General features: G+C 44.1%; 3 protein-coding genes across 8 annotated transcripts; 2 read left to right on the top strand and 1 right to left on the bottom strand.

Annotated features, from left to right (window-relative positions):
• Positions 1 to 13,356: 13,356 nt before the first annotated feature.
• On the bottom strand, positions 13,357 to 35,903 carry ACOX3 (acyl-CoA oxidase 3, pristanoyl; the record flags this gene model as incomplete). 5 transcript variants are annotated; one of them, XM_081021523.1, is made up of 18 exons in its annotated part: positions 13,357 to 14,224; positions 15,289 to 15,375; positions 16,023 to 16,090; positions 16,913 to 17,087; positions 18,985 to 19,100; positions 19,973 to 20,086; positions 21,450 to 21,572; positions 21,694 to 21,814; positions 23,397 to 23,519; positions 24,237 to 24,419; positions 24,657 to 24,753; positions 26,122 to 26,210; positions 27,110 to 27,253; positions 27,963 to 28,052; positions 30,008 to 30,082; positions 33,247 to 33,480; positions 34,210 to 34,384; positions 35,776 to 35,903. In XM_081021523.1, 17 exons carry the CDS (start codon positions 34,366 to 34,368, stop codon positions 14,105 to 14,107), a joined length of 2,118 nt encoding a protein of 705 aa, XP_080877649.1. In that variant the 3' UTR covers positions 13,357 to 14,104. The 5 variants fall into 5 exon arrangements, with proteins under 5 accessions (XP_080877649.1, XP_080877648.1, XP_080877651.1 ...); XM_081021522.1 differs by having other exon boundaries at positions 35,708 to 35,901; XM_081021525.1 differs by lacking the exon at positions 35,776 to 35,903 and adding an exon at positions 35,420 to 35,527.
• Positions 35,904 to 36,166: 263 nt separating this feature from the next.
• Positions 36,167 to 62,696, top strand: TRMT44 (tRNA methyltransferase 44 homolog). Of its 2 annotated transcripts, XM_081021543.1 has the most exons (11): positions 36,167 to 36,524; positions 38,076 to 38,193; positions 43,526 to 43,745; positions 44,405 to 44,473; positions 45,153 to 45,260; positions 46,317 to 46,388; positions 47,830 to 47,930; positions 49,769 to 49,952; positions 51,292 to 51,676; positions 57,860 to 57,976; positions 62,310 to 62,696. In XM_081021543.1, the coding sequence occupies exons 1-11, from the start codon at positions 36,179 to 36,181 to the stop codon at positions 62,552 to 62,554; spliced, it is 1,965 nt and encodes a 654-aa protein (XP_080877669.1). In that variant the 5' UTR covers positions 36,167 to 36,178; the 3' UTR covers positions 62,555 to 62,696. The 2 variants fall into 2 exon arrangements, with proteins under 2 accessions (XP_080877669.1, XP_080877670.1); XM_081021544.1 differs by lacking the exon at positions 38,076 to 38,193 and having other exon boundaries at positions 36,405 to 36,524.
• A 2,096-nt stretch (positions 62,697 to 64,792) lies between these two features.
• Positions 64,793 to 93,429, top strand: CPZ (carboxypeptidase Z). Its single transcript, XM_081021545.1, has 11 exons — positions 64,793 to 64,987; positions 73,567 to 73,596; positions 74,434 to 74,808; positions 76,212 to 76,421; positions 77,576 to 77,772; positions 78,493 to 78,654; positions 79,337 to 79,495; positions 84,165 to 84,300; positions 88,071 to 88,210; positions 91,663 to 91,762; positions 92,876 to 93,429. The coding sequence occupies exons 1-11, from the start codon at positions 64,903 to 64,905 to the stop codon at positions 93,238 to 93,240; spliced, it is 1,959 nt and encodes a 652-aa protein (XP_080877671.1). The 5' UTR covers positions 64,793 to 64,902; the 3' UTR covers positions 93,241 to 93,429.
• The last annotated feature ends 50,750 nt before the right edge of the window (positions 93,430 to 144,179 follow it).

Consider the following 144,179-nt stretch of genomic DNA (forward strand, 5'->3'; position numbering starts at 1 on the left):
GAGCAGGGAGCTCATCCCATCGCGGGGATTCAAACCGCCCACCTTCTGATCGGCAAGTCCTAGGCTCAGTGGTTTAACCCACAGCGCCACCCGTAATGGATAGTCTTTAGCAAATACTTATCTCTGGCCCCACATATTTATCTCTGGTACAATTTTGTGCATTATACTTGCTCTACTTACTAATCTGAAACAAAATGCTCCTTTAAATGCATGCATCTTGATTGCCCCGGGCAGCTAAATGACGAGGGCCTGCTTTGGGTGTACATGCATTCACTTTCAAATATAGGACAGGACAGTAAACATTGGGAGAACAACAGCTAAAAGTGAGCAACTTCTTTTTAGAAATAGACATGTTGCTTTATGCCACAGTATCGCATTATTTGCGCATGTTCGGTTTGTTGCCCATTACAGATTTGAAACCTCTGAAATCCTGCCACCTGGTTCCTTAAACCCATAGTCTTTCCTCTGCAGAACCCTTCGCATTTGCTGCTGCTGTCTGCCCGGCTAATTTTGAATGTATCCCCTTTCCACTAATGGTGATCCTACAAATGTCTTGACAGATGTCACGAAAAAGAGATGAATTCTTTCTTCCCTGAATAAAGGTTTGAAAAGTGTTTCAGGGAAAATAATTGAGAAAACTTGCTAACCAAATAAGGAGCTCTTGGAGCTTTTAAGTTATGTTCTGATATCGCTCTTGTAAGCCAGTTAGCACACATATTTTATTGAGCAGCAGTATAAATATAGTGTAACAATAATAAATGGTTTCCCCTCACCTTCTTTTCTTACAACTCATTTTGAAGCCTTACTTTTGGACAGTTAAGTACTTGAGTCCTTGTTTAAAGCAAGATGTTCAATTGATTTAAAATAAATAACAAAGTAAGCACCCAGTTACTCTTTCTGTGTCTGTGTCAAAGACAAAAAAAATAGGCTTATCACCAAGTCTGGGCTTTGTCTGAGGGAAAACTCTGGCAGCAGTAACTTGTTTCGGTCAAGTTTAGGTCAAGAGAATGAAAGCATGAGAGCTTCATTAGCTAGCTTATTCTGTTATTCCCAGAAAGAGGTATCACAAGCCCATCACATTACTCAGAATTTGATCAGAGTCCCAGCATAGTTAATGAGAAAACTTTAGTGGAAACTTGATATGAATCTTCTTAAAGTTAACATAAAAATTTGCGAGACCTCATGTATGCATAAAAGAGGCAGTTGTTTCGTAAGAATGAATGCAATACAATGATCCTATAGATGGGGTTATCAACCAAGAGTGGTTTTCTTTCAGTTTAACCGGTTCTGCACAACCTGCTAGATATTATATTTGACTACTAAAACAAGGGGGGGGGGGCTGTGCAATATTTACCCAGGATTCTGGAACAAAGTGGGTTGTGCTCAGTTCATCACAAAAGGCTCTTGTGCAAGTGCTGCTTCTGGGTCAGGGACCCTCTTGTGATGCAGGTCCAGTTTCACCAATGGTACCACAGAGGAGTTCCTTGGTCCTGTTCGCAATGGCCTGTCCCCTCTTGAGTTAGGGGTCCCATGGGTTGTGGTGGTCAGGTATAGAGTACAGGGAACTCACTGGTTCAGCATACTGGTTAGGTCTTGAAGAACAGGAACCAAATAAGATAAGTCCAGAAGTTCAGTCTGGGCCAAGTGAAAGATCACAGAGAACCCTGGAGAGCTCCCTCGTTGGCAACAACTCTCTGCAGTCCTGCAAAAGCTCGTCAGCCTGATACCTCCTGTTAGGCCTGGTCCCTTTGAGGAGCTGTTTGTTATTCAAAGGGCTGTGGTTCCACTGGCTCCTAGAGGTGGTAAAGAGGGATGTCCTCTGAGCTGCAGGAGGTGGACAAGGATGGTCCAGAAGTGGAGGACAATGGTGTCCTCTGCCTCTGAGCTGGATTGCATATTGTTGGCCCAAGAACAGGATACCCAAACATTTTGCTAGTGTCACTGAGTCCGAAGGTGTTGGCAGAGGAGGAGGAGGAACAGAAGGGTGGCATTGCAGGGCGGGCTAAGACTGGGCAACAGACGGGAGGAGGCCTGGTAATCCCCCTTCCAAGGAGATGGCTGCCTTGGCTCAGGATGCAGGACTCTCTCCTAGGGAAAGGAGCACAGGAACAGACTCCAGGGAGGCTGTCAGACCAATGCTGGGGGCTGAGGAACCAGAAAAGGGAAGGGCACAGCCTGGTTGCCCAGGGCCTGGCAGTGCTCCCGTCACTGGGGATTGGTGCATCTTCCCCAATGCAGTGAGCATTTGCACACTCAGCCATCTCACAAGGCACGCGGATCTTGTGAGTAAATGCTCAGCAGGTGGGAGTGCCAACCCGTTGGGACCATTCTGCAGTTTCCATGCAAATCTGAGCTCTTTGCCTCCTTTAATTATTATTTGCTGATATTTTGTGCATTATAATATTCTAAGGTTATTGATTATTTGATTCAAGTTGTTTATTTTAAGTCATATCTTTTATTGTGTCTTATTTGAATGGCATTGGGTTATTATATGATGTATGGTCTTTGCTGTATATTTTGTAGCTTCTTCAGCTTGCAAACTGCCTTGTGTATAGCAATATAGCAAGGTGGTGTACAAACTAAAAGTTTGGGGGCTGATGAAGAGGTTGGATCACTGCTTCTAGCCTGACTGCCCTCACATTTCCTGCATCAAACCTGAGCCTAACAGCTACTGTGATTCATCGCCTATTCCTGTCTGCAAGTCTTCTTCGCTTCAATAAAGGCCTCTTCCTTACTCTCAAGTAAGAGTCTCTGTTGCCTCAGCCTGCATAGGCATCAGGAGAGCGAGGACAATAGTGGGAGAATATGACAAGATCAATGGGATGCCAGGGAAGGGTGGCATTTAACAAGGATAATTCACACACACACATACTTCCACACATTTGGGCCCTCTCCATTAGAAAGCCGATTCTGACTTGGTGCCACATGTGTAAAGCCAACTTAGAATGTGACAGGTGAAACAAGTCATACATAAGATCAGGGTGTCTCCTTGGCCCCCAGATTAACATTTACTGGAAGCAAATAACCAGTAGTCTAATACTTAAGTACAAAACCAGTCAAAGGAAGAAAATGTTCCTTGCTTCCTTCTCAGCCTGCCATTGAATGAGTTAAGAATGAAGTCAGAAGGTGCCACAGCGCTGACTAGCAACTGCCTCATCCTTCAGTTGTTTCAAAACAATGTCTTGGCAATTCCTACATTTCTATGGTTACTAGAGAATAATGGGAAAATAGCTGAACTGAGTTGCTACAACCTGCTGGCAAAAAATAGTTTTGTAGGAAAAATACTATGAGAGAAAAACCTCGAGTTGTACATGACTACCCAACCAACAAATTTTGGGGACTTTAGCTTACAATTATAGAGCACCAAGGGGCCAAATTACACTTCTCTCAGGAGGACATAGCAATCAGACAACAGGCAAAAGTTTAGACTCAAAGAATATACTATTAGTGCAAAAGATAATTCTGTTTTTATGTTTGGATCAGGTTGGGGGAACTTCCAGTTGACATGCCAGTCTTGGTCTGCCATGCATGCCAAATTGCAAAGATAATTCACGGCTATTTCCCCCAAATTACGCCCACCTAATGAAGTCCCACCTAATGGGTAGGAGGGGAGGGATAAATCCTGTGTTGGCTGTCCGTATCTGTTCCCAACCCTACTCATCAGGTTAAGTCCTGCTCAGTTTGGCAACTTCCAAGCAAACCCCTCCCAGGTTCAGAAAGGGGGTTGCGTTAAAAAACAGGCTCAATCAACCCACTTCCCACAGACATTTTAGCAGGGCTTTCCATATATCTGGAAGGGTTTTACATTCAAGCCTGCTGAACCTTTGCTTTAGCAGTGGCTTGCAGGGTGCTTATACGTTTATATTATGTCACTGTGTTGTCAGGCGACCGACAGGCTGGAAGCCCCACCCAATAAGGATCTGGCTTGGTAAGCATTAGATTAATCTATGATATGTAGCTATGGCAGGTGAAAATATGAATCGCTGATAAAAATGGGAGTCAGGTTACTTGCAGGAGCATGACCAACTTCAAGTTGATGAAGCCCAGGGGGCTGACGGGATGGGTCCAAAGAGCCTGGCACCTTGGAAGAGGCAGTGAGGCATCCTGTCCTTAAGAGGTCCTCCCTGGAATCTGAGGATTTAAATAACTACCATCCAGCCACCAGTACCTCAAGTATGCTACTCAAGAGGACTGTGGCCACCCAACTCCAGGCACCCTTGGATTGAACTGATTATCTTCACCCATTCCATCATCATCACCATCATCACCATCATAATTTATACCCCGTCCATCTGGCTGGGTTCCCCCAGCCACTCTGGGTGGCTTCCAACAAAATATTAAAATACAGTGGTCTGTTAAACATTAAAAGCTTCCCTAAACAGGGCTGCCTTCAGATGTCTTCTAAAAGTCTGGTAGTTGTTCTTCTCTTTGACATCTGGTGGGAGGGTGTTCCACAGGGCAGGCGCTGCTACCGAGAAGGCCCTCTGCCCTGGTTCCCTCTAACTTGGCTTCTCGTAGTGAGGGAACCACGAGAAGGCCCTCGGCGCTGGACTTCAGTGTCCTTTGATGATTAGGCCTGGTTCTGGCATTGATACAGCTTTGGTTGTTGTGGTGGATAGGAGAGAGACCAGAGGACAACCCTGTCAGTTCTTCTTGAGCCCTCAGCTACTTTGATACAATTGGTCATGCTATTCTCCTGGAGCAGCTCTGTGGGTTGGGAGTGAAACCACAGAAATATGGTGATTTCACTCCTATCTGGGGGCCATTTCCAGAAAGTAACTTACAGTTAATTCTGCTCAGCCCCAGAGCAGTTATTCTGTGGGGTCCCACAGGGCTCCATCTTTTCACCAAGGCTATTTAACATTTATGAAGAGCCGTTAGCTGCAGTGGTCGTCAAAAAGTTTGCAGTTCGGTGCCATAAATATGCTGATGGCACCCAGCTCCAGCTCTATCATCTCATCCAGATGAATCTCTGTCTGTGATGAATCAGTTCCCGGAGGCAATAATGGGTTGGATGAGAGCCAATAAACTGAAAATGAGTCCCAGCATCTGCATCCAAGATTTAATCCAATGGTCCAGTGTTTTGCAATAGTACTCCAAGATTCAGTGGCTTGATAACATGACAACTTGGATCCTTAAGTCTAAACAGGCACACGCATTATTGTCTGACTACAATTCACCTTAACTGCCTTATCTGGATTCGACAGCCATATTTCCAAGAAATACGGACCTCACTTAGCAGGTTGGCACCATGTTCTTTGAGGCACATTCAGCAAAGGGAAGAAACAAGAATCCACCACAGGACCCACTCATCTCACATGGAAACTATTTTGATCCTCTTTTCACAACACCCACTTTTTCCTGCAGAATTAAAGGTACCAGCCATGATGGCAATGTTCTGCCCATATGTTCTGTTTACTAGTTGAGAGTTGTGAAGGGAGCACTCTTGCGCTCATGGCCCGCTTGCAGGCTTCCTCTTGGCATGTGGCTGGTCAGTGTGGGAACAGGAGGCTGAGCTAGATTCAGGAGGGCTTCTCACTGGTTCTTAATGGAGCTGGGTCCTTAATCCACCCCCCTTTAAACACAGGGCTCCTAATCTGACAGAGGCAGCAGTTCTGGGAGTGGGGCCATTGACCCTTTTCATCCTTGGTTATTTCTGCCTTCTAAACTGTCCACAAACCTCTGCTGTCAGTTTCCCATGTGTGGGGGGTGGGGTGGGGAGACAGTAGCTTCTGGTGTTGGTGGGGATTTAGTTTGGGGAAATGATGAAGGAAGGAAGAGGCAGATACCTTTATCCTCAGTCCTGCTCATCCAAACAATTTAGGTCAGGCTTGGTAGTAGAGCAACTGTTTTGTATGCAGAAGGTTCCAGGTTAAATCCTCAGGATCTCCTCTTCTTCTTCTTCTTCTTCTTCTTCTTCTTCTTCTTCTTCTTCTTTGGCGATCCCTCGTAGCCAAGTAAGATTGTCTTCCATAAATATGGTTTTAGCAGTGAGTCGGTAAGTGACTGTGGAGGCCAATTCTGGATCCACACATCCTTCTACAGTGGGGACATTGGTTACCGGGCAGGAGTTGATCACGGTGAGTGGTTGGCAAGCGTGCCTTCCTCTTAGCATGCTTCTTCCTTTCATCCTGAGTTTGTGCTTCTTCAAAGTCAATGACACCTTTGGAAAGGCTGTTCTCCAATTGGAGTGCTCGCAGGCCAGTGTTTCCTAATTGTCAGTGTTTATACTACGTGTTTTTTTAGATTTGCCTTGAGAGAGTCTTTAAACCTCTTTTGTTGACCACCAGCATTACGCTTTCCATTTTTAAGTTCAGAATAGAGTACCTGCTTTGGAAGATGATAATCAGACCTTCGAACAATATGACCAGTCCAATGAAGTTGATGTTGAAGAATCATTACTTTGACACTGGTGATCTTTGCTTCTTCCGGTACACTCGCATTGGTTTGCCTGTCTTCCCAAGTGATATGTAATTTTTTTCAGAGACACTGTTGATGGAATCTTTTGAGGAGTTGGAGGTGGTGTTTATAAGTGGTCCATGTTTCACAAGCATACAGTAAGGTTGGTAAGTACAATAGCTTTGTAAACAAGCATTTTGCTTTCCCTGCAAATGTCCCGGTCCTCAAACACTGCACTTCAATTGGGAGAAAGCTGCACTGGCAGAGCTCAGGCGATGTTGGATTTTGGAATTAGTGTTGACCCTTGTTGAAAGATAACTGCCCAGGTAGGAGAAGTGATTGACACTTTCCAACGCTACACCATTGAGTTTGATTTGTGGTGCTGTAGAGGGATTGTTTTGTGCTTGTTGCTACAGCACTTTAGTTTTTTGGAAGTTGAGCAATAGGCCAAGCTTTTCGTAAGCTTCTGCAAAGATATTTAGGATGGTTTGGAGGTCATTCTCTGAGTGTGCACACACTACGTTGTCATCAACATATTGAAGCTTTATGATGGAAGTTATGGTAACCTTACTCTTTGCTTTCAGCCTACACAGATTAAAGAGCTTTCCATCTGTTCTATATATGATTTCTACTCCGGTGGGGAGTTTCCCTTTGACAAAATGTAGGATCATGGGCATGAAAATAATAAATAGAGTTGGGGCGATAACACAACCCTGTTTAACACCTGATCCCATATGGTTTACTTTGAGAGCCATTGTTATCTGCAATTGTTGCTGTCATATTATCATGGAGGAACCGAAGGATGTTCACAAATTTATCCGGACAGCTGATTTTCAGGAAAGTCCACAGGGCATTATGATTTACAGCATCGAAGGCCTTAGCCAAGTCAATAAATGCCATGTGCAGCAGTTGGTTTTGCTCTCTGAATTTTTCTTGAAGCTGTGAGCAGTGAAAATCATGTCCACTGTCCCCCTAGAAGGTCGAAAACCATTTTGGGATTCAGGAAGCCTCAAATATTGTTAGGAGACAGTGTGCTAAGATCCTTGCAAGGATTTTGCCAGCCACAGCTAATAAAAAGATGCCGCAATAGTTTCCGCAATCCGTTCTATCACCTTTTTTTTAAAGAGATTGATAATTTTGGCATCCCTAAAGTCTGCTGGGATCTCCCCTGTCTCCCATTTTCCCCCGATGAGCTTGTGAAGTTGTTCTGTTAGTTCAATTCCACCCACTTTGAAGACTTTGGCAGGTATCCCACCAGGACCGCTGGCTTTGTTGTTTTTCATTTGGTTAATAGCTGTACACAACTCACCCAGATCTGGAGATACTGCAAGCTCATCTCCAATTTGTTTTTGTGGAATTTGTGAGAGGACCTCAGCAGCTGCGAAAGACTCCTGCATGAAGCATTGGAGAGCTGCCAGTCACTGGAGACAGCAATGAGCCAGATGAACCAAGGGTGTGACTCAGTTTAGGGCAGCTTCCTATGTTCCTAACCCCAAACAGCTGCACCAAAGTTTCAAAAAACAAACAAAAGCATCCTGATCCCAGTCCTTCTGTGTCATGTCTAGTTTGTCTCCAAGAGAACTACGACTAATTGAAAACTGGCAGACCCTTCTAACCATATTAGTGGCAGCTTGGTCGGCGGGGGGGGGGGAGAGAAACAAGATCTTTAGCATCTCTTTAAAGCAGGTCTACCACCAGATTCATTGGCCTTGTCTTCTCAGGACAGAGATGATGACTTCCATTTGTGCCTGATCTTTTATCATGATTAAAGCACAGGTTGTCGTCATAGAGACTGTAAATGTGTACGGTACAAAAGTGGGTGTCATAAGTATACATTAAATAAATAATGCTTTTTTAAAAAAATATGCTCAGCACTGACCACTTTCTTTCTCAGTTGCATTCAATTTCCACCAAGGGGATACCAGCTCAGCTCAGCAAAACTTTACATGCTCACTTGCCTCAGTTTATTTGCTGGCCGCCACTATGGTAGCAGAAGTTTTCTTTCATAAATATGTTATCATTCCACTTCAAGGGCCAACTTACTAATGACAAAGAACATGCATGGTTGGCTCTGACTTCCAGTGTTGCAGGATGAAGGTTTTGGTTTCTTTCTTTCTTTGTAAACAGTTTCCATCATGTGCAAATGTTGCTCCCAAGTGCTTTCGGGAGAATATTATTATTATTATTATTATTATTATTATTATTATTATGTACTGAAGTTCTCACCCTGGGCCAGCAGGGGGATACTGTAGATAGTTTTCACTCAGGTCCACTTCAGTTATTTTAGGCGGGAAACCCTGGGTAGTTGTTGCTACAATGTTGACAGCTGGCTGCCTATAAAAGCCGGACGGCTGAGCTGTTTGCTGTTCAGTTCTGTTCCAGCTTACAAAATAAAGAGCTGCTTTGCAGAAATCGCTGTGTCGTCTGCCATGTCTACCCACTATTCTACAATTTTTCTACAGCCCTTCCTCCAAAGGTCACAGGGCACAAATACAAACATATTGTGCCATCTTGTTTCATCTGCCGCAGCTAACAGTCGCTCTGGGGTATGCAACAGCTCTAATGCAACCCCCTGCTATGGCTGCTTCTTTAAAAAGAGACCACCATTTGATAGATCTGCTGACAGATCTCTTGTATCATATTAAATCTGGCTTTAAGTGAGGCATGGCAAATATTTATCAGAAAATAATAGCTTAGACTTGCAGGTAACAGTTCTGCCCCACCCCTGAGGCTTGCCAGCTGGCTGCCAGCGAGGTCCTTGATCCCAAAGTTGGCCAAATCAGCTGCTTTTTATCATACAAGTGAGCCAGGCAAAGGGCTGTTAACCTGCAACTCCCTCCTCCAGAGTAAACAGCAACAATGAAGGCCGTCGGAAAGAATTCAACCCACCTTATCTGCCTCAGAAAGGGCCAAACTATACATGACACTAAATCTATCCCTTGGAAGCAGGATAGGTTTTTAAAATGTTTGTTTGTTTATTCACAAAATTTATACACCGCTTGAGTGTAAAAAACCCCCACAACCTCAAAGCGGTTTACAAAATGTTAAAACAAGGAAAGGCAGAAAAAATTACAATACTTTAAAACATACAAAAAGTTAAAATACTGAAACAGATTAAAATTCATATGAGCACTGCTAAGCAAGTGTGTTTTTAGCCAGTGCTGAAAAGAACAGAGCGAAAGTGCCTGCTTGATATCAATAGGTAGGGAGTTCCACACTAAACAACTGAATCCTTTGCTGTGATTCTGGTGATTATTAGCAATTAGTCTTGAAAGAAAAGCTCCCATTGGTTCCCAGGCACTGAGCAGCTGAAGCACATATGGAGAGCAGCTCTGCCAAAGCCTTGTTCCCACTGTAGAAAAGGGGATTAAAGAGCTTTTCCTTTGTTTTGGCTTGGGTGGGAGTGAGTCAGTAGGTGGAGCCCATATTCAGCTCTTGCTCCATTCAAATATGGCCCCTGGTATAAATTAAACCCTGCTATTGCCAGCAAGGCCAATTTACACATTGGATCTGCCTAGCCCCATGTGGGGATATATGTCTCCAGTATATAATATGTGAAGTCTAGCACAACTCTCTCACCCCAAGCTAGAGGGTCCAGATAGGGCAGCTGTTGCACACAATGGTTTGGCTCGAGATGAGATTTCTGGTGAGGCAGTAAGAAATCATAGATCCAGCCAGAAGATTTGCAAGGCAAGGTGCATAAGAACTTCCTAAAGTTCTACAGCTTGGGTTATTCCCTACAGATACCATAGAAAAGTATCAGGGCAACAGGTAGCCAAAGTACTGATATCATCACTCTCAACCCTTGTGCGTTTAAAAGTATGTTTGCTTAACCTAAACCATAAGGTATTCATTACATTAGATGTACAATAGATACATTGCACAGACTCTACAGTGGAGTCCCTTGAGCTGCCATAGTTTCCTCAAAACCATTAATCACTGACAAGATGTCTCACACATCCAGTAAAATGGTTTCATCCAAATTCTATGAGTTTTATTCCATATTAAACATTTTTAATAGGAATTTTATGTCCAACTATTGTGATATAACATTCTAATAACACGTTATTGGATCTCCACCAACTCTAACATATACTTAACATATTATGATGATGATGATGATATAATCTTTATTGTAACAACTATCATTTCAACTGCTCAAAATACACCCCACCCCCATATAAAAGGAAGTGTTTCTATTTTTAGAACATCTCGCCTAGTGCCCATCACATCTTTGGGAGGCAAATTCCTTGTTAATGATGAAGTATTTTCCTTTTGTCTGCCCTCAACCTGCTGCTTAAGGTGAGTCAAAAGAGCACATTTCACCGCCCTGGGCACCTTCAGGAGGAAGGATGGGATATAGCATGGGTTGGCAAACTATGGCCCGGGGGCCGGATCTGGCCCAATTGCCTTCTGGATCTGACCCATGGATGGTCCGGGAATCGCTGCATGGATTGGCGTGGGGATTCTGATAGTTTGGGCTGCGCCATTCCCCCCTCCCCACTGCAGTGGCACCTCCTCCCTTCCTCCTCCTGGCTTCTCCCCACCCTGCCTAGAGAAGGAAGGGGGCCGGGCTTTGTTGAGCCGTTGTTGGCCGAGCGCCATTTTAAGCAGCCCCTCTCTGGAGCCAGCCCTTTCGCACCACTTATCGTCCCTCCGCTGCTGCCAGCCCCTGCCACTCGCAAGGCACAGGTAAGCAGCCAAACAGGTAAGCAGCCACTGGGGCTTGTCCAGTGCTGTGGAGAAGGGAGGGGAGAGTCGGGGGGATTCCCCCCCCCAAAAAAAAATATAGTTCGACCCCCCACAAGGTCTGAGGGGCAGTGGACAGGCCCCCTGCGGAAAGTTTGCTGGCCCCTAGGATATAGAGTGATTTAATTAATTAATAAATTCAGGCCCCTTTTAAAGCAGGGGCACAGGGGGCAGTTATTCCTGGCCTCACATGGTGTGTGTGTGTCCTTACACATGGAGGCCACATCAACTCTCCAAATGTGCTTCAGCTGTTTCTTACGCACCTAATAGAATTTGGACAATAACACTAAAGGCATCAGTGTCTAGTTTGCCAAGACATCAAATGTTCAACTGAGGGCAGAATGCAAAGCTGTAGAGAATACTGCTCTCCAACAAGCAGATAGTGTAGAGACAACATAGTGTCTGAACCCAGCATGCCCTGTTTGTTTGCACATTGGACAGAGTTGCACACCATTATTTTTTTGTAATGGTTAACAAAGCAAAGGTTGCCTGGGCCACTTGCAGCTCCTTGTCAAGCAGCTGATGTTGGTTTGATCTGAAGATAAGTGCCCTCTGGAGAGCAGGACCACAGATCCGTTCAGGGAGACAGGGCATTTTCTGCTTGTGAAGAAGAGAAGCTTGAGGGTCTGAACTGGTCTCCTGTAGAATGCTTCCACTAGAGGGGAATGCTGAGCTTCTTTGGCTGAAAAACTACCAGTTGAAATTGACCTAGGAGGGGAAGCTTAGCACTACCCTAGACTTGGCTTAGCCATTCTTACTGCCTTCAGCTGCAGAGCCACAGAAACTGCCCTCTGCTGCCACCTACTGGAGGCTCCCCAGTTGGGGCTGCAGCCTCTCTGCTGCCACCTGCTGCTTGGAATTCCTTACTGCATGGCTCTCAAATTCTGCTGTCATTGCTTGCATCCCCAAACTGTCAGTAAAGCCTAAGGGCACAGACTTCCTTTGGCATAGCAGCATCTTGGGAGAAGATGGAACATTCTGGACTAAAATCTATTTGTGTACTGCACCTTATATTTTAAATCTCCAATTGATACAGAGATTAGTGTGGTTGTTAGTCAGAATATCCCCTATACACTGGAACCTGGTCCTAAGTGCTAACCCAAGGGGGGTTACACCACAATTTCCATTCATTTTATTCTGCCTCTGTGTGAGTCTCTCTCTCTCTCTCTCTCTCTCTCTCTCTCTCTCTCACACACACACACACACACACACACACCACTCACACAATTTTACCTAAAACGCTTATGAAAACAGCAGAAATCCCAGGAAATAAAACCGAGGAACACATTTTCTCAGGTTTCCTATAGAAAAAAACCTAAAACTCAATTGGTTCTTCGTGTCCCTATGCCCTATGTTTGCATTCTTTAAAGACAAGAACTAGAGCATAGTGGAAACAGAACAGGTAGAGCACTGTGTGACGGTTATGCTCGAACTGCGTGCTGATGTACATTATCCTACAGGAAATAAATGTGACTTCCATGTATGAACCTGCAGTAAGTAAAACCTGGAGGTGGCAAGTCCACTTGGATAATAGGCCACAATTCTGTTAAAGTACATTTTGCAGGTAATCAGTAAAATCTCTGACTCTGTTTCCAGATTTGTAAAAGGTGCTTGTCATCAAAAGTGATTTGTGAAAGGAAGAAGCAGATAAGCTTTTGCAAAACTGCAGGAGTATATCCCAGTGCTGGTTGTTGGTAGGGGTATATATCCAAGTGTTGCTTATCAGGTAATGGAGGTAGTAGGCATAGGGATAAATAATAAAAGCGTTCCACGCAATATTTGGTTTCAGAGTGTGCAGTGAGAATTTGTGACTTGTTTTTCCTTGAGATGGTCAATGTGTTTGTGGACTCAAGCTGCAGAAAAGCATTCAGATGACTGAATGCTCTTTTGTGCCTTCTCTGCACATAAAAACTAGAGGTCAGGAAGAGGTAAGGTTAAAGCCATTCTCTCTGACATCTATCAAAGTCATCTTGTGAAATAACATGCCGACTTTACCTTGTTAAAAACAACAACGGTCTTCTGAACAGTGTGAACAGAAAAGATCCTTGTGAGAGGCTGAGGTTTCTGCACTCAGCATTCAAGAACGTACTTCAAACTGCTTTTTTATTTTCAGCATTTTTATCCTTTTAAAGGGAACCAATAGTGTAGCAGAAAATTAAAGTAGAAATGTTAATGTTCACTAATTTTATGGATTAAAAAAAATGCATATAAAATAAAACTATTTTATTCATCATTGTTAACATTTGCTGTATCTTGTCAGCACAAAACATTTCCCCCAAAATATGTAGCAGGTATAATATATATTATGTTTACCTTTCACAGATTAGGATTTTCTGACACCAACTTACACTTAAAATTAAAAAGTGCGGATAAAAAGTGCAGACTGTTGGTAAGGTGATATAAAGTTCAATATTTTCACTAACTTCAATTAGACCATGAATTAAACAAGAAACTATAAAAACATTTGACTACAGATGTACAAGATATGACAATTAATCAAAGTTAGAAAGTCCTCATCTGCTCTGTATTCCAGGAGAGTGAACTTGTTTTAGGTCTTTGACTTAAATTGTGCATGCCCTCTGCAGGAACTCTAAGGGAACTACATAAGTTTACATGAACAGAGCACACTGCTGACTTTGCAAAGGTATAATTTTCCTTCAATTTGTTATAGCTATTCCATACCTGGAATCCAGACTTCAACTATCATGGCCACTTCAGGCTCTGAGTAGCAGCCCATTTTAAAGTGACTTCATTTCCGCAAATCCTGACTGACTGACGCAGGTGGGAAACGTGTAAACTGGGCTGCACTGTCCCTCACTGTGCCAGTAGTCATGGAAATGGGCTGAAATCCTATTTCAAAGGCCTTTCCTTCACAAAAATTAACATGATCCTTTAACTAATAATTTCAGATTACGATTTATTATCCACGCCCTTGCTGGGCCTCTCCAATTTACATTTACATTCTTGATCTTAGCCTACCTACAACAGGTTTATTAGTACAAAATTCTGACCACCAGGACGGCCTCTCCAACACCTTATTGCCTTGAAGAACGGTGCTCCACAGGTTTTTATACAGCTGGAGGGGGAGAAAAACAGAAATGGTTTCAGCAACAGCATTCATTTCCAAAATGTTCAGTCTTTGCAGCAGTGTCACCTTGATCTCAAGGAGGCACAGTGAGACCTTCATTTAATAGTTTCCCTGTGTCTTTACATTTGCCCATATCTCTTTTCTAGGGTGACCCAACACAATAGAGAAGTCTGGCAGGTGCCGCTCAGCAGAGGCTAAAATTCCTGCTAAAATTCTCCTTTCTATGCAGCAAATGAAAGGAAAAGAGCTCTGCCTTCCCTCACTCTTCTTCTCAGGGTTTCTCAACTTCATAATCATAATAATACCTTTATTGTCAATGTACAACCAGTGTACAATGAAATTAACCGAGCCTTCCCCCCACTCAATCTCATTGAATTCTGTGTGCTTGTCGCACAACACACCAAACCTGAAAGTCAGTTGCACTATATTATTTTCCGTTCATATTTCTGCCTCTCTCCTTAAAATCCCCAAAAGCTAGATAAAAAAAGAGGGAAGGGTGACCCCACCACAGCTTGTGCTAGGGCCCACTTGTGGGTATCAAGGCATCAGGAGAAGACCAATGTTTAGAGTAAATAAACAGCTGAATCATTTCAAAAGAACATTATGGCTAAATTGAATTGAGCTGCAGAGTCTGAACAATGTAGTCAGGTTCCGAGATTATCAAAGAGCTGGTGAGCACATCATATGGTTTCCTCTGTAGCCTGTGCTTACAGTCAAAGTTCTTCAGTTTGTTAAGTTACTTCATTTACTTTGGCCTGGTGGAACGGTTTCCTGGACACCTCTTCTAAAACGGTTACCTTCCCCAAGCAGAGGTGCCTCAAACTCAAGGATCAGAAAGGCTGGAATGTGCAGTCTGGAGTGAATTTATTTCCAGCATCAGAAGAATGCAACATATATTCATGCTGCTAGACTGTTGGTCTTCCCTTTCTGCCACTCCCAAACACACACACAGTTTCTAACTGTGACACGACAAAGCACAAATATTGAAAACACAAAGTTCAAAAAGAGTCACAGTAAACCTGAGTCAGAGCTTTGCAAAAAGATTTGTTTACCTCTCCATCAGCCCTGCCAATTGGCGAGTTGAGAATGAAGTCCGGAGGAGCAATCACATCTACCAAAGCCACAGCCTCTTGCTTCAGCTGTGCAGGAAAAAAAGTTAGTCTAGAAACTGGGTATTCTGATTAGGTTTCTACAACAAGCAATAAACTACAGAGCTGTAACATAACTATTTTGGCAAGCCACTAACAGCCAGCAGTTTCAGATTTATAATATGGATAGCTCCATAATCTTCTCCAATTTTCATTTTCATAGAACCTCATGGGCCATCGCGTCCAACCCCCTGCAATGCAGGAATCAAGCGTAAAAAAAGCTCAACTATTTTGGGGGTTTCCTTAAAAATAAAAATAAAACATTAAGAAGGATGTCCCAGGTCATTTTGGGCTCTTCCCTTGGGGCTGTATGCCTCCGAATTTCTCTGTCGTGCTCATCAATCACAGCTCTGACTTCACTCATAAGCTAACAACAAAGAAAGGCAAGAGTAGGCTCATATACCTTGCAAACCAATTGCTTTGAATGATGCCCACACATTTTACTTCACAGATTTCAATCTAGAGGCTAGAGACTTGCACTTTTTGTTTAAAGGAAGCTCAGAGTCTGGGGCTCCTGCTGCCCCTGGACCCAGGACAGGAGTATGCTCTTGCCAGCCAGGATGCCAACTTCCAAATAAAAGCATTACTCTTAGTCTACAGGTTACTCAGCATAATATTTAAACCAATCGGGAACATACCTTTGAACACAGTTCTAGAATTGCATCTTGCACAAATCTGCCAGCATTTGCACCTGAAATGTAGCCACCTGAAAGATATTTACCATGATAATGAAGCTAAAGGACTCATTTTGGATCAAAAAATCTCCTAGATCTGTGGGGTATGAAGAATGTTATCTAAAAGTGAGCAGGTTTCCCCTTCATGGCTGAATGGGAAGAGGACTTGGAATCTGGTGTCCAAGTGCCTCACTGTGGCTCTCTGGAAAGCGAAGAATACTGCCGAGTGCCAAAGCTGAGCTGGCCATGGTCAGCGACAGTCCTGGGAGGAACAGACAGAGATAAGGCAAAAACTTTGTTTTCTACCTTCGAGTTCCTATTCTCCTCACAGAGCTACAATTCTCAGAATGGTTTAACAATCAATCCCTCTTCCCAGAGAACTCTGGGAACTGTAGCGGTGTGATGGGAATGGGGTTTCCCTAATAACTCTCAGCACACTTAAACTACAATTCCCAGGATGCTTTGAGGGAAGCCATGGCTGTTTAAAGTGGTATGGTACTGCTTCAGATGTGCAGTGCAGATGGGGCCTTTAGTTACCTTGCTAGTTTTGCCTTTAAGAAGATTGCACTCCACAGCTTAAGGAAAGTTTTCTAAGAGGCTGGATGTCAGAAGAAAAGGATTAGGAAATTCAGTATTGTATCTTAAAACACAGCTCCCCCAAGCTGTGCAGTAGAAGAGGACTGGGGCTAAAAGACCAGAGCTGTAAGACTGTATAACACATTTACTGCTTCCTTGGTGCAGAAACTACACTGGGTGGCTCAACTTACTTACTTAAATGCAGTAGTTAATTTGTAAGAGCCTTGAAGTGTTTGCAGATTCTAAATTTTACCGTGTAGGCAGAATGTTGATCTCACCTTGGTAGAGCACTGACATGTGCTTATTTAAAGACCATAATCCATAGAGCGAACATATATTCTTCAGTACCGGCTGGAGGCTAGCTGGTGTGTTGGCACTGTGAACGTAGTCATGATATCTTTGCAAAACAGTGTGCTCAATAAATGCTATAGCTAAAGAACGACAATAGTACACCTTGAAAAAAGAAAGAAAAATTCAACCATAGCTACAAATCCAGGCAAAGATTACTAACTGTTCAAAAGCAATAGTTAAGTAAAAGGCACCCAAAAAGAAGTTGAAAGGCCCATTCTTACTATCCTCTCTGTATCCTTCAGGGCAATCTGTGCTGCATAAAAGTGACGCAGATTGTACTCTGAAGCAACTGTGTGAAGGAATGTTGGTGGCATATATAGAACTCAACACGACTGCACCCCAGCTGAACATCTCTCATGCGATTTCAGGGGGACAGGTATGCAAGACAGATCGTGACACTTCTGTAATATGAGGCAAGGTTGGGCATCATGTCTTGCAACTTTCATCACTAATCCGTTATCTGCAATTCTCTTGTTCCTCCCCCGGAGCTTCCTTACAGTGGTTGGGCCTGAGAACGAGGCCACTGTCTCTGGAGTTCTGGTTGGGAAGGCCTTGAGATCCTGCCTCCAGGGGTACATCACATGGTGTTAGTCTGTTGCAGCAAACAAGGAAGCCCTGTGGTACCTCAATGAGTAACAGCACTGTGGGACTCTCTGCTGCATTTAATACACTGTAGGTACCTTGGCAAATATTAAACTAGGATGAACCATCATAACCAAGTGATAATATTGGTCCCTCCAGCTCTTTAGAAACGTCCATTTCCAACCTCTAGCTTCATGAACCCTTAATTTGGATTGGTCTGCCACCATGACCCACTTTCCCCTTTTTTCGCTAGTATCCGTTCCTGACTTACCCCCACTATTTGACATGCCCATTCAGGCGCTGGAGCTCCTGGGCATTTTGGAGGCAGTCCAAACCCTGGACTTTTTTCTGCTCCTGCTATTTTCTCATGCTCTGCTCCTTCTCTGTTATCTTCCTGATGGAGCAACCCTGAGCCACACTCACTCGTAACCGTCCTCAGCACCTCTTCTCTACCTTTGACTCTCTTCCAAAGGCTTTGACTCTCTTCCAAAGGCTTTTGTCATACTCGTTTCCCACCAGTGGCAGACTTGAGTACTATAGCACCATGTGTGAGCCCAAAATTTGGTGCCCCCCCAGCCCTTGCACTGCCTTCCCAAAGCTGGCTAAGTGAGGTACTGGGTTTGGGAAAGGAGGCACAGGGCTCTGGCAGGGTCCTAGAGCCCTCCCATCTCCTTCCCAAAGCTGGGAAGTGCTAACTAGGCTTTGGGAAAAAGGCAGGAGGACCCTAGGACCTTCTCAGAGCCCTGTGCCTCCTTCCCAAAGCCCAGTCTCTCACTTACTGGGCTCTGAGATGGTGCCCCCTTGGCTCAGCACCCAGTGCATGAGCATCGCTTGCAAAGCCCTAAATCCATCCCTGTTCCCATATTCACTGGAATCTTTCTGCCTCAAGTTTGGATGAGCTCTTAGGAAAGGCAACAGCATAGTGGGCATGGATCTGAATTATTATTGTTGTCATAGAGAGGGAAGGAACTGTTACTGCCTGGACACAAAACTTAATGCAGGACTTGGGGTGCCCTGGACACATTCCATAAGGTTTCAGCCCAGCATTTGGGAGAAAGAAGGTTGTGGCTCATTACACAAGAAATCTCCTGATGTCTAGATCACATTTTCCACCACTTGGTGTTAATCTCACTAGTTATTTCTTTTAAAGTAAAAAATGCATGCAGGAGGTTATTTGGCTGTAAGCCTGACGGCAGGGTTTATTCTTTTTAGCTTAGTTGCTGCACAACAACGCATGAACTTTAACTCCAGCTGAGTTTGAGGTCCTAGGTGCTTTACTTTTCATATTTTTGTGAAAGGAAGTGTGCAATGTATAGTGCGTATGTGTAGGGGAGAGGCAGCGGAAAAGGGCAACGTCCATTAAAATAGCCCCGTGCATGAAATTGCTCCGCAACATAAAATCATACAATGTGTTTACCTGACTGTTATTCCTTGCCTCAAATTCATTGCAACCACATTTTTCTTGGTTTCTCAGCTTCTGGAAACTCTCTTGGAGCAAGTAACAAACCAGCCACTTGTATCCTCTCAGAAGTACTGAAAAAAGAAATGTCAAAGGTTTAATGTTTTCATTCAAGATAATAATAATAATAAATCCTTATAAAGCAGACTGCAAATAATGCTGATAGTTTGCATCAGAATCTGAGTTTCTGTAATGCACAGTCTGCGTTTTGCAGAAATAAGGTTGAAAAGCATCCACAAAATTAAAATATTTTGCTGCTGAAACTTAGCTGTCCTTCCTCTGCTCCACCCCAACAATTTGCTGTTCATATATATAAAGACAGAAGAAATAATTTCGCATTATACCAACTAATAGAGGATAGACTTTCTTTTTTTGATACTTCTATTTAAGGCTAGTGAACTAATTCATGAGCACTTCAAAGCCCCATTTTTCCTATGTAAGACTGTATTCTCCTTCATCTCCAAAGCAGCATCGTCTCTACTCTCATGTTCATCACTAACAACATCGTCTGTACTGAACGTCTTTCCCAGGCATCATCCGCCCACAGGTCCCATTTTCCCTGCTGATTTACACGCTCTCTTGTTCCCATGCCTCAAGCCCATTCTCTCCTCACAGAGTTTTCGTTTCCACTGTAACATATGGCATAAAGCTCCAGTCATCAAAATCTCAATCTCTACAAAAGAACTTAAAATTTATTTTGTCAAGAGCTTCCCTCCCATTCTACTGTCTCCAAGATGGGACAACCTTCTTCCTCTAGCAACCCACCCTCTAAACTGGTACTTGCCATAACAACCCCAGGGGGCTGGTGTGTGAATTAAAGGGAAGAGAGAATGCAGAAGGACTTAACCGCAAGCCCTGAAAGGAAGAATAGTCAATGGTTTGTAGGGGAAAGGGGCCACACTCAAAATTATAAGCACATGACAAGAGATGCAATTTGAACAGTTACCAGAAGAATCCATGCAGTCTTGAACATTTGACACTGTGAACTTCTGGCAGAGAATATGATCACAGTCTTCCAAAAAATCTACCGATCCCAATGGTGAAGCAATAGGACCTTTGTCTGAAATGCCAATGATACAAAAACTAAATACCAAGTCAAAGTGTGTTAATGTCTACGCACTAATGGCTTTGAAAGTCAATGCAAGTCAAAAATCTGCTCATCGGTGCATTCAGCATGGCTAATCTGATTAAGCTATTTCCCCCATTTCTCCAACTTCAACCAAGCAAACTCTTTAACACATCTATGCTTCTGAGACACGGCCCTTTTATTTCTAAGTTGGAAGCCTTAAAAACAACCTCTATTAACCTGTACTTTGCACATGATGCACAACTGTGCACTCCTTAGCCTAATTGCATCACATTCAAATTACGTTTTAAGTTAATTGGTTTAGGAACTTGAGTCAACTCTTCTTGAACTCACCCTAAGCAGAATAAAAACAAGGTACTCAGCGTGAAACAGTAGTCAGCCCTCCCTGGTATTCTCACATGACAATTAGACTGCTGTTCTGTTGTTTGAGGACACCAGGGAGCACAGACTACTGTTTCACACTGAGTACCTTGTTTTTATTCTGCTTGGGATAAGTTCAAGAAGAGTTGACCCAGGTTCCCAAACCACAGAATATTATGGGTGCTAATTAAGTACCCACACCAATGTGTGTTAAAAATCATGCTTTCTACAGGATGTGCCTATTCTGAGATGCATGCTTAGTTGTGAGGCAGCAAAGTTACAGGTCACCCTCAGTGAAAGTCCGAAACCTGCCAGAAGGAACAAGGATGGGGTCCAAGCTAGATCTTGAACCAGATTCCATGAGAAACATCTAAAATACATCAAGACCGCAAAGCTCACAGTTGGGTATTGCCTTTATCAAAATCAAGCAAAAAGGTCACAAAAATATGGCAAGCTGTTATGCAAAACAGTGAGAGGAGGAAAAACCAAGCTTGCTCAAACAAAGACCACAGGTTGAGTTAAGCCCATACCAGGTGCTACTTGATAGCAGGTTACACACACTCTTTGAGAAAACAAAGCCTAGCTTATAACTTTTGGGTCCGTTCTAAAAAAGGTATCACCCAACTGTGGACTTCTGGATTTCTGCTTACACTGCTTTTTTGGAAATATTTCAGTTTCTGATTGGGAGGTTTCTCTCATCTCTAAAATTAAAACTGTCAAAGACACTCACATTTGCATCTACGGAGTCCAATGAACTCAAATCAAGAGTTCAAGTAAGGTCATTGTGACCCAAAACAGTACTAAGAATAGCTAAAAACAGGGTGCTTGAGCGCTGACCACCATTTCAACAGAAACACTGATAGGAATGCAGTAGTTCAACTTTGCAAACGCACAACTGCATCTGCTGGCAGTTTTACCCCGTACCCACTTGGTGGGCTTCTGAGTCAGTGCAACATTCCAAGTTCTACATACTAACCTTGGTGTTTGGCATTCATCCAGCCCAATAAGTAGTTGCTAGTTTGCTGTAGCAGAACATTATTGTCTCCTTCATAGGTGCAATTTGGGTCGTTGTCGTTACGGATATCACCCAGCCGATTCACTTTTGGAAAGAACAGTTAACATGTAGGGACCTTGTATCAGTGAGCTGTGCTTGTGATTTAAATTTTATAAAACCACTTACTGACAATTATGGGAAACAATTATCTGTCAAGTTCACTTACTGGCCAGATAGCCATGTCCTCCACAAGCTTCTCTGCATTCCTGAGTTCCTTGTTGAGTCAGCCAGGAGGCCAGCGGTTTCCCCGAAGTAGATAAAGCATGGATTTCACGCCCGAGTTCCGCCTTGTAGAACCAGAACGAACAATGAATAATAGAACACTTCAGCACAGAGCAGAGCAGCTATGACAGAGGCCAAGGACGTAAATCAGGGGTTGGCAAGGTTTACCTCACCTGGGCTGGTTCACTCCAGCGGAGATCCCTCTGTGGGCCGGATCGTGTGGGTGCGCACCCGCGATTTTCGGCATCTGCACAGACGTGATTTCCGGCGTCTGCGCATGCGCAGACACAATTTCCAGCAATGTGAAACTCCCCACCCCATGCTGGTTTAGCGCAGCACGCGGGAACTCGCCATGCGAACGGCTCGGTCCGGCTCGTGGGCCAGTTAAACAACCCCTGTGGGCTGCTTGTGGTCCATGGGCCTTAGGTTGCCGACCCCTGATGTAAATGCTCAACTCTAAGCCTCTTTGCGCAGGCTTCTGCGTTACCAACAACCAGTGCTTTTTTCGGGGGGGGGGGGGACTTGGGGGTACATATACCCCTCAACATTTTGTGAATCTAAGTTTGGCCTCAATGAGGGGCAGTATTTCAATATGAGTAGGAAAATGAGAGTACTCCTAAAGATTATTTTAGAAAAAAAAGCACTGCCAACAACTGTGGGAACTGCACAAGCAGGATTACCAACAAACATACTAGCAATTTCCTGCTCTTTAGAGAATACACCTCAGTGCCTGTGCATTTAGAACATGCAACACCTCCCTCCCCCGAAAAGGGCTCAACTGTAAAATTACTGTACTATTAAATTTATAGATGCAGTTAAAAGAAATTAAGACCCTAGCAACAACAGTGCCCCTCCTTCATGCTTACAAGTGATGTGTTTTAAAGAATAAATGAAAGATGCATGAGGGAAGAACAGAAGGAATGTAAAAGAGGAGGAGATTCAGTTGAGGTAAACCAAGACTAACGTGTTTCAACTATTTCTTTTATTTAACAAAATCTAGATACCACTTGATTGTAATACGGTAAAACCTCTAGGCAGTTTACAAGAATATTAAATGTATCATTAAGAACAATTTAAAATGTTTAAAGATAAACAAAAATAAACAACCTGTTTCACAGTTAATTAAAATGTAATTCAGATATTACAAGATGCTCTTCCCCAAACGAATAATAAAATTTGGCTTTCATGATGTGTTCTTTACTGCATTATCTTCTCACTATTTATTTGGAAAATACAACCTTTGTACTGCTCCTATGTTGTGTAACTTTGATTATGTACTTTATTAACTGTATTTTTGATTTCACAGTAATAAAAAAACCCTTTATATATGTAAAAACAAGGCACTGAAGAAACAATAGGCTATATTTGTGAAATTTGTTGTGCATACACAACTGGGTGTTTTACTCATATTCAGAAAGGTAACAGTGCTGTGCATTTTCCCACAGCTGGCAATAGTTACTGTTTTCCTATCATGAAATTGGGATGCAAGTTGCCATGTTCTGGGCTGCGAAGCATTTAGAACCCTCTGGTGAGCAGAATAGGTACACTCTTCAGACAGCGGGATGCTTGAATCCTGCCAGTCCAATAATGGACCAACTCATTTCCCACGCAATGGCTTATAACGAAGAATTACTGACAAAACCTTACCTGCTGTGGACTTTTGTCCTTCATGAGGAGGCCTATGTGGAATTCTATGGAGTTTATGAACAGCATTTTAGAGAAATGGTCTAAGACATAGGTGGCTGCTAAATACGGCAGCAAGCGCCATTGCTGGAAGAAAAATGAAATTTGCATGAGGAAAAACTGAGAGATACACATCCTTTTAAAACACTTTAAAAACACACAGAGGAGGCATTTTTGTCCCCTTTGTAAAAGTGGTAATTTTCTTAACCTTCTTTCAGTGATCGATCACTCTGAGGGCCTTCTGGTGGTTCCCTCATTGCAAGAAGTGAGGTTACAGGGAGCCAGGCAAAGGGCCTTCTTGGTAGTGGCACCTGCCCTGTGGGACACCCTCCCACACATGTCAAGGAAATAAACAATTATCTGACTTTTAGAAGACACCTGAAGGTAGCCCTGTATCGGGAAGTTTTTAATGTGTGATGTTTTACTGTGGTTTTATAATTTGCTGGAAGCCACCCAGAGTGGATGGCACAACCCAGTCAAACCGGTGGCATGTAAAAAAAATTACAATCCTGCTTTATCCTGCCCCTGCAGCCCTCCTCCGCAAGCACTACTTTGGATTTTTCTGAGCCAGGATTTTTAAAACTCCAAATAGCAAAACAAAAGCATCCCTCCTCATTTAACAAGGAGCCACCATCCAGTTCCAACAAAACAGTTATCCTTGTTCATGAAGGATGTTTGTTTTTAAGGTGTTATATGTTAAAGGAGGACCCACTGGCCTATGTCTAAGACTTATGCTTAATTAGGAGTCTCACTGGGTGCAAAATCTAGCACTTCAGGCTTTTAAGGAGCACTCTAGATTTTCACCTGCATTTGGTATTCAAGAACAGGTATTTCTTCATCATCTGTTGGTCCAAATTGGCGCCGGGTAGCTGAGAAGCGAATTGCTATTGATATGGCGAGCTTTAAATTGACCACAGACATGGATATAATCATAACTCTTCCATTGGACAAAGCACCAAGAGAAGCTCCTAAGCGCTGCTTGCGATCCTAGTGAAATAAGATAGGATAAGCGGAAAGGCTTTAAGGATTTGTTTGAACATTTTGTACCCAGAAAATTCTCCCCAAGTACACCAATATTGTGTTTATGTTCTTAATTATACTGCGATAAACTCTGGAGAGCATGTGAGGAAGAACTAAACAGATTAGGCAATAAAAGGAATCCTTAGTTAAGAGCAATTAAGTTTTGCATTAAGCACACGGAAGTTAGTTAAGCACAATTCATACCTTGAAGGCACTTGCATAAGCTCCCTCAGCTGTGACATCTCCGGTTTGGTTCAGCAAGTTCCTTTTGGGTATCCTGACATTGTGGAACATTGCAAAGCTGACAATCCAAAAAGAATGAATTAAGAGATAACACCTGCACATCCGATGAGCTGTATAAATCAAATGCTGAATACAGAGACAGTTATTAGTTTCACAGAACCAAGAGCAGACATGATGTTAAATGCATGAATGCATTTAGTGTGTCTGCTTCTCCTTTCAGAATAACAGCTGCAGGGGGACTCCTGAGAAGGATCACACTGCATGGGGCACTTTCAGTTGCAGTCAACAGGTCCTGTTGCACTACGAGTTCCATCATCCTTGACCACTGGTCATGTGGCTGGGGCTACGGGAGTTTAACATCTGGAGGCACTGGGTTGGCTCCATGTGACTTAACTCTATCATTCTTACATTTCAGTTCTGGTTATAGGCCTCCCTGGAGATGTGAAGGCTCAGGGGAAAATATGGAAACATTGCAGGAGGGGACTGTTCCCCATTAACAGCTGTAACCACTGCTACAACTTACTAGTTGCGTCATTTTAAAGGAAGCAATCAGGAAAACTATGTGCAGCACAATCCAACTGTCTCTTGGCAGGTGATGGGGGTGTGTGTGTGCATACGCGCGTGAGTGTAACGCACGGAAGTGACAGTGAGCAACACGTATTTTCTAGAATGTAAATTCCACAAATAATCCAGTCGGTGTCTTGGTTTACTTCCTCACACAATCTGGTTTGCATTTGTTTTGAAGCTTTGCCGGTCATTCTTGGGACCAGACTCTTCAAGTCAGTGCTTCCAACCTATAAAATGAGGGTTTTCTAGAACACCTGTTAAATGTTTGTCAATAATAGGCTGTGCATGTGGCCAGCATGACTAAGCCACTTCTGGTGAACAAGAGCAGTGCACAGAAACGCCGTTTACCTTCCCGCTGGAGCAGTACCTATTTATCTACTTGCACTTGACGTGCTTTTGAACTGCTAGGTTGGCAGGAGCAGGGACCAAGCAACGGGAGCTCACCCCGTTGTGGGGATTCGAACCGCCGACCTTCTGTTTGGCAAGCCCTAGGCTCTGTGGTTTAACCCACAGCACCACCTGCGTCCTGAATTAATTGTATCACTCTCCAATTTGGAATATTTCTGCTCTTTAGACTATCTTTTAGTTGACTTTGAAAAAATGTTTGGGTTTTGCAATCATTCCTTGAGAGGGAGCAGAGATGACTGTGAGATTCCAAAGCTTCTCTCCACTCTTTCATGTAATGGCGCACAATGATGTGGCAATGTGCTTGAACCATCTCAGACTGGGACAGATCAACCTGAAGGTCCTTTCACTGTGCGATGCACATGCTAGGATTTCTGTTCTCGAGGTCTGCAGAAGTGACTTGTAACTTTTGCAACATTACTTTGAAGTTCAGAGTATTTTGGTTCAAACTTACCCATTATCTAATCCATTCTGCCCAAGTTTTCTACCTATATCACCAACCAACACCCCTGGCATGGGAAGAAGTGTTTTCGGATCTCGGATCTGTAACAAATGCCTCCATTAAAACATTTACAAGAAGTCACTGAACCACCTTTTTGTTCCGGTTCAGAACTCTATACAATTAATTAGAAAAATGTGCACATCTGTTTCAATGCATGCAACTGGTTGGATTATATAGCTATGATCTAAAGGGCTCTCACATAGTTCACTGGGACAAGACCTAAGCTGAGAAGTGAATATACTTCTCCTCCCCTGGGGTTATCGGAGGCTGGGGGGAAATGTACTCACCAGAGGGGTGTCTAAGTAGACCCCTTCACTTTCTCTCACATAAATAAGTGTAACTGGGAACCATGCAGCGCTAGGGTGGGGAGAACCCACCTAAAACCCAATACACAACAAACTTCACATTTCCCACAGGCGCTTCTATGGGGCTCACAATGTCTTTCAGTACACAGCTCATTGTATGATTGCACTGTCAGGTGCCCTTCAGAGAAATATTTTTGTATCTGCTACAAGGGCATATGATGCTCCCCATCTTCATGGGTCTAAAGTAACACAGGACTCAGCAGCACAGAGCTGTGCTCATCTACAGCTACAGTGTCTCTGAACTTACTGTCCAAACGCATACTGAGGGAGCAATGCTGAGATTGCACGGGGTTGTACATTACTTTCTGCTTGGCCAAAGCAGAGCAAGGGCACTTGCAAGCCTTTCATACCCAGCAGAAAAATGTTTGCCTGAAGAGGGACACGTTTTAAGCGCCCCCCACACCTTTAGTGATGCCCGAGTGATCTTATGCAATTTCCAGGCTAGCAAGTGACCGTTCCACAAAAAGTGTTTACAACTAGGAAATAGTAATAGGCAAATGCCACCAATGATCCAGGATAATGAAAAAGCTCTTGGCTTATTCCAGTATTCTAGATTTAGATGAATTCATTCTCACCTGTACGACAAAGGAATGCAATCCATGGCACTGGCCATCCGGAGTATATAGCTGCGCGTAGACAACTGCATGAGTTGCATTCTTCCCCATGTTGCCAACCCAGAACTTTGCTGCTTCAAAATCCGGTGAGTGAATAATGAATTCCTACATAGTTGATAAGAGGGGGAAGGGGAGAAAATTCTAAACACGCTGTATATCTTCTCTGAAATATGAAGTTGGATGAATCTATTGACAACCTCTGTTCTGTGCTGTCGCAGCACAACCCCTGTCTACTTGGCGTTCAGCGGGGCTTTCTCTGAACTAAATGGGCACAGGACTGCAGCCTCAGTGAGCAGGACAGAAACGCAATGGAAAATAGTTTCACAGGAGTAAACAATACGTACATTTTAGGAGAAAGGCTTCAAACAAAGCCACAGAGGCATTTTTCTTTTTACCACTGCACCACAGTCATGGAGCTCTTTTCCAAACTATTTACCAGCAGCAATGTGAGGTTGTAGGGCTCTTCCCATGACAGGTCCCAATACAGTGGCCTGTCTGGATCAGGCCTTGCCCTCCACCCTGCTTACTGCACAAGGGCTCGGGAAGCATCTCAGGGCCCTTGTACCATCTTCTCAGAGCCTAGCCAGCAAGGCAAAGGACTAAAAAAAGCTCTTTCCAGGTTGGAATTCTCCCATGCCTCATTCATTCATTGGACCTGAGCCTACGTTTGTGATCATATAAATAGGTTACATATGAGTTGCAGGTCCACTGTATAGAAAAGATTAGAATACCTGGGTTCAGAAGTACAATGTCCTATTTTAATAAAAAATTAAGTGAAGAATATTAGAGAACTTTACAGGGCACTGCTACTAACTTGCGTAGTCGGGTCATATCTAGCAGTAGTCCGCATGTTCTTGGTATTGCTGCCATGGCTTAATTCAGTCAGAGCAAAACATCCAAAGTTCTGGAGACAAAAGACACAAACTGAGTAAGAACTTGTATGATTCAAACCGGGATAGCGTAAACATTAGGGCAATGGGGGATCTCTGTTGTAAAAGAGCTGCCCTGGAGCTCCAGCTTACAAACTTCAAGATGTTCATCTGTGAGCTTCAAAGTCTAGTCCTTAAATGATTCAGAGTGTGCACACTGCCCTGCAGCCGGGTAGAGGTCACCCACTGACCAGCGGCTGCCCTTTAGGAAAGGGCATCTCCTCTGGCGTGCTAGAACAAAAAGGGGCCAACCCTCTGCAGGCTGCATTTGACAGGTGTGGGGGTGTGCCCATCTTTCAAGCTCCTGTCAGGTGGATCTGATCTCTGCAGAAATGCATGCCAAATGCTTCCAGGCGTGATCAGTTCCACTCAGGAGCTCTCAGCTGAAGTTTTGATCCCTTCTGGAAGCTGCAGGGCTTGCATTAGGATGCTGTTTAAATTTGGCACCCAGTGCAATGCCAGCATCCTTCTTTCAGCAAGGATTACAGCCACTGTCAAGAGTTCCTGATTGGAACTGGTCCTGCCTGGAAGCAGCGGGCAGAAGGGCAGCATCGTAACGCAAATGAGTTATCTGGAGTGTCGTCTGCCTCCTGATTTTTCCTTTGAAGCCACGGCTGTGCTTGTCCCACACCTGGCACCATATGATGTTGGGTTAGGGACAGGTGGCCATGCATGGCTATTGTGAGGCTGCAGCAGCTCTAAAGTGAGCCCTGAAATGTACTATATTTATCCTTTTTTAGCCATTTATTAAATTTGGATACCGCCCTTCATCTGCAAATCTCAGGGCAGTTCCTCCTTTCCCTCTCCTCCCACCTATCTGAGCTCAGTGTTTATATTACAATTCACAGGTGTAAACGTTTAGGATCAAGTCAAAAGGTAAATGTTAACACCAGGTCACCACAGCAACAAGCAAAATCCAAAGCAGGCATAGGCAAACTCGGCCCTCCAGATGTTTTGCGACTACAACTCCCATCATCCCTAGCTAACAGGACAGTGCTCAGGGGTGATGGGAATTGTAGTCCCAAAACATCTGGAGGGCCGAGTTTGCCTATGCCTGATCCAAAGCTTAGTCAATGTATTAACAGTGAAAAAACACAAAATGAAAAAGTTTCCTTAAGAAGTTAAAAGAAAACTCTTTGCTTTATCCAAAGGAGTGTGCATAGAGTCCTTTGGAAGGAGGATCAGCTTTCTCAAATCCCACTGTTCAGAGAAGCACTACTTCCCTTTCTGAACATTTTTTTTATGCCAGGGTGGGGATTCTGTGGCCCTGTATATGTTGCCAGACTACAACTCCCATAATCCTTGACTGCTGGTTGCACTGGCTGGTGCTAATGGGAACTGGAGTTCAACAACATCTACATGGCAACAGGCTTTTCATCCCTTGGCTAAGTTCACACCTTTTGCAAACTGTTTGGTTGTGGGAATAGGGGTCGTGCACACAGAATTGACGTATACAGCTTAGGATACGCATGTGGAATCCTGCTTCTACCTGCATCACCCTTAACAGAAGCAAGGTGAGCATCTTTTGGACAGGTATGTTTGTGGCTTTGTGCTGAAGGACTGCACTCTTCTGATTTGATGCTGCAAGGCACTTCTTGAACTATTGCCTTATAAATTTGTATTAGATATTGGTGCTGATGATCCTGCAATAGTTTCATAAATGATGAATAAGCAAACTGATCCAGATAATTCATCACTTCCACTGTAAGAAACTTTAATTATGGTTTTCCGACAGAAACAGAGAAGCACTAGTAAATCAAAATGAAGTAACTCCATATGAGATACTATTTTACAAGAGATTTGCTGATATTGCTTCATTAGTATACGTAGCTAATAATCTTGTTTTTAGAAACACCATTAACTCAAAATTAGTGGCAGTATATATACTGTATTTTAAAGCAAAGATTGATTTAGGTAGTTTAAAGAGTACCTTCATATTTGCATTATCTTTAATAAATTCTTCATGTCTTTTAGAGCCAGAACTCTCAATTGTACTTTTGAACACCTGTAAACATTAAAGACAATTAGCTGATGTAAATGATAAATAGTAAAAATCTTTTTGTTAAAGTAGAGGAAGGGGTCAAAATGACATGTTCAATAAAGATTTGAGATAGAAAAGCATCACTGCTCACAGCTCAAACCACACGTCAAGTGTTAAGTTGCTCCCTTCCTAGGAGAAAATGCTATTCTGTGATATTTTACGCTATTCTGCATCAGGAAACACAACTTCATTACAAGAAAATAATTTTCCTCCTGGTTTCAGCTGCAAAGTGAAATAATGAAAATAAAAAGGAATGATTCCTTGATCTCTGGATTATTATTAAGCAATAGTACAATATCTTCTCAAGGCCGGTGAAGAGAACAGGTTTCATCCTAGAGCACTTGCCACCATCCCACAACCCTCTCAATCAATTTTCCAAAAAGGGGGTATTTGTAACTGGGCAGTAGTCGTCACAAGGCAATGGGCCCAGGGTGATTTTTTCAAGGAGTGGCCGTATCACTGTCTCTTTCAAGATGACCAGAACCACTCCATCCCAAAAGGATGTGTTGGCCACACCCAGTATGCATGTGATCACACACCCAACATGAAAAGAAGGGCAGGAGCCAATAAAACATGTCCCCAGGACACATCCGTTGATCCCAAAAGGGTGATGAGGCTGAATTGAACTGTTGAGTAAGTTTGACAATCACAATAAAATCAAACATGGAATGTGTTCATTTTCAACCTTTGACACGCAAAGGCTCTGGTAAAGATCTAGTGAGGATATAGAGGTAAATCCTTCCACTGCCATAATGATGATGATAATCATAATCATAATCATAATCATAATCATAATCATAATAATAATAATAATAATAATATTGTATTTATATCCCGTCCTCCCCAGCCAAAGCCGGGCTCAGAGCGGCTAACAACAGTAAAATAATACAGCATTCTAAAATTAATTTGTTATAAAATCAGTTCAAATCAAATTAATGGCAACCATTGGGCTAGAGTTCTGTGAGGATTACCAAAGGAGGCGTCAGGCTCTGCCTTGGCCAAAGGCCTGGTGGAACAGCTCTGTCTTGCAGGCCCTGCGGAAAGATGTCAAGTCCCGCAGGGCCCTAGTCTCTTGTGACAGTGTTCCACCAGATCAGGGCCACAGCCAAAAAGCCCTGGCTCTGGTTGAGGCCAGTGTAACCTCCCTGTGGCCCGGGACCTCCAAGATGTTTTTGTTTGAAGACCGTAAGGTCCTCTGTGGGACATACCAGGAGACATACCATGTTTCAGGTCTTCCCATCCTGCCTCCTCCTCCTCCTAATGGGAAGCTGGGGAGAGTTTGTTCTTCCTATTCATCAGGACTTTTGTGTTCAAGGCACTGCTGCCCACTGGTGTCAGAATAATGATACTACTTGTTTAAAAGGGTTTAGAGAAGCCCAAACATCTGCCAGACCTAAGCATTTTTATTTTTTTTTAAAGTAAGTTGCTTGGAGACCTTTCAGGCAGTGCTATTTTCCTAGAAAAAGAGATGCCGGAACTCACCATGAACACCTCCCTCGTTCTCTTAGAATGGTAATGGCGCCCACCTGAGAGGTGCCAGAACAGTGTTCCTGTAAGTTCCCCCGGAAAAAATGCCCTGCTTTTAGGCAACAAGCAACTGATAATAAAAACAGTAATGGAATGTCAGGTGGGAATTCTGCCTGTGTGGCACCATCCGTGTCTGTCCAAAAGGGAGAACTTTAGGAAGATGCTACATAACTCTTTACACCATTAGGTGCTTCTTAACCCTAAAGGTTTCTTAGCCAGCTCAGATCACTGCTGTAAGCGACTAGGAGGTTTTGTAGACTGTCTGCTTTGCTCCCTGTATGACAAAAACCAGCTTAGCTTAAACCCAAAGGAGACAGTGCAATTCTGTTAGCTTCAATCAGAATCTGACCAAGCTCTGTATCAACACAGGGAAATGGTTTAAATAAAAGTAGAGAAACAGTAGTTTAATCATTTCTCACAGTTAGATGATTAGATGACATGATGAGATAATGGTTTATAATTCTGATACCAGTTTTATAAATTTATTTATTTATAAAAATATTTATATACCACTGTATCATAAAAACATATCACAATGGTTTACAACCATATAAAAATATACCGTAAAACCAAATAATTGTTACAATATGAGTACATCGCAGCTGCAAACTGGCAGCTTGTTTACATCACATGATGTGGCTAGTCCTGGGAAAGAATCTTCCAGGCAGTTCACGGGATACACAAGGCTTTGTTCCGTGTGTAATATGAGACCTTCCTGTTGCGTTTGTAAAGGATGTCTGAGTCACTTACTTGGAGAAGTTTGAACTGATCGGACATGTTTTCTGTAGAGTTGTACAGTCAGAAATAAACAAGATGTAAAAGGACTTTCTGACTATTCTTCTTTCCCCTGTGAAAGGGGAGAAGGGGGTGTGCATCTTCCCCGCTGGGAGATGTCGCCTATCAAGATCTCCCTGGTCTGTCTGGGATGCCAGCCAGAGGAAGATCACCGGTAAACAAGCTCCGGGAGCGGGGAGAGAGGCCAGCCTCTCCCGAGGGGGCTAGTTTTCCAACAAGAATAACATCCTAAAACCACCCTGAGACCTCCGGGTATAGGGTGGTATATAAATTCAATACTAATAATAATGATACAGTGGTACTTCTAGTTGCGGACATGATCCGTTTCGGGGTGCCATTCGCACCCCAAAAAGTCCGCAACTAGAGCGGCGCTTTTGCGCAAGTGCGGAGTGCAATAGAGCGCTTCTGCGCATGTGCGAAGCGCACAGAACGCTGTGTATACACTTCCGGGTTTGCCACGTTCGCAACCCCAAAATCCACAACATGAAGCGACGGCAACTAGAGGTATGACTGTAATAATAAGTGAAATAATAATAAGTGAAAAGCAATTTAAAAGCAAAAAGAAATTAAAAACAAATATCAATAGACTATTGTGGAGGGTGTATGTTCAAGCAATGAAGTTTTCACTACAATTACCACGTGAAAAAAGTGTCAAGCCACTATAGCCTCTAAATCAAAAGCGTACATAGAGCAGCTCAGATGCAATCTCCAAAAATATTTATCCAAAATAAAAATGGAATGCTTTGCTAGTAGGCTTGAGTCTTTAAGGAAATCTATAAAAGAGCTTACACCTGCATTGTACATACCTGGGAATTTAGCAAATATTTGGCTCCTAGAGACCAGTCATACATCCCCAGGCAAGTAATCAGCGCTACAACTTTTAATGGTTTCTCAATTATGTCTTCTAGCCGTAGAAAATCATATTCAAAGAGTTTCCTACAGCGGAGGAAGGTTAGTTCACGGTATTTCTCAAGAGGTAATTCTTCTCCAGTGTGACGAGCAAAGAGAGGGTCATTTTCAAGAGCTGAGAATATTCTGTTCTTCATGGAAGAAACACATCAGAATAGTTGAACGTCAGATTTGAATTTATCATTGAACTGAAGTATTCATATTTTATATATTAACACATTTATTCATTTCCCTATGCCATAAGAAATGTACAAGGACAAGGACAATCAGGAAGCCGTTTAAAACTTAATAAATGTCAACCATCTTAAAAGCAATATTACATAAGTTCACATCCAAATGTTGCCTCACTGATTAAAAGTTCTTTGAATCATTATTATAGATATTGCATTTCATGTACTGCACTAAAAGCAGTAGAAGTTTGGATCTGATAAGGAAGTGCATAATTTCAATTTTATACCAATATAATTGTGTGGTTTTCCTCCAGATCAAAAACACAATACAAAAGAAATCTATCCCCCCCTCAAAAGGCTTCCAATATTTTTGAGAATATTGTTTTTACCCAGTCCTAGATGGAAAACCCTTTAAGCATGAACATCATGCACAGTCCTATCAAAATGTAAAGTAACTTACTGGACGGCCATTTACACTGACAAAAACAAAAACACCTCAAATCCCTGTTTATCAAGGATCATGGCTCTCTTGACCTAAGAAAAGGTCCCTGGCCATGTGAATCCCTTGGCCAGTCAGGCCTCACAGGAACCAGAATTTAATGGTACATATTGGATACTTTAAGGGGGGTTATGGCAGACTGTGTTTAATTTGCAACATCGTTTTTAATGAAATATTATTCTAAGCCTTACTTTAAAACGGAGGAGATCTTCTTCCTCTACGAAGAGTGCCATCTCTTTCCAGTTGAAGGATGCTTTCTTCCGGTAGGCATCCAGCGGTCCACTGGGTAGGTCTGGGAGCACCAAAGTGTTCCAAGAGCTGACCTTTTCCTGATCACTGACAGATGCCATCTTAACATGCAATGTTCTGTAAGCAAACCCAAAAATCATTCAAAGCAAATGCCTTTTCAAAAAAGAAGAAATCCTTCAAAAGTTACTTGTGGAGGATAACAGAGCCAGTGTAGACCATCCTCTCAGTGTACATTAACAGCTCCTGGTGCTGTGGGTTAAACCACAGAGCCTAGGACTTGCTGATCAGAAGGTCGGCAGTTCAAATCCCCGCGACGGGGTGAGCGCCCGTTGTTCGGTCCCTGCTCCTGCCAACCTAGCAATACGAAAACACGTCAAAGTGCAAGTAGGTACCACTTTGGTGGGAAGGTAAACTGTGTTTCCGTGCGCTGCTCTGGTTCACCAGAAGTGGCTTAGTCCTGCTGGCCACATGACCTGGAAGCTGTACGCCGGCTCCCTCGGCCAGTAAAGCGAGATGAGCGCTGCAACCCCAGAGTCGGTCACGACTGGACCTAATGGTCAGGGGTCCCTTTACCTTTAAAAGAGAGATTGTTGCTGCTAAAAACTTTACCTTTTCTCTCTCTGACTGGATACGGGAACTGTCTTTGGTCAACGTAAATAAACTTCGACCCTGCACAAAGAAAGCTACAAGGGGTGCTTAGATACAAGAAGGAGCAGCTGGTTTATGGGCCTGTTGACACGTTCGCTGCCTCTCATGCCATTGCTTTCATAAGCAGGTAATCGCTAGCTATGCAAGGCAGCGCCCGAGTCCAACTTCCACGAACTGCGCAATCGGACAGGTTCCTTGCGCAAGCAGCTCCCACTCCGGGCAAGGGCGCTTCTCCAGCCAAGGCGCGCAGGGCGGCCCTCCAGCCCCCGCGGAGCACCGGCGCAGCGGCCAGTCGGGGCTCCTTTTCCAGCGACGCGTTTGCGCCCCTCCGCCTTCCCACTCGCGGCAAAGGTCCCCGAGGGGATCTTGCGGCGAGTGGCGCAAGTGAGCGGGAGGCTGGGGGGGGGGGATGGAGGCGCCGCCAAACAGCCGTTTTCTGCGCGAAGGGGAAAGAGGTGGGAGGCCCCTGCCGACTCCCCCGGGACTTGACGCACCCGCACCCACCGTCTCTCCACGGGCACGGAAAACGCGAGGTCGCCGCGCTGCGCACCTTCCCCGACGGCGACAGACTTCGCTCCGCGCCCCGCCCCGCCCCGCGCGCGCGCAGAGAAACACGCCGCCCTCTCCTAGGACGCGCGCAGAAGCGCCAGCGCCGCCTCCCGCGGAGCCCCGAGGCAGGGCGGCGAGGCCCCGGGGCGCGCATCCAAGCCAGCCCCGGACGGAACGGGCTTCCTGCAGCGCGCCTGGGCTCTTCGCCGCCTCTGATGGGTCTCAATTCGTGTTTGAACTTACGAGACGCCGCCTCTCGCCCCAGGATCCCAGGGCGGTTTGCGGCCCGGAGAATCGCGGGACTTCCGCACCTGCGGCTGCCTTTTCTTCGGCGGTGAGAGCTTTGCAGCCGCCGTGAAGTTACATGGAAATCCTGCCTTGCCCCCCGTTTGTTGGATGGCCACCTGCCGTGGATGCGTTGGTTCAGATTCCTGCATTGCCCGGGGGTTGGGCTAGATGACCTCTGGAGGTCCCTTCCAACTCCCCCATGATTGCTATGTTGCTATGACTTCCTCCAACTGGTGCCAAAGGGGAAGAGGTTTCTTATCTCTCGTTGTTGTTCTTGCAAGCGACTCCTCCCGGAATATCCCCACGAGCAAGGAAAGCGCGCCGCTCTTGCCTTTTTCATAGCTCTCTGGGTGAGATGGAGCGGAAGAGCGGGACGGGGGACAGCTCCTTGCCCGGATGTGACGTCGTCAACCCGCGCCGGGCGCCATGGAGCTGCTGGCGGAGGCCTCCCTGCGGGGCTCGGCGCTGCTCCCGGGGGGCTTCTGGGCGGCGGTGGGCGTGTGGCTGGAGAAGCCCCAGGTGGCCAACAAGCGGCTGTGCGGCGCTCGGCAGGACGGGGCTTGGCGGGCCGCTCGGCCCGGGGCAGGCGGGGAGGGGAGCCCCGGGCGGCGGGCGCTGGAGGCCGCGTGCCAGGCCTTCTGCCGCTGCTGCCGCGAGGACTTCGAAGCCCTGGGCCTCGCCGGCCCCGCCGAGGAGGAGCTGGAGGTGGTGCTCCGGACGCTCGTGCCCAAGGCTTGCCCTCCCGCGCCCGCCAGGGAGATGGTCGTCAAAGGTGACTTCGGGGCGGGAGGAGGAGGAGGAGGGATCGGGGCGGCCGTCTCGGCCCTGCCTCGCGCCGGCCGCGGCTCCCCAGAGCGAGCTCGGACCTTGGGCGGGCAGGTGGGTTGAGGAGCTTTGCTTGTATGCCCCGCCGCGAAATTTAGCGGTGAATGACAGCAGAAGGCAATCAGGTTTTCCGCCATGGAAGGCAAATAATAATAATTTGTTATTTATACCCCGCTCATCTGGCTGGGTTTCCCCAGCTACTCTGGGCAGCCTCCAACCGAATATTAAAAACAATACAGCATCAGACATTAAAAACTTCCCAAAACAGGTCTTTTGTCTTTTAAAAGTAAAATAGTTGTTTATTGCCTTGACATCTGCTGAGAGGGTGTTCCACAGGGTGGGCGCCACCACCGAGAAGGCCCTCTGTCTGGTTCCCTGTAACCTCACTTCTCGCAGCGAGGGAACTGCCAGAAGGCCCTCTTTGGAGCTGGACCTCAGTGTCCGGGCTGAATGATGGGGGTGGAGACGCTCCTTCAGGTATACAGGAGCCACTCTGTGCGGGGCAAACGGAGAACGCTAAGGGCTTGTCCACAGTTCCACTTGGCCCTTGCATAGAAAGCACAGGTCTGAGCAGTTTCCCGTTTGGCCCACCGCTTCCCCCAGGAAAACTTGCTCTTTGCTGCTGAGTTGGGAGCAGTCGTCCATCTGCGGAAAATCTAGTTGACATTTGCTGTGATTCAGCGGTAAAAAGCGGGTTTCTTGGGGCAGGTGGAAGCAATGTGGCAAGCAGAAGTTTGGGTGAGCCCTAGCTTTGTCCAAAGTGGCCCAAAGCAAAGAGAAAACATTCAGAACATCAAAAATGAAAAGTATTGGATATATATATCACACACACACACACACACAGAGAGAGAGAGAGAGAGAGAGAGAGAGAGAGAAAGTCAGTAAATTCAAAAATCAGCTATGTGCTTGATCTTGGTGGGCAGAGACACCTTATTACTACAGTGGTACCTCAGGTTACATACGCTTCAGGTTACAGACTCCGCTAACCCAGAAATAGTACCTCAGATTAAGAACTTTGCTTCAGGATGAGAACAGAAATTGCATGGCGGCGGCAGCAGCGGGGGGCCCCATTAGCTAAAGTGGTGCTTCAGGTTAAGAATGCACCTCCGGAACGAATTAAGTATGTAACCAGAGTTACCACTGTATAGGCAATGGCTTCCTTGTGTCAGTGTGGCTCCGCTAACTAGCAGCACTGTGTATTTCTGTGTTCAGCACAGGTGGGAAATTAAGCATTGGGCCTTGCTAGGAAAGAGCTTGAGCATCAAATGGCAAGAGCCTCCACAGCCATCCACAATAGGGTGTTGGCCTGGTTACAATGTTATCGTAAAGGTTGCAGCAATATGATGCAATATAATGCTGCAATATGATGCAATATAATGCTGGCCTGCTTACAATGTTATTGTAAAGGTTGCAGCAATATGATGTATGCTACGTAAGTCTTAAACACTACTCTGTTTCCCAAAGGTAAATAAAACCTACTGTTGTGAAATATTTACAGATATATTTAATGGGACCGTAACTTTTTTGCCATTGGTACAAACCCATGATGGGAAATACAAGATCAAGAAGAGCAATATTTATCAAGTTCGACTTCTGCATACGCAAGACAATGAATGGTGGGTGCTGAGAAGATTTTTCACTCTTTGGAATGTATTTGTCATGTGGAATTATTACGGTGTGTGTGGTGGCTAGAGTATAACATTTTTGGAAATTTATGAAACCATTAAATAAAAATCATGCACACCCAACTTACACATTGAAATATAAGCAGTTGACTGCTTCCTGACACACCTAAACCTATTTCACTACTTTGGTAGCATAAAAAGCATTTATAACTGAGGTGGCATACAGGCAACTCCCCATTTATGTGTGGGTTCAACTGCAAGTCTATCCTCTTCTGGGGCTGAAAACAGCGTATGTGTCAGCAGTCATGCATCACTTAAGCGCGCAGAAAATAATTGCCACCTGTATATAATTTTTACTATTTAGCCTATATGTGAAATTTAAAAAGCAGTCCTATCTCTGTATGTTTACTCAGACTTACCCTGATATATGGAATGTTTCCCAGTTGTACACATAGGACTGCAGCCTCAAAAGTATGGAGGCCCAAATTAAGGCAAGCAAAATCATGAATACTCCCAATCCTAGAGAAAGAGTGCTCCAAACTTCTGCACGGTGCTACAATAAAATTTATTTATACCAAAATTGTCTCCTGCTGTCATGGTATTAAGGGCAGAGCACAGCATATTACTTGTGGAAAATAAACACCCTTTAATGCTAGTATGCAAAACAGTAATATAGTAAGCCCACAGCTTGCATAGGAGTTACATTCCAAGGGTTTGCCTGCAAAGGCAAAACTTTGCAATGTCCAGAAGACCCCCCCCCCCCGGAACCACCCCTGCGTTACTTCCTACATTACTAGGTTCTGGAAAGGATGTTTGAGGCCTCTGGAAGGCTGTGGGAGCCTCCCATGAGATCCAGTAAGCAAGGTGGTGGGTTTAAAAACCCTTTTTGGGCAGGAAAATCTGGCACAGAAAAAGCTTTTTAAGTAATCTGTCTTGCTTACCCAGCTCTGGGGAGGTCATGCAAGATCTAATGAGGCCTTTTGAGATCTCGAGATGGCCCATTCGGACCCGTGATAGAAACTCAGATATGTAAGCTAATCACCAAATGGTACCTTAAACTTAAGTTATGGTCGCCATAACGGAACATATTTTTTTAAAAAATGAAATATATTGCTATTATGATTATTATTTTCATTTCTATACCACTTTATATTTTAAAGAAAATAGACTTCCGGGTTGGCGCCATCGCCGAATGGCGGACTCCCTCCGAGCTCCGGAGGGAGTCTGCTCGGCAGGGGCTGGGTCCTACCGCACCGGCGATGCGGGGACCCTTAAAAACCACGGCCACGAGGGTCGTGGACATGGAGACTCGGCTGGCACCGCTAGCGCCCTCCCGACTCGTGAAGGAGCCTTTTTAAAGGCTACGGATCGGGTGCCGGGGAGAAGCGTGGTGCTTTGAGTCCTCTGCTATCCCTGCCGAGCGCAGCCGCATGCCATCCGGCGGAGAGCGCTGACTTCTTCTATTGAAAATTCGGACTTTTAGACAACAACCCGTGAGTAATTTGGAAACTGGGTTTAAAAAGAGGAAAAAAAGAATTTCTTTTTGAATTGGATACGAGCGGGGGGGGATCCAAAAAGGAAGTCAGTCCCCCCCCCTATTGTAAACCTTTCAAGACAAGGACGGGGAAACCAAGGTCCAAAAAGATTTGTTTTGCTGATAATCACTAAGAATTCCACGATGGGGAATTATAAGAACTGTGCTGGAGGATGAATTGAGGGAGAAGAAACGTAACCCCCCCCCCTGGGAACCGGGGTGATTGAAGAGAGAGCCTGGTGAAAAGAGTCGGAGATTTTGACAGCTGTCAAAGTAGCTGTCAAAGTCGGAAAGCAGAGAGGATTTTATTATGAGAGCTTTGCTGGCTGAATTTGTTACAATTTGCAACAATTCGTTAAAACTTGGATACAAAATGGCGAAAATATGGATAACAATCGGACTTTTGGACTAGAGAAGACAAAGTTATAACAATCCCCCTAGAGGAATTTCGGGACATTACAAAGATGGTCGTAAGTGAAAAAAAAAAACACCATTGGAATTTTACAGGACTGGTTATCTTCTGGGAAAGCTGCAAAACGGAAATAATATTTTGTCTACAGGGTGTTCAGCTAAAGGAGACAATAGAATTTTCTATTGAAGAAAGGAAGGGACTGAACGCAAGTTTTTGTTCCTGAATAACAATAATCCCTGCAGACTTACTAAGCTTCTGAATTAGAACGTTTCAGCAGCGGAACAAGAGGAAACTGGACTATAATTTGGAAAGAACAATGGGGGGAGCTTTATTAAAGATTTGAAGTTAAGTGTTCTAAAAATAATTATGAAAGGGAAAAAAAGGAAAAAAAACCAGCAAGGAGTTGGGAGAAATAGGTGATTCATGGATTGTAAGAATTCCAGGCGGATAATATGGTTTGGTGGTCAGGGGGAAATTAAACCGGGGACAGGGGGGGGAGAACTAAAATCCAAAGGCTTGTCAACTTCTTTTTTTGAACTGGCTTTGTCTCATCTTTTATACTCTTTATTTCTTATTTCTGATATTTTTATTATGTGGGGTGTTTCTATTATTAAAAAAAAGGGAAATTGTGGAATGAAAATGGGGTGGGCCCTGGGAAAGAAGTTTTCTGTGTTTTATTAAGGGTATTGATGTGGAGTGTAGAAATTTTAAATTCGAATAATGGTTTAAACAAATTAAGTTTTTATTCAGAACTGAGAGCTTGTGGAGCCAACAATATGAAAAAGGAATATGATAGGGGTGGGGGAAGGGGGGAGTCCCAGAAAGTGGATTTATGAAAATAAGGCTATGAACGTATTTTAATTATTGCTTTCTGTATTTTCTTTTTTTTTTGAAAATCTTAATAAATATTATTTAAAAAAAAAAAAAATATATTTTAAAGAAAATAATCTCAAAGTGGTTTGCCTGCCTAATTTATAGAGATGCCCCATAGCAGAAGTCCTCTAGGAAGCCAGTGTGGTGTAGTGGTTAGAGTGTCGGACTAGGACCAGGGAGGTTGGGGTTCAAATCCCCACTCAGTCATAAAGCTCATAGGGTGACCTTGGGCCAGGCACAGCCTCTTAACCTACCTCACAGGGTCATCGTAGGGATTAACTGAGGAGGGTGAACTGTGTACTCCTTGGAGAAAAAGGTGGGAGAGAAATGCAGTAAATAAGCTCCCCTTACCTGCTTAAGAAAACTGGAGGGGCCAGCCAGAAGGAGACATCAGTTGCCAGTCTGGCATCCAGAGATCTCCACATGGTCATAATTGGACCCTCGGCAGTTGCAGAACGTGCCTGGCACCTGGGGAATTTCCAGCATTGCTTCTGACACTCTTCCCTGTTCTCCATTTATTAATTTTTCTGCCACTCATTCAAAGCTGCAATCGCATAAGTAAACCATATGCAAGTTGCAGCTCTGCGGTACCATAAATACTAGCATCTGTAACCAGAATCTGTTTCTTCATAATTAATAACTGAATCCAAGGCTTCATTTTTATCTCCATGGATGGCAAAAAAGTTGAGTTTTGCACAAATGGGACCCATGTTTCCATCACATCTTGGTCATATCATTTGGTGTGAGAATTCTAAACATGGGTCAGTTTATTTCACGAGAAGGAGTCTGAAGCATGTACATAACAGGAGCTGGAGGCTGCATCACACAGATCTAAGTGTTATATATTTACAGAATACACAGAACTACAGGCGTCCCACACTTACGTGAGGGTTATGTTCCGGGGCCCCCACATGAATAAGCGGAAATCGCATAAGTAGGAAGCACCCTCTAAAAAGCCTCTGAATGCCATTCCCGCCCCCCACTCTCTCTCCAATAAACTCTCCTTTCAACTAGAGTTGAAGCTCTGGAGGCTGGGAGGACATATGGAAAGTGGCGGCAGCGCTGCGCTACCACCTGCGGCAGCTGCTAGACCTAAATGAAGCCCCGCTGTGCCTCCAGTGTCTGGAGCTTCTACCATCCCTGAAGTCCTCTTTGGGCTCCCGGGGAGCCACAAGAACGCTCCAGCTCTCTCTTGCCATTTCCTGGTTTGAATCTATTTCCAGATTCATGCGCAAATCAATTGCACTTAAGTTGGACGCCTGTATCGTTCTATAATGCTATTGATTGCATTACCTAAAACTCTTCTTGCAACACATTCTTTGAGAGTGTAAACCGTTATCTTAAAAAGGATTTCACTAATACGAAATTCTTTATTGTCCTAATTTATCAGTTTTATCACTGGGGGGCAAGGTGACATTTCCTCTCCCCCCCCCCATTGCTTTCCTCATAGACCTCTGAATCTCTATTACCCAGACAGCTAACTTGGAAAAAAATATTTCTTCAAAGTTTATTGAATTTTTCCATTAATGTGGTTCAGTTATGCCAAGCTTCTCTCTTTTTAAAAATAGCCAGCCTAAAACTTAAAATTGCATTTAATAGAAATTAGGGAGGTTGGACCCAGCCATGATGACATAGACTTTAGTTACGGCCAGATTGGTTTTGTTGCAATGTGTTTTGTATGGGGAAGTCCATGGAAACATAACCTCTGGTCACCTTTTAAATCCCTAAGTGGTTTGGGCCCATGATACCTAAAGGACAATTTCTTTCTGATACGAGTCTGACCCTTCAGGGTCTAAAGGGAAGTGAAGGCATGATTGCTTGGGATGCCAGAGATCGTATTGCTCTATGGCTCTATGGCTATTCCCAAACTGGAATTCCCTTTTCCAAGAAATTTGGTTGACCTCCTTTCTTCCAGTCTTGTGGTCAAACATTTTTCCAGCAGGTGTTTTGGCCTTGTCAGACAGTAGTTTTTAAGAGACCGGTCCTCTGTAGGTTTTGAGGTTTATCTACTTTTCTTGCCTTTGATCTTCAAGGTTTTATGATTGTATTGATTTGTTTAATGGATTTTGTGGGTGTTTCAAAAAGCATTGTGTCTGCAGTGCGAGAGCAGGGTATATATATTTGTATCTAAACTAAGAAAAATAGGTGGCATAAGTCCAGCTTGTCTTGTCTGTCACTTTTCTGCCTTGTCTTCTGATAGGAATGAGCACATACAACATTGAGTAAGGTAGGCTAATTAGGTAGTGTGCTAGGCCCTCAAGTCATCTCAAAACCTATTATCCTTTCTCTTATTTCTTTCCTCCTTTCCTGGAAAGAAAGGTTTAGCTGACAGAGTTAAATTCATGCACCCATACCATAAACATGCAAGAGCCATTCCTCAAAGGCAGCTTCCTGTTTTTGATACCTGATCATTCATAGTCAGACACACACTGAGCCACAGATGATTTCAAGCACTTTATTATTGAGCAGCTCTGATTTCCTTTTTTCTTTTTTTAATGTTGAAGGTCTATTTCAATGTTTTCATCACCTCCAGAAAACTACATTTCAGATGGAATTCTGTGCCCTAAAACATCATGGCTTGGAAGTGAACTGCTGCCAAAACTTGCTAAATGGTCCACAGAGACCACAAAACGTGAATTTAAGAACACACTCTCTCTCATTTCTGTTGCTAGATACAGCAAAATTTATCAAGATCTAAAGGAAAAGTACAAAGACATTGTAAAGGTAAAGAGCAGAACGACCAGATAAACTTTTTGCTATTCAATTTTTAATTAAAATGTATGTGACAGTGTTTGTATTTCAAATCTGAATGCACGCTAAAGAAACTTCATTGGAATCTTTCACTCCATACCTAGATATTTGTATGGTGGGGAATGTTAGTATTTGTAATATGGCACAGTGATGAGCAAAAAGCCTTGCCTTTAGGGATTTTCAAGACAGCTTGCCTCCAAAACATCCCTCCCTTAAAATGCTCCAACCTTGCCAAAGAGGCAAACTGCCATTGCTCAATTCCCGTCTTCTTATTCGTACAACTGGCTCTGTGGACCTACAGTGGAATCTAAAAAAATGGGGCACTTTCTAGAAAGGCCCCCCAATCTTGTGAGTTTTCTGTGGGCTGTGTATGTGTGTATATTCCCTGCCCAGAAACCTATGTCCCCACTGTGGAAGGATCTGTGGATCCTGAATTGGCCTCCACAGTCACTTAGGGACACACCGTTAAGACCATATTCATGGAAGACAATCTTTCTCGGCTACAAGTGATCGCCAGAGAGGGATACTACTATCTACTATGTGTAGATATGTGTGGGTTTTTTGTATGTGTGTGTACAGTTCTGAATATTCACAGTTAAATGAATCGTCATTTTTTTCTTGTTTACCTGCAGGTATGGCCTGAAGTAACAGATCCAGAAAAATTTGTATATGAAGATGTTGCTATAGCTTCATACCTGCTGGTGCGTGGTGGTACAAAATATCTCTAAAAATGGAGATTTATCTTTTTTAAAAAAAGAAACAGATTTCACATAGTGCTTGTAAAAGACAAGATGGAATTTTAACAAATGGAAATGTGAATTTGACTTTAAAATGCACAGCTGATATAAAAGTCTGAAATAGAGACAGAAATAATGGTCTCAGCTTGGAAATGCATTTCCAAGGGATGACTGATAATGAGAGATGATGGCTTTGGGTTTTAAAATATTTGATTTATCATGTGTATGTTATATCTGTGAAAAGGAAAAGTACAAAACTCAGTGCACAAAAAGAAGAAAATGCATTGACACACAAGAAGACAAAGCAGTAAGAACTAAGCATTTGTCTTGTGTGTTTATGCATTTTCTTCTTTTTTGTGCACTGAGCTGTGTTCTTTTCCTTTAAGAGCTATTCTTAGTACAGGCAACTCCCCACTTATGTGGGGGTTAATGAAGTCTCTAATCAGAGACTTACATTTCTTAAAGAATGTAGATGGACATTTCTTTATCCTTCTTGTCAAAATAGAATGTAGCCACGTACCCCTGTTGCAAACACCATTAGAAAATCATCTTGATTTCTGTAAACAAGCCTTTTTATAGTTTTCATTAATGCTGGTTTTGCCACCAGTGGTTTTTTAAAAATCGGGTTTTGTCTTTTTCTTAGATCCTTTGGGAAGATGAGAGAGCTGAGAGAGGATTGTCCAAGAAACAGTCTTTTGTGGATCTTGGCTGTGGAAATGGTCTCCTGGTTCACATTTTAAACAACGAGGGGGTAAATAATTTGAAGTTGTCAACTTATTTTATTTCTTTATAAAACATTTATATACTGCTACCTCATTATTGTGAATAACTTCAATATTTTTTATAATACAATACAAGCACACAAAAATTTAAAACTCAAGGCTACAACTAACTATTATAGAAAGATTTTGCTTCAATGTCTGCAACAACCCAGCAGCATAGACAAGTTTTCAGCAGGCATTCAAAGGTTGAAACAGAAGGTGTTTGCTGTTACTCATGCATTTTGCTATATAAACTGAAATACTACTGGGTTGCTATATCCCTCAGTCCTATGCCTGCCTGCCCAGAGTATATTTTCTCTCACTTCTGCAATCTCAGGACAATGGTCAGTTGGAGCAGAATGGTTTTCCTGGTAAGGTGGGGAAAAGCAGGTTGTCTGCGGCTGCTCCTTGGCTGGCCAATGGTTGTGGCTCTGGTGGTATTCCATTTGGGATTGAAGGCTCGCAGCCTCTAAATGGGCCTTTGGCTGCTGGCTGAGGCCATAGGGGACGTGGATCTGTTTATTTTTAAATGTATGTGTCTATTTTTGTGCTATGATTTATTTTAAGCTTTTGGAGACCTTTTGGCAGAAAACCAGCTCCCAGATACGTATAATCACTGCTTCAGCCTCTAACAGTGCATAGTCTTCTCGAAGGGGCTTCAATAGGGGCATTTCTGTTAACAGGAGACAATGAACTGCAACATTTTGTTGTAGGACTCACATAAACACTGTATAAAAACTTGTCTTAGCGCTGATGAAGTAGAATCAGGCAATACATTGGGATGAGGGGTAAGGTAAAAATATGGTTTTACAATCAGGCATTAGTCCTGTGCGAGTCCCCTACTTTCATTACAATTTGTGCGCCATGTGCTGCCCTGGACTCCTTTAGGAGGAAGCATGGGATATAAATTGAACAAATACTAGAAGAATTTGTGCTGATTTCAGGATGTATGGTGGCATTCTGTTCACTGTTTGTATTGTTTTTGGAAGGAGCATCTAAAAAGTAAGGTACCGTTTAACTGATAATTCACACATGGAATCTTTCAGCATCCAGGCAAAGGGATTGATGTCAGAAGAAGAAAAATATGGGACATGTACGGCCCACAGACACACTTGGAGGTATTGTTGAAACATGGGCTTTCTGGATGGAATCTTTATAAACTGCATCTAACTCAGAACTGCCTTTTGCAAACAAGCTCACTTACAGTACAGTCCTGTGCATGATTACAAGGAAGTAACGTTTCATTGAGTTCAGCGAGGTTTATTCCAGGAAAATGGATATAGGATTGCAGCAGAAGGGCAAAAGACCCACAACTGTATGTAAAGCATATCAAAATGTAGCCTAGCCCATTTTGTAAGTCTGTATTTGTGCACAAGATTGTGCAGAGAAAACATTATATCAGCTTCTCTTCTCCACCCCCCCCCAATTGATTTTGTTGTTAACACTGGATACTTATATTTCGATCTCTCAAACGGAATAAGAGTAGTTAACAGGAGGCAAAGAAGTCTTAGGCTGATCATTTGTAGGGTTTCCACAGAGACCTGATGTTCATATACGTCATAAGGACTCTTCGTATTACCTGTATCATTTGTAACTGAGCTTTTGTGGTTGCAGTGTTTTATGTTGTAAGCTCTCCTAGTTTCTTTTTAAAGAAGAGTGAGGTAGAAAATTTGTACAATGAAGAAGTAAAAACAAATTAATCCCGCATTCACTTTAATTTGGATTGTTGATTCTTTCTCTCACTGTCTCAACCTTCCCCATCAATGTGAGAGAGAACACCACACAGTAATTGACCTATACATTATGAGAGAATACGTAACATATTAAAATGGTTTAGGGGAAAGGTTGCATTTTATTTCATTTTTAATAGCCTTCGGAATTCGCTATGACCCATTGCATAAAAGCATCTTGCTCATAGTATAAGCTGCAATGGATACAGAGAAAGGGGTGTATTAAACTATCTTTTTGCCTCAAGTGTGAGGTGGCACTGAAGTGAAGACCCTTTGCCAAAGTGATCAGGAAGAAATCCAGATTTTCTATTTAGTAGGAATGGATGTTATGAAAAACCCTATTGGCTGCAACCTAGAGTTCTCAAAAGAGATTTTGAGTCTTAAAAGTTTACTACCAAAACTTCTGTAAGAATTTCTCAGAAGGTAAAATAACCTTCAGTTTTCAACTTCCCTCTTGTTTTAAAAGAATAAGCTTAAATACATTTGAATTGGTTTTTTAAATGTGGAAATAAGAGTAGTATAAATGTAGGCTTTGAAACATATAAGAAATGTAAGACTGCAAGGAGATCTCCTGGGTCAGAACCCAGTCCAGTATTGTGTTCTCACCATGGCCTCTGAGAAGCCCATGGGAAGCCCAGAGAGACGAGTAAATCAAATGGTGAATCATTCTCAAAATGCACAACATCACTAACTCAAGCTATTTTGGAAATGTAATCAAACTGTAAATCTGATGTGAATGATAATGGATTTCAGTAGTAAAACACTTCTACCAGTTTTGTTTACTTTGTGTGACATGCTGTGTAAAAGACATTGTTTTGCTTCCTTTTAGGAAAATACAGTTAGTCCAGACAATCTGTATCCAGATGTTGACTGGCTGATTGGAAATCATTCTGATGAGCTGACACCATGGATACCTGTAATTGCAGCCAGGTACCAAACCTCAGTGCTTTTAAAAACAAAGTGGACACTCTTATCTTAGGATGAAGAACCAGTATGGAATGATATATCTACTAATCGCCTTTCTGCCATGGTACATGGAACAAATAAAAACAGAATAAGGATAGTATAAAAATCAACTACAGCGGTACCTTGGGTTACATATGCTTCTGGTTACAGACTCCGCTAACCCAGAAATATTACCTCGGGTTAAGAACTTTGCTTCAGGATGAGAACAGAAATCGTGCAGCAGCGGCGCAGCGGCAGCAGGAGGCCCCATTAGCTAAAGTGGTGCTTCAGGTTAAGAACAGTTTCAGGTTAAGAACAGACCTCCAGAACGAATTAAGTACTTAACCCGAGGTACCACTCTGTCAAAAACAACAACACACACCACAAAATACAGTTTTTGGGGAGAGGATCTGAGCTGAAGTAATGACGCCAGTGAGAATGGCAACAAAAGCTTCGGTAAATGCAAAAGTTGCAGAAATGAACTTTGGGTGAAAGAAACTCCTCTGAAGCCTAGGAAAGTTGGGTTTCTTTAGAACAGGCTTCCTCAACCTTGGCCCTCCAGATGTTTTGAGACTACAATTCCCAGCATCCCCGACCACTGGTCCTGCTAGCTAGGGATCATGGGAGTTGTAGGCCAAAAACATCTGGAGGGCCAAGGTTGAGGAAGCCTGATTTAGAACATAATCCAGAGAAAAGAGCAACAGAGGTTTGAGTTTGCTTCAAGGGCCCTGAATGCCTGAAAGGTTCCTCCACATTTGCTGTACACCAAACGCCACGAGAATGTGGCTATTGGTGGGAGGGGGACAGCCTTGGAAGGGCAGAGAAGCAAACTGAAGCGGTTGCTAAGGGATTGATGTGGAACTGCCAGTGGGTGGGTTGTTTATGGTAATGATCTCTGTGTTTTCTATTAATGTTTAATTGTTTTAAATGACGTTTTTAGCTATTTCTGTTTTATCTGTAAGCTGCCATGAGTTCCTGCCAGAGAAAAAGACAGGATATAAATTTTAAAAAAATATTATTTAAATTCTTACTTCCTCTTCACCATAAGTTCCCAGGGCAGGTTAAACCAGTGTAAAATGCAATATTTAGATGAGCTAAAACCATCTGAAAACAGAAGAATAATAGGTTGAGGTTGGTAGTGAGGGGGAGCAGAATTTTTGGTGACGGATAGTAGTGTGAACAGCCACCAGGGGGCAGCAGTCCATTTAGATAAGGTATATCAGCTCAATTCAGTTTTATTTCTGTATTGGCTGTGGGCCATGAAAGAATACAACATTCTACTTAAAAGAATATCTATATCTTACTGATTATTATAGAAAATGAGTCAAGAAAAAAATATTTAAACGATCCCATTAGCAGTCTACAACTGCAAGGGAAATTGGAGCTTGAGATGGAATAGAATAAAAAGCTTTCGGGAATCTGGTGTCCTTTTAGCTGGAAGCCAAATTCCAGGAAGTCAAGGCAGCCTTGGCTCTTCTATAGTCCAGCTTGCCAGGAAAATGCTCTGACCCAGGCTTCCTCAACCTCGGCCCTCCAGATGTTTTTGGCCTACAACTCCCATGATCCCTAGCTAGCAGGACCAGTGGCCAGCGATGATGGGAATTGTAGTCTCAAAACATCTGGAGGGCCGAGGCTTTGAGGAAGCCTGCTCTGACCTTAGACTGCATGGCAGAGTGAAAGGGGAAATAGGAGATCAGTCTGATCTTCATAAACCCTAAACTGTGACACTTCTGTCAAATCCAGGGGGTGCAACAGCTTGTAGATTTTGCATAAGTATTTGCAGATGTAATTTCAAAAGATTTAGCACATTTCCCTTATTGCAGGTCTTCATATTCTTGCCGCTATTTTCTGTTGCCTTGCTGCTTCTTTGATTTCTATGGAAAGTACAACCGAAGGCAAAGTAAGAAGACCCAGTATAGAGAGTATCTTGATTTTGTTATGGAAGTGGGATTTGTATGTGGCTTTCGTGTGGAAGAAGATTGCCTTAGAATTCCTTCAACGAAAAGGGTAACTTCTACATGCATTGTTGTTAATCCATTTTAATTGCTTCATATAGCCTTGGGTTTTTAAAACATATCTTGCTGTAGCCTGGCTGAATCGGTGGTCTTGAAAGTAGTGATGGAAAGCTCTTGCTCCCCCCCTTTCCCCCCCCCCCCCGTATTTGCACTTCTCCCAGTCAATGTCTAATAAACCTGATGGATTGAATTTCCCTTGAAAGTAAGACAGGAAAGTGTTTGGTTAAGGAAGGCTGCATGGTCAAAGAGCTAAAAACTGGCAGCATCTTAATAAACCTAGATTGTAGAGCTGTAGCAGTCCTATCAGTGCAATACATTTTAGCAACTGTCTCATACAGAACAGTTGAGAGCACAGAATCTCACTGGTTTCAAGATGGACTTGAGTTAAATACAGGACACTGAAATTATCCAGACTAATTGGACATTTAAAATATGTTATTAAGTTGGTGTGTTTTTAATCACTTCTTGTTTGCTGCCCTGGACTCCTTTGAGAGGTAGGGCAGGATATAAATGCGGTAATTATTAATAAGAATCAATCATGTGGACCCTGCATAACACTTGCATGTGTGAGGAGCACCAGTCCCACCATAAACACCTGTCTGTAGACAAGTTTTCTTAGTGAGATAGGTGTTGCTTCTCTATAAACGTTTTACACTGCATCCACATGAAGTTGGCATCAAAATGCCAGCCCATAGCACCGTATGTTATTTTGAACCTTGTAAGCTCAAATCAAGTATTGTAAAGCAGACATCACAGATGGGGCTTTCATGTCATCTAATACCCCACTGAACAATGCATCACACTGTAGGCACATCAGAAATGCAACTTAAAACGATCAAGTTATTACATGGTAGACTTTGAAGGTTAGGAGGGAGGCTGTTCTCTCTTGGTGGTCCTTTTCTCCTCTGAGTCTTCCACAACCAAAGACCAAATATTAAGACAGGTTGGGCTAGTATCCCGACGAGTGTTTAGCGGTGAAGTTCTGATTGCATAGTTCCTTATTCTGGGATTGTGGGAGTGGGGGTGAAGCAACTTCTAGCCCAGTTTGGCTGGTGACTTTGCTGAGTTTTCCCCATCCTCGAAGCTATAGTCACTTTAAACAAGAGGATCATGCTCTCTGCTTTGCAGTCATATCTGACGTGCTGAACATTGTCTGATCCAGATTTAATGTGGGAGGATAATACATTGGTTGTTGTTTGGAGGAGAGTGTTGCCTTATGGCCCTATAATACAATAAAATTGAGGCAAGCTGCTTGAGTGGGAGGGTCTCTTTGTTCAGGGCATATAATTTTGTGTTTTGTGTCTAAATAGCATTAATTCTGCTGCTCTTAGGTATGCCTCATTGGGACGTCTAGAACATATCTAGCAACGCAAGGTGCTGTACTTGATGAACAGCGAGCACAGTATATCAGTCGGCGCCAGTCAAACTTCATGGTAGCACCAGATCATCAAACAGATGGATTTCATCAACATGACAGCCTCCCAGCTGCAAGCGATGTCACCATCTGCCCAGCAGCAGATACAAAAGTATCCCAAAAGACAGATGTGGGGAAAGTCCTAATATCTGGATTTCTGCCCAGGGGAAAAGAACAAGTGAGAAACTGTACTACTCTCCCCCAGGATTTGGTAGACAAAGTGGTTTTGAAGGTAGCAAAATTACTGTTAAAGGAAACCAAAGGGAGTCCGCTTGAAATGTCCAACGCGTGGAATCAAGGAGGTGAGATTTTTGCTTCATATATTATTTTAAAATGGAAGTTTCCTATAAATTGAAATTGTCTGTTATATTTGAATTCACAAACCTCATCTGAAGGATGTTAAAAAGCATTCTGGGTAATCATGCTGAATTCATCATCATACAGAACTGTAAATTGCAGGCACCCATTGTTTTCCAGCAACTCTTAAATATTATGGAGTTTCTGGAATGGAAAAAGTTGACATCCAGCAAGTCATAAAAATATATTGTGTTATAATGGCACAGTAAAGGCTTGACACAGACAGCATGCCTGGAAAGAAATTATTCTTTAGATACAGCCCTTTATTAGCAACAGATTTCTAGGCTTCTCTTGGGCCATAGCCCTCCTTGGGGGCACCCAAATAATGGTAGAATTGCTAATGTTTTGGGGAGAGGGTATTTCTTGGAGATAGGGGAGAAACCAAGAGGGGATTTTTGTAGATGATAAGGTAAAGGGACCCCTGACCATTAGGTCCAGTCGTGGCCAACTCTGGGGTTGCGGCACTCATCTCGCTTTATTGGCCGAGGGAGCCGGCATTTGTCATCAGGCAGCTTCTGGGTCATGTGGCCAGCATGACTAAGCCGTTTCTGGCACAACGGAACACTAAAACCAGAGCAGCGCACGGAAACGCCGTTTACCTTCCCGCCAGAGCGGTACCTATTTATCTACTTGCACTTTGACGTGCTTTTGAACTGCTGGGTTGGCAGGAGCTGGGACCAAGCAACGGGAGCTCACCCCGTCACGGGGATTTGAACCGCCGACCTTCTGATTGGCAAGCCCTAGGCTCTGTGGTTTAACCCACAGCGCCACCCGCGTCCCTGTGTTGTAGATGATAAATGTGTATAATTCTAGTAGAGGAGATGGGGTCGTGCTTCATTTCCAGAAAGAGGGGCTGGGGGCCGTGCCTGAGTAATATGTCTGGTGGTGAGCCTGGATTCTTGATTTTAGATGTATGTGGGTGGATAAGTTGTAATTCTTAGCAGTGTGTGAAATGCATTATTCACATGCTCATAAGCAGTTCTTCCTCTTATATTCTAGGACTTAGCCCAAGTATCATAAACAGATTTTAGGATTCATCCCTGGGAAGCTCAGCAATAAATAGTACTCCGTCCAAGGCTTTGTTTTGTCTGTTTTCAACTTATTGTTTTTGTACTGAATAAATGTGAGCATACAGCAGAGAGAAAGTTTTTGGAGATCTTGCCTCAGTTGGTTGAGATGTAACCAAAAAATAATGGTTTGATGCTGTGTGGACAAGCCTTGTGCTCCGACTTCCCCTCTTACACCTGACCTAATTTTCTGTTAGTCCAGTTCAGATTCAATGGTCTGTTCACACTATAGATTACCCACTTAGGATGCAACTTTAACTATAGTTACCTAGTGGTTCCAAGATAAGGAAGCCTTTAGTCCTGGCATGTACCACTGCTTGGTTGGCAGGCAGGATCCTCTAGCAGTGTGCCAGTGTGGTGTAGTGGTTAAGAGCGGTAGTCTCGTAATCTGGGGAACCGGGTTCGCGTCTCCGCTCCTCCACATGCAGCTGCTGGGTGACCTTGGGCCAGTCATACTTCTTTGAAGTCTCTCAGCCCCACTTACCTCACAGAGTGTTTGTTGTGGGGGAGGAAGGGAAAAGGAGATTGTTAGCCGCTTTGAGACTCCTTAAAGGGAGTGAAAGGCGGGATATCAAATCCAAACTCTTCTTCTTCTTCTTCTAGCAAGAACATCTCCATGGAGGGGTGTCCATCAGTTTCAGGAGCAGCCCTGCTTGGTTAGGAGCAGCAGGGCTCTAGCATCATTAATATCACATCGTTTGAATTATACTGAGCTTTTGCTTTTCTGAGAGAAAGACACATTTATAGGGACTCAGACGATCATTTTATTGCACCGCAGCCCTGAAGTTCTTGGCTCCCCACACTCAGTTTTGCCCTTTCTCCCTCAGAGCAGGAAAGCAACTGGTGCTGAACTAAAGTGTTACTATTCTTTTCTCTCGGCTTCCAGCAGAAGAGAGGTAAAAGGACTGCTTGGTTGCAGAAACCACAGTCTGTCACTTGGCCAGATCCCCTGCTGTTCTTCACACAAGCGGCCATCAGTTTGTCTTGGAGGCACCATTGCTCTCCTCAACAACTAGAGAACACAGATGCCAAGAAAGCAGTGAGAAGTGTTACGAGTGATATCCCCAAGAAGTTTGATGTGTATTCTCCTGCTTTCTTTGCTTTATAAACACCAACATGGTTACCAGCAGTGAGATCACCATTTTCCCTGCAGTGAAGGTACCTTGGGAAAGGATGGTAGATCTCAGTTTCTCCTCTCTTTAGCAACATCCCTTCAGTCCTCAGCTTCAAAAGGGGACGTGTAGCAAGAGCCAGACAGCAGCCCTGAGGGCTGGCGGATCAAGTATCAACAAAAAAGGAGGAAGATGGCACCTCTGGGTCTCCCTTCTTCTCCTGAGTAAGCAGCTCCCCCTTCGCATTCTGAACACTGGGTTGTAATTCAGTATGAGTAAACAACAGAGTTGAGGGTGCATTCTTTTTTAAAATCAATAGAGAAATTAATCCAATAGGCCCCATTTATTTCAGTTGAAAACAAATGTTACCATGTTCCAAATGGAAATGTGTTTCTCATTTGCCCTTATGTCTGTTTCCCATCTGCTCAGCTTCGCCCCTTGGCCAGAGAATCCTCTTACTTGTTCCCTTGTCTCCTATAGAAGACCGTAACCTCCCAAGTACACCAATACTTGTAGATTCTCCCTTTTCAGATTTATTGTGTAAATTGTTAAGAGATGTTGTAAATTTACCACGACATCCTTTATTACGTTCATGACAGCTAGGAGACATGAGTTTCTCATTAAGTTTCTGTCTGTTCTACCCAAAAGTCTTTTTATGTTGACTATTGCTGCTTTACCACATTTGTAGAATCAGAGAACTGTAGAGTTGAAAGGGACGTCGAGGGCCATCTAGTCCACTCCCTGCCATGCAGGAATCTCAACTAAAGTATCCATGACAGATGACCATCCAACCTCTGCTTAAAAACCTCCAAGGAAGGAAAGTCCACAATTTCCCAAGGGAGGCCAATTTCCCGAGCTGAGCAGCTCTTACTGTCAGAAAGCTCTTCTGCATGTTATTCAGAACCATTTTTCTTGTAACTTGAATCCATTGGTTGGGTCCTAGGCTTCAAAGCAGGGGAAAATAAGCTTGTTCCATCTTCCACGTGACAGCCCTTGAGATATTTGAAGTAGGCTGTCATAACTCCTCTCAGTCTCCTTTTTTCCAGGCTAAACATACCCAACTCCCTCAACCATTCTTCATCAGGCTTGCTTTCCAGAGCCTTGGTCCTCTTGGTTCCCCTCCTATGCACAGGTTCCAGCTTGCCAATATTCTTCTTAAATTGTGGCGCCCAGAACTGGACACAGTACTTCAGTTGTGGTCTGACCAAGGCAGAAGAAAGTAGTACCATTGCTTCCCTTGATCGGGACTCTATTCTTCTGTTGATGTAGTCTAGAATAATATTAGCCAGTGGTTTTATTTCCAATATTTTCCTCTCTCTCCCTGGGCCATGATCTTCAACAGGAAGGATGAAAAAACCACCTGTTCCCCAAGGCCCTTCAGCTTCCTGCCCAGAGTTTCATAGTCCCTTGCCATGTGTCAAAGGCTCTGTCTGGCACTTGTCTGGCACTTGTACCCACGTGAATCAGAAGGAAGGTGTTGCAGTCAGAAGGCTTTATAAAACTTGGCAACTTTTCTGTCACATTGTGAATCTTTGCACCTGGAAGACAGCACACCTCCCGGGACATCCTGTTGACTCCTCACACTGCTGCCTCTGTCCCTCTCAGTGGTGAGTCACTTATCAAAACCCCACGTCTCTTCCTCCTCTGGGGTGTGGCAAGAATTGTTCTGTGCACTGTACCTTCCACAGCCACCTGTTTTTGGTGGTCTGCAACTGCTGTTCTTGCTCCTCTGGCCCAGAATCAGTGACCGAGGTAAGGGCATGGAATCAATTTTGCAGCTCCAGTGACACAGCATGGCTCCTGACAGTTCTGCTTCTGTGTGTCAGGCTCCTCCAGAGGGTCGACTCCCCCACTGAGTGATCTTCTTCCTCCCCTAGGGGTACCCCGCCTACGTCTCTGTTCCACTCTGGTCTAGTGAGAAATTCCTCATGTGGATAGTTGGGCCTCAAGTTGCTGTACCTTCTCTTCCAGCAAGGCAACCAACTTGCACTTGCTGCAGGTGTACCTTTGCACATTCCTAGGCAGGAAGACAAACATGGCACAGGTGTTGCCCATCACTTCAGCAGCTCCTTCGCCATCCATGTCTCTTAGTCCTACATACACCATGAGACAGCACTCCAGGCTCTGCTTCCAGAGACTGCAATAAGCTAAACAGAATAGCTGCTGGCTGCTAATGCCTCTGCCAGCTCACCTGCATTCAATTGATGGTTGTAGGTTTCCTATAATACCAAACTGGTCACATGGTAAGTTTAATGGTAGATTAATAGCAAACCAATTTGTTAGTTTTACCTCTTTGTTCTTGACGTGTTTCTCATAATACTTGCATACATAATACCCTGTAGAACAAATTTCAAGGAAGTCCTCCATTGCCTTGTAATCCAAAGGTCACAAGGCAGAGCAAGATTTCCTCAGCACTATTACCATCTGGCAGCACCCATCCAGAAATGACCAGAACCACTGTAAGCCCTCTAAGCCCAACGATGATAGGCAGTCCAGAAGGATACCATGACTGATGGTCTTGAAAGTCTCCAAAGGGTCTAGAAGAACTAACTCTTCCTCTCTTTGCCCTCTCCTTGCATCCATTCTATGACATAAGTCATCCACCGCAGCAGTCAAGGCCATTTCTCTTTCAGACGTAGGCCTCAAGCTGATCAAAATAATCAGCAGCATGAAAAGTTTATGGTGTTACAAAGTCAAAACCCACACCAATACCTTGCTGAAGAATGACCAATGGCACAAGATCTGAATTTAGCCTTTTTTAAGGAGTGGCTTCACAACTACCATCTTAAGGCCCCAAAACCAAAGTCCAGACTTCCACTCTTGATTTTGCTGATTCAACCAGACAAGGTGGGCAGGGAGCCAGCAAACAGGTGACAGGGCTTCAAGAACACTGCTAGATAGAATGTTGGTCCTGTCTACCTGTGACTCTTATCATAACCATAGTGTTAAGGTCATCATGGGTGTGAGCGAATTTATCTGGGAAATGCTTAGCAAAATGGTCACAGCAATTCTTTGAAAGCTTCAGGTGGTACTCAGAAGACCCTTTACCACTTGCAAAAGTTGTGCTGGGTAACACTTCCAGGTGACAAAATAGTAAAACCTCTTAACCGCCATCACTGTATTGCCATTATATAACTGGGCAACATGTTCTCGCTGTGCACATCAACTTTACCAATGCAACACACATTCCATCTTGAAATGAAGCATTTTCATTGAAACCTTAGACAGGATACATTCACAGGGATTCACCACCAGCTATATCTCTTTTCTCCATATACCACTTTCTGTAGTCAGCATGCAAGATGAGGCCACAGACAGTGTTATTATACTGCACAGGGAGTTTTGAATACCCTTTTTTTGGTCAAAGCTCAGCATCCTGTCATCACTTGCACAATAAGCACAGTGGTCCACAGACAGTTGTATAGAAAGAAGTGGGTTGTTTAATGTTGATGTACATCGTAGCAGCTTAGGCACGTGAATTTGGAAGTTCTGTAACCATCAAAATTATAATATGCACGTATGAAAATTACAGAAAGTAGATTCCTTCAAATGGCAGTAGTAGCTACATTGCTCTGTATTGGTCAGAGCTCTTGTCTTATACAGGATGATAACTTAGTTAATGGATGCACAACCTCCAATTCTGAGTGCACAAACCTTGTGTCTGAGGAACAACTGACCTCTTAAAAGAGCAACTTACTGCTTAAAAGTAATAGCTAAATATGCTGGTGCACACATGGCCAGTGAGAGCATCTTCCTTTAGTGCCTCTTACAGCAAAATGAAGCATGCAGACTGGAGGCACAGGGTGTAATTTGTTCTATTCGCCTACATAGACAAGGGTATTTTCCATAGCACTCTTAAGCGTAGTGGCCTGCTGTTCTCAGAAGCTCAGAACTGAAAATATTGCTGAGGGTTAGCAGTTACTTTACATAAATATATTGCTTTCTGCAGAGAGTCTCCCCCTGAGTGAAATTGCAGAACATTTGGACAAGGACACTTTAAAAAGGCTGAAGAATGAGTATGGAGGCCTCCAGACCTTACTTAGAAACAATCATCAAGTGTTTGAAGGTAGGGACAAGGTTTGTTCAGTGACTGGTAGTCTCTTATATGTTGGTTTAAGTATGTGGAAGATGAACGATCTTAGTCTAAGAACTGCTTCGCCTCTGTCACAAGCATTGGGTATTGGATTCAAACAAGAGCAGAGGCGTAGCTGGGGGGGGGCAGGGGGCACTGGGTGCCACACCATGGGGGGGCACTTACTGCCCCCGAGCCATGCGTCTCTTCTGGGAGTGACGCGGTGGCTCGGGTGCCTGTAGGCTCCACGCTGCTCAAAAAAGCAATGCGGGCCTGCAGGGCGCCAGAATGGAACGGGGCTCGGGCACTGGGATTCTGGCATGCCCCACCCTGCGGGCACCTCGGCCCAGATGCCCAAGTGGCTAGATATGCCACTGAACAGGAGTGTAGGCTTCCTAGGAGTCCTGAAGCTGTAAGCTTGGTCTTGGTTCCACATCATATCTGCTCCTCTCTAGCCATGACTTAATAATAATTTTATTATTTATACCCTGCCCATCTGGCTGGGTTTCCCCAGCCACTCTGGGCGGCTCTCAACAGAATATTAAAAACATGATAAAACATCAAACATTAAAAACGTCCCTAAACAGGGCTGCCTTCAGATGTCTTCTAAAAGTCAGGTGTTTATTTCCTTGACATCTGATGTGAGGGTGTTCCACAGGGCAGGTGCCACCACCGAGAAGGCCCTCTGCCAGGTTCCTGTAACTTCCCTTCTCACAGTGAGGGAACCGCCAGAAGGCCCTCGGAGCTGGACCTCAGTGTCTGGGCAGAACGATGGGGGTGGAGACGCTCCTTCAGGTATACTGGGCGGAGGCCGTTTTGGGCTTTAAAGGTCAGCACCAACACTTTGTTGTTGATAATTATACCTTCACAAGCTCATGGGAGAGGATTGTGGATCATGGCAGGAATGAAGTAAATCTACCTTGGAAACTTAGCTCAACAGATCCAGGCAGGCTGCAGTAATTTAGTCAAGATACAACTTGAGAAGATAACTCTTTATGGTACAGGATGGGTGTTCTTTGTGGAGATAATATGCTTTTTCAGTGCTGATGCCTAGCAGAAAATATTTTTCTAATTTGATGTATCAGTATGTAGGTAATATCAAATTTGCCTTTTTTAATTGTAGTACTGTACTTCATTAAGTATTGGTTTACTTCCCCTCCAAGGCATCTCACAAATTAGCTAGAAAATATATAGTAAAAATATTTTAGGATGCATTGTATTTTCTTTTTCTCTCTTTTTTATTTTAAAAAAACAATGTTTAGAAAAGTAAAGTCTTTTTAGTTGTAATTAACATTTCCTGATAATGCAGGAGAGTATTCTATTCACAATAATTCCTTGATAGATTAGAGGGGCCTGTCTGTCACTCATCCTGAGAGATAGCGGATTCCCTCTGAACTGGAGGGACCAGCTCCATGGGAATCGGGTCTTTTCCGCTACGGCGAAGCGGGGACCCATTCAAAAATCACAGGCGGATGAAGCCTGTGACCATGGGACTCGGCGGGCACCCTTAGCGCCCCCCCAACCCGCAAAAGAACCCATTAATGGGCTCTGGAACGAAGAGGGGGAAGTGGCGCGGTGCTGAGAGTCAACTGCTTCTTCCATGGAGCGAAGCCGCACAGCCGTTGTTGGAGAGCGCTGCCTTTTTCCTGGGACAATCTGGCTTCTAAAATAATCACCCGTGAGTACCTAAATTCGGACAATTGGACTCTAAATAAGGACTTGTGAACAGAAAGGAAAATTGGACTTAAAAGTTTACCTTAATTTGGCGCTGAAACGGGAAGGTCTAAACAGGAAGTTAGCCTTCCGTTTCTTTGTAGATAGATTAAAGCAAAGAAATGGCAAACTAGAGCTCAGAAAATCGCCTGTAAAAGATTAATTTTCATCATTTAAAATTGCTGAACCCCCTTCGGAAGCAGGAGAAGAGGGGGGATTTTTTCGGACTGTTTAAACCTGCAGAAGTGAGGGTAAAGTAAAGTAACTTTCCACCGTCCTGATCCTGGAGCGGGGTGTTAGGACTGACGTTTTTTGAAGCTCATTGACCAGAGACAACGTTTTTGACAGATAGCTATAAGAAGAGAAACATTGACTCCATTGTTCCCCTTCGCTTCTTAAAGGAACAAATATTGACAAAATATCTGAAAAAGGAAACTCTGTTGCTAGACTTGTCTTCAAAAGAAAGAACAAATAGAAGTTTCCCCCCTAGAGGGAGACTGTGAAACTGTAACTAACTCTGGGGAGCTGGCAGCTGTTACAGATTACAATCGTGGGAATAGACATCTGACCTTGCAGGACAATGTATTCAGAAGCTCTGTTGTGTGCTTTCTATAAAACAAATGCCCTACTGGAACAGCTACATGAGAAGACGAATTTGATGGCTGATTCGATTAGAAATTTTGAACAGGCAGTGGGAAATTTTGAACAGACAGTGGGAAAATATGTGGAGCACACCCAGGAATTAAATCAGGAGTGTGCCCTGACAGAACAGGCCCAACAGGAATATGAGCTTTCGGATTTGACAAATGAACTTGGAAAAAGCCAGATTTGGAAAGAAAAAGTTTGGTTTGGCTTGGAAATGGGGGGCTGGATAGACCCCCCTATGCAGGGATGTTTGGACTTTTCAAGTCTGGCAATGGGCCCTGAGATGTTTGGGATTGTGGGGGCTCTTAATTTTGGAGGGATTTTGAAACATGTTTTTAAATACCACATGGAATTTAGTGTCGATTATGGAAAAGGGGCTGATCTGTCGAGAAGGGTCAAAAATATTGCTAAGCTGGAGTTCCCACGAGTGAAACGAGCAGGAGACAAGGCAAAATACAGTTACAAATATGAAGAAGAGCTGCGGAAGGGACATGGAAGAGACTTAAGGGCCTCAGATATAAGGTTACCAGGTTAATGCGCTAGATCGATGGGATAATAAGGACCGACAAAACCCGGGACCAGGAGGAAGGGACGCTGGATGAAGATTGGATTTGTTTTTATTTCTTTTTTTTTACTACTAGGACTGTTTTATAAAATTGATGAATGTTGGAATGAAATTACTTGGCTTTAGTAAAAATGTTTAAAGAATTATGTAAGAATATTATGGTTATGAGAAGTTGGTAAAAATAAGATTTAAGTTTTAAGTTTCAAGGTTTTTTATAGTAAGATAAGATTAAAATAGTTTAAGGTAATGTAATGACAGAATATTATGAAATATGGAAAGGATTTGCTGTGACAATTAACAACTAGGATACAAAAAAAGGGAGGAGGAGGAGGTCAAAGAAAGAAGGTAATGACAGTTGAGGATTTGAGAATAATGGATTTGTTTTTAAATGTTTTTAAATGTTTGTGGTGTATTTTTGTTTTTTGTTTTGTTTTTTGAATTTGTATTGTTGGAAGTGATTTGTTTTTCTCTTTGTTTTTTCTTTTTCTCTTTTTCTACTTTGTTTTCTTTTGTAACTTAAAAAAAAAAAATTCCCAATAAATATCATTTAAAAAAAAAAGAGAGATAGCAACTCCCAGTTTAGTTCTGTTTTCTGATTGGAAAGGCAGAGTGTTCCAGGATTTCCCCCTGCCTCCTTCCTCATAATGTGGAATAACAGAATTACCAGCTCACTGGAACATTCCCTTTATATAGCTTATACTTTCTTATGTGTGGGCTGAAACTTGGTAATGGTGAATTAAGAGCACTGCAAGCACTACAGGGACACAAGGGTAGTCTCTACAGGATTTCAAACAGGCATATTTTCCTGCCCTACCTGGAGATAAAAGGGATTGTACTTGTGGTCTTTTGGCATGCAAAACATTCTGTACCACCGAGCAGTTTATGTTAAGTATGATCAAGCACAAGGGCAGTTTTCCCCAGCTCCTTTTAAAACAAAAAACAAAAACAAAAGCTGAGCATTTGAATTCAGCTTGAGATGTATTACAGAAATTGAGTTCATGTTGAAGGCACAAATTCTTTGAATTTTTTTTAAAAAAAATTCTTTCCCCCGATCTTTTATTAGCAGAATGTTGGTACCTGTAACCCATTTGAGTTCTTCTATATTGCCATTCATATGCTTGCAGATGTAATGTAGTTTTTTCCATCCAAATATATATTTAGATTTTACACGCCAGCCTCATTCACATGTATTGCCAAGCCAAATGATGCCCGTTTTGCTTCTCCCCCAGCTAAGCTCAGGGTTGTGGCACCTCAGAGACTAGCAAATCTCACATGCATATTTGTCGTGTTTAAATTTACTCACCCAAATTTCTTGTTCTTATTCTGGCACTAATTCCTGTAACCCTTTGTTAATATTTGGGTCTGTGTTTCTCTCTCCTTTCCCTCCCCACCCTTAAATTTCAGTTCTAAATGGGAAAGTTCATATTCGTGATTGGCGAGAATGGAAACCACCAAGGAAAAACAAGCCTGGCAAGCACCTTAAGCAAAGACTTCCTTCTAAAGCAATCAAAACGCGCCTGTGTTGGTTTCACATCCATCATCCTCAGGGCTGTCCGTTGTCTTCTGAACTCTGTTGTTATGCTCATGGTAGTGAGGAGTTGAAGCCATCTCTGAAAACAGTGACAAACGATAAAGGATTTGGGAGTTAAACTTATGCTACTTGGATGGATTTCTGATGGAATTTCATGTACATCGATTGTACAGTGGTGACATTTATGTTTTGTTCCACTTTATGCCTGCTCTTCTCTGAGAATCCCCTCTGTGGTAAGAGAATAAAGGTTTTTAAATCTCTTCTTGGCGGGATCCATAGTTGGATGGTCGATGTGCTTTCCTAACAATACGAAAGTCCATTGGTCTGTTGAATTTCAACCTTGATAGTCTTCTGAATTCTCTGAATAACTCAGAGGTTATAGTTTATAGTGTTCATTTTGTTTCAATCATATCTCAGAACAACCTTGAGCCAAATCTGCCTCTGAAATTGCATATCTGATGGGCAAATGTCACTGTATGACTTTGCGCTGCCAGTTGTCTTTGCGCTGTCTCAAACACATCCAGGCACATATTCTTTTTACATGTTTGGTGTAATGCAAAGAGCACAGAATTAATCATTTTTGTTTCTGTGAAAGAGGAAGGGGAGAAGAGTTTTGACATATAAGCTCTGAAGATGTGTCAGTGCTAGGGAGGCGCAGATCTAAGCTTTCCTGGGCTATGTCCTGTAATTTCCTTTTGGACATATGCGCCCCTTTGTTATCCTGCCCTGATTTCCATTTAAACAAGGTGAGCTAACTTGTTTTGGGCAGAGGACCACATTCACCCAAGAAACACCTACCTGCTGTGGGTTTGCACATTAAAGTAGCTGGGGGGTGGGAAACCTTTTTAATAAACTGGGGAAGTTTATTCCCCAAAATGGGGGAGGGGGCTTGGGGTCAGCACTATACTTTGACAATTTTAAACCTCACACTAATAGGATTTCAGCACTTCGGAGACCTGAATCTTAGTCTATTTCCTTCACAAATAAATAAAACTTTTACTGTTTGTGTCTGTTGTATTACGCTGCTTGTGGGGAGCCATGTTACAGAACCTTGAAGTCCCTAACATTAAAGGTAAAAGTAGGGTGTGTTTCTACAACAAACAAATGCTGATAAACTGAAGCTTCATTCAGGTAACTCTACTTAGTCTTGGGGGGATAGACTCTAGCCCAGACATAGGCAAACTCAGCCCTCCAGATTTTTTGGGACACAACTCCCATCATCCCTAGCTAACAGGACCAGTGGTCAGGGATGATGGGAGTTGTAGTTCCAAAACATCTGGAGGGCTGGGTTTGCCTATGCCTGCTCTAGCCTGTTCTGTTTGGCGTTACTCTTCCTGAAAAGATCACATTCAGAACTTGACCAGTTTCCCTTTTGGCAGTTCTAACTTCCCAGGAAGGGGCATGAGCAAAGAATGCTGAGTGGGGCAATATTTAACTTCCTGTGACTCATGGAGATCATCTGGTCCCAGAAAAGCAGCTCCCCCACAGCTCTGTGACTGACTGACTTCTTGTGTGGAGAAAGGAAAGAGGCTGGTTGGAGGCTAGAGCTTTTAAGAGAGAAAAAGGGGCAAGCCTGTCTGTGCCATTTCCCGTAAGGAGCTCCTGAGGCTCAATGGTCTGTCACCTGGACCGCCTATCCACGCAGAACAGTTGGATGCTGCAGAAACTGAACGTGTCAAAACTTAGTAAAAAGAACCTCAGAATGGGCATGAGAGAAATGTGCACCAATGTACCCCACTCCCCAATAAAGCCATGCCATTTGAGGATATTGCAGGAGAGGGAAAAGCCACCTTTGTTCCCTTCTACATTCCGGGACCCCTTCCGCCCCCCACCCTGCTAAGTAGCAATGAAGCCCTATAGTTAGGGGCTGGTATCCTTAAACAAGGTCGCCGGAACAGAGCTTCTGTTCCAGGTTGGCTTGGCTGGATCCCCGAACAGGTGCGCTCTTGCCGCCTTGACCTTTCCACGACTTGAGCGCTGAGCGAAGAGTTGGGGGAGGCTGGCCGAAAGATGCCTTGATCTTGGGTCTTGACTCACGTGCTAGGCGGGGGTGCGGCAAGGGCTGGCTTTGAAGCATCGGTTCACTGGCAGCTGCTGCAGCAAACGTGCTGCTGGGGTCTTGCTCGCTCAGGGAGGAGGAGGAGGAGGGGGCCGTCCCTGGAGCGGCCAGATCTGGCAGGATGCGCGCGCCGGGCGGAGAAAGGAGCCCCCCACCCCCCGCTTCCTCCCTATTCCCCTTCCCAGCCCGAGGCTCCTATAAATCTGTTTTTCCACCCAGGAATACCAGCCGCTGTAACCCGATCCCCGCGCCGTATATCCCATAATACGCGGGCGCGCACTTGCAGCGCGCTCGGTCCCTTCGCGGCTGGCCAGAGAGCAGCGCGCGCGTGTGGCTCCATCGACGTGGAGGAGCCGCTGGCCGGTGCTGCCACATCACGGCGTCGGCCACGCGCGAAGGGCCCCGGCATGTGGCTCCCTCTGCTCGTGGGCGCCCTCGTGGGCGCCCTGCACCCCGCCGCCCCCGCCTGCCAGCCCGGCCAGGGGGCTCAAGGTAAGGCGATCAGCCCCAAAGCGGCGCTTCGGGAGAGGGGGAGCTGGGCGGGGCGGGGGGGCGCTTTTGCCTTTGAAGCGCCGGCTCAAGGGCTTCCTCCTGCAGAGCAGAGCAGGATCGCCCCGTCCCTGCAGCGGCTGAAGCCTCGGAGGATGCGGAGAGACGTGAGATTTCCTCTTTCCAGGAACAGAGTCTTGGCCAGACTCACTAATCCAAGGGGACGGTCCCTCGCCTGTAATTGTGTGCGCGCGCTTTTGGTCTCCTGGGCATTTAACTTTGAGCGCGGCCCCCTTCAAGTCTGAAAGAGATAAGGAGGAAAGGGCTCCTTAAAACCAGTAAGTTTCATTCCCCGGTGCCTCCGTCTGCTGCGCGCTCCATCGGGCCCTGGGAAGCCATAAGGGGACTTCAGCTCCCGGTTGGAGGAAGCAGAAAGAGGGGGCTAAAGGGGGGGGGGGGCGGCTCTGCTCATCTTCTCTTCTCCTACTCGCTGCCTTCAAGAACTAGGTTTTAAGAACCAGGTGGGCGGACTCTGTAAGAGCATTCTTTTTCCTCCTGTATGATACTCATCTCCATTCTTTCTGTTTATTATTATAAATATTCGGAAGCTCAAAAAGTTTTGGGGGAGGGAACTGATTTCCTTCATTGTACCCAGTTCCATAACCTGCCCCTAGAACGCAGCCAGGGAACTGATCCAAGCCTTGACATTTAATGCTGGTAGGCTTGGGCCAGCAACGCAGGCAGCAGGGTCCCTCGTGGCATATTTTCGTGGCATCCCATGGGTCTTTCAGAGCCAAGGAACCTGCTCCAACCCTGAACTGGCCTCCTTGGGCAATCTGAGCCAATGGGGAGGGTTGGCTTCCTAGCAAGAGTCAGGAGAGGAGCTTGGTGCAAGGATGGGCATCTTATCAAGCATCCAGCTCTGTAAACCAGCACCTTGACTTGGAGCCAAAAATTGACTGGGAGCTGGTGAAGATGGCAAAACAATATGTTGTGCTCAGACAGCTCAGATTCAGTTAACAGTCTTTTAGCCATCATATAAACTAAGTGGAGTTTCTTCACTGTTTGCCTCTATGCCTACCGTATCCGGGTAGGGCTGTAGTTGTCATGGCAGTCTAACCTGGAAAAAGGTGCTCCTGCTCACAGTGGCCACTTGTCTCTCTAGGGCCGGGCTGGTCCATCCATAAGGCAAGGTGAGGTGACTGCCTCAGGCGGCAGGACCCACAGGGGCAAAAGATCAGACGTCCAAGGAATGCATCGCCCACTGCTGCCGTCACAGTAGTAGCAATGGCTACAGCACATTCATTGGAGGTCAGATCTACCTCCCTCCTCGGCAGCCCCCCCCCCTCCAATGCTGCTTCTACAGCGGCCTTTTGGGGAAATAGGAGGTGCTGCTGGTCTCCTACTCCCAGGGAGAAAATGATGGGGGGCTGCCTGCTGGGTTCTCCTGGGCTCTGCGTCCATCCAGCATGATTCAGAGCAGGCCTCTTCTCTGCCCACCCCTACCCCCCATGGCCTTTGATTCCCACAACTGTTGGATAAGGTTGATTTGATCCCCCATCCTGTTCCCGATGTAGATCTTTACTCCTCCCCCATGTTCCTGATGTAAATCTTCACTCACCCCTTCTTCCCTTGTGGTTCACCTCAGGCGCCAAAATGTCTCAGGCCAGCCTTGTTTCTGCAAGGTCAGCCTGACATGAAACAGGGCCTATCCTGATGACATTGGGAAATGGGCAGGTTCCTAAGGTAGGAGATGGTCCTTCCAGTATCCTAGTCCTAAGTCACCAGCACTTTGAAGTGGACCTACAAACTGACTACTAGCAGGTCATGAAGATCTAGCAAAGAAGTCACATGTTCCTAGTATCTGGAATCAGTCAAAAGTCTGACTGCAGCATTTTGCAACCAACTGAAGTTTCTGGACACTCTTCAAAGGTAGCTCCAAATGAAGAGCATTATAGTACTCTTTGTACTATAGTACAAAGTACTATAGTACTCAGTTATGTGTGACGTGACCATGGTCAAATCTGCCTTCTTTACAAATTGCTGAGACTGGTGTACCAGTCTCAGCTGGGCAAAGGCAGTCCTTGCCACAGCAGCTCCCTGAGCATTCAGGAGTAAACCTGGGTCCAGGAACACTACCTAGCTGCACACCTGATTCTTCAAGAGGAGTGCAACTCCACAGCAGTGGAGCAAGCCAAAGCAAATTGCATCTGCACTGACAGATCTAGAGGTCCTACTAAGCAAGGGCATTTGTCTAGATGGATTTTCTCTCTCTCATTCATCCAGCCAGCCAGCCAATGACCTAGAGTGGCCACTTATGCACTGCCGCAAGGAGGATAAAGGTAAAGGACCCTGACAGTTAAGTCCAGTCGCAAATGACTCTGGGGTTGCGGCACTCATCTCACTTTACTGGCTGAGGGAGGTGACATTTGTCCACAGACAGTTTTTCTGGATCAGGTGGCCAGCATGACTAAGCTGCTTCTGGCGAACCAGAGCAGCGCACGGAAACGCCGTTTACCTTCCCGCCGGAGCGGTACCTGTTTATCTACTTGCACTTCAACATATTTTTGAACTGCTGGGTTGGCAGGAGCTGGGACTGAGCGATGGGAGCTAACCCCGTCACGGTGATTCGAACTGCCGACCTTCTGGTCGGCAAGCCCTAGGCTCTGTGGTTTAGACCACAGCGCCACCCACGTCCCACAAAGAGGATAAACATCACCAAAAAGAGGAAATGAATTTGCATAAAACATACATGCTAATGTATATATGGGTGCAAATTTCAAAATTAAAAACTGGAATTTAAATTTTGGTGGCACCTCCATCCCTTAAGACAAAAGAGCTACACACATATCCATAGCACCCCCAGTTTATTCGTAGCTGTCTCCATATATCTCTGTAAACTGAGTTGCTATTTTAAGGCCCAGGAGCAACCTACCCAGAGTTGGCCCACCCACCCATGAGGCAACGTGAGGTGGGCTCTTCAGACAGCAGATGTGGGTCTGAGGAGTGTGGTGTGCTGCCTCTTCTTCTGCTGTGAGTGCACCCCACCACTGCCTCCTCTGGCACAGGTATGACCTGCCACTGCTGGTGGTGGCATAGCACAGCTGTGGAGGAGACAGTGGTGGTGCTATGGCATGCTTGCAGAGGAGGAAGAGGAGGAGACAGGGCATCCCAAGCAAAATGTCAAAGGGCAGGATGGCCCTGACCAGCCCTGCTTCCCCCCATTACATGTGGGTCATCTGGCTACCTGGGGCTGCTACTCCCAGAGAGAAGAGGAGGGTGGCAGCCATGGCCAGAGCTCTCCACAACTAACTTGTGGTAGCCAAGGCCCCAGCTGTAGCTTGCAGGAGCAGTTAGAAGTGCCCCATCTCTACTTCTAAGCGCTGGGTCAGCTCAGTGGCAGACACAGGCTCCAGTCATGTTGCCAGGCATGGTGAGGCCCCATCAGGGGAAAAGGAGAGGAAGTTGGAAAACCTGCCTCCTTTTCTTTGTTTATTTTTCCTTTCTATCCAGCTGTAGGACTTACCATTGTGCATTATGTCCATCCATCATTTCTATTTTATTTTATTTTTTAATATTTTTATTGGATTTTTGTATAAGCAAGCTTATAAAAAACAAAACAAAAGAGAACTCTGGATCACAAACACAGGATATTGGATTCAGGTCAATAGTGCATATGTAAAGGGTACATGAAAGTTACAAATAATAATAGTAGTAATAGTAATAATAATAATAATAATAATAATAATAATAATGTCAGTGCTTTTTTAAGGACCACATGCTCCATATGTCCAGGGAAGCAGCAGATAACATTTGATGCAACTGATAGGTATTTGCATAAAAGATGAATTCCTCCCATGCAGAATGAAAAGAGACCAGTTTTGCAGTGCCATTAATAGCCCTAAATGCCAAGTTATCTTTGGACGATAGAAAGGCTTGCAGAATTTAAAGTTTGTTGGATTTCATGTCATTATTATTACCTTCAAACAAAGGCAAAAGTGAATAAATTCAATTTCTTTGAAAACTGCCAACCTAAATGATTGAACCAGGGGGCACTCCCACCAAAGGTGGAGGTATGTACCCCATATCCTGCAATCTCTTTAGCAATCTGAGCCACGCGGGTGGTGCTGTGGTCTAAACCACTGAGCCTGGGGCTTGCCGATCAGAAGGTCAGTGGTTTGAATCCCCGTGAAGGGGTGAGCTCCCGTTGCTCAGTCCCTGCTCCTGCCAACCTAGCAGTTCGAAAGCACGTCAAAGTGCAAGTAGATAAATAGGTACCGCTCCAGCGGGAAGGTAAACGGCGTTTCCGTGCGCTGCTCTGGTTCGCCAGAAGCAGCTTAGTCATGCTGGCCACATGACCTGGAAGCTGTACGCCGGCTCCCTCGGCCAATAAAGCGCCGCAACCCCAGAGTCATCCGCGACTGGACCTAATGGTCAGGGGTCCCTTTACCTTTTACAAGTCATATTGGAAAGTTAGATTGGTTAAGTTTAACCTATGGTTAAGTTTTAGAGAAAGTTTCCTTCCATGTGCAGAGATAAATTCTGTTGGTCTACTTGTCACCCATCCATCATTCCTTACAGGGTAAATTCCAGAAATACAAAGCTGCAGAAACTATTTATTTAACTATGCTGCATTGGAATGTACATCCCGTTTTTTTTAATGTGTGCAGTGGCCACAATATCTGCCTTGTATCTGCTGTGCTTTGAAACAGCTCCACCCGTTTTGAATCATTTTGATTCAGTATTTAGGTCCAACTCTGATATGTTAAATTTGAAGCTGCTTCACGCCCATTGACTATAATGGGAGATATAAAACTTGCTATTAATTCCCCCATTTCACATAAGTGGATGAAATTTGCAGTCAAAGGAGTGGTTTAAACCTGCTTGATCAAGCAGATCCATTCAGGGGTTTTTTTTTTGCTTAGGGAATCTTTAGGGCTGTATCCAAGTGAACAGTTATGCTAGCGCAATAACGTTTAGCTGTGCAATGTAACTTCCCCACTCCCTGCACTCCCCCCACAAAAAAAATCTGCTCCAGAAGGTTGGGGGAACCCCCTGGACAAAATTTGGCACAAGAAGAAGGAAAATATATTGTGCAGCTAAATGTTGTTACACTAGCATAGCTGCTTAGTTGGGTACTGCCCAAAGTCTCAACTTTTTTCTGCAAACCAAAGACAATTTAAAACTGAAGACAAGGCCCCCTCTTCTGAGGGGATGAAGACTGCCAGATTTCAGGGGGGAAAAATAGAGACAGCAGTTCTCCTACAAGCTCACACTTTTGTTTTCCCACCCTAAACTGGCAATCAACTGCTAGGTGATTTTCTCATCTCTCTCTCTCTCTCTCTCTCTCTCTCTCTCTCTCTCATCTATCTCTATTATCTATCTATCTATCATCTATCTGTCTATATCTATCTATGGAAATCATGCTTTTCAGTCCTTTCTGAAAGTGCCCTTTGTGAAGAAGAGAAAGAGAAAGAAATGATTTTTAATTGTTTGGTAGGAGGAAGAATGATTGGGAAGGAAGCAAGCTATCCCAGTAGTCAACTCTAGCTGCTTGCTTTTCATAGCCAAATGGATTGTGTACAAGAATGACAACCCAACTGAAGAACAACTGTTTATTTACTTCAACATCTTTCCCCGCAAACACTGTGATTGCAGTGCACTGGGGAAATAATTAAACGTCTGTCGATCCCTTCTACCTCTCCACCCCCTCTGGGGTTCTGGGCGTTTCCCAATCAGTCTGGTTTCATTTCTAAGAAAAGAAAAAGCGACGTGGGGGCAGGGGGAAGGCTGCACATCTAACTTCTTTGAGGGGAAACAAGGCCACAGAGGGACCTTGAGAAGCCTTGTTAATTCCATTTGGGCACATGAAAACCTGCCAGAATCACTCCAATTTGCCGTGTTATTTGGGGCACACTCAGAACATATCTCTACTAAGGTAAGGCAAGGCAAAGGACTCCTGGACGGTTAAGTCCAGTCAAAGGCAACTATGGGGTGCAGCATTCATCTCACTTTTCAGGCTGAGGGAGCTGATGTTTTTCTACAGACAGCTTTCTTGGTCATGTGGTTAACATGATTAAACCACTTCTGGCACAACGGAACACCGTGATGGAAACCAGAGCGCATGGAAACACTGTTTACCTTCCCGCCGCAGTGGTACCTATTTATCTACTTGCACTGGTATGCTTTCAAACTGGTAGGTTGGCAGAAGCTGGGACAGAGCAACAGGAGCTCACCCCATCGCAGGGATTCAAACCGCCAACCTTCTGATTGGCAAGCCCAAGAGGCTTAGACCACAGCGTCACCCGCATCCCTTATCCCTAGTATGCATCACTTACAGAGGCCTGCAACAAGTAAGGCCACAATTTCACACTAAAACCCCAATATCAAGATAACATACTCAGCAGGGCAAAAGCTGGTGGCCATGCAAAGTGCAACATGACTTGCAGAACAGCAGGCAGGGAGGCAAGCAAGCAGCCCAGGCGAGCTGCAGAGGAACGGCCAGGACCATCCTGCTCTGCTGACACTCTCTCACCTACCCTGCCACTAAGGCCACAGCAGTGCTGGAGGCTGAGGGAAGGCAGCAGAGCCCTGGTCTGCCCCACCTGTTATGGGCAGGGCTGTAAGGGGAGGGGGAGGGGCAAACAGAAGCAGGTGGGGTAGAAAAGGGGAGGCCCTATCAGTGCAGAGTGGCCTTTGCAAGCCTTCCTGTGGCTCTGCTGGCTGCAGGAGAAAGCCTACTGCTGTAGCCGCCCACTCTTAATTGATTGAGTTTACTTTAATGCCACTTTTCCACAATGAAATGTGCCCGAAGCGACTTAACAGCCAACATTAAAAGCATCAAAATACAGAACATAGGAAATACAAATGTACAAAATGTAGACCATGTCAGTACAGTGGTACCTTGTGTTACAGACACTTCAGGTTACAGACTCCACTAACCCAGAAATAGTACCTTGGGTTAAGAACTTTGCTTCAGGATGAGAACAGAAATCATGCTCCGGCAGCAGGTGGCCCCATTAGCTAAAGTGGTGCTTCAGGTTAATAATAGTTTCAGGTTAAGAACGGACCTCCGGAACAAATTAAGTTCTTAACCCAAGGTACCACTGTAAATTAAAACATGACAAATATCAACAACTTGGCCAACAAGGAATAAATTCAATATATATTTATAAGGCCACAATCTGGGCTTAAGTACGTAAATACAAAGCAAAATGAGAGTTATATGCCAATAAATTCTCTGGTAATGTATTTCCTGTACTCCAAGGAGCCTGGCTTACAAACAGTGGGGTGGGGGGAGCATTTCCAAAAGGTGGTGCTTTAACTTGGATCTTAGGCAAGTCAATCAAAAAATTGTGTTTTTATCGTTTTTGTAAAGAAAAGCTCAACAATTTCGGTGGTTTCCTAAAAAGAAGCTCAACAATGTTGAGGTCTTCCTAAAACCTCAACAACTTTCAGGGTGTACTGGTTTTTACTTGGCAACCCTACTGGAACGACCAGCTGCTGGTGCAGGTCTTATTGTGCTTTGAATTATCTGGGCATGGCTTTGGCATCTGTGAAGGATGGGTCAGGGTTTGGGTGATCTGTAAGGAGAAGGAATTGGGGCATGGGTAGCGGGGGGGGCAGCTGCCCCCCTAGATCAAGTAAAACAATAGAAATACTTAACTAACTGACCAATCACGTTGGTTCTGACCAAAGCCCCCCCCCCAAAGTCCTGCCTGCCCCTAACAAAAATCCTGGCAACCTCCATAGATTGAGGGAGGTGTAAAGGGAGGGGGTTGGCAAGGGAGGGGTTTTTTGTGGTGTTGGTAAGCAATGTGAGCACAGCCTCTAGCAGTTTTGTAAATTGCAGGCTGCAAAGGCTCCGTTAAAGATCTATGTCTATTACAGTGGTACCTCGGGTTACATACGCTTCAGGTTACAGACTCCGCTAACCCAGAAATAGTACCTCGGGTTAAGAACTTTGCTTCAGGATGAGAACAGAAATTGTGCTCTGGCGGCGTAGCGGCAGCAGGAGGCCCCATTAGCTAAAGTGATGCTTCAGGTTAAGAACAGTTTCAGGTTAAGAACGGACCTCCGGAACAAATTAAGTACTTAACCCGAGGTACCACTGTATATGTTTTCTGGTTCATCAACCTACATTCCCTCCCCTTCCCTGGACTTTCTATGCATCATGTACTAATGATGAGATCCGAGAATGAGTTTTGGAAATGTTTTAACTCTCTCTGCTGCTGTCTGTATTGCCACCTAGTGACTAAAGTGCAGATTTAACCTACAATATTGAATCTTTAATACGGTATGTAAAGTTAAACGAACTGATGATGAGGGTTCTGCCTGAGCTAGTTACAGACCATAAGTTGTTTCTGCATTTTCATGGACATTCAGATTTGGCACCCAATCACTGAACTCACCCTCAAAGCAGAAGTTATACATTTAATATTTTCGGGTAGGCAGATGGTTCCGATGTGTAAAAATGGTTTCGATGTGTAAAAATTCTATCTAATATGCTGCAATTTGAAGCAGTCACGTTTTAATTTATTTCATTACAACCTGTCCCCCCACCCTCCACCTTTGTTTTCCAGCTCAGTGTCAAACCCCATCAGAAAATAAAGGTAAGATATCTGTTTTTGTTCCTTTTTTGAATTTAAATCTAATGTGCAAATACTGAAAAATCTTCCCAGATTTTCTCACACAAAGAGAGACAAAAATGCCCATATTTCACTCAGAGTAATTAATGCTACTACTTCACCCCATGTAGGAACTTGGCCAACATATCTATGAACCTCTTCATATTTAACATAGGGGGTGCTTTGCCATATCACTATTTGCCTTCCTGAATAATAATAATAATAGTGCTCATGGAACCCTTGTTTTAAAACAGCTGTCCTGGGTGCCAGTTTGCTTCTGGGCCCAATTCCATGTGCCAACATGTTTAAAGCCCTAAACAACTTAGATGCCTCAGTCCTGTGAAGAGTTTCCAGACAAGCCACTGATGAATAAATTCAAGGAAAGTGCTATGTTTAATACTAGATTGTTTTAGGTATAGTGGTGCCCCGCAAGACGAATGCCTCGCAAGACGGAAAACCCGCTAGACGAAAGGGTTTTCTGTTTTTGAGCTGCTTCGCAAGACGAATTTCCCTATGGGCTTGCTTCGCAAGACGAAAACGTCTTGCGAGTGTTGCGATTTTTTTTCCGCTCCCCCCCCCCTTTTTCTAAGCCGCTAAGCTGCTAATAGCCTTTTAGCCGCTAAGCCGCTAAGCCTTTAATAGCTGCTAAGCCGCTAAGCCGCTAATAGTGCTAATCCGCTAAGCCGCTAATAGGGTTGCTTCGCAAGACAAAAAAACGCTAGACGAAGAGACTCGCGGAACGGATTAATTTCGTCTTGCGAGGCACCACTGTAGAATACTTAACAAGAAACATTTGTTTACTTATCTCCTGATTTCTTACAGCGACATGCGTGGATATCAGCTTGGGCTCCTGCAATGATGTGTCCTATTCAAAAACAATTTTCCCTAATTTGCTGGATCAGAAGTCCAGAGGAGTGATTGAATACAGCTCCGAATATATCTTGATGAGTGTGCTCCATAACTTGCTGCAGGGAGAATGCAATCCTGATCTAAGGATTCTAGGCTGCTCCATTATGGCCCCAAAATGTGAAGAGGGGAAAATTGTTAAGCCTTGTCGTAAAGTTTGTGAAGCTCTGAGGAAAAATTGCCTTCCTGCCTTTGATGCGATTGACATGGCATGGCCATATTTCTTAGACTGCGATCGCTTTTTCGTCGATGAAGTAGAAGGATGCTTTGATCCATTAGCAAAGCTGCGAGGTAAGAACCAAAGCCATGTCTGCATGTTGTATATTATGCTGCGACGATCAGATCCAGTCAGCAGGCCTAGAAATTTGGCATGTCCTTGTAAATAAAAGGACTAAAGGCCCTGGCCACAATCCGAAGTATTTATGTCTGTAGGCTACAGAATAATTCCTACCGATATAATTCCAATGTATTAGGGACTTTGACTAGAGGTCAACTGAATTACTCATTTTGTTACAATTGAATATTGGTTGCTGAAATCAACTTGTTTCAACCTGAGTTGAATCAGATGATGCATTTGTCATCTGGATTGCCAATCAGCCAGTCTTTTAAGAAGGAAAGCGGAGATGTCAGTCACATAATTCGATACGTAGCTGATAATTTATGTACAAATAAACTAACCAGATTACTGGCATAGCCTGTACAAAACCACCTTGGGTTGACATCTGTTTAGGTCCATGTAAATCAGTCCTGAATGAAATAAAGTATTTGGTGTCCAGTTGGAACAAAGGTTTTTATTCTACATCACCTTGAGGCAATTGCGTAGAAAGTGATCAATAAACTGATGATTTAACATATCCTGCACGCAGATTGGTTAAATCTCAGTGTAATTTTAATGCCAAAAGGGTCAGATTAAGATTAGTTGATGTCTTGGAGTTGCAATCATTTGATCAGGAGGGAGCAGAATAACATGTCTCTTTATAGTACAAAGAGGTATCACTCTAGCTAAAGGAACCAAGATTTTATGTCTTCAAGCATGAAGATCTCTTTTGCAACCATTTTATTCTTCCTTCATACTTCACAACAGCCATGTGGGGTAGGCTAGCCTGAGAGCTGGTGATTGATCCAAGGCAGGAAGTGAGCAAAAACAATGATGAATTAAGTGGAAGTGAGTTTAAAATGTAAAACTGTATATGCTCAGATTATTTTCATTTTGGTTTTTAGGCTTGACAAAATGTTTTTTGCTTTGGTGTTTTGTTAAGATTTGTGAAACTCTACAGGCTCAGATTACTTTTTTGTAGTCCACAAAATCTTATGCCACAACAAACTTGTTAGTCTTTAAGATGCTACAAGACTTGTTTTATGATATTCCAAATGCCTCTGAGACGTTCACAAACAGAGCATGATGGAGAATAAGGTCTGCTGGACATAGTTCTCAGAGACATATTTTCCTTAGGGACCACTCTGCCTGCAACCCAGGGAACAGGATGACTTAACATGGGGTAAGTGTGATCCTAAAATAGAATATTAACCACCTACTTACAATTGGCTAACGTGTTTGATTTACACATATCTTTTTATTTATTTGAATTACATTTGTCCCAATTGTGTTATGTCCTCAGATGTTGGGATAATCTTCTACATGGGCATAACAATTAGTGAGCAAACACAGCTACGTCAATTTTCTTGCATTGCAGGGGAAACTGAATTTGTGGAAGATGCTCCCAGTGAGGTTCCTACTTTCATTCAGTTCACCCACCACTCGTACTCACAAATGGTGAGAGAATTGAAAAAGGTAGCATCCAGATGTTCCCACATTGCTAAGTTGTACAGTATCGGCCGCAGCTTTGAAGGGAAAGACCTCTTTGTGATTGAGTTTTCTACTAGTCCTGGACACCATGAATTGCGTGAGTAATGGACACTAGAGGTATATGAAATTTGTTCAGAGTATTGGCATTGCTTGAACCATGGCAAACTGGAAAGAATACTCCTGTTCCTTACTGTTAACTACACTAGGGATTGAGACCTGCATCAGCAAATAACAACTAAATTAAATGTATTTATTTGGCTGTTTGGTAATAGCAGTGTTCAACTGCTGTAATATTTATAGAATGAGCATGTCAAATAACCATAAATGAACTGTTGACTTATTGCATGTTTATACCAGATCCTGTTTCCACCCTCCAGCAGTGGCTTAGTGTGGGTTGCCAGAACCAGGGCTGCACCTGCTCTGTCTGAAACGCCTGTGCCTCTCACCTTGAGGCATGAAAATGTGGGATGTGAAACACAAGAGCAGTCAAGTACAACATTCCTAGAGTGAACATGTTTACACATGGGGAGGAATGTTTGTCCAGCCAGCAGGTAAACTTCCTGTTTCCTTCTGGGCTGGGACAGATTTCCTCTGCAAGTGACTAGAGGTGGGTGTGGCCTCACCTGTGCAGGTAACGACAAAAGCACAGGGCAGGGCAGCCATCTCTCTCTCTTTCTCCACATGCATCGAAGAAGCAACATCTGCTTAGCCAAAGATGCCCTCTTGGCTTCCAGCCAAGAGAGGACAAAAGGACTGTCTCCTTATGGAATAGTTTCCAAGTATATGTTACTTTTCTAAGCTAAGTTTGCCTTCTGGGATCCGATTGTGAACAGAATGTGTGAGTAAACCTTTTTATACTTTTATAGAAGACTGTCATGTCTTATCCTTTATGAGGGAATAAGGGGGAAATACCAGAACAGTTATTAGCGAGCCTGAGCAAACACATCCGCTGCAAGTTTAAAAAGGGGAATGTTACTCTGCTAAATTGTGAACTTGTTAACACAAGTTGGAAAAGGATATAATCAGACAATATATCCTCTCCAGCATCCCTGAAGATTCCCACAGAAAAGGCCAGCCTGGGGCAGGGAGAGATCAAATGTCTCCCAGTGGTTCTTACTTTGGCAGTTTGTGACAGACACCTTGATGAGGGCAACACAAACCACAGTGACCACTGAGCCAAGTCTCACGGTCTGTTTCTTGAAAGTCATCTTGAAAGCCAGATAAAACATATCCTGGTTCATCTCTTCACAGTTAAGCCAGAGTTTAAATACATCGGCAACATGCATGGAAATGAAGTTGTGGGCAAAGAATTACTGATCTACCTTGCCCAGTATTTGTGCTCTGAATACCTTACTGGGAATTCCAGAATCCAGACGCTGATCAACAACACTCGAATTCATCTCCTTCCTTCCATGAATCCAGATGGATATGAACTCGCAGCAGAAGAGGTCAATACCTAGCAGGGAATTGGGCAGAACTTTTGTTTTGTTTTGAAAAAATATAGTGCTAAAAAAAATAGTGCCCAAGGTGTCTTAACAATGAATTCACAAAACAATATTTAAAAAACTAAAAAACCTCTTTTGCTTTTCTTTGGCAATAGTGTGTGATTTGCATTTTTTACCTGAGTCTTCCAGAACAATTTATTTCGGGGTGGGGCGGGGCTGATGTGTAGATCCTTCTGCCTCTTGGTCAGGAGTTTGTGGTCAGCAGTTCCTTCAGCTCTGTAAGGCTGTAGCACCCAAGCTACAGTTCTCTCCCCCCGCCCATAATCCCAGGTAGAAGGAGATCCTGCAACGTTAATATGTTGTGTCTTCTCCAGTTTTCAAAGACATGTGCAGGAAGATGAATCAAAGGAGATACTTTTGGAATTGCCATCACCCATCTCCTCCCCTCTGCTTCCCCCTAAGGTAAAATTCCTCCCCTTAGTGACCAGGGCAAAGTAGTGCAGGTAGAAGGCCCCCTCAGACACGCCAATATCTGAACTGACCACTTGAGTTTTCTACTTCATTTTCACGGCAAGCATGCCCACTTCTAGCTGTGACTATTTTGTTTAGATTACATGTTAGTCGCTGTTGTGGCTCTTCTGGATTTTCTCTGGTGCTTCAGTGCACCATCTCAAAGTAGCACCAGAGTTGTGGAGCTTATCCTTTTGTTCACTGCTTGACCAGGGGGCTGGCTACAATGGATGGACAAATGGGAGACAAACAGCGCAGAATCTGGATCTTAACAGGAACTTCCCAGATTTGACGTCTGAAGCTTACAGGCTATCAAGGATCCGAGGGGCTCGTACTGACCACCTCCCAGTTCCACAGTCTTACTGGTGGGGTAAGGTATGGATTGCAAAAGTTTATGAAACATGTTCGATTTTATAGGCCATTAACATAGTATCTAAAAAGGTAAAGGTACCCCTGACTGTTAGGTCCAGTTGCGGACGACTCTGGGGTTGCGGCGCTCATCTCGCTTTACTGGCTGAGGGAGCCTGCGTACAGCTTCCGGGTCATGTGGCCAGCATGACTGAGCCACTTCTGGCGAACCAGAGCAGCGCATGGAAACGCCGTTTACCTTCCTACCGGAGCGGTACCTATTTATCTACTTGCACTTTGACGTGCTTTCAAACTGCTAGGTTGGCAGGAGCTGGGACCGAGGAACAGGAGCTCACCCCATTGCAGGGATTCAAACCCCCGACCTTCTGATCGGCAAGTCCTAGGCTCAGTGGTTTAGACCACAGCACCACCCGTGTCCCCTAACATAGTATCTAATTGCACATTTAAAAAATCCTTAGATCATCGGGGCTAAAATACCCTTTGGTGCATAGTCTGCCTTATTTCAGTAATGCGTGTCAAAATGACCTCAGTTCTTAATTTCATGAGCTACGGTGATATCCTTCTTTACACAGAGCACTTTCATTAAAATGTTACAGCGGTAATCTTCAGGCTGTGTTTTCCATTCATAAGATCTCAATGAGGCCATATTAAATGCATCTTAATGTGATCACTTTAAAATGTTCTTCAGGTTGCCCCTGAGACGAAAGCTGTCATGAAGTGGATCAAATCTATCCCGTTTGTCCTGTCTGCCAGTCTCCATGGGGGGGATCTGGTTGTTTCCTACCCTTACGATTACTCTGTACACCCCCTGGAAGAGAAAATGTTTTCCCCCACCCCCGATGAAAAGGTAATATTGCATGACAGACCCATTCGGAGTAATGCGAACCTGTGTGAATTTGCAAAATGGCTGACCAAAGAATTTGCTAAGAATTGCCTGACAAGAAAAGTGTGATAGTTCTACAAACAGCAATTGTTTGCATTTAAATGGCTCACCACGCACATCCATTGCAGTTTAGAACAAGAGTCATTGTATTTAAGAAGAAAATGGCTGAATCCATTGTCCCAGGAAGTCTTAGTCCCCAGGATCAGCAGGAAACATTGAAAGAGCAGCTCTGAGTAAAATTAAAAGGCAACAGAAGGGGGCAGTAATGTCATTTTTATTTAGTCTGTCAGAAGAAGCCCTTTTACTCACTTTCTTTGGGGTTGCAACTCCCAAAGCATCTTTATTTAGAAGCCTATGGGATCTCCTTCCAAGTAAATTTGTCTAAGATTAGAGTGAGCTATTACCCTCTGAAGAACTTTAAAATGCACATTTCTCATTTTCCTCTTATGCATTTTATTGCCTTAAATCGCTGAATTACAAGAGAAATATTTCACTTTTATCTCATAAAATGCTCCCCACCCCTTTTAAGGCAATCGTACATGTAGTATTATATATCTGGATTCATCACACCAAGCAGGTAAGATGTCTATAAGATGTCTATAAGATGGAGCCCAAGATATTTTGTGTGGATTCTTAGGGCCCAGGCATCATTTTGGGAAGGCCAGTATAGACTTGGAATATGGGTCCTATCCTATACATTCAATCTCATGAGTCATGGAAGAAAAGTGTTTCTCCAAATTCTGAAATGACATTTCTAACATTTCTGAAATTGCACCATGGGCAATGCTAGTGTTTGTCTACTAATCCCCAAAACACACACATTTTTTCTTTGCTATTATTTTGCTTTTTTGGGTTATTTTTGTAACTTTGTGTTGGTCTCAGTAAAGGAATTATACCACCAATGTTTTGAATACCACCCCCCCCCCCTTAATGGATTCACAAGGCAGGCTGCAAACATTTTATAAAGCATGCCATTCCCTTCAAAGTTTTATTTTTATGGTCTTTTTTCATTGCAAAATCATGAATTATCTCCCAAAGGTCAATTTCTTCTGGCAAATATATACTTGATAGACAAAATAGCTACGTGACTCACAGAGCAATCCTATGCATTAGAGATTAGGCTGACTTTGTTCAGTGGTGCTTACTTCCCCCTAAGTCAGCATGGCATTGCAGCCTTATCCACTCTGGGGTTCTGGTCGAGCACGTGCAGTTTTTAATGAATGGCCCTTTACGCTATTCGCAAGGCTGGATCTTTGCCAAAACAAACAAACAAACAAACAAACAAACAAACAAACAAACAAACAAACAAGAATCAGACAGTACAGTTCTATTCTCTCCTGTTTCTTGTGAGCCTTTTCAATGTGGTGATGCTAATGGTGCTATTACCTGTCTTTTGAAAGCATTAGACTGGAGTCACGTGATGCTTGCGGCCCATTGTCTTCATCATTTGCCAAAGACAGTCTCGACACTGAAATCATCTTATTCATCAACTTCCCTAGTTAGTGTATTACCCGAGTCAGACTGCAAAATGGCTTGTTTTTCTGGGAAAAGGCTAGAGGATTGTTGGTGTCGTTTAGCTCCCCTTATTTAACTTCCTTGCATTTCTGACTCCTTGACTGATATGTATAACCAGTCCCAGAAACAGTGGTATGCCGTGTGAACGACACATTTACTCACATAGATTTTGGGCCTCTGATTCCTACCAGCATCACGGGCTATCACTGTTCCTGGTTATTATGGGTGCTTTGTCCCTTCCAGCGGCTGCATCCGTCTCCTGCTGTGCACAAGGAACCCAGGGACTTGCAGTTCTTGAGAACACAAGCACAAATCTTTCTGTCTCTAAAGCTACAAATGCTAGCTTTTCTGCAGAAACACATTCTCCCTGTCCTAGACAAGGGTCCAGATGCACAACTCATTGTTTGGAAAGTTAGTTCTTCTTTCCTAACACAGAATCTGATTGATTGACTCCAGCAGATCTCACAATAGGTATGTAGATGTAGGTGTGGTACGCTGGTTTGACATCAGCGGATAGGAAGTGCCTACAGAGGGTGGTGAATACAGCACAAGATATTATGGGCTGTCCCGTGAATCCGCTGGATGAAATAGCGGAAGAACGTTGCCTCAGGAGAGTGAGGAAAATTCTCAGGGATGATTCACACCCTGGCCGGCACTTTCTTGATCTCCTGCCCTCAGGCAGAAGATAAAGAAGCATGATTAGTCGCACCAACAGGGTAAAGAACAGCTTCTATCTGTGGGCTGTTAGGCTGCTGAATGAAAAGATAACAACAGGGCAACTGACTTTTGGGTTTGGTGGGTGTGCGTCAGTAAATGAGGGGAATTAAGACTAAGAGAGCTGAGTGGGGGGTGCTCGTGTAATCTCACTGTATACAAGTTGTACAAGTGACAATAAAGTATTTCAATATTTCAATTTCAATAGATACAGGAAAAATAATTTCCCAGAAATATTCTGAAGCATGATCTGCAATTTAGTCAGTTTGGACCAGGCTCTGCTGGTTCACCTGATGGTAGAGTCAAGGGCTCCCACAGTTTGATCAAGTGCTGGAGCCAATGCAAGACTGGATTCACCTAACCTGGATGTTCTGCTGCCTAATCCCAGATGTGTTGGATTGTGCTGTAGCCATTCAGTCAGGAGGAAAATGCATGCTGTCTTTCTCAGAGGCAACTTTGATAGTTCTAGCGAGTCCTGGCATAGATGAAGACCTGATATCCTCATTTCAGTGCATGGAGCAGTCTGGGAGGCATTCTCTGACACCCTGCAGTGTTGGGTATCCAACTGAGAGGGGACCTAGTTAGGCAAGAAGAGGTATTGAGGGGAGAGCTAAGGGCACAGTGTCCCTCAGCCCAACAGGGGATAAAGGTGGGGTGGGAGATACATTGGGCGGGGGCCCCAGCCACTAAGAAAGTGAAGCCCCCAACCCAAAAAGGGTGAGAGTCTCACCAGATAGCTCTGAATGTTAGAGACGTACTGGAGCTCTGAAGGCATTTGTGACCCACAAAGCAGTAAGATGGGAACCCTCAGGATCTGTTTGCCCATTGTCAGCCTTGGCTTTTGGAGCCCAGAAAAATCTAGCCTTGTTCCTTATCCACAGCTGCTTCACACACTACCCAGAAGCAACAACAAAGTGTGAGCCACCTGCTTCAGGTTGTTGTGCAAAGGCAAAAACTGTTGACAAGGTTTTAGATTGGCTCCAGGCAAAGCACCCAACACCATCTTTACAGAAGAACTGCTGCCACTTCTGGGTTCTATGTGACGTGGACCTCAAAATATAAACAAGGAGAAGCTTAATGCGTTTTAGTCAACGGCCCGCCACCTGCTTTGTCTGTGGTTCCTGCTATTAGTTAACCTAGAACTTGGAGTGAAATGTGCTTCACCAAGGGAGGCTTGCCTCTTCTTGCTGCTGCAGCCTGTCTGCCCTTCATCCAGAAGCTGCTCCTCAGCTGCAGCCCCTCTGCCGGCTGCCCGGTCACAAGTCCTTGGGCCTTGCTGTCTCCCCCTCTTAATCTCCACGGCACATGTGCTTCTTTGTGCCTCCATAGCATTTGCTGGTTTCTCTCCTCCAGACACTTCACCACCAGAATATTTTAGCTAGGCAAATGCACAGCTGAGTGCCTTTCTCTTAAGGTTTTTCAAAGGCTGTTAGCAGAATATCTGCAGTCTAGTACAACTGACATCAAACCAGGGCTGAAATAAGCCTTTTTAATTTATGCCAAGAGAACAGAGGTGCCCTGGAATGGGCATTTGTGACTTCGCTTGCCAGATCTATTCAAAGAAATGCTGAGCATTTAACACCTTTGGAAACATATAAGAGAGGTTTTTAAACTTTGTTTTATACCATCACTGCTTGTTGCCTAGAGAATATATTTTTATTAGGCAACTAATGAAAATAAGCGTAACAACCCGAAGCATTTGCAGTTAGAAATTGTGCTGCAGTTTAAAACACACAAATCCTAAGTGGTGGTTGGACACAGATGTGGAATCATTATTAATGACAATATGGTAATAAAAAAAATTAATGACCAAGAATCCTCACTCTGCTGATGTAAAATTAAAATAGCAACAAAAACTTCACACACAACAGACAAGGATCCAGGAGGGAGACTGACAATCAAGGTTCCTTTGTTGCACCTACAAACGAATCTCATCGGGTTCAAAACTAGACTGCTTCCTCTCTTTTTTTCATTCATTAAAAGAAGAAGAAATGAAGTGAGCAACAGAAAGTAACATGATAGGAAATTATACAGGATCAGAAACTGTAAAATTTTCTTGTTTTTCCTCTTTTTATCTTTTTGTAAATGGCTTTGAGGGTTCCCCCACCAGCAATCAAACTCTGTCTAAATTTAAATAAAGAAACAAGCAAGCCAGCAAGCCAGCCAAAACGTTATGCCAAACATTTTCAGCCCATTTAACTAGAATAGGCTGGGGGTGTTTCCCATAATATCCCAGTACTGGTGGGCTGCTGTGCAGGTCACAACCTGTTTGAAATGTCCAAATGCAAGTGGTAACATCAGGAATTTAATGGACATGTGCTTGCAACGTGTGTGTTTCAACAACTGGAAGGCAAACAGCATTTGGAGTAAATAAAAATAATTTAACTCTCTCTTGTTTTTTTAGATGTTCAAATTGCTGTCTAAAGCCTACGCAGATGCACACCCTGGCATCTCGGACAAGTCAGAAATGCGTTGTGGTGGAAATTTTGTGAAGCGAGGAGGCATCATAAATGGTGCTGAGTGGTACAGCTTTGCAGGAGGTACATCTCTTTAGCAATTTGATAACTCTGCAAGAAGTCTGAAGTTTCTAATCTTAAATTCTCAAAGGAAATTTCAGTAAGGCTTTTGACAAAGTCCTCCATAATAGTCTCAGGAGGAAGCTGGTAAAATGTGGGTTGAATGAGGAAGCTGTTAGGTGGATTTGTAGCTGGTTGACTGACTGAACCCAAAGAGTACTCATTAATGGTTCCTCGTAATCCTGGAAGAAAGTGACAAGTGGGGTGCCACAGGGTTCTGTCCTGGGCCTGTTGTTGTTCAGCTCTTTATAAATGACTTGGAAGAAGGAATTGAGGGGATGCTTATCAAATTTGTAGATGACACCAAACTGGGAGGGGTAGCTAATGCCGCAGAAGACTGAATCATAATTCAAAATGACTTTGATAAATTGGAGAATTGGGTACAAGCTAACAAAATGAATTTCAGTATGGACAACTATAAGGTTCTGCGCTTAGGCAGGAAGAACCAGGTGCACAAATCTAAGATGGGGGACACCTGGCTTACTAGCTGTACATGTGAAAAGGACCTAGGGGGTCTTAGTGGACCACAAGCTTAACAGTGTGATGCAGCAGCAAGAAAAGCTAATGCTATTCTAGGCTGCATCGACAGAAGCATAGTGTTCAGATCAAGGGAAGTCATGGTTCCACTCTATTCTGCTTTGGTCAGACCACACCTGGGAATACTGTGTCCAATTCTGGGCACCACAATTTAAGAAGGATGTTGACAAGCTGGAATGTGTACAGAGGAGGGCAACCAAGATGATCAGGGCTCTGGCAACTAAGCCTTACAAGGAGCGCTTGAAGGAGCTGGGTATGTTTAGCCTGGAGAAGGGGAGACTGAGAGGAGATATGATAGCTATCTTCAGATATCTAAAGGGCTGTCACATGGAAAAGGGAGCATGCTTGCTTTCTCCTGTTCCAGAGGGTAGGATCTGAATCAATGGTTACAAGAAAGGAGATTCCGTCTAAACATCAGGAAGAACTTTCTGACAGTAAGAACTGTTCAGCAGTGAAACAGACTCCCACAAGAGGTGCTGGACTCTCCATCCTGGAAGGGTTTTATAGGTTGGATGGCTTTAGCTGAGATTCCTGCATTGCAAGGGTTGGACTAGATCACCCTTGGATCCTTTCCAGTTCTAAGATTCTATGAAATAGACTCTTAAGATGGACAAACCACACAATATTTTCACATATTATAGCAATTCTTAGAATTCCATGGGTCAGTGTCATCGTAGTATGTCAATGAAGCTATTGCGAGTTGAGAAAGAGAAACTTTGGCTAAGTGTGTTGATTTGTTATTTATTGCATTTCTATCCCACTTTCCCATCCAAGGAGCTCAAGGTGGCTCTCCTGCTCCTCATTTAATCCCCACAACAAGAACCCTGTGAGGTAGGTTAGGCTGAGAGGAAGTGACTGGCCCAGGTTACCCAGCGAGCCTCATGTGGGGATTTGAATCTAAGGCTGGATCAACACTGATAAAAAAAAATGCTAAGAAAAAAAGTTATATCTGTCAATGCAATTTCCCATTGGCTGCTGGTGTCGCATTTTTATACCGCATTTATAATGTTATAGCTCACCAGTATAGATTAGTCCTAAGGACTAGTCTCCCAAGTCCTAGTCTAATTCTCCAACTGCTACACCACACTGGCTCTAATGTAGGCTTGACTAATTTGTGATCCATCAAACCAAATGTATTAAAAGGGAGAGAATGATATATCTGCCAGCATTTCACAGATGGAAACGGTGATGTGTTTTTATCTTACCAAGAATTACGTACTTCACACTGTTGACAAGACACAACACTACCTGCTTTATTCGCTTGTTTTGCAGTAATCTGTCCTCTGCTGAATTTAGAGCCAAAAGTGTGATTCACTGGAAGCAGGGAAATGCTGTGGACACATAATTGCCCCACAATCTGTTATGGATAGTTCGAAATATCTTAGCAACTGTACAGTGTGAAACAACAACAACAACAATAACAATGTTTATATCCTGCCTCTTTTCTATAAAGAGATCCAAGGTGGCTTATGGATAAAACAGAAACAGCTGAAAGCATAGAAAAAAAAAAATTAAAAGCAATGAAACACTGATTAGTATTTAAAACAGTGCTTTTTTCAGGGGGTACTCGAGGGTACACAGTACTGGCACCTCGTTGTTGCTGTTGTTGTTAAAAAGTGTGACGCTTACTGTAACAGCTTCATGGTGAGTACTGGCACCTATTTTTCTAGGGGGGAAAAGCACTGATTAAACACACAGACATATAAACACACAGAAATATAAAATATATATTAAAACATACAGATAATAACAACAAGAACATCACAACACCAGCCCTTTCCTTAAAAACAGTCAGGCAGAAATGGCAGGCTGTGCTCTATTTTTCACGTACAGATATTTATCTGCATGTGCACTAGAGACAAAGTGCATCTGTGCACCTCCTAAAAGCTCTAATCTTGATGAGGGAGCCAAACACTGAAGACTGACTACTCCAGCAATTCACCCTAACAAAAGCGTAGCATGGCATCCCTAAGGGGAGAACGTAGGGGAAATGCTTTGCCAGGGACAGGAGCCAGACAATAGGCTCTTTCTCTGGCTGATACTGTGGGTGAATGGGAAGGTTTCTGAGGAATCGTTGTTCTTCAGGCATCTGCTTCTAGAACGGCTAATGAGACAAGCCAAAAGTGCGAGTGAACCAGGCGATTTCAAGCTACACAGGACCCACCTCCCATGTTGAGACATGACTATCTGAACAGGGAACTGGGCATTTGGAATGGACTGAAGAAGTCCTAGTGGAGCCTGGAAGTGGTCTCTCCCCCACCCTCAGTGAGACCTTCTGTGTACCAGGAAGCGGTGAGACTGCTACCCACTTGGCACAGAGATAACCACAGTGGATTGTGGGATCTGTTCCAGATGATACAAATCCATTCCAGAGTTTTGGCAGAACAGAATGAACTCACAGAGTCATAGAATGATAGAGTTGGCAGGGACCCCAAGGATCATCTAGTCCAACCCCCTGGAGGAATCTCAACTAAAGCGTCCATGGCAGATGGCCATAATTCCTCCCAAATTTTCCAGAGTGGAACTCCAAATCTACATTGATTAGAATGTGATTCTGTTCCAAACTAATCTCCCGTTTTCTGTTCCACATTCACACAATGCGGCAGCTAGACTGGTGACTGGGAGTGGCCACCGAGACCATATAACACTGGTCCTGAAAGATCTTCATTGGCTCCCAGTACATTTCTGAGCACAATTCAAAGTGTTGGTGCTGACCTTTAAAGCCCTAAACGGCCTTGGTCCTGTATACCTGGAGGAGAGTCTCCACCCCCATCATCCAGCGCCAAGGGCCTTCTGGTAGTTCCCTCGCTGCGAGCAGTGAGGTTACAGGGAACCAGGCAGAGGGCCTTCTCGGTGGTGGCGCCTGCCCTGTGGAATGCCCTCCCAGCAGATGTCAAGGCAATAAACAACTATTTTACTTTTAAAAGACAACTGAAGGCGACCCTGTTTAGGGAAGTTTTTAATGTCTGATGCTGTATTGTTTTTAATATTCAGTTGGAAGCCGCCCAGAGTGGCTGGGGAAACCTAGCCAGATGGGCGGTGTATAAATAAATAAATAAATAAATAAATTATTATTATTATTATTATTATTATTATTGAAGTAAACCCTGGGAGGCTCCAAGTTGCTTTAGGGTCGTATCAAAATGCCCCCATCAAATACCATCACTGATGAACCTTCCAATCTTCCTCTTTTCAAGGAATGGCAGATTTTAACTACCTTCACACAAACTGTTTCGAAGTTACGGTGGAGCTTGGTTGCGAGAAGTTTCCCCTGGAAGAAGAACTTTATTCACTCTGGCAGCAAAACAAAGAAGCTCTTCTGAAGTTCATAGAAATGGTAGAGTTTCTTGTGACTTCTTTCTTTCTCCTTCCTTTTACTGAGCTGCTCACCAGGGAAGGTTTGTGACACGATTTGACTCAAGGGACCCAGCTGCCTTTTCCACAAATGGGCTGCAAGTAGCAGTCCACAGATAACTCTGATGTAACTTCCTCCCATATTTGAGATTATAGTTGAAGACCTAGGGCAAGCAGTGTCCAAATTCCTGCTGTCAAGCCAGTTACGTGTGCTCATTTTCCATTCTGTTCATCCTGGGCAGGGCCGGCCTGTCCATCAAGCAAACTGAGGCAGCTGCCTCAGGTAGCAGAATCCAAGGGGCACCGCCATGAGCATCCATTGCTGCTGCTAGAGAAGTGAGGAGAAGCAGCTCAGCTCTACAGTTCTTTGATTCTAATGTGTAGTGCAGACAGTGGCTTTTTCTGGGTGTACTGAAATGGTATGCCGTACAGGCCTCTTTTTTCTAGAGGAAAAGCACTGAATTCAAATGTCATTTTTACAGTCATTTTTGTGCAGGGCACTTCAGAACAGACCTTCTTGAAACCCTTATTGGGGAGGCTGCAGCTTATGTTTTTCAAGCAAATGCTCTCTTAGATCAGTGGCCTGGCAAGTCTACCAGAACAATAAGTGGCTGCAAAATTAGGAGCAACAAGACATCCCTTTCCAGGTCATTAGCAGGTATCTGTTGTGTATTGTTCTGAGGAGCCTGGTCATAATAGGGATTTAAAGTAGTTAGGAATATGCCCGTTTCCCTTCACGGGCATTAAGTTACTCCTCATTAAACATCCCTGTTTTATTTGCAGTATCATCCTTCAATACAAAGTCCAGTCCAGACCCATAAATTTATTTTTATTTTACAGCTGCTTTATTTTACAGCTGCTTTAGAGAATCCAAATGGGACTCACTCGAGACAAAAGGGCCTGCGAATAAATGAGCCCCTAATAGAGATGACTGAGTCAAGTCACTTTGTGTTTAGCCATAGGCCATTGTAACAAAACACTGACCTCACCCAGTAAAGTCTGGGAAGCACTGGAGGAAGAACAGGAGTGCAGAGGGAGCGAACCACCCCCGGCGCCACTATTCCGGTAGGGTGCTGTCACAGCGGCCCCCCTGGACACGTGCCACGCACCCCCCCACGCCCCAGGAGCCATGCCCCCAGAACACGCACCACACCCTCGCGGGTGGCATGTCACACCTCTGTGGATGGCGTGCTATGCCCCCGGGGTGCGCATCATGCCCCTGGGGCGCTAGCCATGTCCCCGCCTGCTCTCCACCCCTGGTAGCGGAGCATGCAGCTTTGCCACTGCTGGGAGGAGCCCTGAATATAGTACTTAGGGAAGCAATAAACCAAGGAAATTTCCTGAACAACCGAGGGTCCTCTCAGTCAAAACTTTTGCCTCATTCTGCCCCCGCTCCCCAGTCATCGCAAAAAGGGCCACTCTGTGCATGATAGATAAATCTTCACATGATAATCAATCCTAAAAATTCCTGGGCTCAACCACCTTTTTCAAGTTCAGTGGATGGTATTGTGCCATCTCATAAAGTTTCACCCGAAACAGAAATGTAGATTGATGGATCTCGCAGCAATAGATGGAAATCCACTCTCTGCTCTGCGGCAACCCCTCAGGGGAAAGCCTTACTCACCAACATCTCTTCTTCGTTCAATAAGCAGCAATTAACTTTATAGCGAAGTAAAAATTAGAAACATGAGCTATTTACAGGCTATTTACAAAAATGTTTCCTACTCGAAATATTTTGAAGCCAACAACCAAACACAGTTACTATTTTTTTAAGTACACAATTTTTCATAAAACCATGGAAGATTGGGGAGGATGAATAACTAATGAATTTGTAACACTGAAGAAGTTGCACCCATCATCAAAACCTGATGAAAAGTCAGTTAATTCTGTCCTGCACTTTTCTGTCTTCACATCTACTTTATGTCAAGAAGATGGAGAAACATGGACATGATTGGAATACACTCTCTCTTGCAGACAACAGCCCGGGCCCAAGCAGCAACTTTATTTTTAGTTTCAAACAAGGTTGATGGGGCTGATCAGTTGGTTTTACTCAGTCCTGGGTTGAATATACATTCGCCTGCAGGCCTGACAAAGTCACTCTAGAGTGCCTGCTGTGGCTGCAGACACCAGTGTGGGAGAGACATGTTTTGTTGCAGCTGGAGCAGATGAAAGCATCCAGAAGTGTTGCTACAGGTGCATGATGGCATTTCTTCACTCTGCACTCCTCCCAGCGGTCATTCCTCCTCTGGTCACTGCACAACATGAGTGTCTGTCTCTAGACACAGTGGTTGTCTGTAAGGGATTCCCACATGGTGGGGGTGATGTTGCCAACCTTCATGTCACGTTTGCAGACATCTCTGCCTTCTTCTTTGGCGATTCCCCGTAGCCGAGTAAGATTGTCTTCCATAAACATGGTTTTAACAATGAGTCCGTAAGTGATTGTGGAGGCCAATTCTGGATCCATACATCCTTCCGCAAGTGGGGACATAGGCTTCCGGGCAGGAGTAACACAGAGTTGGTCTGCCAATGGGCCTGGTGTCTGAAGCCAGCTCCCTGCAGATCACATCCTATCATCTTCCATTCTGTGGATATGACCAAGCCAGTGTAGACGTCGCCGAGACAGAAGGGTGAACATACGGGGAATGTGGCCTCAAGAGAGCACATCTTTAAGACTCTGTCCTGCCATGTAATGCCCAAAATCTTCTAGACGCAGTGCATGAGATGTCACTCCTAACAGTTGTAAGTTGCCTACATAAAGCAGCATGTTCCACACACAAGCCTGGTTGACCTTCATCTTGTTATTGGATATAGGCATCACATTCTCCCATACCCTTTTGGGGAGGTGAGCCATTACCGTAGCTGCCTTGCCAATATGCTTGTCCAGCAGTTGGTTATGATGGAGCCTATGTAGACAAAATTGTCTACCGTGTGCGGTCAACAGTGCTGATGTGTGGGGTGCTGGCGATGTCCTGACCCAGGATGTTGGTCATTGCCAAGCTGGTGGTAAGGCTGAACTCCCCAAAGACTTGGGGAAATGGTTGATGAGTCTCTGTAGAGCTTCCTCAGAGAGCGCTGTCAAGGCTGTGTCATTTGCAAACAAGACCTCTTGGATAAGGACTTTTGTCTTGGTGTGGGCCATGACTGTTTGAACAGACCCCCGTCGCTCCTCAAATGAAAGTCCACACTGTCTTCAGTTGAGCTGAAGGCGAAAGAGAGCAGCAGGGAGAAGAATATGCTAAAGAGAGTTGGGATGAGAACACAACCCTGTTTCACACCATACAATTAAAATCATAAAATAAAAACCACAAACAACCACAGAGGTAAAATGCCATTAAACTCTCACTACACATGCAGATTTTAATGGTGCTAGTGAGGAATAGATACAATAAGCTACTTTATTACCACCTGTTAAAATTGCTGTCTCTTTCTTTGTAGGCTCATCGTGGAATAAAAGGAATTGTATCTGATAAATTTGGAAACCCGATAAAGAATGCCCGAATTTCGGTCAAAGGCATCCGTCATGATACACTTGCAGGTAATAGAGTTCGATGGAGAAGCAAATTAAAGCCTGAAACTGGGAGGTGGGATTCATCTGAATATCACAATATTCTTTTTTCATTTCAAATACAGTAATATTTTATTAATTGATTCACTTATGCAACAACTTCTTTACCTTCAAGTCAATTTACAAAATCCAAAAGCAATAAAACAACTCAGACATTAATTGTAACTAATAAATTAAACTATCAAAATACAGTAGTTCCTCGGTTTATGAACTTAATCTGTTCTGGAAGTCCGTTCTTAAACCGAAACTGTTCTTAAACTGAGGTGTGCTTTCCCTAATGGGGCCTCCCACCACCGGTGCCCTTCCACTGTTCAGCTACCATTCTTAGACCAAGGTAAAGTTCGCAAACCGGGACACTACTTCTGGTTTTGTGGAGTTCATAAACCAAATAGTTCGTAAACAGGGCTGTTCTTAAACCGAGGTACCACTGTATCAAAGGAAAGATCAAAACAAGGGAAAAGCCAATGTGATGCTCTCCAGATGTTGGATTGCAGTTCCCATCAGCTCCGACCATTGGCCATGTTGGCTAGGGCCGATGGAAATTGTGGTCGCTTCAGGCAGTGGAATCTGTGGGGGGGGGGCTCCATCTGCCCCTGCCACCACAGCAGAACTCACAGAACTCTTGTGGAAGTCTTGACACCAGTAGGTGAAACTTTGGGGTGGCAAAGTAGGATGGGCTGCCCCTGATTGTAGGGCAACAACATTTTGGGGGCCACATGTTCCCCAGGCCTGTGTGAGAAAGAAGCATCCCTGTCTGTGGTTCTCCAGTCTTGGTCTCAAACTGCTATAAAGGTTTAATAGTGACAGGAAAGTTAAATGAGCATGGTTTCAAACTAGAACTGAGATATGAATTTCAACAGGGACAAATATAAGATTCTGTACTTAGGCAGGAAGAACCAGAGTGAGGGCTTAAAGCTGGGTCCCCTCAGTCCTAGTCTACGACTACCGGTACATTATACCATCTCCATAGCATCTCACTTTCAATAAATCCTATACTACTGAAATAGACCAATGAATATGCATGTGTGGAAGTATCGTTCTATAATGTTTGAAAATTTAAAACAAGACATTTGTTTCCTTTAGCTGCCGGCGGAGACTACTGGAGACTGCTGCCTCCTGGTACATACGTTGTCAGTGCTCAAGCTCGTGGCTACAGTAAAGTCCTGAAGAAAGTGACTTTGCCTGCCAAGATGACCAAGGCTGGACGGGTGGACTTTGTCTTGCGACCCCTCCTTAGTAAGCCCCCTCGAATTGGCCATGGGGCCATGGGCGCAGCATATGAGCGTTATGACCCACTGGAACACTTTGACCCTCATGCTCAACATGCCCAACCAGAACCAAGAGATGATGGAGGGCAGTCTGTCCAGCCGAGAGAAAAACCCTGGTGGTGGTCTTACTTCAGCTCTCTTGATCAGCACAAACCTTTGTGGCTGCTTAAACATCACTAAACTGTTCTATGTCGCACTCTTCATCTGAGCACACTAGGAGCAAATTGCATTTCCAGCTCTACTTTTGATGATAACAGAAGTATTTGAATCCGATTCCATTGTGAATATAACATTGCCTTGCTTTCCCCCTCCCTGCATTTTCTTTACTTCAAAATACAAAGAAAATATTAAAATTAGTATGCTCTTAAAGCTGGATGTAGCGGTTAATATTCCCCAGTACTGTGCTTCCCTGGTGCCACTGTTGTTAATCATCAGATTTATTATTTATTAGGACCCTAAAGTACCTGAAGAGAAATCTTTCTGATCCTTTAATGCATTTTCATACATGTCTTAACACATTCATTACTGCAAGTGAAAACACCCTTTAGGAAAAATTGGAAAAGCCTTTTCTTCTATACACATTACTTCTACTTAACTTGGTACATTAATTTCCCCATCTGAAATGGTTTCTTAAAAAATATCACTTAACGTCTACATTGGTTTTCATGTAGGCTTTTGAAAAGTATGAAAGGAGAGATCCTCATTTAAGCCGGCAATGACTTAAATGGGGTAGCCGGATTCTTTCAGACTGAAAAGGACATCATGCTCTTGCTGAAACAAAGATCCAGCAGGCATTTCTCAAAAACAAGTCATGCTAGACGAATCTCCTTTCTTTTTTTGATAGAGTTACAAGCTTGGTGGATCAGGGGAATGCTGTGGATGTAGTGTATCTTGATTTCAGAGAAGGCCCCAGTGATATTCTTGTGAAGAAGCTGGTAAAATGTGGGATGGACGAGGCAACTGTTAGGTGTGTTTGTAGCTGGTTGACTGACTGAGCCCAAAGAGTGCTTATGAATGGTTTCTCCATCCTGGGTTTTCTGAAGCTTCAATTTTGATGCCATTGTCTCCTCCTCTTGTTATTTAATTCAGATGGAACTACTGAGGAAAGTGCTTCTGGTAGTTTTTGAGACCCACCAGCCGCCCAGCAGTTTGTGCACATTCCACAAGGACAGGGAAGCAAATATTGGGAATAAGGATCCCAGATAGATACAGGAAGGAGCCAGACCATGATTTCAGCTCAGTATCGTTTAACCATTTGTGTTCTGGATAGGACAAGTTCGCTCCTGACCTTGTCATCATGCGTCCTGAGGGAAGCAATTAAGATGCAAATATGGGGTATGTGTATATGGAGGGGGATTTCCCTCTCACTAAACATTGCTGTTTTGAATGCTCAGGAAATGCAAATCCCCTGATGAAAGAGTGCTAGCTTGAGAAAGGACATCTGGATGACATAAAAGCCAGCTTCCTGAAAATAAAACCCTATAATAAATAAATGCAATGCAAACTTGCGCACACCTCTCTCTGGCCAAGTGAGAAAATGCACAGAAACATTTGAGCCTCTTCAGGTTGCAAGAAAGCTGATGCGAGCACATATGGACGGGGTTTTCTCAGGCATGGAAGCAGACAGGTCAGCTAGAAGGGAGGGAGCAGGTCCATGTGGCCCCAACATGTGGCCTGAAGGGGCCAGAAGGAGACACTCCAGGAAAGCCAAAGGCCATGAGAAGTGGGGGGTTGCCCCCTCCTGCTCCAACACTCCCAGGCAAAGCAAGCTGCCCATCTTGAATAGATTAAGTTGGGATTTTTCTGGGAGGCAAACAGGGAGAGCAGCAACAGGAAAATCATAATAGGGTTTCACGTGCAAATAACGGTATAATGGTGTTGCCAAATGCGGATGTTATTACCAAGGGAGGTTTTTTTTTTACTATATAATGTTGGACGAAATTAGCATAAAGGCAGAGATTCTACATGCACTTACCTGGAAGGTTCTGGGAATGACTGACTTGCATGCTTGTAACTGGGCTCTAACTTAGAATCATAGAATCCTAGAGTTGGAAGAGACCCCAAGGGCCATCGAGTCCAACCCCCTGCCAAGCAGGAAACACCATCAGAGCACTCCTGACATATGGTTGTCAAGCCTCTGCTTAAAGACCTCCAAAGAAGGAGACTCCACCACACTCCTTGGCAGCAAATTCCACTGTCAAACAGCTCTTACTGTCAGGAAGTTCTTCCTAATGTTTAGGTGGAATCTTCTTTCTTGTAGTTTGGATCCATTGCTCCGTGTCCGCTTCTCTGGAGCAGCAGAAAACAACCTTTCTCCCTCCTCTATGTGACATCTTTGAAGCTCAAAAGCCTCTCTCTCCCACCCCCGCCCCCACCTCCCAAGAAGAAAGGCATTTTCTTTGCATTTATATTCAGTTCTATTAACCCACTTCTATTAACCATTTCTAAAATAAAAATAAGTTTAGGTTCCCAAATTGCAGCATATAAACCTTTCAGATTGGAAGCAAGCTTGTTTTGTTTTGGAAATTGTTACTCTGCTTTTCGTTATTCTTCTTCTTATTCTTCAAATCCTCAAAGCAGCCTTTATCATAGCAAATACAAATTGAGTAAAGCTAATGACCTGGGGAAAACTTTGCAATTCTTTGCCATCAATCATTGTTTTGTAAAAGCAGAGGGAAATCTTCTCATCTCATACTGAATGAACTTCAATGGAGCATTGATAATTTGTTTACTTTGCAATTATCTTCCATCAGTGGAGACAAATTGATTTGAACAATAAAATTGATGGCAAGTGCAGTACAAATGTCGTCCAAAACTGAAGAAAGACATAACTAGTTTCAATACCTGGGAACACAAATATACTCAAAAAATACATATCTTATTTGATAATGCGCTGCATTGTGTATTAGGACTAGGAGATTTGCATATAAGGTATATTTTGTACATTTAAGCTGCCTAAAGATTCAATTTGAGAACTTATTGTCAATGTAATTACTAATCCCGCATTGGTTTTTAGAGGCTCTTTTTTAAAAAAAAGAAAATAATGTCAATAAATATTTAAAGGAAGCAAAGTAATTTAATGGGCTTCCTTTTTTATATACCGGTAATATAATACTTTTGCTGGATAAAAGAAAATGAAGTTAACACATTGGATAATAGTTGATAAAATATTATGAATAAAAAACATCTCAAAATACATACCAACTAAAATGAGGTTTGCATATTAGAAAAGAGCAGAACAATCTTTTACGCACATTGCACTAGGACGCCTTGGGCTGTCTGTGGGTTTTACCCTGTTTTTGCATTTACTGGCTGTGTGTTTTTCCCTGCTCCTCATTGAATGAGCAAGTGCTGGACACAGCAGCCGTTCTGCTGGAACAGAAGAGATTGCAATGTATGCAACATTATATTTTGTTAATTACTGCATTTTCCCATGTATAAGACAATGTTTTTTGCTAAAAAAAAAAAGTCAAAAATTGGGGGTCGTCTTATACACAGATGGGAAATGCATAGGGGTTAAAAAAAAACCCTGCACTACTTCCCTTCCCATGGCTACTATGAAGAAGTTGCCGGAAACCCCAGAGCGCTGGAGATACTGTCGCTCCTGGGTGCCCAAATTTGGGTGGTCTTGGGTGTTGGTGGGGCACAATCTGCTGCTGGCCCCACCCACCCCAGTGCCCCAGGCACCAGCAGGGTTGCTACGCCAGTGCCAGTGCTTTGAATAGTTAATAAAATATAAAAGTTGTTCTGTTTGATGTTTAAAATATTGTTGTTGTTTTTTTAAATATTTATTGGGGTTTACAATAAAAACAAATATAATAAACAGTGTAACATATATCTTTAACGTAATTTCACATTTTCTTTGGACTTCCTCACATCTCCCGCTCCCACTTTCATCGTTATAACATTTTGCCAGCAATTTATTATCTTATTTGCATTCTTATGTCCCATCTGTATATTTATAATCTTATAATTCTCAAAAAGATTTTCTCAATTTCACTTATTATCTTAAATCGTCTAATTTAGTGGTGCTCAATTATTTATGATCTGGCATCCTGCTTAGCATTCACTCAAATTACAATGTTTTTGTAAATAATTCTTGAATTTCTTCCAGTCCTCCTCCATCTTCTCTTCTCCCAGGTCACGAATTCTGCCGGTCATCTCGGCCAGTTCCATATAGTCTATCAGTTGCATCTGCCATTCTTCCAGTGTGGGTAGATCTTGAGTTTTCCAGTGCTTTGCGAGAAGTATCCTTGCTGCTGTTGTTGCATACATAAAAAATGTCCAGTCCTTCTTTACCACCCCTTGGCCGACAATACCCAAAAGAAAGGCCTCTGGTTTCTTAGTGAAGGTATACTTAAATACCTTTTTCTGATGTTTAAAATATTGATTCCTTAATTTTGGTTTCAAAAAAATAGGGGTTTTCTTACACATGGGGGCATCTTATACACGGAAAAATACAGTATAAGCATTACTAACCCTACTTGCCACCATGACCTTAATAATTGTGCTAAATAATGCACATCTTTTCTTCCCAAAAAGGAGAGCCCTGCAGGAGCAAACCAATGGCCCATCAAGTTCTCACAGTGGCCAACCAGATGCCTCTTGGGAAGCCCGAAAGCAGGACCTCAGCGAATCAGCACTCTCCCCGCCCCCTTGCGAGTCCTAATAACTAGCATCCAGAGCCATATGTCTCAAAAGATGACACTAAGAAATTTACTATTTTATTTCTAATATTTGTATCCTATACAATTCACTGTTATTAAAATACAATTGCAAAGATTGTACAATTTAATACATTAGCCCTGCAATCCTATATCCTCTGAGGCAATAGGAGAGATCTTCCTCTCCAAGGTCAGAAAGAGACAGCCAATCTTAAAGAACTTTGGGTTCACTTTTCCAAACCCGGGTGGCATCAAATATTGCAGAACCTGAACAAACCATAGATGACGCAGGAGTAGCTTAGTAGCCATGCAAGTCTAGACCATGGGGGAGGCATGAATGATAAATTCAAGAGAATTGCCTTTTTACTACTTTAAATGTCAAAGGAATTGGGGGAAGTGTATTTAGAAATAACACCCAGGATAACTGCCTTTTAAAGAACTCTAGTAGAGTGTTGAATCACAGACGCTCAAGGGGGCACCATTGGTCCAAGTCAGAAAATAGGCTTTGTACCTAATTAATTGACGTTTTCTTACTCTCTTCTTTTTTCCTTAGGATCTACGTGCACCATTTTGTTTCCAAGGGTATCTTGGAATATTTTCAATTGGACCTGCTCCAAAAATCCTTTTTTAAAAAAACAGTAAATGCTTGTAAATTATTTTCTCAACTTCCTTTGTTGTGGAAATTTGCTGAGACAGGTTGAAACACCCAAGAGAGTGAGATATTGAAACTTCCGTGCATTAAACCATGGAACCGTGTGGCATGAGGCTGGTTCTAAAAATCGCAGCGTTAACATGAATACTGGAAACGGCAAAATCTCATCTATTCTCAGAATCTGCGCTTTAAAAGTTCATCAGGGCTGCATTACTAATGTTGTCAACTTGGCAGAAATGCAAGATCACTGTTAAATGATAACAGTATTTCTTTTTGCAAACTTTAAAGTCTGGAGGAAAACGATACTTCACAGTTCAAGCACATTTGACTGGGCTAATTTACAAGGTAAACAAATCATTCTGAGCCCTGATCAAAGTGCAGATCTAGGGCCCAGTGACCTGATCTTTAGGTGTGAGAAAGAAAATTGGAGGAAGAAAGTCCCATGCTTGAAGCCTTAGCCATTGGACTTTGACTTGACCTGCCCGCTTAGCTAGGAGTGGTTCCCCCAGCTACTAATATGGGATAAGGTGAAAGGTTACCAATTAGTTGGAGAAGCTAAGAAAGTTGTAAGCAGTTGCTCTCGGCTGTCGTTTCAAATTAGTATTGGGCCACTAGTAGGTAGGTTATAGCGGTCAATGCTTCACTGCACTGCATTGGTTGCTGATTCAGAGACAGTAACAAGGAGACATTTTTCTATCAGTTTATCGTGCCAGGCTGCTGTAATTTACAGTAGGATTTTACTAGGGAAACCCATCATAATGATTTCTGTTATTTCCACGTCATAGGTTTCTGCTTAGCCGTGAAAGTATTTTTCTTTCTTTCAGTGAATCACATTCTTCTGCAGGGTTGTGTTTCTTTTGCCATTTCTGCAGTATAAAGGAGGTCTGCTCTTGCTTCATTTTAAAGAACCAAGTAAAGTCCACTCTTTTAAAAACGTAACTAATACTACAGATTCCAAATTTTAATACAGTGGTACCTCGGGTTAAGAACTTAATTCGTTCCGGAAGTCCGTTCTTAACCTGAAACTGTTCTTAACCTGAAGCACCACTTTAGCTAATGGGGCCTCCCGCTGCCGCCGGAGCACGATTTCTGTTCTTATCCTGAAGCAAAGTTCTTAACCCAAGGTACTATTTCTGGGTTAGCAGAGTCTGTAACCTGAAGCATATGTAACCTGAGGTACCACTGTATTGTAAACCAGATTCCAAACGTTATGGTATTATTTTGTGTATGTGCACGTTTCTAGCGGTGGGCAGTGGGAGGGGAATTGACCTCCTGTGGGGATTGCCTACCCTGGGCATTTCCACTGTGCCGACCCCTCTCACTCTACATCCAGGCAGGCAACAGCAGTGCAGCCAGCCGGAGGTCAGGTGAGCACTGCTACCCAACCCTGAGTGTGCACATTTCTGTATTGTTACGCACACCGCACTCTCCAGCCAAGGAGAATTTCTGGAACCCCAGTGCATGCCTTGTTTGGTTCCCTTCTAATGACGGTCACTGGAGACTGGGGGCATTTCTGTGATAAAAGGCTTATTTACACGCATATACAGGCTGAATGTGTGATGGAAGGCTCACAGCATTGACTCCCCAACAGATCCTGCTTCCCTTTAGCTTCCCGCAGGGACAAGAAGTACAACACTCCTTTTCTGCAGGCATAAAAGGGCAGGGAAGCCAGAGACCTAGTTGCTGGGAGTGTGTCTGCATGAAGTTCCTGTCTCTTTTCCTGCTCCAGTCCCTTGAGTGCTAATTTCTTTTACACTCTTATATAGTGGAGGCTGGCCAACTAAGGCTATTGGGGCCCAGCCCTCCCACAGAGAATGCCAAACAATATATTTTTTTACCCCCCCCCCCAAAAAAAATCTCAAAGCTATTTCCTGTGCTACACACATTTTATACTTTTATTTGAACTCTCAGAAGCTCTGCAAACATTCCTGCCTATCTCCCATTCTCTGGCCAATAGGGTCTCTGCAGTACTCGGCTAACCCTAATCCAAAAATGTAGCTATGGCCCCTGAGTCTCGAAGCAGGAAAAACATGTGACTGAATGGGCTGCCTGAAGGCTCCTGTCCATTGTGAAGGCTATCCAGCATTCTCAGTGTTGGCCTAGTAGGGCCACCTTTGCATGCTCAGAACTGTATTTCTGTGTGTGTGTGTGTAGCTAGACACAGTGGCGTAGCGTGGGGGGTGCCAGGGGGGCCGGCCGCACCGGGCGCAACATGGGCGGGGGGCGCGCTCGCACTAGCAGCTCTCTGCCCCTACTAAAATCCACGGGTTAGGGAGCCCGCGCTCGCTCGGCTTGGCGAGGAGGTCGCGGAAGGGGGAGAGCGAAGCCTTCTGCCGCGGGCAAAAAAAGGAGAGGAAGCCGGGTGGGCGGGCGGGCGGGCGGGCTGGCTGGCGGGGGTCTGGCTGCGCCTGCTGCTGCCGGTGCAGGGCAAGGCAAGCAGAGCGAGGAGGAGAGAGAGGGGAAGGGGGGGGGAAGCAGCTAGGAAACGCTGCGGTGTGGAGGAGGAATCAATTAAGGAGAGAAAGCGAAAAGCCTTGGAGAAAGGGAAAAAAGGAAAGAAAAGAGGCAGCTCCAGGAGAGCGCGGGGGAAAGAGAAGCCTCGCTGCTGCTGCTGCTTGGGAGAGTAAATTACTGTACTTGCCTTGCCCCGGGTTAGGGGGCGCAAATTATTTGCCTTGCCCCGGGTTAGGGGGCGCAAATTACTTGCCTTGCCCCGGGTGCTGATAACCCACGCTACGCCGCTGGCTAGACAGAAGAAGGATGTTGTTTAGGGTTGCATTTATTTTTGTGAATGGGGGAGGACACTTGAAAGTGCTATTGGAACAGTAGGGTTTCTAGGTGTGTCTCTAGGTTTGAGATCTATAGAGAAATTTTGCGTTCCAGTTTTTCTTAAGGTTTAGTGCGCAGGTTTACTCCCCCCCCCCAATTTTTTTTATTGGTTTTCCAAAATGTTTTTTAAACAAACAAACAAACAAACAAACATGAATCTCAACCGTATTCAAACCGAACTTATTAACATTGTTAAGTGACTTCCTCATATCCCCCTGGTTGAATTTCAGTATATATCATTTTTATGGTTTCCCAAAACCAAAATTCTTATAAAATCAACTTAATCACTTAATTCCCCCCCCTTCAGTTCAGTATTAAACATATTAATACAACACATTACCTATTTAAATCCTAAGCCTAACAGTTATTTTAAAGCATTCCAATTAATTTAACTTAACGTATTTAACTAAATTTCTTCCATTCTTCCTGGTAGTTCTCCTCCTTCTGGTCACGGACTCTTCCAGTAAGGTCGGCTAGCTCCAAAAAGTCCATCATCTTCATCTGCCAATCTTCCACTGTTGGTACTTCTTGTGTTTTCCAATTCTTAGCTAATAAAATTCGAGCAGCAGTTGTGGCATACAAAAATAACTTAACATATTTCTTGGGCAATTCCAAACCTGTTATTCCAAGAAGAAAGGCCTCTGGTTTCTTGATAAATGTATATTTCAACATTTTTTTCAGTTCATTATAGATCTTTTCCCAGAAGTCTTTCACCTTGGGGCAGGTCCACCACATATGTTAAAAAGTACCCTCTTTATGTCCAACATGTCCAACATAAGTTATGACTGTTATGGTAAATCTTTGCTAATTTTACAGGAGTCAAATACCATCTATACATCATTTTCATTACATTTTCCTTTAACACTGTACATGCAGTGGACTTGACCCCTTTCTTCCACAGTCTTTCCCAGTCCTCAAACATTACATTATGTCCCACATCTCTTAATGTTTGAGGACTGGGAAAGACTAGGTTTGAGATCTATAGAGAAATTTTGCGTTCCAGTTTTTCTTAAGGTTTAGTGCACAGGTTTACTGCACAGCACACCCAGGCAAACTTATGCTAAGTGAGACCCCTTTTCACTTTTCACTTTCTATTTGTAAAATTGTAGTGCTTCAGTGTCCAAAGTAGCTTTGCAAGGGAGAAAACCAGAACAACTTGGCCATGTTCCTGTGAACTTCTAGTAGTCTAGCGGGCACCAGCTGCCACAGCTCCTAGGTGCACACAGACCTTGACAGCATCCCCTCCAGCTGGGAGAGGAGGAGGGGGAGACATGTCCCTTTCTGCTAGCTAGTTTCTATAGTAAGCCTTTGGCCCAAGCTTTTATAATGAAGTAGATGCTTAATAGACCTGGCTAGGCTATTTACAAGAAACTGTTCTCATCATTTTGCAGTTGCCTATATTTACAGAACTTTCATCTAACAACTGTAAAATCCTACGGTTGGAGGAGACTCCAAAAGCCCAAACTTGTTATGTGGGTGGGTTTTTTGTTTTAAAAAAACAAATGTTCTTGAACTGAAATCATGCTCTCCTAGAATTCTGTTTTGTTTTTTAAGAAAACAACCTTCATTTGAAAAATAACAGTTCCAGAACCAATATGTTTTTTTCTCCCCTCCAAAGTTCCTCTCTGTGCATATCAGAAGTTGATTTCTGGTCTCTGCAACCCTTTTTGGATTAGAATTGATTCCCCCCCCCCCCGCCCCCCATTTAGCAGTTTGCAGACCAGGTTCCTATTGTTAGTAATCTTTGCTTTGTAGAAAGCATTAACATTTTGTCTCTACTTAATGTCATTCTTAAGGGACGTGAGTGGTGCTGTGGGTTAAACCACAGAGCCTAGGGCTTGCCGATCAGAAGGTCGGTGGTTTGAATCCCCGTGATGGGATGAGCTCCGGTTGCTCGGTCCCAGCTCCTGCCCAACTAGCAGTTCAAAAGTACATCAAAGTGCAAGTAGATAAATAGGTACCGCTCTGGCAGGAAGGTAAATGGCGTTTCCGTGCGCTGCTCTGGTTCGCCAGAAGCGGCTTAGTCATGCTGGCCACATGACCCGGAAGCTGTATGCTGGCTCCCTCGGCCAATAAAGCGAGATGAGCGCCGCAACCCCAGAGTCATCCACGACTGGACCTAATGGTCAGGGGCCGCTTTACCTTTTTAATGTCATTCTTATTGCACCCACACCCAGGAAATAAGGAGGTGGGATAAAAACTTCTTGCCACAACTTTATTGACTGTTTACAGGATCTAGCTAACAGTGGGATAATTTAACTATCAACTATTTCCAACCCCCAGTGTGAATATTCTACTCCTGAGGCTTGAGACAATGGATCTCATCCAGTGCTTGCTGCATCCCCTGACATCCAGGTGAGCACCTGCCTGGCTCTGAGCCTGGCAGCAGTTATATAACTGTCCCAATCTCCTCATGGCCCCAGGTGTCTTGGGAGAGGCCTGCCTCATCACCCTACTTTCTCATTAGCTTTGGCTGAGTGAAGCAGCTGCACCCCAAGAGAGTCCTGGTAACAGCTCCATCTCAGGAAGATGGCCCAGTAAATCCTCTTCGACCCTGCAAGTGATGTGTCAGGGGCCTCGCCACCATCTCCTCCTCCCTACGCCCTCTTTATCCCCACTGACCCTCTAACAGGAAAGAACAAGCTTCCTTCGTTTCCTATTTGTGTATGCAAAAACATTTCTAAACTGTTTATTACTAAAATAATCTCTAAGCAGTGTCCAATATAAAAACATACAAATCCAATAAAACATTAATGTAGAAACCTAAACCATGAAAACAGAACCAAAAGAACGCAAGGTACAGGGACCATGGTACTGAGCTGATTTAGAATATTTGGTCCATTCTTTGAAGTTTTTCGGTCCATCCTTCCTAGTTTTGTATCAGCCTAAATGAGACAAAGGATAAATGTGATGAGAAATAAAATGAAGTAAAAGGTAAAGGTAAAGGACCCCTGACAGTTAAGTCCAGTCGCAGATGACTGGGGTTGCAGCGCTCATCTCGCTTTACAGGCTGAGGGAGCTGGCATTTGTCTGCCGACAGTTTTTCTGGATCATGTTTTTCTGGACCACAAACTTGACATGAGCCAACAGTGTGACGCGGCAGCTAAAAAAGCCAATGCAATTCTGGGCTGCATCAATAGGAGTATAGCATCTAGATCAAGGGAAGTAATAGTGCCGCTGTATTCTGCTCTGGTCAGACCTCACCTGGAGTACTGTGTCCAGTTCTGGGCACCACAATTCAAGAAGGACACTGACAAACTGGAACGTGTCCAGAGGAGGGCAACCAAAATGGTCAAAGGCCTGGAAACGATGCCTTATGAGGAACGGCTAAGGGAGCTGGGCATGTTTAGCCTGGAGAAGAGGAGGTTAAGGGGTGATATGATAGCCATGTTCAAATATATAAAAGGATGTCACATAGAGGAGGGAGAAAGGTTGTTTTCTGCTGCTCCAGAGAAGCGGACACGGAGCAATGGATCCAAACTACAAGAAAGAAGATTCCACCTAAACATTAGGAAGAACTTCCTGACAGTAAGAGCTGTTCGACAGTGGAATTTGCTGCCAAGGAGTGTGGTGGAGTCTCCTTCTTTGGAGGTCTTTAAGCAGAGGCTTGACAACCATATGTCAGGAGTGCTCTGATGGTGTTTCCTGCTTGGCAGGGGGTTGGACTCGATGGCCCTTGTGGTCTCTTCCAACTCTATGATTCTATGATTCTATGTGGCCAGCATGACTAAGCTGCTTCTGGCGAACCAGAGCAGCACACGGAAACGCCGTTTAGCTTCCTGCCGGAGCGGTACCTATTTATCTACTTGCACTTGACGTGCTTTCAAACTGCTAGGTTGGCAGGAGCAGGGACCGAGCAATGGGAGCTCACCCTGTTGCAGGGATTTGAACTGCCAACCTTCTGATCAGCAAGCCCAAGAGGCTCAATAGTTTAGACCACAGCGCCACCCGCATCCCAAAAAATGAATGTACTGTTGATTATATTGAGCAATGCTGAAAGTCTCCAAAACTTGTGCTTCTTCATGAATGTTTAGAGGACCACAGGGCAACACAGTGTTGTTTGTTACAGATGGGTAGCCGTGTTGGTCTGCCATAGTCGAAATAGAAAAATTCCTTCCTGTAGCACCTTAAAGACCAACTAAGTTAGTTTTTGGTATAAGCTTTCGTGTGCAAGCACACTTCTTCAGATACCTGAAGAAGTGTGCTTGCACACGAAAGCTTATACCAAGAACTAACTTAGTTGGTCTTTAAGGTGCTACAGGAAGGAATTTTTCTATTTCGAGTGTTGTTTGTGTCACCCTGGGAACAAACAGCATAGCTTAGTGGTGACTTGATTTGCTCTTGCCTGTTCTAGGTCTCTCAGTGCATTATCCAAGTTGTCAAGGACAAGGACTTCCATTTACTGTGGAAGGTTATTTCAGAGCCTCAGGTGGATTGTGGAATTCCCTCCTGATTCCATTGCCCACTCTGGAGTTTCACAGGGGTGGCCAAAGGGATTTGACCCTTTTGTGTGCACTCCCAAGTTAGTGCATGGAGAATGTAGAACACCCATGGTTGTTTCAGATCCTGTAAGTATTCCTCTTTTCTAGGAACAGTCCTGGATTTACAATAGCTGGCCTCATTTCTGATTTGAATCTGGAATGTCCCGCTTTTCCTTAGGATCAAGGGAGTCTTTCCCATAGAGACTAGTGGCGCAGGACGCCAGGACGCCAAGTTCTGGAGGGCGCCAGGGAAGAGGTGGAGGCACCTCCTGGCATCAGCTCGCCGCCCTCGCCCGCCTCCACCATGCCGCCTGCGCCAAAGCAGCGCCACGCCCGGAGCCTCCGTCTGCCATGGCCACCATGGCATGAAGAGTCCAGCTGACCCGGGAGGCGCCGCATCCAGCCTCCGCCTATTCCCAGCGGGAGGAGCCACCCTCCAACTGCCTGTCTCCTCCAACCCCACCGGCAGTGCCGTCCTCCCTAAAAAAAGGTTGACAACTCTGGGAAATGGGGGCAGTGCCGGTGCCGGAGGGAGCTTTGCACCACGGCGCCGGATATGCTTAAGGCAGCCCTGCTTAGGATATCCCTATTTTCATCGGATAAATGTTGGAGGGTATGTTGCTTGAGGACCCCACTTCTGCCTTCGCTGCCACCAAGTCTTCTCCTTGTTCCTGCTTACCAAGTGCCCCCAGGAGAAAGGAAAAACAGTCTTCTGTGGAAACAGACCCATTAACTAACAGACACATGTTCCTCCCAGGCATGCTGGGACATGTTGCCCCCTATGCTGTTCTTATTGGGAACATGACATTATTTTAAGAAGCTACTAAGGATCTGGAGCCCCACAATGCCATCTTCATTTCAACCACATCTCCCTTCTCTGCCCTAGGAAAGTTTGGGATCTCAGGGCGTGGGGAGGAAAGGGGAAGCTGGCAATGAGAGCTCAAGATGGGTGCTGAGTGGGCACTCACTCCCTTGCAACTGATCCCAGGCATTTTTTGTCATGAGGACCTCTTTGCCATTATATACTTGCAAGCTGCCGGATCCTGAGCAAGGTTGGCGCATCAGTGAGGCGCTGTGAAGCAATTTGCCTCAGGCGTCAGATCCACCCCCCACCGTTGCTCCACTGCCAGCCCCACCATGGCTTTGCCCCCACCCCTGCCATCACAGCACCCTTGCACCACAAATGCTGCATTTTTGCTTTGGTGGCAGTGGGGAGTTGGGGGGGGCATATACCATATGCCTACAGTGGCAAAACATTGCAGGCCACCCCTGATTCCAAGGGAGTGACTTTCCAACTCACTTGTTCCTGGGTTTTTTGTCATTGTTCTTTGACATGGCACCCAGCATCTCCACACCACAAATACTTAGCATTACGACAGTAGAATATTCTGTTCTTGACTTTCAGCAGTGCACAATGTGCATTTGTAGTTGCAGTGGCTCCACCAACAGTTGCTAAACGAGAGCCTGGTTCTTCAGCTCGTTCAATCTGTCTTGCGTGTTTTATGGATTGACCCAACAGGTTGTGAAGATGAAACTGCCCGTGGATTTCAGTAGTTGCACGTGGAAATTTTCTAGCATTGTCAAGACTTCTGCAGAGTGAAACACACACTAGTCCACACATCAAGGAAAAGAAAACTGAACATGAGAAAAATGTGTTGCACAGGCTTGCATCCAAAAATGCCCCAAAGAATGTTAGCATTTAGTCAGAGTTAATTGAGCAGTTCTCCAGTTTGAAAGACATGACTATTAAATCAAGCAGAGAACCATAAAACATTCCTGGCAGTTTATTACAAGACTAACTTCAGACTGAGAAGAAAACGTCTGTCAGGCCTGTAGGAATATGGTTGGAATGGGGTGGGGTGGGGCGGGGTTTGAAAGGCAGAGGAGAGGCCACAGCTTTGAACATAGATTGCTAATTAATAAAGTGTTTTTCTTGTTTCAGTTACTTGGTCTGTATCAAGCTATTGCTATTACATTACTATTGAAATCTACATTTATGCTTAAAATGAAAGGCGGGGGGGAAATGCCCCAAAATAAACTTCATGGAGGTCAAACCACAAACCAGACAAGGATAATAAATGTGAATGACTGGCAGCTGACAGAGTGACAGTAAAAAGAATTCCCCTCCAGGTTATTATTTTTATTAAATTTGTCTATCTTGAAATTCAACATTTTTTTCAGGTTTCCCGCCCTCTACATTTCTCTCTCACACACAAGCACACACATTTTTAGACATGTCAATTCCATGTGGAGATGCAATGGATGGCTAGGAGAAGGAAATTGTAAACAACTGGATATGAAACATCCTTTAAAAATGATGGGTGAGTCCATTTTGTTTTAAATGGTGGGGGATGAGTGTTCAGACCCCTGGGCCCTCACTTGTGGGGTGCCTCAGGGTTCCGTCCTCTCCCCCATGCTTTTTAACATCTATATGAAGCCGCTGGGAGAGATCATCAGGGGGTTTGGACTGGGTGTCCATCAATATGCAGATGATACCCAGCTCTACCTCTCTTTCAAATCAGAACCAATGAAGGCAGTGAAGGTCCTGTGTGAGTGCCTGGAGGCGGTTGGAGGATGGATGGCGGCTAATGGATTGAAGTTGAATCCTGACAAGACAGAAGTATTGTTTTTGGGGGACAGGGGGTGGGCTGGTGTGGAGGACTCCCTGGTCCTGAATAGGGTAACTGTGCCCCTGAAGGACCAGGTGCGCAGCCTGGGAGTCATTTTGGACTCACAGCTGTCCATGGAGGCGCAGGTCAATTCTGTATCCAGGGCAGCTGTCTACCAACTCCACCTGGTACGCAGGCTGAGACCCTACCTGCCCGCGGACTGTCTCGCCAGAGTGGTGCATGCTCTGGTTATCTCCCGCTTGGACTACTGCAATGCGCTCTACGTGGGGCTACCTTTGAAGGTGACTCAGAAACTACAACTAATCCAGAATGCGGCAGCTAGACTGGTGACTGGGAGCGGCCGCCGAGACCATATAACACCGGTCCTGAAAGACCTACATTGGCTCCCAGTACGTTTCCGAGCACAATTCAAAGTGCTGGTGTTGACCTTTAAAGCCCTAAATGGCCTCGGCCCAGTATACCTGAAGGAGCGTCTCCACCCCCATCATTCTGCCCGGACGCTGAGGTCCAGCGCCAAGGGCCTTCTGGCGGTTCCCTCATTGCGAGAAGCAAAGCTACAGGGAACCAGGCAGAGGGCCTTCTCGGTAGTGGCGCCCGCCCTGTAGAACGCCCTCCCATCAGATGTCAAAGCGATAAATAACTACCTGACATTTAGAAGACATCTTAAGGCAGCCCTGTTCAGGGAAGTTTTTAATCTGTGATATTTTACTGTATTTTTGGTTTCTATGGAAGCTGCCCAGAGTGGCTGGGGAAACCCAGCCAGATGGGCGGGGTACAAATAATATATTATTATTATTATTATTATTATTATTATTATTATTATTATTAAAGGGATTGCCACCTTACATGAAATGACAAAAGGCTGTGTCTGCAATCTCTGCTTTATGGGTAAAGGGTCATAAAAATAGTAATCACTATTAGTCTGGACTTTTCAAATCATAATCAGATAATCAGATATTACCCATCTCTGTTACCTGGCCTTGCATTGATTACTTGAATGTGCATCTATTCCCTATTAGATGTCCAGAGAAAGTTAACTATTTTTTGGCAAGGTATTATATGTACAGTACGGTTTAATCAACACAATTCTGGATTGGCCTCCACAGCCACTTATGGAATCACTGTTGAAACCGTATTCATGGAAGACAATCTTACTCGGCTACAAAGAGAAGAAGAAGAATCAACACAAACATTTAAGCAATTTACATAAAAGTTGGTTGCACTTAAGCCTACTGAGGTCAATGACATTTAAGTTAGAACTGGAGTGAACCAAAACCGAGGGCATGTAGGTAAAGGACCCCTGGATGATTAAAGTCCAGTCAAAGGTGACTATGGGGTTGCGGCGCTCATCTCACTTTTCAGGCCGAGGGAGCCGGCGTTTGTCCACAGACAGCTTTCTGGGTCATGTGGCCAGCAGGACTCAACCGCTTCTGGTGCACAGAGGACCGTGACGAGTGCCAGAGCGCACAGAAACACTGTTTATTTTCCTGCCGCAGCAGTACCTATTTATTTACTTGTGCTGGTGTGCTTTTGAATTGCTAGGTTGGCAGGAGCTGGGACAGAGCAATGGGAGCTCACCCCATCGTGTGGATTTGGACCACCAACCTTCCAATCAGCAAGCCCAAGTGGCTCAGTGGTTTAGACCACAGCGCCACCCACTGAGGGCATGCAAGACTTCCACTTTTTGCAAATCCCCCTTGGCAATGATTTAGAGGTCACTGTGGAAGGAAGTGGAAGTGCCCCCCCTCCCCCTCCATGCAGAGGCAGGGGTTGGGTGTGGGTGTCATCCTGTCTCCACTGCTGAGTCCACTGGGCAAGATTTCCATGCTCTGCTACACTGCGGGCTATGCAGGTGCTGTAGCACAAGATAGGAAAGGAGCCTCAGCCTTGCATTGTCAAGACAATGCAACCCATTCTCGTGATGCCTGTTCAGAATGAGGGCAATAGGTTTAACTTCGTTTGCCTTTTTTGATGGCTAATGGTGGTGCAGCATCACATGGCGAAGGAAATCCAAAGAATGTTGACAGAAGGATGCTGAAGCCGGAGAAGGTGAGCAGTGGCAAAAGACCTGCCAACGTTTTTAGAGTTAGTGTTTATAACATGTCTGCCTTCTCAAAAGCCCACCTTTCACTCTCAAAATGTTCACAGGAGAGCATCTGGCACAGATCTAGTTCTGATGGACATTTTCAGAAGGACTTCAAAGGTGCTTCCCAAGCAATGTCCAGTTTTCTTTTTCAATGGGAGGTGGTTGATTGACTCATGAGACCATTTTGGGGAAGCCACACCCACCCTACGCTCGATGCCTTCAAGGTGTCAGGCAGTGGCGTAGCTTGGGTTGTCAGCACCCGGGGCAAGGCAAGTAATTTGCACCCCTTAACCCGTGGATTTGCGCCCCCTAACCCTAACCCCCAGATGTTGCGCCCGGTGCGGCCGGCCCCCCCTGCACCCCCCACGCTACGCCACTGGTGTCAGGTACAGGGTGGGGAATGGTGGGGCTTTAGAGGAACTACCAGAAGTTTAACAAGGACTTCTCATTGTTCTTTTGCTGAAGCAGGGCATGCTCCCTATCAGCTGATGGGTGGTAGAGGCACACCTTGCTCAGGGAGGGAGAAGCAGTCTCCATTCAATAGAAACTGCTTCTCCCTCCCAGTGGAGCTCTCTGAAACCACCCTCTATGGCTCCTTTCCTCCTCCTCCATTGGAGGAAGAAGCAGTGGCGGAGGAAGCCTCTTTGGCACCTGGTGTGGGGCGCCAAGGGGCAGGGTGAACCATCCATAGGAGCGGGGCGAACCACCAGCCAGCGTGCATGTGGTGCGCATACGGACGGCACATGAGCACCCTTGACCGCCCTACAGCTGGGGGGGGGGAGGCAGCAGGCAGACAGCTCAGAGTCTGTGGGTGCCCAAGACACATGACGTGGGCGCACTGCCGGCCCTGTGGTGAGTTCTCCCGCCATTTTGTCACCCCCCCACCCACCTTCCTATGCGCCTGGGTAGAAGGAAGCAGTGTGGGTGGCTTTCAATCCATAGAACTGGCAATGCCCCTTGCACTGTGGCTCCCAAGCACGGGATCCCTACGCAGTGCATTTTGACAAGGGAGTGGAGCAACCGATTTGTCAATCATGTGGCATCATAATTATGTCGTGTGATTGACAGGTGGGTTGCCTGCCCTGCCTACCTGCGAAAGCTGGCCCATGGATTGGGGCCACAGAGAAATCTGGCTCCCTGCTCTACAACTTCAAGTATATGTGACTGTCATCATATTTCAGCGACATCAGAAGAGGCTGATGGGCCAGGTCTAGTGAAGCACCTGTTCTCACAGTGGCCAATCAGATGCTTATGGGAAGCCTGAAAGCAGGACCTGAATTCAATGGCTGCTCCCTAGCAGATGACATTCAGAGGCATACAGCTTCCAACAGTGGAGGCAAAACACAGCAGTCATGTATGGTAGCCACTGATAGCCTTAACCTCCATGAACTTGTCTAATCTTATTTTAAAGTAATCCAAGTTGGTAGCCATCACTGCCTCTTGCAAGGGATTAATTCCATAGTTGAACCATGTCCCACTGTGTGAACTTTCTTTTCTCTACCCCGAACTTTCCAAAAGTCAACCTATGTCCATGAGTTCTAGTGTTATGAGAGGGGGAGAAATGCCTTTCTCTATCCACTTTCTCTACACCAGGAATTATTATATATACCTCTATCTCTTTGTACTGGCCTAGATTATTTGATTCAAAGATCAGGCGGCTGTTAATAAGCCCCAGAGCTGCAAACTGTTCTGCTGTTGGGCACTCAGTGCCCCAAATGCTATTTCCTCATTTATGTTCCTTTTTACCTTCTTAATGATTCGGTTCATGTCTTTGAGTTTTCTTCTACCACTACTTGATGTAAAGAAAAATGATTCTCATTCTGTCTCCTTAGCATCAAAGATAAATTAGGTACATTCTGTCAATCTGCGTCCACCTAGACTGAATACTTAGAGCGCCTCTGCTCTATATTATATTGTTTCTCTCTGTAATAATAGTCCTACTTACACCCTTGAGGGACAACATCTGCTATTTCCCAATCACCAGATTTATGTCATCTTTTCTCCCTCGGCAATATCCTTGACCACAGTGATGTGGTAATTTTTTTATGTATTTCAGATGTGTTTTTCTCAGGGTCCTAAACATCAGAATGTACTCAGCCTTTATACTTTTCATACTATCTCAGCAGCATCAGGTTTGTGGAGGGTAAACCTTTTAAGATAATTGTAGCCCTTGAGGTCCATCCAAGTAAAAAATTGAAGAAACTAAGCAATGGTTTCAGCTTAGTATCAGTTTCTTATCTGTGTAATAAGAAGGATAGGATGTCCAGGCAAAGTGTTTGCCCCTTGTAAGGAGCTCTGATTTCTCAGAGACTAAGAACCAACTTAAATGTAGTTGGGCAATAGAGTCTTACATTCTTGCTTTCAATTACATGCAAAGAACAAAGCCTTGCTTACAGTTACATCTTTGTCTGAATGAAGATTATCAGGGGAGCCTTTGGAGTGTGTTGAATGTCAGAGGGAAGATGGCTTCCTCTCAAGAAGCACATATCCAAAGCAGAGGGGCATTTGAGTAATTAGCACCAGTTGGGGTGGATGAGTCATAGCCGCAGCTTCTCAGAACCAGAAAAGAAACAAATATAAGATGGGCCTCACTTTATCACACTAACGTAGGGTTACCAGACGTCCCCAGATTTGCAAATCTGTCCCCGGACAAATTCCATCCCTGGAATGTTCCCAGATTTACAAATCTGTCCCTGGGAAACGGGGCAGCAGCAGACTCAGCAGCCCGGAGCCAGCCTGGTAGTGCACTTGGCTCTGGCTGGCTTCAGGAGCTGCTCGCTGTCGTGGCGCCCGCCATTTTTCCTCGCCGGAAGTCCCCATATGATGTTTCGAGTCCAGCCAGTCATAACATTTGTCTTAAGGTAACAGAAGGGAAAGAAGGGAAGGACCTAAATATTCAAATACTGCTTTTGACAGCTTACTGATTTATATTAATTGTATTGTCATATTTCATATTCCACCTCAAATTTCAGGATAGGATCTGGATCTTGTTTTTTCCCCTGCAGTTTATTTATTGTAGTATTATGATTGTATAATGGCTTTCTCTTTTGTAATATGTTGACATCAGTGAAGAACTATATATATACAGCTGTTAAGGTTAGGTGTACGGCAATTTCTAGTTGTCAGGAATCAATCCCAAATAAACATTAGGCTAATTGAACAAGAGCTAGCAACTGCCCAGACCACTCATAGAGAACACAACATGTACAAAATGTACAAATAACACAGGAACCTGAAGAAAAACAAGGAAAAACCTTGTCTTTTTCCCAAAGAAAGCTAAGAGACATCAAGACAACCAATGGATGGATGACCTCACAGTTCATGTTGTTTAAGCCCAATCAAAGTCTGACTTGTGGAAGCCTCCCAATGGTTCTCAATTCAATTAGCTTTTTATAAGTGAAGAACAGACAGCATACATTTCTCCTATTATGACTTTATCTGATAGAAACTCTACAATAAAACAGGACAGTGCTCTAGGGGTGAGTCATATGGTGCTAAAGAGTCATATCATGCAAGGTTGAAAGCCATTTGGAGATCCTGCTACAGGCTTTGTAGTGATGGCAGTAAGTAAGGGTGGAAATAAGAATAGACCCACACAGAAAAAGGGTCCAAGATTCAGTTACTGTTGCGTTTTGGATAAGAGAAATATAAGCTTAAATACAGAATAGCCTATGCTGGATACAATATAAGTACAACCAGATATTCTTGTTGTTATTGTTATTCTTTTTTTATAAATGGTTTCCGTATTTGCCGGGTTGCTGAAAATGCACACCCTTCTAATTTGTATGTGAAATAAAAGCTTGCCATGCTAGACAAAAATCCCTTGGTTTACCTATGTCTCTCAGTATAGATAATCTAGCTGCTATTATGAGTAATATAAGCAACTCTGAGATTAGGATACCCTCAATCAAATAGAAAAAAGTATGGGTTCTTTCAAAAACAAAGAGATTATCTGTTGCACTTTCTCCCAGAAAGGCTTGACAACCATATGTTGGGAGTGCTCTGATGGTGTTTCCTGCTTGGCAGGGGGTTGGACTCGATGGCCCTTGTGGTCTCTTCCAACTCTATGATTCTATGATTCTATGATTTAAAGTTACAGCCATCAGACAAGTCCAGTAGAGGTGATAATAGGAGCCTCAGTTTCCGCAATTATGCTAGCAGGTTATGGAAACACCATTTACAAAATGTGCAAATTGTACTTTTGTCGTATATCATTTATTCTATACCAGTTTGCATGGATTTAAATAGCCCAATAGATTTACAGTCACAATCATCTATAGACAGTTCCGTAGCACTTTCCTAAGTTATCTTTAAACCAGTCATGGTAACAGTTTTGGTTTTAATTAGATCCGCATATAGTTTTGATACTAGACCCTGCTCAGAGAATTAGTTGCTTCTAACACATTTTTTAAAAGCAGGTAGTTTGCATGCATTTGAATCCCATCCTCTTTAAGAATATATTGTAATTGATGTATTTGTACCCAGTCTACTTCAAGTTCTCCAATATCTGTTCATAATCGCTCCGTGGTAATTGGATTGCCACTTTAATAGAAATCTCTAAGTTTGAAACAGCATTTTTCTTCCCATTTTGCTAGTTTATATTTAGGTATATCACATTTGAATCTTCCTTTTTTAAAAAAACCTTGTACATATTTCTCATGTTTCAGGAGCATCCAGGAAAAAAAGAATTCCAAATCAGAAATATTTCCTGTGTCTAGAACCTTCCCATTTTTATGTTATGTTATTTTGTACTCTGACTGACAGCAGCTCACCAACATCTCTCACACACAGGTTTCTTCCCAGCCTTTTACTGACAATCATTTAATTGGGGGTTGAACCTGCATGCAGATACGCACTTAACTTCTGCTAGACCCCGTCCTAATTGCACTGCGAAGGGCAGCCAGGAGGGAGCAGTGGAACTAAGCTTCACACCACCAAATCTCTCGGCTCTGCACTCCACCAGATAGGTCAAGATGCAGATTAAGTTTCTTTGAGCCAGACTTTATAATTGCCATCTGCATAGAAGCACCAAGAGAGAGAACCTTAAAGAAGAAGTCTTCATGTTTTGCAAGGACTGCTAGAGGATTATTTTTTTTAAATTGTGATAAAAGCAGAGAGATCCAATCCCAAGCACCATGAACCTTTGCTAAATGTCAAGGTTTTGTTCTCATCATTAAGCAAAGAATCTCAAGAGGATATATTGTTAGTATATATGGCCAAAGTGATGTAGCCCTTGTGCTCCATTATCATTATGTACAAAATCAATATCAGAACAATCCAAGTCTAGACGCATAAATGTCAAACTATTTAACAAGAAGCAGTTAGAGTGGGAGCAGGAGAAAACCCACTTAAATCGCCACTGAGGTGGTCTGAGTAGCTTCCCAGGATTTTATGTAAGATTAAGAAACTGTTTAACTGAGCATGTAGAACAAAGCCTGGGGCCTTCTGGTCATGGAGAATGAAGTATATATAGGTCTCTACGAGGCGAGACACAGTGGTAACAGCAAGAGACTTTATTGAGCTAACAGAACAGAACAAGGGCAAAGCAACTGCTTATATACATTTCTGAAGGCCTGGGCCACTCCCACTCTCAACGTGATTGGCTGTCTAAACCACCAAGCTACAAATCATAACTCAGACCTTAAGAGCCTATTCCAGCAGCCCAAAGCCTGATAATGCTATGTGATTGGATATCATGTATCGAATCAGAACACAGGTACTCAGATTCCTTAGTCCAGACTCAAACTTAGGCGAACACAGACCACTGAGTATATAACAGGGAATATCAGAGGGAACAATTACAGAGTTCTTTATTGTACCTGTCTGATGGTAAAAATGGGCTGCTTTGTCAAAAGGAAAGAGATTCGTTAATCTAATTTTCTCTTTCTTTAAAGGTTTTAGGTTACCTAATCAAGTTACCAAATATGGAAAACAGCATATTCCTCCGACTTTGAGAGAGCTGAAGTTACTCACATCACTTTCCTTAACCTTGGCCTTGTTGGTTCTGTATAGATTTATGAGCCAAAATATTTCTTGTAGTAACAAAGGAGAAAGCAATGAAAGCAGATTTCACCTGTCTGTAAAATCATTATTGGCCCAGTATTATTAGTCCTATTAGTGTTTGCAGTTTTCTGGTTTTGTGCAAATATGAGGAATCAAAAGAAAATTTGCCTATAAAAAATGCTGAGCTCTTGATGTACCCTTACTAGGATGCTGGAAAAGAAATGCAAGCAATTTTAAAATCTCAGCACACACTTTTCAGATTACTGCCCATTATATCAGGTGTAGAAACTTTTAATGTGATTTGCTTGTGCAGCTTTCTGGTTTTGTGCAAACATTAAGAATGTGTGTGTGTGTCTACACTCCTCGGTTCAGGAGTGTGCTGGAAAGAGTTATATGTACTGGTGGGAATGTAAGAAAGTAAAAAACTTCTGGGAAATGATATATAATGAGATGAAAAAGATGTTGAAATATAAATTTAAAAAAAAACCCAGAAGCATTTCTACTTGGTATTATAGGTGAGGACATTAATAGACAAGATATTAAATTGTTTCTATATGTAACAACAATGGCAAAAGTATTGTTAGCCCAGAAATAGAAGCAAGAAAAAATTCTGACGAAAGAAGAATGGCAGACAAAATTAATGGACCACGCAGAATTAGATAAAATGACAGGAAGGATTCACAGAAGATTGGAAGAAATACACGAACTATTTGAAGAGCAACTGTAATCAACAAATTACATTAGTAGGACTACAAGAAGTTTTGTAAGAATTATATGAAACATTGCAAAGTAGAAAAAGAATAGAGATATTAGTTATGAGACTTAAATGTAATAGTGAAAGTAAGAAATGTATATTAAGTGATTAGATTGGAAAATTTTCAGATGTGATTGATGGAAGTCAAAAAATTGTATAAGATGTAAAAGTATGTTTAATTACTGTTGAAAATGATATGTTAAAAAAACTAATAAAATTTTATTTTAAAAAAAGAGGAAAGAGTTATAACTACAGCCAGAAATGAAAAGAAAACATTGAGGAAGCAGTGAACATGGTAAATGGAGTAGCAGACAGTAATGACTGACCTACCCCCACTCCCATCCATCCTTGCTCCCCAAAACACTGAAACAAATAGTCTGCAATTCTGAGTGGAGTGATTTGGTGTCTGATTTCCCTCAATTTATCAGGCAAGCCCAAGGTTGCCCGCTGTAGGCTATGAAGCGAGGATTCTGCCAAAGGTAGGTTCTCCCTTCACCACAGTCATACAACTCTGAAATCCAAAAGGATGTTGAGAGTCAAGTGATAGTTGGATAGAGAACTGGCCAGACAAACTTCTAAACCGTATTGGAAGAAACCTCAGGCAGAGCACAGGAGAAGGAGCAAGCAAAATGAACCATGCCTGAATAATCATCATTGTTTCAGGAAACGCCCCTTTAAGAAGATAGCCATTCTCCTTTCTTAAGGGAGGGTGATAACCACTTGGGTTGCTGGGGTGACAATGCCAATTGAATTAGGGGGAGGCAGATTTATAATTCAAAGGGCTGGTCTTGGAATTATTCAAGATTAATCTGGTAAAATAGTAGCTTACTTTGTGGATTTTTTGGGATTGTTTCTTTAGAAAATAACCCTAGTATGTTCTTGAATTAATCCCTCATATCCAAGAGAGCATCTAATACTTTTGTGGAAGGAAAGCTGGAAGGGGTTGTGTTTGGAAAGAACATCATGACCTTCCTAGACCAGAACTGAAATAAGAACTGGAATATCATCATGAATAACTTTCATAGCTCAGTTTTAAAGAAAATTAGAATACTCCCCTTTCATCTTGACCCATTGCCATTGAACTGAGGGTATTTTTAATACAGTTTTCACCATTGTGCTCTATAGTTGAATTAGAAAATATAATGTTATGTAATCCACTGTCAAGATCTGTGTTGCTTCAGTTGTTTATATTGTTCATAATGGCTGTTCTAGGGTCTGTATGAAGATTAACCTGTCTAGCTTGCATTGTGCACACAGATTCACGCATATTGATTACTGAGATCATTATGAACTTCAGTTTGGACATTTTTCTTAGATACATTATGGACTCAATGGCTCTTGTAATTATATGAAATCTGAAAGTACCCAACACTTAACTCATTACTCATTACTTTGATTTTTATATAGACCACAGTGTGTGCATATGCATCTCTCTCTCTCTCTCTCTCTCTCTCTGCATAATATAGCCCTAAGAACAATCTATACAGCGATTCTTTCCTTGCTCATCTGTTGAGTAGATCTGCAAGGTCTGTTACATCAAGAAAATGGTAGTTCCATGTTAATGAACCAGGGCGAGCTGCAATTTAAGTGAAGATGTGGGCTGGGGTACTGCCGACTTATTCATTCATTATGCTTTTACTTCCTGTCTTCCCTTCAAAGAGCTCAGGGTGGCATAAATGATACCTTACTTCACTTCCCATTTTATCTTCATCCCTCTATGAAGAGGGCGGGGCTGCTAAACAGCCCAGGGCCAATCAGAGAGCTTTCTAGCAATGCAGGGACTTGAACCTGGGATCTTCTGGTCCTAGGCTAGCACTGGCTGGCTCTCAGGTGCCTGCTGAGCATGTGGACTGAGAATGGGAGACATAATACTTGGCTACTTTGCAGGAACTCCCACAAGCCATCTTGTGGTGTGGGTCCATAGCTCAAATGTAGGACCCCACGTCAGGTGTGAACTCTTCTCAGTGGCCAGAGCAGCACTGCCTCATGCACAATATGGGATGCCTCCAACAGGCAAACCCCTGTAGGTCCCAGACCCAGATAGGCAGCTTTTACCATTACTTTCCTAAGAAGGACACAGCTGCCAGATGAAGTTGGCAAAATGCCATAGCAGCAAAACTATCAGGTTCAGAAGCAACCCAGATCTGAATGTGATTCTTCTGGGGTTGAGGACTGACATTTTCACTTCCTGTGCTTTCCCTGAGAATGATCCGTATGGCTTACACCTCAAAAAAGATTCCACAATACACATGATAAAAACATAAAAACACAATAAACATGATAAAAACATGAGTGTGGTGGAGTCTCCTTCTTTGGAGGTCTTTAAGCAGAGGCTTGACAACCATATGTCAGGAGTGCTCTGATGGTGTTTCCTGCTTGGCAGGTGGTTGGACTCGATGGCCCTTGTGGTCTCTTCCAACTCTATGATTCTATGATTCTATGATTGCTACTTCATGGCTCATCAACACTTCCGCTTGTCCTGTGTCTAGAAAACTCAGGTTTGTGCAGATTCCCACTTGACCTCTCCTTTCTGGGCAAGGGTCAGAGCGGTTTCCCCCACACCACACCTTTCTCAAGGAAAACCCACTCTTTAGCTCTAAATCGGAGCAAGCGTCAAGCAGCGGGACACAATGAAGTGGGGATAAGCCCTCATTGTCGAAGAAGGTTTTGTAGATTAGAGCCAGGCATCAGGTGAAATGGACTGCAGTCCATGAAAGATTATGACATGCCTTTATGGTACTAAACAATGGCTGTTTTTATGTTGCACATTGGGAAAGAACTATATGCTTTTATGCCAATGTTAATTCTTCAGCCTGTAAAAGAAGTTGATTTCTGCACTGAAAATCAGAAATCCACCCCTTCAGGTTCCCCATACTGTATATGTTTAAAAGGTAAAGGGACCCCTGACCATTATGTCCAGTCGCGGACGACTCTGGGGTTGCGGCGCTCCTCTCGCTTTATTGGCCGGTGTGCAGCTTCCGGGTCATGTGGCCAGCATGACTAAGCCGCTTCTGGAAAACCAGAGCAGCTCACGGAAACGCCGTTTACCTTCCCGCCAGAGGGGTACCTATTTATCTACTTGCACTTTGACGTGCTTTCGAACTGCTAGGTTGGCAGGAGCAGAGACCGAGCAACGGGAGCTCACTCCATCACAGGGATTCGAACTGCTGACCTTCTGATCGGCAAAAAAAATTTCATGAGACATTATGTTACATTATGTGGTATCTACTGTAAAATGTTTTGAGGATTTTTACAAACAAGTGGTATATAAACAAACAAACAAACAAACAAACAGTGGTGATCTACAAAGATAATTTCATAATTTCAGCCATGTGATATAGGTGAAATTATCTGAATATTTTAAAATGCCTATTAGTAGTTAAATAAAGAGATTTTTGCTTTCTAAAGGCCTCTGTTTTTCATTTCACATACCCATAAATTGAGCTTGTATGATAATTTTCATTGGATAAATGCTAGTTTAAATAATTTGCATTTGACCTTTAAGCTACTATTAAAATGTTAAAACAATTTATGCTGTTAAAATGTATTGGATAAAATACATGACAATCACTCTTATAGAATGTGAAGCTGTTTTGATGATCTTTAAAGATAGTGGATGGTATTTATGATAACAGCTCAAAGCACCTTTATATCACAGCTGTGGTGAGGCTTAATGTGGCAGCAACTGTCAGAACAGATCAATACATGCTTTTCAGGCAGCTTTTGGTGCTGTAATCCAGTCCCTGCAAGAAGTGACCTCATGAGCAGCCTAAGCTCTCTTGTTCTCGTTCTGTTTGATTAATTGAAGAATATCCAGACGCACTAAAACGACAAAGCGGGACAAAAGCTAATTACCAAAGAAAAACAATGAAGCTGAGGGTGAGCCTAGCTCAGCTTTCTTCTGAAGAAGAGCCTACTCTCTCCCTTTTATTTTGATATCTCTTCTACTAAACGTAGTTTTCAAGAAATGAACTGAGAAATGCACGTTACTGGTAGGAAATTAGCATAACGATACAAGGCTTAGCAACTGCTGAGCAGTCCAGTTTGCGCACACGTTCACAGACTGATGACAAAGCATACTTTAAGATGCTTTGCATTAATACATTGTGAGATGTGGTTTTTACAGGGAATTAGGATGCTTACAGAACGCACCCCTGCCAGATTCCTCTCTGAATATTGGGGTTCCGCTTCACTGGAAATGTTTACGAAAGCAGAACCAATCATATTAGAATCCACAACAGCAGAATTGTTTGGTGGTGTGTGTTTTTAATGAGACAGAATAGTTTATTTGCTGACACAGGAGTATTTGCTTTAATATTTGCTTTCTTTCCTCCCTGCCCCACTTCTGATTACACTTCAGCAGAATGGAAATTTAAAAAAATGATCTGGAGAGGAAACCCATTTCTAGAACCCATTTGAAATTGTACTCTTGAATCACCCTGTCCACAATGCTCAATTTAAAATACCCATGCTAGGAATGTGTTGTTAACTTTTCTTCCAAAGGATCTCAATTTTGCTCCTTCAGGAAGGTTTTATTAATTTATACTTTTTATTCTTTTTTAATGTTTGGGAATATTATTTTATATATGGATTTACAGTTTACACCTGGAACACTACATTCATAAACCCAGTGCTATTTTTCTAGAAAAAGAGGTGCCAGAACTCACCTTGAAGGCCTCCCCTGTTTTCTTTATAATGGCAATGGTGCCCATCTAAGAGGTGCCAGAACTGAGTTCTGGTGAGTTCCGGCTAGAAAAAAGTCTGACATAAACACATGATTCTACACTGGAAAAGGTAAAGGGACCCCTGACTATTGGGTCCAGTCATGGCCGACTCTGGGGTTGCAGCGCTCATCTCGCTTTATTGGCCGAGGGAGCCAGTGTACAGCTTCCGGGTCATGTGGCCAGCATGACTAAGCCGCTTCTGGTGAACCAGAGCAGCGCACGGAAACGCCACACTGGAAAAACCCTCATACTAATTCATTCTTTTATTTCAAAGCATTTATAAACCACTTAATAGTTCAAAAATCTCTTAAGTGGTGCAAAGTCTTAAACCCCTCCCCAAAATATCAGTAAATCAAAAATACAACCTAAATCCAATTAAACAGTGGTATAAAAGTACATAAAAGCAAATAAAACAGAAATCCAGAGGACTCAAACATGTAAAAGAGGGTCCAGTCTTATGGATGAGAGAAAACCTTGGCAAATGCCAGAAGAACATTTACCAATGTTTGTTCGTGTCTAGAGAAGGCTAGGTACAATGTTGTAATAGTTCCGCTATTTGATGCTTTGCTTGAATAATTATTTTACTGATCTTACTTTTGGTTCCATGTGCAGAAGACCGTGGTCTGTACATTATAAAAAGAGGCTGGCTAACTGAGTCAAGAGTTAAGAATTTTTAAGTTTATAGTTTGTTTAAATTTGACGTACGACCAACCCAGCTTCACTGTTGCCCCAGTTCTGCAGAGCAAGAAAACTGAGATGGAAAGACTAGGGGGTATTTTGCAGAGATGGAGGCAAAGCTATGAACAGGCACATGTTTACTGCATGTAAGGTGTGGTCATTAAGTATGGACGCCTTAACTTACAATTTCTATACTTTTTGGCAAATGAGACAATGTGTAAGTGTCTTACATATATATTCTGCACTATAGGAATTAAACCAGTAGAGCTCTGTATTTGCATCATCCTTTGAAGGTAGTTACTCTGAATCAAGAATACCACGGAATTTCTCCCTTTTGATTGGTCAGCGGAGGTCTCCAGGCGATAAGGATCTGAGTCTGCACTTCACCTTTACCCACTATTCTATATAATGCTAAAAGACTCAGGATTGTGCCTGGATATCAGCCCAGAATCTGAATGCTCTATTGCTATGTATCTGGGGAAAGTAGGAATTATAGTTTGGATAAGAGATTCCCTCCACTTCACAATATTTCACAATCTATCCATTCTATTTTAGAATTGTATTATTATAATAGTATATAAATCCAAAAGTAGAAAGTTATGGGGGATTAATATATTAATTTAATTCATGCAATGTACCTTGCTCCAAAGCCAAATTGATGGTGTTTTTAAAAAATAATTCCATTCAACCTGATCAAAAGCCTTTTCAGTATCTGAGAGCAAAAGACCACAGGGCTTGTTTTGTCTCCTAGTGTTATGAATCACATTTAATGCCTTATACACATTTGTTGTTAACTTGCACTTCTTAATAAACCTGTCATGGACTGGCTGGAAGCAGATGCATGGTGGGAGGCACCAGCTGGTGACCCCCCCAAGAAACCACCAGGGGAAGAAGGCTCAGAGCCAGGGGACTGCTGGTGGGACAACAGTGCTTGGTCAGAAGGAGAAGAGGGAGCAGACTGGGAGCAGGAGGTGTCAGAAGCTGAAGAGGCAACAGGGTTTAGTGAGCAGGAAGAGGCTGGGGCAGAATCCAGCCTGCCAAAGAATCCAGGGAGTCTCCCCCTCCTGCTGCAATCAGCTCCCATCCCCACTGGTCTTCCAAAACATGCAGATAAATTAAGAGGGTGGATCAACAAGATACAAGACAACAGAGGCTTAGGCTGCTGGGGAAGGAACCAGGAAAGGAGCCTTAGAGAGCAGTGGGAAGGTGGGGACCTTCAGTCCTCGCAACTGCTTCACTGGGGAAAGACCTGCTGGAAGGGTTGCTGTGACCACTAGGACTGAGCTGTTTTTGTTTCTTTAAATAAAGAGTTAACTTCACTGACAACGGGTGCTTAATTGTTTTACTGCTGGCCTATGCCTGACTTTGGCTTCTGGCAATACCCTTACTAATCTTCAGTTATTTATCCTTCAATCTTTTGGCCAGATTATTTCTTCCCAGCTTGAAATTTTGATTTACTAATGCTATAACTCTGTAACATTCTGGACAGATCTTTATCTACTTTATGATCAGAATAATTTTTGCCTCCTCCTATGTTTTACGACTTTATAAGCTGACATGACAGAGTTAATTGTATTTAACATGAAGTCTGCTAATAAGGTCAAAATATTTGTAATATTCAGATTCAGAGTCATGTGGTTGATTGTTTCTCAAACCCTTCACCACTAGTGTTAGCTCTTGAAGGCTATATCATTCACAGCTAAATGAGACCGCTTTAATTTTCTCAAACATTTGCATCTTCCTCATGTTTGAATATTCTAATGAATACAGTTTAGCATAAACTTCTTTAAACCTATATACTATGTCACTGGAATCTGAAATATCCTTTTTTGTACTGCATTAGGGTGTGTTTAATTTTTCAACTTTCAAATGATGGGTGTTAAAAAGTTGTAACATGACTTGGGAATTCAAAAGCTATTTTGGTAAAATCAATATAATTTTGTTTTGCTTTGTAAATACTGCATTAAAATATTGACTTTTATCTTTTTGTGGAATTTCCAATAATTCTAAATTTGTCTTATTTTTAAAAAAAATTGTGGGGAAGTGTGTGGAAAGCATTGTTTGCATGTACTACCCCTGCTGGTTTAGCATCAAATAAAAGGTTCAACATAAAATAAAACACTAACCTTACCTTGACTGGAACATAAGATTAAATAACCATGAACTCTGCACAGCCAAGCTGCCAATACTGCTACACCCTTAAATCAAAATGTGTTAAAGAAACACATACACACATATCCAAATCAGAGATAGACTCAAAGAACTGTAGAACTGGAAGGGACCCTGAGGGTCATCTAGTCCAACCCCCTGCAATGCAGGAATCTCAGCTAAAATATCCATGACAGATGATTATCCAACCTCTGCTGAAAAACCTCCAAGGAAGGAGAGCCCATCACCTTCTGAGTGAGTACATTCCACCGTTGAACAGCTCTTTCTTGTAACTTGAAGCCATGGGTTCGAGTCCTACCCTCCAGAGCAGGAGAAAACAAGATTGCTCCATCTTCCACGTGGCAGCCCATTAGATATTGTAATTATTTTAAAGAATGCCTAAAGGGACTAGAGTAACAGTAGTTATAGAATTGTTTAAAATTGTGAACTCATTAGAATATGAATTCATAGAATTGCAAAATTACATTTCCTATATATAAAGCTTTAATTAAATAGATAATCAGTAAAGTCAATAACAATTCATAGTCCATAGATCATCAAGTAAAATTCATTAATAGCAAAGTTCTATATTTTATAAGCTGTAGTTTATATTTAAAAGGAAGTTGTAGTTTATATTTAATAAGGGTGAGCTGATATTTCTAAGCTTTGGAACAGAGTAATCAATGTTGTTAAATAAAGCCCTGAATATAAAATCAAAGGGAATTGGTAAGAAGCACTTAATTAACAAACAATACAGGAAGACGTTCACAGAGATATATTGTAGCATAGATTAGCTGAGGATATTTTGATAAAGAACAGGTTCATGTTTGTTGAAAACTTTGCATGTTCCTTTTTACTCAGCCTCAGAACCAAAAAGCAGCTAGGATGTTACTGTGCAGATAGCAAAACAAAAGGAGGTTAATACAAAGCAGGTATATTGAACAGCCCTTGCCTTTAAACTTCCAAACTTCAAAGATAGGGTTAAATTGAAACAGTGTTGTTAGCAAGGTGTCACTACAAAGAAAATTAATTGTACTGTAAACTTTTTGCCTATACCATTACAAAACTCAAGTCAGTTGTGGATCTCATAGAAACATTGAAAAAGCGGAGGAGGTGAATATGGAAACTTTAGATAATTCTTCCTTCTAAGTTTCAGTCCTTCAAAGCTTCCCAGATAAAGTCAATTATAAAAGTAGTATTATGTAGAAAATTAGTAAAAGATGCTGCATGGTCTGAACTCACAACTCTTCAAACTGGTACTTGTGGGGAATCTTCTTGTGTTCGTGGGTCAGATCCTTAGAACAATCAGCTGATCATTCATGTTTGCAGAGAGCCTTCCATGGGGCTCTGACAAGGGCATCCATTGAAATAACTGAGGGAGGCAAGGTTTATGACTTGTAACTACAGGCTGTTGACTCATGACTAAACCCCACATGGCATTACATGAGAAGTAGCAAGAAACAATGGTGATTTAGTGTACTGGTATGTACAGTATGGGGACATGGGTGGCGCTGTGGGTTAAACCACAGAGCCTAGGGCTTGCCGATCAGAAGGTCGGCGGTTTGAATCCCTGTGAGCTGCCGTTGCTTGGTCCCTGCTCCTGCCAACCTAGCAGTTTGAAAGCACATCAAAGTGCAAGTAGATAATAGGTACCGCTCCAGCGGGAAGGTAAATGGCATTTCTGTGCGCTGCTCTGGTTCGCCAGAAGCGGCTTAGTCATGCTGGCCACATGACCTGGAAGCTGTACGCTGGCTCCCTCAGCCAATAAAGCGAGAAGAGCGCCGCATCCCCAGAGTTGTCCGTGACTGGACCTAATGGTCAGGGGTCCCTTTACCTTTACCTATGGGGTGTTATATTTCAGAATGAATTCTAACCAATTGCTGTATTTGTCCATTTAATAATAACAGAGTAAGGCACTAGAAAGACAAGCAGCTTTAACCTGACCATTGAACAAGAGTACTGTAGGACTCTAAGCCAAATAAGAATAAGAATAAAACACCTAAGGCTGACTTTCACACCTTTTACCTTTTACACAGACTCTGTCTAAGCTGTGGTGAATGCCAGATATAGGATCTGAAACCAGTCAGGGTTTTTTTGTTAGCACTTGCCCACCTACAACATAAAGGAAAATATAATACAAAGTGGATCACTCTTTAAACAAAAACTGGACTCTTCAAAGGTCTTGGCCAAAGCAGTCAAGAGAATTTTCTATGAATTTCTCCTTGAGATAGGTCTTCAACTTTTCTCTATGGATGCTCAACAAACACAAGCCAGACAATCGATCTTCAGCCGTTGTCAAACGTAGTCCTGTCTTCACCCTGCGCAAAGTGCTAGAGGATCGTTCAATTATGCATGTTGCAACCGGGATGGAAAGTGCTGCAAAGATGGTCATTTTAATAGCAGGCAACCATTTGGTGTAGTCCTAGACTTCAGTAAGGCTCATGTTGCAGAGGTCACATGATGATGGGTGCATTTCTTTAGCGTGTCTTTTTGCCCACGTCTCATACCAAGTCATAGCTTCATCCCCCAAGTTTTCCAATTTGTATAGTTCCTGAACTGAACTGATATGAGTTTATAAATTCTTTTTCGTCCGTGTGGTATATCTGAGATGGTTATAGTTTCAGAAAACTGTGAGCAAGTTGGCTTTCATCACTAAAACGAGTCCTCGGTGAGGTAGGGAATATAGAAGTACTGCTGGTGGAACTCTTCCGTGCATTGGTTGGGATGAATGGTACAGTACTTCCATTGCATGGCTTTTCTAGGTGCTTTAGGTTAACTTCATTGTCCAGTTTCTTGCACTTCTCTATTATTGTGCTAATAGCCTCTTGACTAGCTCCCCTGTATTATTCTGTTATTCACAGAAATTCTCATATAGCTGCTTTTATTTCCATTACAGTGGTACCTCGGGTTAAGTACTTAATTCGTTCCGGAGGTCCGTACTTAACCTGAAACTGTTCTTAACCTGAAGCACCACTTTAGCTAATGGGACCTCCTGCTTCTGTGCTGCCGTAGCACGATTTCTGTTCTTATCCTGAAGCAAAGTTCTTAACCTGAAGCACTATTTCTGGGTTAGCGGAGTCTGTAACCTGAAGCATATGTAACCTGAAGCGTATGTGTCAGAGCTGCTTCCAGATCCTAGCTCACAGAGGATCACGCTAGCCAGCGATCATTAAATAAAAGTCTTTATTGAGTTACAGTTTCCATTCTCAAGCTGCTGCGTGCAACTCTACGTCTCATGGTTAGATCGGCGAAGCTCCATCTGAGTCTCCGCCCCTTGTACACCAACTTAATATCCTAGCCTTGCTCCACCTTTTCCGCCTGACTGTTCTTCTCTGGGTCCCTCTGCCCCCCGGGGTCTCTTCCTTCCGGGATTCCTCTGACGCTGACGCTGACCCCCCTGACTCTTCTCCCTCCTTTCGGCGGGCTTTAGGACCTGGCTCCCTTTCCGGGCTGCCTACTGCGCCACCTTCCTGTGCATTTGAACTTGGCACGCGCGCCCAACCTTCCACCTTCCGTCTGACCGTTTCTTCGCTCCCCGATGGAGGTGTGGCCACTCCTGACTCGTGCCCTCCCCCCTGTTGTGAGCTGCCAGCGCTTGATCCCTGGCGCCCTTCCTCTTCCCTGCTCTCTGGCGGTGACGCTGGTCCTGATTTCCAACTGCTCCCCTCTGAGTCCCCTCTGGCTCTATCTTCCTGGGGTGTCCCCCTAGGCTCCCCCCTTGCCCTGGCCACTGGTGCTCCTTTCTGTGAATCTTCTGATTCACTGGAAAGACTCGGAGATCTCGGGTCGTCGTCATCACTCATCTTTTCTTCTGCCTCCTCTCCCTCGCTCTCTGTTTCCTCCCTTGCCCTTGCCTCTGCTCCTGAACCCCTGACATCCATCCCCCCCTCGAAGCCCCCTCTTCCCCCCTCCCCTCCTTCCGGTGCGGGATCTGGGTGCTGCCGTGTCAGGGGGACGAATGTCGGATACAGTTCGCTTCCCGTGGCGGGCCGCCATCCGAAGTCTTCCGGTTCTTCCTCCCTGCTCTCGTTGACGACGGTCACCTCCGCTTCCATCTCTGTGCCGCCGTGCTCGAAACCCGGGTCGTCCCCGAAAACGTCCATGTCCGTCTCTCCCTCGTTGCCTTCTGGAGACGTTGCTCGTCCTGGACCCTCCAGCCACCTTCTGCGGAACTGCTCCTCTGGTCGATCATCCCACCAATACGAGGGTTCTGAAGCAGATCCCGAGGGTGACCCCTCTGGGGAACGGGCGTCTCGTGTCGGTTCCTCGTCCGAGTCGAACCCCCGGAACGTGCTGGCTGAAAGCGTGGGCGTGAAAAGCCAGTCGTCGAAAAAGTCTGCTGGCATTGGCCTATGTGGGAAGAGGGCATGAAACTCTTCTTTGAGCAGAGGTTCGTCTAAAGCGTAGCCCGGCACCCAGCTGTTGGCACTGGCCGGGGTGCCCTCCTTGGCGAGAAGGTATTCTACCCCCTCTTCCCCCCATCTGGAGTCCAAAATCTCCGTGACTTCGTTGATGCGCTCCTCCTGTGCCACTCCCCCTTGCCCGGTTCTCTCTCGGAGCGGACCCGGTGCCGTTCCTGGTTCCTGAAACCTGTGAGGTGCCTTGTAGGGAGTGAGCACCGATCTGTGGAACACCGGATGCATTCTGGAACCCTCCGGAAGAGCCAGCCTGAAAGCCACCGGGTTGACCTGTTCGTCGACTTGGTAGGGCCCCAGTTGTTTATGCCCTAGTTTCTTCTTCGCCAACGACCTGGCCGGCACTGCGTGGGCTGCTAACCAGACCCAGTCTCCCACATGGATCTCTTCGCCAACCCTTCTGTGTTTGTCCGCTTGTACCTTGTATGCGTGTTTAGCCAGCTCCAGGTGCCGCCGCAGCTGATCGTGGACCTCCTGCAACTCCGACGCGAACGCATCTGCTGTCTGCGGCTCCCCCTCCCCCATTCTTTCCAGTCCCGGGAAGGTTCTAGGGTGCCTCCCGTTGTTGGCGAAGAACGGCGTGACCCCCGTGGACACGTGCTTCGTGTTGTTGTAGGCGAACTCGGCGAGAGGCAGGTAATCCACCCACGTCGCAGGCTGTTGATTCGCATAACATCTCAGGTACTGCTGCATGATGGCATTGACCCGCTCCGCTTGCCCGTTGGTCTGCGGGTGTCTAGCCGACGCCAGGTTGATCTTGACGTTCAGGAAGCCCATCAGCCTCTGCCAGAAGTTTGAGATGAACTGTCGCCCTCGGTCGGACAGAATAGACCGCGGCAGACCGTGAACCTTGAACACGTGGTCTATGAACAGTTTGGCGGTTTGTTCCGCCGTGGCCACCTTCGCACACGGAATGAAATGTGCCATCTTGGAGAACAAATCCACCACCACCAGCACAGCCGTCTTGCCCCTCGAGCTGGGCAGATCCGTGACAAAGTCCAGGGCCACTCTCTCCCATGGCTCGAACGGAGTTTGCAGCGGTTCCAGCAGTCCGGCCGGCGGTCTGTGCACTGGTTTGGACCTCTGGCAGGTGTCACACCTCGCCACGTAGTCCGCGACTTCCCCTCTCATTCCGGGCCACCAGAAGTCTCTGGCTACTAATTCCACCGTCTTCTCCTTGCCAAAGTGCCCGGCAGTGGGCGCGTCGTGCAGCTGCTGCAGTACCTTGGCGCGAAGTTCGTCTCCCGGCACGTAGATGGCCCCTTTACGGATGAGCAAACCATCTCGCAGCTGGAACTCGTCGGTCGCTGCCGTGCCCCTGTGCACCTCTGCCATCTTTGCTTGCGCGAAGGAGTCATCCTGCAACGCTCGTCGCACCGCATCCAGGTCAACTGTTGCCGCCGCGCACGCCCACACTGTCGGTGCGAAGATGTGCATGGCGGCCGCTGGCGTTGCCTCCTCCAGATACTGTGGCTTACGGGAGAGAGCATCCGCCATGATGTTGGTGTCCCCCGGGACATACTCTATTCGGAAGTCGAAATTCGCAAAGAACTCAGCCCAACGTATCTGCCTCTGGTTCAGGAACTGTGCCGTGCGCCAGTGCTCTAGATTCTTGTGGTCCGTGCAGACCTGCACCGTGTGCTTGGCGCCGATCAGGAAGTGCCTCCACGCTTTGAACGCTGCATGAATGGCCAGCAACTCCCTGTCCCAGATGGTGTAGTTCTGTTCAGACTTGCTGAGCTTCCTTGAGTAAAACGCTCCCGGCCTCCAAACCCCCTGCGGGTCTTTCTGCAGCAGGACTGCTCCCACGGCTCTGTCCGAAGCGTCTGTCTCCACCCTCATCGGCCTGCTGGGGTTGACATGAAGCAGCTGCTCTTCCGACGCGAAGAGACGCTTGAGTGCCTGAAAGGACTGCTCCGCCTGCTCTGTCCAGATGAACTTCTTTTTCTTGGAGCTGAGCGTGTCCGTGATGGCCGCTGTCTGCATCGCAAAGCCTTTGATAAACTTGCGATAGAAGTTCACGAAGCCGACAAACCGTTGGACCTCCTTCCGGTTGCGTGGGCTTTTCCAATCCAACACTGCTCGGACCTTGGCGCTGTCCATGGCGAGCCCTTTATCAGACAACTTGTAGCCCAGGAAATCCACCTCGGTCACGTCGAATTGGCACTTCTCCAGCTTGGCGTAAAGCCTATGTTGCTGTAGCCTGCTCAGCACTTCCTTGACGTGTCTGTCATGCTCCTGCTGCGATTCCGAAAAGATCAGGATGTCATCCAAGAAACAGACGCACGTCTTGTAGAGGAGCCCCGCCAACACGTGATGCATGAAAGCTTGAAAAACGTGGGAGCCATTTTGCAATCCAAAAGGCATAACTCTATATTCGTAGGTGCCCAGGGGCGTGAACATGGCTGTCTTCCACTCATCTCCCTCCCGCATGCGAATGAGGTTGTATGCCCCTCGCAGGTCCAACTTGGTGAACACTCTGCCCTTCCGTACCTTTGCGAGGAGGTCGTCGATTCGGGGCATGGGGAAGTCCGATGGCTTGGTCACACTGTTCAAGATGCGAAAGTCCACTACAAGTCTTTTTTGGGGCGTGTCCCGCTTCTTAACAAAGAATACCGGACTGCCCCCCGCTGCCTTGGACTCTCGGATGAAACCGCGCTCCAAATTATGATCTATGAACTCTTTGAGTTCCTGCAGTTCGTCCTCAGACATGGAATACAGCTTCCCTTTGGGTAGCGCCGCCCCCGGCAGCAGGTCAATTTTGCAGTCATATGGTCTGTGGGGGGGTAGCCTGTCTGCCTCTTTCTCGCAGAAAACCTCCAAAAATTCTGCGTACTTGTGGGGAACCGCTTGCAGCGTGCCTAGCTGCAGCTGTGACTCCTCTTCCCCTCCTTCCTGCCTGGGCACGATGCAGTGTTCAGCGCAAAAGGAAGAGCCGAAGGTCAGCTGCCTCTGGTACCAAGCCAGCGTCGGGCTGTGCTTGTCCAGCCAACTCATGCCCAATACAATGGGCGTGTCCGATAGTTGAGTGACATTGAAGCTGATGATTTCCCTGTGATTCCCAAGTCGCATCACCATTGGTGGCGTCTGCTTCACCACTTGCCCCCCTAGCAGCTCCCTGCCATCCACCGTGACAACCTGCAGGGGCAGCGTGGCAGGCAGCAACTGTATAGCGTGCCGGTCGACAAAGTCCTGCCCTATAAAGTCCGCATTGCTTCCGGAGTCAATGGTGATTGGCACGTCCATGGTGATTCCATTGGGCAGCTGGAGCGACGCGGTGAGCTTCACTACCGGTTTGGGCGGGAGGGGGTCCATGGGCTGTAAAATCTCTGGGGACTGCTTCACTGACACGTCTGGCTGGGCCCCAGTGCCTCTTCCTCCAACCAGACTCCTTCGTTTCCCTGCTGTGGTTGTCCTTGCTGCGTTGCTGCAGTTACCATTGCTGAGGCTGCAGTGTGCTTGTGGAGCCTCTGGGGACACTCTTTCGCCATATGCTGTGGATCATCGCAGATGTAACACTTCCTGTTCCCTCTAGGAGGCTTCGCTTTCACTGCTGCCGGTGCTAGGGCTCTGGCTGCTGACTGAGCCCTTGCACCTCCAACCTCCATAGGTTCCGCTCCTCCTCCTGGCGGAGGCGTGGATTGCGCACGCGCTGCTTCTCTGGGAAGGAAGGAGGAGCCCCTGGCTGGTTCGCGCCCTCCACGCCCTTCGTCCCTGCTCCACGGACGTCCTTCCAGCCGCACCCCCACCGCCAGCGCCCTCTGAACGATCTCCTGCGTGGTCCGGGGTCTCTCCCCCCTCGCAATTTCATCTTTAACCGAGCCGTGCAATCCCTCCCAAAACAGGTCTCTTACAGGAGCCGAATCTCTGTCCCATTCCAGGGCACTGACCAAAGCGAAAAAGCGGGCATGGTACTGCCTTACGCTGGCCCTCCCTTGCTTCAGTCCATGTATCTCCTGCCGAGCAAGATCCACGTCAATGCTTGATAAAAAGCACCCATCCATCGCTTTAATAAAGGCATCCGCATTTTGGAGCGCCGGATCCTTATCTCTCCACAAATTGCGCAGCCATGCTTTAGCATCTCCATGCAAATGGGACATGATGAATCCCACCTTCTCTTGCTCATCTCTAAAGTCTTTGTTCAGCAGTTGCAGTGCACACATTACATCTGCTCTAAAGTTGGGGTACTGTTGCAAATTCCCATCGAAGTGAGAGACCAGACCGCCTGTTCGTCTCCCCAACCCAATCCCCTCCGGTTTGGGTGTCAGTTGCCCTTGCTTCGTAAGCACTTCCAACCTGACCTGGAGATCCCTGTAGGCGGCAGCTGCGTCCTCCTCTCTCTTCCTGGATGCAAGAGCCTCGGCATTCAGTCGTGTCACTGCTTCTCTGAGTTCCACTATCTGCTGTTCGGCCGTCATGTTGTCTGCCGTTCGTGAGCTCGCTAGTAGGCACCCGCTTTCTCTCCTCTCCGCGAGGACGTAGATGCCCACAATCTAGGGATGGAGCTTACTGTCAGAGCTGCTTCCAGATCCTAGCTCACAGAGGATCACGCTAGCCAGCGATCATTAAATAAAAGTCTTTATTGAGTTACAGTTTCCATTCTCAAGCTGCTGCGTGCAACTCTACGTCTCATGGTTAGATCGGCGAAGCTCCATCTGAGTCTCCGCCCCTTGTACACCAACTTAATATCCTAGCCTTGCTCCACCTTTTCCGCCTGACTGTTCTTCTCTGGGTCCCTCTGCCCCCCCGGGGTCTCTTCCTTCCGGGATTCCTCTGACGCTGACGCTGACCCCCCTGACTCTTCTCCCTCCTTTCGGCGGGCTTTAGGACCTGGCTCCCTTTCCGGGCTGCCTACTGCGCCACCTTCCTGTGCATTTGAACTTGGCACGCGCGCCCAACCTTCCACCTTCCGTCTGACCGTTTCTTCGCTCCCCGATGGAGGTGTGGCCACTCCTGACTCGTGCCCTCCCCCCTGTTGTGAGCTGCCAGCGCTTGATCCCTGGCGCCCTTCCTCTTCCCTGCTCTCTGGCGGTGACGCTGGTCCTGATTTCCAACTGCTCCCCTCTGAGTCCCCTCTGGCTCTATCTTCCTGGGGTGTCCCCCTAGGCTCCCCCCTTGCCCTGGCCACTGGTGCTCCTTTCTGTGAATCTTCTGATTCACTGGAAAGACTCGGAGATCTCGGGTCGTCGTCATCACTCATCTTTTCTTCTGCCTCCTCTCCCTCGCTCTCTGTTTCCTCCCTTGCCCTTGCCTCTGCTCCTGAACCCCTGACAGTATGTAACCTGAGGTACCACTGTACATCTAACAGCACAGATTGCAGAGCTTGAATGACTGGCTCCAGCATTGAAGAATATTTGCTTATGATGACAAGGCAAACAATAAAACTGGCACGAAATATATCGTCTTTTAGTGTCCCTTGATTCTGCTAAATGCTTGAGTTGTGAGAAAATGCTTGGGTAATTTTCTGCAAACAGATAGATACTCCACCATGTTTTGTATGTTGGATATTAGATGTTATCTTTGGGTGCTTTCACAGAATTTTTTCATGGTGGCTTTCATTGTGCCAACTGTATTATGCACATGACTTCCACCGTTGAGATCATTTACAGTGAGATTACAGTATGTCTAGGGATGAGCAGTGGACAAAGGTTGCCTGAGGATATGTTGCCATGATTTGTGCTCAAACTCCACCTTCATCATATCCTTGTCCAACTAACTTACTGAGATCTAGTCCAAAATCAGAGTAAGAATGTAAGATTGTGTTGGCTATGCAGACAGCAGTTGGATTTAAGACTGAAATGAACCCAAGGAATTCCTCATGTACTTATGCTTCCCATCGCTTTCTTCCACAGACCTCACATCTAGAGACATTTGTTCTATGCCAGAAATATCTGGTGTTTCATCTGTTAAAACTGAGAATCTCATGGACACATCATCCTTCACAATGACAGTTTCCCTCAGAATTTGACCATAGATTTTATTAACTCCTTCTTCATTATTGCAGATGAGTACTTAGTATTGTCTGACCCAGTTTCTAAATATTTCTTTAAAAAAAAACATTTCATCTCCTGCCTCAACACAAAACTGAAAAGGGCCTGTCGTGTTACCTGTGGCACTGGCCTCACCATGAAAAGCAAGGTCACATGACTCACAAAACACAATGACTGATACTATTGAGTGCAGCTTCTGATTATTTTTGTCTATAGCTCTTGCATGTGAAGTATTAGGTTGCTGGTTCAAGTGACACCTTTTCCTTGTTCATGACAGAAAGAATCGAAGCATCTGCAGGTGAACACCTATGAAATCAATATTCTGCAGCAGGATGGGACCTGCCAGGCTCTCCCACAGCTGCAGCAGGCAACATCAGGACCTCCTGAGTCCCACAGCTGCTTTTTGAAGTAGTTGTGGATATCCACAGGTAAACAAACAGAAATACTTCTTGTTCTTTACCATGCCCTCCACCCCACCGTTTTAAAATGATGTTGTGCCAAGCAATTGTTATCCCACACTTTCCAATGCATTTTCCTTTCATTTTCCTTATTGTAAAAAGTCCAACTTGGGGATGTGGGTGGGGGAAGTGGGTTTGTTGTGCCTGAGCTGAAGACCAACCTGAATGGCACAACTTGAATTTACTGCAGAGGGACACCCTCTGGAAAATATTTTGATCCTGTGCAGAGGCTGCAGTGGAGATGAAGTGTGTTTGCATGAGTGGCAGTTTATTGCACAAGGGGGGTGCCACAGCTGGATATCACCCAGGGTGTTTGTTTGAGGAGCACTGAAAACAGATCCATAATAAACTGCAGTCCAGGACAAATGCAATTAGAACTAGTAATCTCTAATCCCCTCTTTGCTCTTCAAATGACAAGACTCCCACCCATACCTTCCCCTTTCAAATCCCCTGTCCCACTTACCTTAGCACCCCAAATTCCAAATAATCTCCCCTTCCCTCCCAATACAGTTCATTGCATCACTCTAATATTTAAAGCTGAGCATAGCTGAGAGCAGCCAAAAAGGAGATGGTGCTGCTCTTTCACAATTAGGTAACTAAGGATACAAAATCTGAGCCGAGCACATTACTGTATTGTGCTCTGAGGCAGGAAAGTGCAAGCATGCATAGAATATGCAGCTGATCATTCCCATGACAGGCTACTGACTGGGGATTGGTGGAGAAGGTGTGCTAACTCTGCTTCTCAGGCCTCACTGGGATTATCACTTATTTTATGTGATTCAGGCAATGAGCCATGCAAGCAACCATGTATGTAGACAACCGCCTAACAAATAATTTGTTTTCAGCGAAAGCATCCTCTCATGGTTTGGTATATTTACGCAGGCAATTCATCTATTTTTCTAGCTAAAAGAATTAAATCAGCAAAGCACCAGCTTTAATGTGTTTGGAGAAAAAACATCACTGAATATTCTGGAACATAAAAGAAATCTCATTATCCACCAGCCCTTTGTTAAAACACGGTTTTATTTAATCCTTGATCACTGTGAAAAAATATTAAACACCTGTGGTTTTGAGACATCAACAATAATGATAAGATTCAATAATATAGATGTTAGGTGCAATGTAAATTGAGTGGTTAATGTGAATAACAACTGGCCATTGTCATGGAGAATGTGCACATAATCCATCCATGAAATGGGAATTGTGCACATTTCTCAGTCAATATACTGCACATAACTTCCAACAGTCTTGGGTATGTGCATATCTTGACCGCATTGTGCACATTTTCCTGGCAATATGCATATATATAAAATCTTCAAGAAACATGCTTTTTTCAGAAACCTGCAATCTGCACACATGCACTGGTTGCGTCTAGCCTTACATGCTCATTCTCCACGAGCCCTGCTGAATGGGCACAAGGGCTGGTTGTCATGCACATTAAACATTCAACTTACATTACTCCCAACACACACATGTGATAAGAAGCTTGTCAATTTCAAAACTATGTGAATGGCTCAAGGAATTATCCAAAGAAACATTTGAATGTGTGAATGTGAAAAGAAAGGGAGAAAGTCTTATTTGTAAGTAATGCTACTTTATGTGTGTCTGCGGTCAACAGTACTACTGAACAGTTTATCTCTCATAAGAAAAAAAAAACAAAATCAAATGTGTGTATGACTGGTGGCAACAACAGCAATGACAGAACTTACATTACTAAAAATAAAATAAAAAGGTATCTTGCAATCAACTTCGGTCAGAGAGGGAGCCAAAATTGTGGACAAGAAAGTGTTTTTGGGGTGTAAGTCTTACTTAAGGCAAATATTTTAGCCTCTATAGATGTTCATTTTGTACAGAAATGTATGCATGGGGAGGAAGAACTCCATGTGTTCAGTGTCCCATATGCCTAGGGGCCTGTGACATAGACGGCTGACCTCCCTCTGGCTGATCTGTACCCTCAATTTTTGCAGTGTACAGATTGTGCTAGGAGTCCACGTTTCTGGCTTGATAACACAGTAAGCGGATCGACTTCCGGGTTGGCGCCATCGCCGAATGGCGGACTCCCTCCGAGCTCCGGAGGGAGTCGGCTCGGCAGGGGCTGGGTCTTACCGCGCCGGCGACGCGGGGACCCTTAAAAACCACGGGCACGGGGCCCGTGGACATGGGGACTCGGCTGGTACCGTCAGCGCCCTCCCGACTCGTGAAGGAGCCTTTTTAAAGGCTACGGATCGGGTGCCTGGGAGTGGCGTGGTACTTTGAGTCTATCGCTTCCCCTGCCGAGTGCAGCCGCATGCCATTCGTCGGAGAGCGCTGGCTTCTTCCATTTGAAATTCGGACATTTAACAAAAACCCGTGAGTAATTGGGTAACCGGGTACAAAAGGAGGAAAAAAAAAGGAATTTTTTTTTTCGGATTCGGCACGAGCGGGGGGGATCTAAAAAGGAAGTCAGTCCCCTCCCTGATTGTAAACATGCTAAAACAAGGACTGAGAAACCAAGATCAATTCAGAAGTTTATTGCTGACTAAAAATACCAAATTCCACGATGGAATCATTACAAGAATTGTGCTGGAGGAGAGTCGAGGGTGAGAGGGAAAAGGCAACCCCCCCCCCCGGGAACCGGGGCGATTCAGAGAACCTGGCGGAGAGAGATGGAGAGTTTGACAGCTGTCAAAGTAGCTGTCAAATCTTGAGAATACAAAGAGGACTTTGCTATAAGTACTTTGCTGGTTAATTTTGATACAATTGGATATAAATATGGATACAAAATGTCGGGTGGAAAAAGAAACAACAATTTGACTTTTGGATGAGAGGACACAAAGTTATTGCAATCCCTCTAGAGGGGCTTTGGGACATTACAAGCGGCGTATATGGAAAACTACTCTGGGATGTGTACTACTGGTCTTAGCTCCTGGGAAAGTAGCAAAACTGAAATATTTGTTTTGTCTACAGAGGTGACAACACAATAGAATCTTTCTATTTAAGTAAGCTCCTGAATAACAAACCTCTGTAGAGATACTAGATTTCAGAATAAGAATGGTTTTGCAGCTGAACAAGACAGAAACCTGAGAAAGTAAGAAACAAAAGAGTAAAGGACCAACTACGCCACGGCAAGAACAATGGGAGGAGTAACAATGATCAAGGGAAATTAAAGGCCTCGATTAGACTGGACTTTTGAAATTAAACATTATCAAAACAAGTAAATTTAAAGAAAACCGGCAAGATGAATTGAGAAAGTTTGGCTGTGGACTTGAGACCTCCAGGCCGACAACATACAGACTGATGGACATAGGGAATCTAAACCGGGGAAGGGAGGGGGAATTCTAGAATCCAAAGGCTATGTAATCAACTTCTGGAACCTTCTTCTATTTTCTATCTTTTAAATTTTTTTTTTTTATATATATAACTTTGGTATTTTGATTTAACAAGTTTTGGAAAAAAAAAGAAAAGGGGGAATTCGTGGAAGGAAACGGGGTAGATTTTGGGGAAAAAAATCTTTGTTCTATTTTGTTAAAGGTGAGGAGTGATGTTAAGATTGTAATTTAAATTGGCTATTAGGCATAACATATTAGGTTAAATTGGGAATGAGAACTTGTGGAACCAACGTAGGGAAAGGGGAATACAGTCGGGAGGGGAAGGAGGGAGTCCCAGAAAGAAGGTTATGAAAATAAGGGTTTAAAATTGGTTTCTTTTCTTTCTTTTTTTTCTTTATCTTTTCTATCTTCTTTATTCTGTTATTATTGGAAATTTTAATAAATATGATTAAAAAAAAAAAAAAAGATAACACAGTAAGCGTACGTAATTAAAAAGGAGAATTTATTGCAAAAAACAAGCAATTATCTCCGGACGGCTCTAGCAAGCCTCCGGCCCCCATCACTCGGTTGACCCTTCTGAGGAGTTCTTCCTGTGTCGGCAGAAGAGATTGAACCTTCAACCTTTACATTTCTTATTTTGCTTCCTGTCTAGCAGCCTTCCTATAAGTCTACGCCTTGGACTTATTTGGTCAGCTACAGCCCCTTCCTGTTCCGAAAAGCTGTCTCTGTGGCTTTCCGTGCCTGTCTGGGCTTCCAAAGAGCTTGGGCTGTGTTCCAGCCTGCTCTCCATTCCTCCCTTATCAGCTGGCCATCCGAGGTCAGGGGGAGTCGACACTGGCAGCTGCGGGCTCCCCTGTGCCGGCGTAAAAGCCCAGCCTCCCTGTTTCTGACTGCATTCTGCAGCCGGCTAAGAGATTACACTTGGAGCTGGTGTGTTCATGACAGACTGGATGTAGGGAGCCTTTGCAGATGGGACATTAAACATTTGGCGGCTGTTCCTCTGTCTTGTTCCTCTCCAGTACTATACACAATGTTTCCTGGCTCCACCAGTTGTCCAAAGGTAATCTGGTTTGTACACCAATATCTTAGTTGTAATTTCTACTTTGGGGCTTGCAGTGAAGTTGCCAGTGCTCTCTCTCGTAAAGTGGTTCTAAGCCCAACCTCCTGCTCTAAGGGCAGAACCAGAGGACATGCCAGCAGCACTGTCTCAAAGATCAGTGAGCCTTATAGAAGGAGCTCAAGTTCCCAAATCTGGCTAAGGAAATTCCTGGACATTTTTTTGAAACTGAGATCAAATTTCTGTAAGTTGCTTTGCCCTTCTAAATGCTGGTTGGAATTCACAGACCCAATTCCACTCTCTTAATTCACCTTTAAACAGTTAACCTAGGGGTAGCAGTAGTTCTCCCCAGACAACTACTAACTCTCTGAGGTCATTTCTGTTACCCTCCTAAGTTTATTGTATTCTCCCTCCCTGCAGCAAGGCAGCTGTCATGGCACCTTCATACCACAATTAAATGTGACGTTTTGTTTTAAAACTGGGTTGGCTTGCCCTCGCTTCCTTACTTTTAAGTTTGTATTTGAGCCTGACCTCTTGCTGTTTTTAGATTATTTTTTTAAGGCGGCAAGGAAGTCTGCACATTTAATGTTAATGTTCAGATGCACCTGCAGCCTGACCTTCATCATGCCATCACTCTGCCCATTTCTGCCCTTGGTCCACAGTTGTGCCATTAAACGGAAAGCTTTCTCACAGTATGCATTAGATACAGGAATGGAAAGTGCAGAAGAGACCATCATCTTCATTTGGTCGCCACTAACCTCTGGTATTCATCTGAAAACCCATCTACATTCGGCTCCTTGGAGACAACCTCTTCCTCTGCTTGTAATCCTCATACAACTTACCAGTGTAAGTTGTAACCCTATTCCACTGAAAAATTCATTAAAACTGAAATAACAGAATTTTTACAAGAAATACTACTGATAATCACACTTCAGCCATAATTTGTGAAACTTTAAAAGTAGTAATTAGAGGAGTCTTAATAAGGAAATATAGTAGAATTTTTAAAAAGACACAGACCCAACTCAGAATCAACTGGTTACTGTTATTAAACATTTGGAATATGCTCACAAAAAGAGAGAGAACTGATTTTTTAAAAAGGATGCAATTTAACATATTAGACGTTCTCTCCAATATTTAAATCAGGCCTTCTGTGAGTTTGCAGATTATGTACTATAAGATTAAAGAATAAGAGCATCTCTTAAAAATGGATCTGCAAAACAAACAAACAAACAAACAAGTAAAGTCCTAGAGAAAATAAAAACTTTTTATTCAAATTTGTATCGTTCCCAGTCACCTAATCTTCAAAAAATTCAGGAATATGTAGAGAAATACTGGTTTAAAAAACTACCGTATTTTTCGCCCTATAGGACGAATTTTTTCCCCTCCAAAAATGAAGGGGAAATGTGTATGGGGCGAATGCAGGCTTTCGCTGAAGCCTGGAGAGTGAGAGGGGTTGGTGCGCACCGACCCCTCTCGCTCTCCAGGCTTCAGGAAGCTCTGTGCAACCCTCGGGAGACTGGCGCGACTTCGCGCCAGTCTCCCGAGAGCTGCCTGCAGTCTCGGGCTTTGCGCAGCTCTACTCAGCCCTAGGGAGCCCGGCGCGACTTCGCACCGGTCTCCCGAGGGCTGCGCAGAGCTGCCTGCATTCTGAAGCCTGGGGCGCGCTGAAGAGCACGCCCGGGCTTCACGCAGCTCTCCGCAAGCCTGGGGAGACCGGCGCGACTTCCTGCCGGGCTCCCTAGGCTTGCGGATAGCAGGCTGTTCTCGGGGCTGGGGTCAGGGGAAGCTCGGGCTTCCCCCGCGCCAGCCCCGCGCCTGGGGGGGAAATAATTTTTTTTTCTTTATTCCCCCCCCCTAAAAAAAACTAGTTGTGTCCTATGGGGCGGTGCGTCCTATGGGGTGAAAAATACGGTAATACTAAACTGTAGATTTCAGTGGAGTAAGTGGCCTAGCTGCCTGACTTATTTGCAAGTGAGTTAAGGGCCTGAAGAATTTGAAACCAATAATGCCTATAATCTTTTATGTGTTTTTTATTTGATCCCTTTGTTTTGGTCTATTGCCTATCTAAAAATCCCTTAAATGAAAGAGGCAAGGAGCTTCCCCATTTTGAAAAGATTGAAATTTATCCTTCAAAAAATAAAGGTTGACTTAAGATAGGGATCAGGGGTGTTAGTATTTTGCTCCATGTTTTCCAAACCATCCAATTGTCTTTTAGGAAATTGTGTTGTTGTTTTGAAAGGTGGATTAAATATGGGAGGCCATAAGAGTGTATACAAGTCAACTCCTATGGCAGCCATTTTATGATGGCCCACAGGCTCACAAGGATTGAGGATCCCTAAAAACTAGAAACTCAATGTTGTCCAGCTGTGCTGGACGAATTACCATAATTCTGGCTCCTCCCAATAACCTAAACTCCCCACCACTTGACTTCCATGATTCCCTTACAGTTGTACACCATCTGGTTCTTTCTTGGTTTCCAGTGAGACTACACAGACTAGCACAAAGGGCCGTGAGACTGTGAACAAGATTAATTCACTGGTTTACCTGTCATGCCTTACCCGTTTTTGGATCACTTCATGTGTATAAGAATTATCAAAAGAATGTTTTGCATCAGTTTCTTCCACACAACAGAGAACAACTTGCTTTCTGCTCCAGCTGAAGAACTATAACATCTATGCATTCTCTTAAGGATGGTGACATGATGTTGTTGTTGTTCACCAAGTAATCATTGGGCTACAGTATTTTTTTCCAGGATTTGCATGACATGATGTTCTGCTAGATCCTCAATTCTGAAAGTCATCAATTTTGGTCCCTTTTGTTTACCTCCTTTAAAACCTGAGTTCTGTGCCTGCCAAGCTCTGAGCCAGTGTGAGACTAGTAGACAATTAAGCACCCATTCAGTTGCTACCCCACCAGAAAACTATCATGACCTGCTATAGCTATGCTGAACTATGACTAATAGTTGCAGGTTTCCCACAGGCCACTGTGAGAACAGGATGCTAGATTAGATGGGCCATTGGTCAGATCCAGCAGGGGTCTTCTTATGTACTTGCAAATAAAACCTGCCTGTTTCTTACTGCACCAATATGTGTCCCGTCTTTGTCCCTGCCTTCCAATTTGTTGATTTTGAAGACATCAGGGTCTTTTTCAGGGAGTCTTCTCTTCTCATAAGGTGGCCAAAGTATTGGAGCCTCAGCTTCAGGATCTGTCCTTCCAGTGAGCACTCAGGGCTGCATTTTTCAAAACTTGCTGCGTTATGTCTTGATCAAAGAAATAAATTTTACAGAAGAAAACCAGCACAATAGGAGCTTTTGGCGGTGCACGTCATGTTAATGACATTCCTTAAATGGGAGTTTAAGCTGTAATCTGCTCTGTCCTTGTCCCTGTACAGTGGTACCTCGGGTTACAGACGCTTCAGGTTACAGACTCCGCTAACCCAGAAATAGTACCTCGGGTTAAGAACTTTGCTTCAGGATGAGAACCGAAATCGTGCTCCGGCGGCAGCGGGAGGCCCCATTAGCTAAAGTGGTGCTTCAGGTTAAGAACAGTTTCAGGTTAAGAACAGACCTCCAGAACGAATTAAGTTCTTAACCCGAGGTACCACTGTATTTTAACTTCTGGTGTTTTTTTAACCATTTTCTTTCATTATTTCTGCAAGGAACAAAGTCCTTGTAAAATAAATTATTTGAATAAAAGTTAACACACTTATGAATGTTTTTATTCCAGGCCTATAAGCTCCTGACTGCTGGCATATAAATGAAAGCATATTTGTTCACAGAAAACTTATACATGACACACCATTGTCTTTGCCCCATCAATCATAAATGCCTACAAATTCTCCACCTTGGATCAATTTTTGTTCACCAATTCAAAAGGAAATAGATATGCCTGCGGTGCTGGGAACCTTCCATTGTGCATATGGATATTATTACAAGTTTATTGAATTCTCCCTGCGATATTTCCTTTTTCCCTCCTGAAGCTTTTTTTAAACACACATGCACAAACACACAATATAAACAGGCCTGACGGAAATCAGTTTAGGCCAGGAATATATGTAACTAAGATTAGCATCCCTATTTTAAAAAAAATAAAAGTATTTGTTACAGTGATAGAGAATTTCTGCTTGAATTCCAATTTTGCTGCAATTTTTAAATATAAAAAGTTGCAGATAATATTTTTTCCACTTTTATTTAAAATTTATATAATTTAATTATAGAAATAATTAATATGATTTTTACTTTT

This window comes from Podarcis pityusensis, assembly GCF_964106645.2.
Source record: "Podarcis pityusensis genome assembly, chromosome: 9".
NCBI lineage: Eukaryota > Metazoa > Chordata > Lepidosauria > Squamata > Lacertidae > Podarcis > Podarcis pityusensis.

Bases quoted from the DNA above. Each gene is read 5' to 3' on its own strand.
- TRMT44 (XM_081021543.1), top strand. From the start codon at position 36,179: ATGGAGCTGCTGGCGGAGGCCTCCCTGCGGGGCTCGGCGCTGCTCCCG. The intron at 44,474-45,152 runs GTGCGTGGTGGT...TCTTTTTCTTAG, and splicing joins CTATAGCTTCATACCTGCTG to ATCCTTTGGGAAGATGAGAG. The intron at 49,953-51,291 runs GTAACTTCTACA...TGCTGCTCTTAG, and splicing joins GAATTCCTTCAACGAAAAGG to GTATGCCTCATTGGGACGTC.
- CPZ (XM_081021545.1), top strand. From the start codon at position 64,903: ATGTGGCTCCCTCTGCTCGTGGGCGCCCTCGTGGGCGCCCTGCACCCC. The intron at 74,809-76,211 runs GTAAGAACCAAA...CTTGCATTGCAG, and splicing joins TCCATTAGCAAAGCTGCGAG to GGGAAACTGAATTTGTGGAA. The intron at 78,655-79,336 runs GTATGGATTGCA...AATGTTCTTCAG, and splicing joins AGTCTTACTGGTGGGGTAAG to GTTGCCCCTGAGACGAAAGC.